Source organism: Schistocerca cancellata, chromosome 4 (assembly GCF_023864275.1).
Source record: "Schistocerca cancellata isolate TAMUIC-IGC-003103 chromosome 4, iqSchCanc2.1, whole genome shotgun sequence".
Taxonomy (NCBI): domain Eukaryota; kingdom Metazoa; phylum Arthropoda; class Insecta; order Orthoptera; family Acrididae; genus Schistocerca; species Schistocerca cancellata.
The window spans coordinates 280,237,759-280,381,937 of NC_064629.1; the positions used below are offsets into that span (position 1 = coordinate 280,237,759).

The 144,179-nt window shown below is 41.7% G+C and overlaps 1 long non-coding RNA gene across 4 annotated transcripts; it reads left to right on the forward strand.

Annotated features, from left to right (window-relative positions):
* Positions 1-20,370: 20,370 nt before the first annotated feature.
* LOC126184564 (uncharacterized) lies at positions 20,371-114,534 on the forward strand. 4 transcript variants are annotated; one of them, XR_007536840.1, is made up of 6 exons: positions 20,371-20,453; positions 20,578-20,664; positions 45,167-45,312; positions 54,160-54,301; positions 91,842-91,891; positions 114,261-114,534. It is a non-coding gene; the product is annotated as an uncharacterized LOC126184564 (long non-coding RNA). The 4 variants fall into 4 exon arrangements; XR_007536843.1 differs by having other exon boundaries at positions 20,427-20,453; positions 20,584-20,664; XR_007536842.1 differs by lacking the exon at positions 91,842-91,891.
* Positions 114,535-144,179: the final 29,645 nt, after the last annotated feature.

Here is a 144,179-nt window from a genome sequence, read left to right on the forward strand (position 1 = left end):
CGATAAAGATAGCCGTACTGTAGGTGCAACCACAACGGAGGGGTATCTGTTGAGAGGCCAGACAAACGTGTGGTTCCTGAAGAGGGGCAGCAGCCTTTTCAGTAGTTGCAGGGGCAACGGTCTGGATGATTGACTGATCTGGCCTTGTAACACTAACCAAAACGGCCTTGCTGTGCTGGTACTGCGAACGGCTGAAAGCAAGGGGAAACTACAGCCGTAATTTTTCACGAGGGCATACAGCTTTACTGTATGGTTACATGATGATGGCGTCCTCTTAAGTAAAACATTCTGGAGGTAAAATAGGCCCCCATTCGGATCTCCGGGCGGGGACTACTCAGGAGGACGTCGTTATCAGGAGAAAGAAAACTGGCATTCTACGGATCGGAGCGTGGAATGTCAAATCCCTTTATCGGACAGGTAGGTTATAAAATTTAAAAAGGGAAATGGGTAGGTTAAAGTTGGATATAGTGGGAATTAGTGAAGTTTGGTGGCAGGAGGAAAAAGACTTCTGATCAGGTGACTACAGGGTTATAAATACAAATTCGAATAGGGGTAATGCAGGAGTAGTTTTAATAATGAATAAAAAAATAAGAGTGCAGGTAAGCTGCTACAAACAGCATAACGAACGCATTATTGTGGCCAAGATAGATACGAAACCCACGCCTACCACAGTAGTACAAGTTTATATGTCAACTAGCTCCGCGAATGACGAAGAGAGTGATGAAATATATGATGAGATAAGAGAAATTATTCAGCTAGTGAAGGGAGACGAAAATTTAATTGTCATTGGTGACTGGAATTCAATAGTAGGAAAAGGAGGAGAAGGAAAAGTGGTAGGTGAATATAGAATGGGGGTAAGGAATGAAAGAGGAAGCCGCCTGGTAGAATTTTACACAGAGCATAACTTAATCATAGCTAGCACTTGGTTCAAGAATCATAAAAAAAGGTTGTGCACATGGAGGAAGCCTGGAGATACTGGAAGGTTTCAGATAGATTATATAATGGTAAGACAGAGATTTAGGAACCAGTTTTAAATTGTAAGACATTTCGAGGGGCAGATGTGGGGTCTGATCACAATCTCTTGGTTATGAACTGCAGATTAAAACTGAAGAAACTGCTAAAATGTGGGAATTTAAGGAGATGGGACCTAGATAAACTGACAGAACCAGAGGTTGTGAAGAGTTTCAGGGAGAGCATTAGGGAACGATTGACAAGAATGAGGGAAAGAAATACAGTAGATGAAGAATGAGTAGCTTTGAGAGATGAAATAGTGAAAGCAGCAGAAGATCAAGTAGGTAAAAAGACGAGGGCTAGTAGAAATCCTTGGGTAACTGAAGAAATATTGAATTTAATTGATGAAAGGAGAAAATATAAAAATGCAATAAATGAAGTAGGGAAAAAGGAATACAAACGTCTCAAAAGTGAGATCGACAGGAACTGCGAAATGGCTTTGCAGGGATGGCTAGAGGACAAATGTAAGGATGTAGAGGAGTATATCACTAGGGGTAAGATAGATACTGCGTACAGAAAAATTAAAGAGACCTTTGTAGAAAAGAGAACCACTTATATGAATATCAAGAGCTCAGATGGAAACCCAGTTCTAAGCAAAGAAGCGAAAGCAGAAAGGTGGAAGGAGTATATATAGGGTCTATACAAGGGCGATTTACTTGAGGACAATATTATCGAAATGAAAGAGCATGTAGATGAAGACGAAATGGGAGACATGATACTGCGTGAAGAGTTTGACAGAGCACTGAAAGATATAAGTCGAAACAAGACCCCGAGAGTAGACAATATTCCATTACAACTACTGACAGCCAAGGGAGAGCCAGCCCTGACAAAACTCCATCATCTGGTGAGCAAGATATATAAGACAGGTGAGATACCCTCAGACTTCAAGAAGAATATAATAATTCCAATCCCAACGAAAGTAGGTGTTGACAGATGTGAAAATTACCGAACTATCAGTTTAATAAGTCACGGCTGCAAAACACTAACACGAATTCTTTACAGACGAATGGAAAAACTGCTAGAAGCCGACCTCGGGGTAGATCAGTTTGGATTCTGTAGAAATGTTGAAACACGTGAGGCAATATTGACCCTACGACTTGTCTTAGAAGATAGATTAAGGAAAGGCAAACCTACGTTTCTGACATTTGTAGACTTAGAGAAAGCTTTTGACAATCTTGACTAGAATACTCTCTTTCAGATTCTGAAGGTGGCAAGCGTCAAATACAGGGAGCGCAAGGCTATTTACAATTTGGACAGAAACCAGATGGCAGTTACATGAGTCGAGGGGCATGAAAGGGAAGCAGTGGTTGGGAAGGGAGTGAGACAGGGTTGTAGCCTATCCCCGATGTTATTCAATCTGTATATTGAGCAAGCAGTAAACGAAACAAAAGAAAAATTCGGAGTAGGAATTAAAATCCATGGAGAAGAAATAAAAACTTTGAGGTTCGCCGATGACATTGTAATTCTGTCAGAGACTGCAAAGGACCCGGAAGAGCAGTTGAACGGAATGGACAGTGTCTTGAAAGGAGGATATAAGATGAACATCAACAAAAGCAAAACGAGGATAATGGAATGTAGTTGAATTAAATCAGGTGATACTGAGGGAATTAGATTAGGAAATGAGACACTTAAAGTAGTTGATGAATTTTGCTATTTAGGGAGCAAAATAACTGATGATGGTTGAAATAGAGAGGATAGGGTTTCGACTAGTTCTTGTGCACGTTCTAAGAGGCACAAGGAGCTGATTTTATAAGGGACTGAAAGGAGGGAAATTCCTCTGTAGTTATTCACATCAATCATTTGGTTGGCATTTAAGGAGATCGGAAAAGCAGTTTGCCAATTCTTCACAGTTTTCTTAGTTGGTGAGGGCGAGTTTTCCATTTTTTTCCGAAGGACAAATTTTGTGATGAGTAACCTTTAGTTTTTTTGCGAAAATTCTGTAGAAATTACTGCTGTTGTAAATTCCGAAGTTGTCCTCAATTGATTTCATTTTTTGGTGATGTAGTTGCGTTTTGTTTTTCTAATGGTTCTGTTTGTCTTTTTGCGGATGTCGAGGAAGTGTTATAGGGATGTGTCGAATTTTTGGATGCAGAGATTTTTGAAGTGAACTCTCTTCTGAGAGAATTTCACTTGAACTCGTGTGAGGTAGCGGTCTGAGTCAATGTTCGCGCCTCGTCGGACTTCTATGTCGTGGATGACTCTGTACTGGGCACGAGGTTTGAGGCGTCATGACACGGACTGCGGGGCACCTCCTACCAGAGCTTCGAGTCCTCCCTTGGGCATGGGTGTGTGTGTTGTTCTTAGCATAGGTTAGTTTAAGTAGTGTGTAAGTCTAGGGACCGATGACCTAAGCAGTTTGGTCCCTTAGGAATTTACACACATGTGAACAATTTTCTGCAACGTGGTCGATGTGGTATTCACCAAGATGCTGGATCGGGGATCGCCATGTTTTCTAGTTTTTCCTAAAGTGGGTAGACATCATTTTGAGGTTGAATTGTTGGCAAATGTCAATGAGACGTGTGCCGTTGGTGTTAGCGTTTTGGTGTGCTGAATTTTTATGGAAGATTTTTCTACGGGTTTTTTCTGCCCCAAGTTAGGAGGTTGAAGTTTCCCATTAGAATTTTCACGTCACCTTTGTGAATTTTTCTCATGGTTTTTCGAGTGTGTTCCAGAATTTTCCGACATTTTCGGCGTTTTCCTTATTTTCGATGTTGCTGGGGTCATGTGCATTGATGAGTGTATATTTTTTATTGGTGCTCTGAATGCGCATAGTCATCAGTCGATTGTTGATGGGTATGATTTCTTTGACACTTGATGATGGATCTGTGTACGAAAAATGTCATGCCGAAGATTGGTGCGCCTTTCGCTACCTTTTTCTTTGTTTTACTCTTGAAGATGCGATAGTTTCCGTAATGCAAGGTTTCATTGTCAGTTAGTCATGTTTCTTGAAGACCAAGGATGATAAGATTTGTCGGTCGATTTATTATGTGAGATTATGTAGTTTTCCTGCTTGGATTAATGTATTGATATTTAGTGTTCCAATGAATGTTTTCTGCTTGTAGGAAAACTTACCAGAGGTCTCCGATATTCTCTTCTGTGCCAACCTGGAAACTCCAGTTGCCGTTTGCCGACGGGTAAGTCATGTACCACCTGGGTAAAGTTGAATTTACTCGCACAGTTCACGTTTGCTTGTGTTCCATTGGTCTAGCCTGGATAATACCAAGACCGGATAGGACCAAAGGCTATTGAAGCCTTTGGAACCAAATATTTTCAGCCGAGCTCATTGAGCTAACAGACGCTGACCAGAGGACCGGTGATTTTCACTCAGACGTATTTGGATTTTGGGTTCAACGGGTTGAACAGCCTTTGAGGATTGTGTTAGTATTTGGTCCACCACAAATGTTTGATTTTCTCGGTACCACCCACATCTGGGATGCTTTCCCTTATCCAGCCACTGGGGAGGCGTCCTATGGAGAATTTAACAACCTCACACGGGATTATTATTATCATTATTATTATTATTATTATTATTACTATGTCATCAGAAAATCCTATATGGTGTATCTGCCCACCACTGAAATAGATGTGTATTGTTCCATTCAGCCGGCCGGTGTAGCCGTGCGGTTCTAGGCGCTTCAGTCTGGAACCGCGTGTCCGCTACGGTCGCAGATTCGAATCCTGCCTCGGGCATGGATGTGTGTGACGTCCTTAAGTTAGTTAGGTTTAAGTAGTTCTAAGTTCTAGAGGACTGATGACCACAGATGTTAAGTGTCCCATAGTGCTCAGAGCCATGTGAACCATTTTTTTTCTTTTTTTTTTTGTTCCATTCAATATTTGCATCACATTGATATAGGTTATAATTACGTTACATTGCTGCTAGTAGAGATATTCTTCACTTTTTCTTAGACAGTTGCTACCTGTTACTCCATCAAAAGAATTTATGTGCGCAGCGTTGTTGCAATACAGACGTTCAAATTATCCGATTTCTGTAGTTTCAGTTCGATACCAGATCGTTCTAATCGGATTCAGTCAGTCTGTCTTAATGCGCATTTCCTATGATAAGACTCGGTAAACCACATTCCTAATCGGACTGTTGAATCTAGATCACTTATCTATGACAGGACCAGAATTCTTAAACATTTTGGAAAATACTAATACAATGTGCTTATAATAATTACGTTATTCAAATATAAATATATGAAGTAAAGAAATAACAATTTACTTAAACAACCACAGCCCCATCCATCAGAGCAGAGCAGTGCAAGATTGGTTTCAGGGCCAATAGAGGATAACTCTGTTGCCGTTTGTTCCACGATCACCGGACCTCAACCCGATAGAGAATATGTGAGCGGAGGTAAAGAGGTCATTTCCATGTGGACCTACAAATGCAAGCGACTTTTGGACGAATATAGAAAACGTATGGTGGGAAGTAAACCATGACGCTAAACTATCGAGGACCTTAGTGGAATCAATACCCCGACGCCTTCGAGATATCTTACTTACTGATGGTGGGTGGGTTGGTTACTAAAAGTATACTCGTCCACAAAATCCATGTTGGCAATCATCTGATTATCAGTCAAGATTTGATTTGTCGCAGCTCTTTAGCATACAAGTCCATTTACTTTCAGTCTCCTCACAATTCTTGCAATGTAAGGTAACTGAAAAATCTCATCCACTCGACGCCAACTGAGGAATTGATTGGCGCAGGTGTTGTTCAACAGACAACAGTCGTCAACCTCAACGGAATAAATAACTGTGTGTGTGTGTGTGTGTGTGTGTGTGTGTGTGTGTTTTAGTGTTCACGCACAATCTGAATCGATACTATTAACACTGTAAAGTATTTTAATGCAATGGCTAGTTATTACAAACTGAATTTTTACCCAACTCGTGTCCTGCATATTACGTTAAGTAAATAAGATGTATGAACTCCATAATATCGTTAGCAGAGACAGTGCGCTCTTGTTGTCACGGCTCGCAACAAGTGCAGCGAGTAGCAGTGCCCACTGCCGCCGTGATTTGTTTATGTTGGCTGAGCGTGGACACGCAGCAGACGCTACGCCATAAACAGAAAGAAATCATCTTGGCTCTGACTGCAGTGAAAACGGACATCAATGTCTGCATGTTCTTATAGTAACCAACGTGAAACTCTACTTACAGGTGCCATGGAGGAATTAGAACGGGTATCATGTCATTTGTCATCAGAATACCAACCAGTGAAGAAATGTCCACTCTATTTGGAACCCAAGAAAATAGGAACCTTCTCACAAAGTAATGTGAGGTGATATCAAAATTTATCCAACACACAAGAATTAACTCCAGAGCTTTCATGCACGCAGTAGTAGCACACAAGGAAATCTTATGTCTTGTAAGCGTATACTTCATCTCCTCCTCTCATATCAACGCCATTGTTTTAGTATGAAGTGAGGAAATAAACACAAAAAACTGAAGTTTCTGAGAAGCATATAAGTCATTTCCTTTCCTCATGTCATAGCTTTTGTTATAGTATGAAGTGAAAAAACTAAACAGTTTAGGGTTATGAAGCATAATATGACACCAGATGCTTATCGTAGGCCCTAAAGAAACGCAAATAGCAGGGAGCTCTCCATTCTTTTGACCAACAGTCGGTTTCCTTTCATACATTATTACTGCTCGCAGATTCTTATTTAAGGACTTGTGGGCATCAAGCTCTTCAGCAGAATGAGCCTTTTGTTGTTGTGGTAATTACGGTATGGAAAAAATGCAACAATGACGAGTTCCCCCAGAGCAGTGAAAATATTTGCACATGTCTGTATTCAGCAATGGTTGCCAGCTGCCCTAACACTTTACAGAATTCATGCGGCAGGCAACACAACTGTGAGTGCACTTCAGACTTCATTTAGCAAGCCGTCAAGAGACGGACGGAAACGTCAAATTAACGTCGCTTTCCGAGTCATATTCAATCCAAAATGAGGTGTTAAAAAGGAAGTTGAGCTTTCTAGCAATTACACTTAAAATGATTAGCTTTTCAGAGCATTCACACAAGGTTGGCGCCGGTGGCGACACCTACAACGTGCTGGCATGAGGAAAGTTTCCAACCGATTTCTCATACACCAACAGCAGTTGACCGGCGTTGCCTGGTGAAACGTTGTTGCGATGCCTCGTGTAAGGAGGAGAAATACGTACCATCACGTTTCCGACTTTGATATAGGTCGGATCGTAGCCTATCTAACTTTGGCACAGAAAGGGGTGAATTATACTGCCACTAAAGTCTTTGGTCACTTACCAAATAGTATCAAAAGTCTGACAGATAACCAACAAGTATTTAAGAAGAAATTAAAAGAATTTCTGAATGACAACTCCTTCTACTCCACAGAGGAATTTTTAGATATAAATTAAGTATATATATATATATATATATATATATATATATATATATATATATATATATATAATTTAAAAAAAAACAAAAAAATAAAAAAGTTGTTGTATTAACTTAATTATGTTGTTAAGTTAACTTAATTATGTCATACATTGGAAAATTTGACTCGTTCCACATCATTACGAATTATCGTATTCATGATCCATGGAACTAGTATTAATCTAATCTAAGGTAATCTAAAAACACAGTTGTTACTCGCGGTGATTACAAGTTGCTGATGCTTATCAAGAATAGCGGAAAGCGCCTCATGAAAGTGAAGTTCCATTTGCATTACACCCAGCACAGAGAGAATCCTACACTACTGGCCATTAAAATTGCTACACCAAGAAGAAATGCAGATGATAAACAGGTATTCATTGGACAAATATATTATATTAGAACTGACATGTGATTACATTTTCACACAGTTTGGGTGCATAGATCCTGAGAAATCAGTACCCAGAACAACCACCTCTGGCCGTAATAACGGCCAAGATACGCCTGGGCATTGAGTCAAACAGGGCTTGGATGGCGTGTATAGGTACAGCTGCCCATGCAGCTTCAACACGATACCACAGTTCATCAAGAGTAGTGACTGGCGTATTGAGACGAGCCAGTTGCTCGGCCACCATTGACCAGACGTTTTCAATTGGTGAGAGATCTGGAGAATGTGCTGGCCAGGGCAGCAGTCGAACATTTTCTGTATCCAGAAAGGCCCGTACAAGACCTGAAACATGCGGTCGTGCATTATCCTCCTGAAATATAGGGTTTCGCAGGAATCGAATGAAGGGTAGAACCACGGGTCGTAACACATCTGAAATGTAACGTCCACTGTTCAATGTGCCGTCAATGCGAACAAGAGGTGACCGAGACGTGTAATCAATGGCACACCATACCATCACGCCGGGTGATACGCCAGTGCGGCGGTGACGAATACACGCTTCCAATGTGCGTTCACCGCGATGTCGCGAAACACGGATGCGACCATCATGATGCTGTAAACAGAACCTGGATTCATCCGAGAAAATGACGTTTCGCCATTCGTGCACCCAGGTTCGTCGTTGAGTACACCATCGCAGGCGCTCCTGTCTGTGATGCAGCCTCAAGGGTAACCGCAGCCATGGTCTCCGAGCTGATAGTCCATGCTGCTGGAAACGTCGTCGAGCTGTTCGTGCAGTTGGTTGTTGTCTTGCAAACGTCCCTATCTGTTGACTCAGGGATCGAGACGCGGCTGCACGATCCGTGCAGCCATGCGGATAAGATGCCTGTCATCTCGACTGCTAGTGATACGAGGCCAAAGTTAGATTTAATCTTGAATAGTGAAGATCATCCTTTCTCCTAGTATTGTAGTTATGCACACTGCTGTTACTTTTGAATTGGTTTTGGTTGTTAATAACAAATTTCATAAGAGAGTATATATACTGAGTAGCTACTGTGAATATCCCTAGATCCTTAAATAAATGTCTGCAGGATGATCTTGGGTGGACTCCAGCTATTATTCTGCTTACACGCTTTTGTGCAATAAATACTTTATTCCTCAGTGATGAATTACCCCAAAATATGATGTCATACGCAAGCAATGAGTGAAAATAGGCCTAATAAGCTAATTTACTAAGATGTTTATCACCAAAATTTGCAATGGCCCTTATTGCGTAAGTAGCTGAACTCAAACGTTTCAGCAGATCATCAATGTGTTTCTTCCCATTTAATCTCTCATCAATGGACACACCTAAAAATTTTGAATATTCTAACTTAGCTATATGCTTCTGATTAAGGTCTATATTTATTAATGGCGTCATGCCATTTACTGTACGGAACTGTATGTACTGTGTATTATCAAAATTCAGTGAGAGTCCGTTTACAAGGAACCACTTAGTAATTTTCTGAAAGACATTATTGACAATTTCATCAGTTAATTTTTGTTTGTCAGGTGTGATTACTATACTTGTATCATCAGCAAAGAGAACTAACTTTGCCTCTTCATGAATATAGAATGGCAAGTCATTAACATATATTTAGAACAACAAAGGACCCAAGACCGACCCTTGTGGAACCCCATTCTTGATAGTTCCCCAGTTTGAGGAATGTGCTGATCTTTGCATATTATGAGAACTGCTTATTTCAACTTTCTGCACTCTTCCAGTTAGGTACGAATTAAACCATTTGTGCACTGTCCCACTCATACCACAATACTTGAGCTTGTCTAGCAGAATTTCATGATTTACACAATCAAAAGCCTTTGAGAGATCACAAAAAATCCCAATGGGTGGTGTTCGGTTATTCAGATCATTCAAAATTTGATTGGTGAAAGCATATATGGCATTTTCTGTTGGAAAACCTTTCTGGAAACCAAACTGATAATGGTACAGGTTTTGTGGATGTGGTGGTGTTACGCTGTGAAACTGCTTAATGGGTGCCGTTGAAGTCACGTTACATTGATGGCAAGACAAATGTTCGCAAATCACCTGTATTGCCTCAAAAAACAATTGCATCTTAAATATCGAAGGGTGTTGAGATACAGCAACGGCAGCAGATGAAAATTTGTACTCAACTAGAGTTCGAACCTGGACCTCCTGCTTACTAGGCAGAGGCGCTGACCATTGCACTATCGGGACACAACGGCCAGCTTGCCTGCAGGACCTATCTTCTCGTACAAACGTTCCTTGTCAGACGCAAATTCCCATCTTTGCCGCATGCGTGATCAGAGGAACAAGTGCCTGAGAGATGACTTCCCTATCAATCTCCTGGATAGTTTTGTTTCTCAAATCAACAGAGTGCATTATCATGCAGTAGTACATGTGATATAGTTTTGTCGGTCGATTTTCTTACACTGCGGCCGAAAGTTGTCTCAGTTGTTGGCAACAAATTCCAACTGGGATGGACACATCCTTGGGGAAGAATACGTAGTGCAAAACACACTTTTGGAGCTATCACATGGAAAATATTATGTTCACAGTACTCTTTGCTCAAGTTTAGGTCTTTTAATAGTGCCCAGCCTTTCATTTCTTCTTAGGAAGTTAACGATAAAGGCATGATAACTCGTAACCGGTAACACTATAGCATAGGAACGCTCAATGAGCGACCTGATGACGTTCAAGCAAAACTGCAATAGTCGTTACTCTGTTAATTTTTGATGTTTCGAATTAGAGCATGCAGTACTCCTACACTAGTCTTCTGAACCTTGCCTGTTGAATGCAAATGTCTCATTGTGGTTAAATGGTAATCCATCACTTATATCAGTAGTCAAGACTTACTTAATGTGGAAAATAATTCATACCAGAACGATCTTTGTTGAAACAAGAATATCTTTTCTTGGCGTATTTTTCTCTAAATCACTCCGCGCTACAAACAATTCAAATATTTCTAGCTGCCTTATCTGCATTCACCCCAGTAAATATTGTGTTGCAGATGTGCCGGCCGGGGTGGCCGAGCGGTTCTAGGCGCTAGTCTGGAACCGCGCGACCGCTACAGTCGCAGGTTCGAATCCTGCCTCGGGCACGGATGTGTGTGATATCCTTAGGTTTAGTTAGGTTTAAGTAGTTCTAAGTTCTAGGGGACTGATGACCTCAGCAGTTAGTCCCATAGTGCTCAGAGCCATTTGAACCATTTTTGTGTTGCAGATGTGACACCTCTCTCCACTTGCGACCCATTTTTACAACGCTTAACTGTAGTTCATGATTTTCAAGTATGTGATCTTAAATGCTTAACTGCAAGATGATAACTAGAACTTCAAATTCGAAAATGACAGCTGATTTATACACTAACAGCATCGCGCTGCTTTCACCTGGGCGGCTCCCGATTACAGGCGGCGGGCGGCGGGCGGCGTCTGGCCGGTGGCCGGTAGCCGCTGCAGCGCGAGGAAACTCTCGAGCGTAAGCTGTTCTGATCGCAACGCGGCCACGAGCTGTACTGCGGAATTGTTTCTGGAAGTATTTGTTATTACTGGTGGGTAGAAAGTGAAGCGAATTATCTTCGATGTTCAATCATACTGGCAACTTTAGACGATGGCCGATATGTAGTTAAGAAAATTAAGAGATACAGTTGGACGCGAACAAATCTACATCTACATCTACATACATACTCCGCAATCCACCATACGGTGCGTGGCGGATTGTACCTCGTACCACAACTAGCATCTTCTCTCCCAGTTCCACTCCCAAACAGAACGAGGGAAAAATGACTGCCTATATGCCTCTGTACGAGCCCTAATCTCTCTTATCTTATCTTTGTGCTCTTTCCGCGAAATGTAAGTTGGCGGCAGTAAAATTGTACTGCAGTCAGCCTCAAATGCTGGTTCTCTAAATTTCCTCAGTAGCGATTCACGAAAAGAACGCCTCCTTTCCTCTAGAGACTCCCACCCGAGTTCCTGAAGCATTTCTGTAACACTCGCCTGATGATCAAACCTATCAGTAACAAATCTAGCAGCCCGCCTCTGAATTGCTTCTATGTCCTCCCTCAATCCGACTTGATAGGGATCCCAAACGCTCGAGCAGTACTCTAGAATAGGTCGTATTAGTGTTTTATAAGCGGTCTCCTTTACAGATGAACCACATCTTCCCAAAATTCTACCAATGAACCGAAGACGACTATCCGCCTTCCCCACAACTGCCATTACATGCTTGTCCCACTTCATATCGCTCTGCAATGTTACGCCCAAATATTTAATCGATGTGACTGTGTCAAGCGCTACACTACTAATGGAGTTCTCAAACATTACGGGATTCTTTTTCCTATTCATCTGCATTAATTTACATGTATCTATATTTACAGTTAGCTGCCACTCTTTACACCAATCACAAATCCTGTCCAAGTCATCTTCTATCCTCCTACAGTCACTCAACGACGACACCTTCCCGTACACCACAGCATCATAAGCAAACAGCAGCACATTGCTATCCACCCTATCCAAAAGATCATTTATGTAGATAGAAAACAACAGCGGACTTACCACACTTCCCTGGGGCACTCCAGATGATACCCTCACATCCGATGAACACTCACCATCGAGGACAACGTACTGGGCTCTATTACTTAAGAAGTCTTCGAACCACTCGCATATTTAGGAACCAATCCCATATGCTCGTACCTTAGTTAGGAGTCTGCAGTGGGGCACCGAGTCAAACGCTTTCCGGAAGTCAAGGAATATGGCATCCATCTGATACCCTTCATCCATGGTTCGCAAGATAGCATGTGAAAAAAGGGCGAGTTGCCTTTTGGCAGGAGCAATGCTTTCTAAAGCCGTGCTGATGCATGGACAGCAACTTTAAGTTTAGAACGCACGACCATAACCACGTTTTCTTTTTTTTCATTTTGTTCGTTATGGTTCGTTGTATTTCGTCGTAGCGGACGTCACATGACATCCGTTGAAGCTCGTTCACTCAGTTTTTTTTTATTACAGAGGCCAGTCAGCTCTCTGACCGAATACGCTGAGCTACCGTTCCGGCTCGCTAGACCACGGGCTCACATAACACGACAACATCTCTTAAGTAGACAACACGTCCTCCTGACACTTCCACATCTTACAGTGTCGCCAGATTGTGCAGATGGCCGCACTTAGCGTTGTCAGAGGTGGTTGGTTTTATTGGCCACCTTAAGTGAACAACTCGGACCTAGTCTCTGTGGCAGCCGGCCGACGGTCAGTTTTTATGTCTAAGACTGTAGAATTACAGTGCCCATTCATGACTGATGTACAGAAATATCTTTTGGAGGAATCCTATATGAAGCAGAAAATCGTTTAGACTTAAAAAAAAAGTAACAATCCCTGTAGGCCAGTACTTAAAAGTACTTAAAAGTCCCAACATACTGCCCCCTCCTCGTTTATGTATCTACAAAATACTAATCTTCATAAAAATAAGCATATTAAAAGAAGAAAATATCTTCAGGCACAACTGTGATTTTCCCTCTCATGATACTAGGCGCCAGCATTACCTGCATGACAATACAGTAAATATAAATATGTGTAGGGGAGGAGTGTATCACACTGGTATTATGTTGTAAAACAAAATGCCATCCTATCCGACACAGTTAAAAAAATTACACAAGTTTAAAGTGAAACTGAAAGTGTGCTTCCTTGGCTACTGCTTCTGTTCTGTCTGAGTTTTTGAAATACCAAGGAAATATAGTGTATTTGATCACATGTTCTTAACCATACTATTTTTCAATCATTTTATTGTTTTTATAATTATGTTATCAATATTCGACATGAATGATTTCTCAAAATCACAGGACGTGGAAAATCGCTTGTACTATATCAAACCTGACTTACCATAAACCACGATTTCCAGAATGAATAAATAGACATAATGACTTGAGTTCATATACTCCGTTCGAACACGTGTGCTTACGTTATAAAATTTTTCAACTGCTGGTACAGGTACTCTTAAGGGTTACCTTTAGCTCTACGCCTACGGGATGTTCTGTCCCAGATGATGATGATGATGATGAAGATGATGCAGAGGACAAACAGGCGTCGGATTGGGAACTTAATCTGGGAAATCGCGAGGATTCTAACAATCTGCTATTATTACTGTTAATAGTAATGTTATTTTCAGCGTACAACTGGGAGTTTTTCCGCTAATGAAAGCTGTTGAGAGGGAATAGGCCTCACAAACTAGAAAAAACTTTTCTTCAGTTGAGGAAGGTCTGAAGCATCAGTGTAATTTTCTCCAGTTTTGCTGTCAGTAATGCTTTTCTTTATGCGTCATGTGATTAAAAATGTAGTTGAGGCATTACATGTAACAAAGGGGTTAGAAATCGTACTCGTAAACACGATCTCGTGCTGGACTATGTGGCAGCTTACATTATGATTCTCAAAGTCACGCAAGATAAAAGTTTCATACTTATTCTGTGATAGTACCATAAATTTAAAACCCAAAGAGAGAATATTAGCCGGCCGGTGTGGCCGTGCGGTTCTAGGCGCTTCAGTCTGGAACCGCGTGACCGCTACGGTCGCAGGTTCGAATCCTGCCTCGGGCATAGATGTGTGTGATGTCCTTAGGTTAGTTAGGTTTAAGTAGTTCTAAGTTCTAGGGAACTGATGACCACAGATGTTAAGTCCCATAGTGCTTAGAGCCATTTGAACCAGAGAATATTAATTTATACTTTCAGTGGACTGTTTTGGTAGGATTAAACATTCTATATGCACCGAAGCCTTATGTTTCAGTACACGCCATATTTAAAAATACAACACGGGTCCATATGGATCTTTCACCGTACCTAAGGTTTCCGCGTCTTCTGTAATTTTTTCCTCTATTTGCAAATTGATCATCCTAACCTTTCGTCCTGACAAGTAAGTCCGGTAACAGCCATGAACACAGTACTTCTTGTCGTTAGCACAGTTCAGCAATCATACCTACCGTAGTTTTGCGTTTATTCTGACAGCCATAACCCTTACATCGATATATGAGCTCTAAGCAAGAGACCTGTTGTCACAAGCACGGAGGGGTGCAGGTTGTGCATTCGTAAGTTGTGTTTAATGATAACCACAAAAAGGGTTACTGTAAGGTAATAGTTTGGCCTGGAAGCGTCTACGTTTACGTTGAAGAAGTGTAGCAAACTCCGACTCGAATCATGCTGGAATGAGTCGGAGCTCCGATGACCCAGATGCCCTAGCTTGTTTACTGAGGCGTAGAGTAGTTGCTTTATTTGCAAAAGCTTACATTGTGCTACTAAGTTGAATTTTAGATTGTAAACGATCTTATCACTATTAAAGCACTGAGCCCGAGAAGAAGCTACTTCTTATCGTCTACTGAAGTTTTTACTGCTTCTTTATTCAGCCAACCCTCCTCCTTTGTCCGTGCTTGGGACCGACAACAGTATTCGCTGAGTTACTCAACTCACTCCACAGACAGTGTAGGCGGAGTTAAATTTTATCCCACCTATATCGTCATTCTTTAAAGAAAACGAATGAGATTGAATTCTTGCCTTAGATCAGAGAGGGGAGAGAGACCGAGAGAGCGTAGCCGCATCTGTATAGCCAGCAACACAAGATTGGGCCAAAGCGTTCGGCAGCGAGCGCTTCCGCGTGACGTCACTGTCGAGAAGAGACGATTTTTCACGTTTGCGCATGGCAGTATTCCGCCTAAGCCACCATTAATTTACACAGGTGAAGGGCGGTGTAATGAGTTAGGAGTTAGATTGAAGCTTACCTACTCAGGGACTTAACGTTACTGCTTCCTACGGCAGTGAAACTCTCATATTGTCTTTCTAGTAATGACAGATGTATAATTACGTATTATGGATCATCTTGACATATACATTCTATTATTCAACATTTTCTATGAGATAAGTTATAACTTGGCATCCTTCAATCGTTATTAAGTATTAAACATTTTTAGTAGTACAGAAAACGCAACAATCATAAGAGCTTTCAGTTTCTAAACGCAAATTTTTCGTCACAATCGGCAATAGTGTATAACATATTTTTCGTGCAGATGTTAAGTAGAAAGGAAAAGCTATAATTCTATTTATTTGTCATTTCTACGTTTGATGATTCTGAAGCTTCAGTATTAATCGCCTTACTTCAACAATTTAACAGCAAATTAAATATCTTAATCCGATCTGGAATGAGCTGCAGAAGTTCTCCATGTGTGTGCTCCTTTCTGCAGCTATTCAGCCCTCATTGCCTTTGCCGATGTGTTGAGGTGCCTTATCCGGATGAAGGTACAGTAATGATCTAAGTGTAAATTGCGAAGACCTCTTGAGAAATAGTTTGAAGCTTCCGATTAAAAGTTTTGTCTGGTTTTTATTCACATTTGCTTCTTTATACAGAGAGCTGCGTTTAAAGGGACAATTAATCTAGGACGAGATAGTTTCTCAGTTGCCCCAGAGCTTATACTATCTTTTGATACTACAGTTATCTTGTCAGTATGATGTCCAAGTGATGTCCAAGTGATTGCTCTATGGAGTCGGATCTGGAAGAAATACATCCAGTGATTCAGCGGAGATCTTTTTGCGTCTCTTTCGTGACCAGCAGTATACAGACTGCTTCCAGGCTCCACATAAACCACATGCCATAACAAAAAAATGGTTCAAATGGCTCTGAGCACTATGGGACTTAACATCTGAGGCCATCAGTCCACGAGAACTTAGAACTACTTAAACCTAACTAACCTAAGGACATCACACACATCCATGCCCGAGGCAGGATTCGAACCTGCGACCGTAGCAGTAGCGCGGTTCCAGACTGTAGCGCCTAGAACCGCTCGGCCACCCCAGCCGGCCATGCCATAACAACCTGTACCTGGTTATGTGGTCCGTATATGGCGTCACTTTCTTGGCCGTAGCATATGCCAATCATTTCATCAAATGCTCAACACACGCAAATTTTCTGCTTCACTTGAACTTATTTTTGGCTACTCATGAAATGCTTTTAGCAAAACTTTTGTGTACTTCACTCGTCAGCACTGTGCCGATACTCAATGCTTTGCATTACTTCCTCTGCTTGCTTAAAGCGTGAAACAGTAATAGAGGATAACAATATCCTGAGAACGAAAAGCAAATTAAACGCTGAATTCTTTTCTCTCACTGGTGATAATTCTCCACTAAGTTTTTTTTTTTTTTTTCATTTCATCCTCGATAAGACCTTTTTCTGATTCTATGCTTTGGTCTACTTTTTCTAGCATGTTATGTGCACGTTTACGAGTTTCACGAGCTTAAAGAATTTGCAGTCGGCTTTAAGACCTATTTTGATTGAAGTTTCTTCAATTCAGCTTGTAGATACCGTAAATAATCGTCCTCACTAAAGTGCATGCTACAGGTAGTAGCATTTTTAATGTTAATGCTGTCACTACTGCTACAGAGCTGAACCCACCGAGCAAATGTTTCAGGAATTTGAGGGAACTTATGACAGGTAATACTACTGTCTTTTAGTCGTCTGATAACAGTTTCCACACACAGTCATAGGACAATTCGGCATTATTAATGTCAAACATAACGAACAAACACGAAAGAACTCAAAAATAAACAGCAACAACATGAAACTTAATTGCTTCAACACGTAACAGTGCGCGCGAACTGCGTGGGACTTTCGACGGTGACGTATTGTGCAGATCGGAGAAAAATCTCAGATCAGTGCAGACACTATGGGCTCTCCCTGAGGTAGCAAAGCCTGAGACAAGTTCTTCACAGTACGATGAGAAGACAGACCTTTTGAAATAAGCAATGATGGAAAATACTTCTAATAATTAATGGAAAGGAGCACCCCACAAAATTTTGCGCTTTCTCGGCTTTGGCTCTAGTAACTGGCTGGTTCTCTAGTAGGGAACCGTGATGAGCCAGTTTTCATAACTAGGTTTTGTGCTGAAAACTAGCCTTCTGTAACAGACGTTACAACATAGTGTCACAAGACTATTCTGTTGCATAATTATGCATACAGCTGCAGCTGACGACACTAACAACTGGATCTTACCCTATGCCGGCATTTCAGGGGAAGTGGTGGTGGGGATTTCCACTGCCACTGCCCGGGCAGTTTCGCACCCCAGCGTCATCTAACAGAACTGCTGTAACCATCCCGCATCCCTGTTCGCGTCAACAGGCCCTTACGGAGGTTTCCTGCCTGGATATCTTTGTCTGTACTTAGATATTCCATTTCCTTGCGTCTCCACGTGCTTTTTTTTCCTTTATTGGATTTGCTACAGCCTCGTGTGCAGTTACCTGCTGCCCGGGCAGTTTCGCACCCCAGCGCCATCCAGCGTCATCTAACAGAACTTCTGTAACCCCCCCCCCCCCCCCGGCCCGCATCACTGTTCGCATCAACAGGCCCTTACGGAGGTTTCCTGTCTATATATCTTTGTCTGTGGTTAGATATTCCATTTCCTTGCGTCTCCACGTGCTTTTTTTCCTTTATTGGATTTGCTACAGCCTCGTGTGCAGTTACCTGCTGCCCGGGCAGTTTCGCACCCCAGCGCCATCCAGCGTCATCTAACAGAACTTCTGTAACCCCCCCCCCCCCCCCCCCCGGCCCGCATCACTGTTCGCATCAACAGGCCCTTACGGAGGTTTCCTGTCTATATATCTTTGTCTGTGGTTAGATATTCCATTTCCTTGCGTCTCCACGTGCTTTTTTTTCCTTTATTGGATTTGCTACAGCCTCGTGTGCAGTTACCTGCTGCCCGGGCAGTTTCGCACCCCAGTGCCATCCAGCGTCATCTAACAGAACTGCTGTAACCATCCCCCCCCCCCCCCCGTTTCGCATCACTGTTCACATCAACAGGCCCTTACGGAGGTTTTCTGGCTGCGTATCTTTGTCTGTGCTTAGATATTCCAATTCCTTACATCTCCACGTTCATTTTTTTCCTTTATTGGATTTGCCACGGCCTCATGTGCAGTTGTGCAGTTACCTGCTGCCCTGGCAGCTTCGCACCCCAGCGCTATCCAGCGTCATCTAACAGAACTGCTGCAACCCATCCCGCATCCCTGTTCACATCAACAGGCCCTTACGGAGGTTTTCTGTCTGTATATCTTTTTCTGTGCTTAGATATTCCATTTCCTTACGTCTCCACGAGCTTTTTTTTCCTTTATTGGATTTCCCTAGGCCTCTTGTGCAGTTACCTGCTCCGCGGGCAGTTTCGTACCCCAGCGCCATCCAGCGTCATCTAACAGAACTGCTGCAACCCTTCCCGCATCCCTGTTCACATCAACAGGCCCTTACGGAGGTTTCCTGTCTATATATCTTTGTCTGTGCTTAGATATTCCATTTCCTTGCGTCTCCACGTGCTTTTTTTTCCTTTATTGGATTTGCCACTGCCTCGTGTGCAGTAACCTGCTGCCCGGGCAGTTTCGCACCCCGGCGCCATCCAGCGTCATCTAACAGAACTGCTGTAACCATCCCCCCCCCCCCCCCCCCGTTCCGCATCACTGTTCACGTCAACAGGCCCATACGGAGGTTTTCTGGCTGCGTATCTTTGTCTGTGCTTAGATATTCCAATTCCTTACATCTCCACGTTCATTTTTTTCCTTTATTGGATTTGCCACGGCCTCATGTGCAGTTACCTGCTGCCCGGGCAGCTTCGCACCCCAGCGCCATCCAGCGTCATCTAACAGAACTGCTGCAACCCATCCCGCATCCCTGTTCACATCAACAGTCCCTTACGGAGGTTTCCTGTCTGTATATCTTTTTCTGTGCTTAGATATTCCATTTCCTTACGTCTCCACGTGCTTTTTTTTTCCTTTATTGGATTTGCCACGGCCTCTTGTGCAGTTACCTGCTCTGCGGGCAGTTTCGCACCCCAGCGCCATCCAGCGTCATCTAACAGAACTGCTGTAATCCCCGTCCCCCGTCCCGCATCGCTGTTCACGTCAACAGGCCCTTACGGAGGTTTCCTGTCTATATATCTTTCTCTGTGCTTAGTTATTCCATTTCCTTACGTCTCCACGTGTTTTTTTTTTTTTTTTCCTTTATTGGATTATCCTCCCCCCCCCCCCGAAGGGGACGGGCTGGCAGCAGCTTAATATGTCGCTCGTCGGCCTGCAGAATCTTTAAAACATGAGGAGATAAGAATCAATAAAAACGGGCGATAAAACGACGAAAAATTGTAGAAACTGGAAAGTTGAAACATGAAACTTATGACGGGCGATGATGATGATGATGATGATGCAGATAGGGTAATATAAGGAACACGGCGACACTTTGGTTGAAACACACAACAGAGAAAAACGTTTTACTACTATAAAGATTCGCTATTTATAACTGGTGATAATACCGACATTTAACGAGAGTGAAAATATTACAATGAAATTTATTGATCTTGTATCACCATAACCCTAGAATCTCTTCAACTATAGAATTTGCGTCATATTTTAATCTTTATAGATATGAAGTACAGAATACTGACCGTTTAACCTGGCTTAATTGCCTAATGTATCTAATTGCCTACTGTATCTCAGCTACGTAGCTAGTAGCTACTGTTTCTCAACTTCTGCACGAGATGGCAGCATGCATATACCATCTGTCCATTCTCGGCCGTAAGTTCACGCTAATTCGCGCTGCCAAAGGAAGACGTTATCGATCGTGTGCGACTGTGCGAGTCGCTTCAATATGTTGAAGGTACGTCAACCTAAAATTGCCACTAAATATTGAACGTTTGCAAGCCCATTTATGAATGCATCTATCATTAACATATTTTGTTTCTCTATTTCATGTCGTATCAACATTAATAATTTGTCGTAAGGTGCAGATCTCGTACAACAGTGTTCCAGCAGCAAAACATTGGAAGCGATATACTTCATGGACGTTTGCACATGCAGTTGATAGCGTTGTGAGTATTAACTTTACAGACGAAATTTTTGGGGGGTTAGGAAGGTTTGTGGTTTGTTATTGTTTTCGTCAAGATCCAGCATGCTACACCGACATGCAGTAGTAAGTGGGTAACGTGCTATATATTTCAGTATCTGTGAGCTAAGTAAGTTCATCGGTTAAAGTGATTGCTGATAGAATATAGAATTTTTCTCTAGAACATAAATGTATATAATTTATTTTGGCGTATTTATTGGAGCCGCAATTGCAATGTTGCACAGGGGCATATCATAATCTGCAGATTTAGTTTCAAAGCTGTGTGCAAGTTAGTGGTTACTTTGCCTTGTAATAGTGACATGAGAGGGTGGATACGGCTGTTCTCTGAATAGTATTGTAGTGGCCATTGGAAGGCTTCGTCATTTAAACGTTTTGAGTTGTAAGTAATGCAGTTCAACTTTTACAGCCAGTGAAGTGGGTAATGATAAAATTTGTTGAATGCAGAACATGATATGCAGGGGAAATTTGCAATTGCAAAACAAGGAGCTGAAATAGAAGGTAAAAGTTTAGATGACCGTCACTGTTGACATTAAGAAAATTCGTAGACAAAATCTGTGGCTATATTCCCGCTCTTTAGTATTAGCCGTGAGTACCATTGGGGAGTAAATGTATTGGGACGGAAGTGTAAGAAGTGTCCCTGAAGAGGCGCCACCAAATCGTTCAGTTATCAATTTTATACCAAGGGAAGTGTCTGATTCGTAATTTTTTTTCGTCATTTTTGTGTTTTGGGATCGTGGTGTCTTTTTTTTTATTGTTATATTTAGCTTGTCCCCTCCGTAAAACCCCCAATTTCTCGCGGCTGCCCCGTTAGTTTGATTGTATTTTTGAGGGAGATGTTATTGTCTTATTTGTGCGTATTTTCGTGTTTGTTGCCGTGTGTAGGTCGTGACATCATAGGCAAATCAGGCAGTACTAACATTTTTAAGTTTGGTCTCTCTCTCTCTCTCTCTCTCTCTCTCTCTCTCTCTCTCTCTGTTATATGAGAGAACGAAGGTTCTAACAGCAGTAATGCTATATAGACAATTGATTGACATGTACTTGCCATTTAGCTATCATCATCTCAGTTGTATTTACTGCCGGGGGGGGCTGCTATATGGTTATGCCCACAGGCTTATGTATTAATGCTGTTGCTGCTGATGGTGGTAGTGTTTCTGTTTTGGGTCACTCATCAGGCAGTGATTGTACCTCAACTGCTGTATGCCACAGCAGTAAGTGGTCTCATTTCAAGCAAGACTATATTTCAACGGATAGTATGACCAGAGACTCTGGCACCTGTTAGACTCGTTCTAGAATATTACAGCAGTATGCTATTCTAATAACTATTGCAGTACAGTGTTCCTCTTACAACTATTTACTGGGTCCAGATTAACTTCTGATGAGGCTGTGCATAGAGTTTCTGCTATTGTGTGGAACAGTGTCTATGCAATTGAAACATTTGCTTTGGAGATTGTTAGTGTGGCTGTGAATGAGGTGAACACACTAGGTTGAGTGAAATTTGCAATTCGATCCATCTGTTTTGATCAACAATGTAACTGTGCTGTGGTGTGTGATGACGCGACGGGGCATGGTGGTTTTGATTCGGTTTGTGTTTGTAGATGGTGTATTGTAGTATTTGATGACACTCTCTTGGGCTGGATCTATGTTTGTTAGTTATTCGTTTGATACTGAGAATTGAGTGTTTCAGGTTGTTATTGGAAGAATTTGTGTCAGTTTGCAAGTCTGTTACTTTGATTTGGCATATTCTGGCTCATGGATTCATTTTTCTGTTTGGAATTATTAGTGCAGTGTTTTTTTATGGTTGGAAATTTAATATTATTTTTCTATCTTTTCATTCATGGGTATGGTATAGTAATTTATGAGTGGGCTATTCCTTGTTGCAAAGGTTGGAGATAAGTTGTCTACACTAAAATTCCTACAGTTCTTTGGATTGATGGCAGTTTTCTCTTCCTAGGTTTTTTGTGAGATTGTGGGGAGGGGGCGAAGTATTTTATGTGCATATGGTTTTTTGTATTGCATGTGAATTTATAGTTGATCAGAATCTGTGATGGTGCAAGTTTTCATGAATATTGGGGTTTTGCTCGTTAATGTTTGGTAACTGTGTTGAATTGTGATTGGTAGGTATCATGGGTGTTGGTTTACCATTGTTGATTAGATTACATATTTTATATTAGTTACATGAGTGAGGTGAGGTGTCATTTTTAATGCTATGAACTTCATTTTAGATAAGTGAAGATTTGGATAATTTGAGAATTAGTGTTTTTACTTCGGGCTTTGTTTTTGCTGCTATATAGGTCAAGTGAAAGTGTGGTATTGCGTTTGGAATTCTGGGGGGGGGGGGGGGGGTTCATGGTATCTTGGTTGTAATTTCAGCTCGTTAGGTCAAGTGAAATTTGCAATACCAAGTTTGACTCGTATGTGGGTTCCTGGTATTGAAGGCTTTGTTTGAGCTAATTAGGTAAAGCGAAATTTGTGGTACTGTTTTTTTGAGTTGTTGGGTTACTGGTATTGTGGTCTTCGTTTGAGCTGTATAGGTCAGACAAAATTTACAATTCCAATTTTTTAAATTTTAAGAATTTTTGTGTGTTTGATTGTTTTGGAATGGTGTCGTTATTCTTACTGTTGTATATTTAGTTTGTTCCCCACCCTAAGCCCCCTTCTTCCTGTGGTTGCCTCATTAGTTTACTTATGTTGTTGCAATTAATTATTTCACAAGTTATCAATGTTTGTTTTTGTGGGTGTCATGGGTGATGTCATGATAGCAATACTGTATATGCTTGAAACAGGTGTTTACACCACCTTGATGACATCATTAATCAAAGCTGTTGGGTGAAATAAACTTCCGGTTTTGCCAGCATACCTTCTGTAAAACTTTGAGCAGTAGATCCCTTATATACTCTGATTTTATTCTTGTGATGTATATTTTGTGTGATTAGTTAAAAATAACACCATGTTTCTAGTACTGATGGCCTGTTTCTATCAAAATAGTGTAGATTGCATTGGTTGTATACTCTTTAAGTTTGTGTCTTCCTTATCTTTATGGGTATATGCTAGCCATTTTCCAATTACCAACTAGCTCAATGGCCTAAAAGTAATAATAGCATGTGAACATATTAGTCTGTTGTTGCTCATGTTACTGTTAAGCAATATTTACATCTCCATCTTAGTAAGAGAAGTATTCATTTTAATCTTCTGTGCTACAAGTTTTAATTAAATACCTACCTACCAAGCAGCAGTTGTTCAGAAGACACAATTTCATTTCCGATTTAAAATTGTGTTAACTGTCAGACACTTTATATTAGTGGACTAACAATAGCAAGTTTTTGTAGCTATTGTTGAATGCTTTCCTGAGCAATTGGCAGATTTAGCAGTAAATTATTGCATTATTATGTTTTCTTCTAAATTTTGATTAAAATAACTTTGTGACTGATAAACAACTATGGTAGCAACAGGGTTGTTGGTTGTATAAAACATTGCTTGTACTAAGGCAAGCAATAGCTGCACATGTTCTGCAAATGGGTAAAAACATACTTCCAGGTTGTTGTTATCATAAGTGGCAGTAAATTAGTGGGGGTGACAGTTGGCTCTCCCCTTCCCATACATTTTACTGTACCTGGAAAATTTGGGTGGTGCCTAAAAATCAGTCAATATAATGGACATGTGGGTGCCAAGAAAGAACAGCAGTCAGCTGACTCCTAGCCCCTGCCACTAGACAAACCAAAACATCAGTGACAGTTATTTTATCAGAGTGTAGTGTGGTCAGGAAAAATCAATTGAAGCTAAACTGTGTTGTGCATTATCTCAATACAAAACACAAATATTATTGATGTGTAAAATTAACTTCATTGTCTAGGTATTACAGCAAAATTATATGCTATGGTGTGAAGGTATTCGACAAGCTAACATAAAGCAAATAATTGGTTCTCAGCCAAGCAATACTCTTAAGTAAAGAGCTTCTTGGCCCACCCACTGATGATTATAAGTCAAGGATACATTTTGGTTGAGTTGCTTAAAATTCATCAGAACGGTCATTCCATGTCAAGTATCCCAATTTAGAAGATGATCCCAGCTCGACCACCTTCAGTTTTGATGAAATTTGTACAGGGTGTACCTGAGGGCCCTACATGAACTTATGCAAAGTTTCAGGCTCACCTGTAACTTGGTTGATGTGCTAAAGCCATTTTTGTAAAGACCACTTTTACAGAGACCGAAAAGTTGTGAAAAAATCGTCAAGTTTGGCATTCCACTATTCCTAATGTAAAAGAGCTACACTCTTGCTTCTGGGTATAGTGGTACAACTTTGTGTGCTCTACACGCAAATGTTGCAAGTAGAGTTCAGAAAGCAGTGCATTTCGCATAATCTGAGTTTAAAGAGGGTAACAAATCATGTCACGGAAAATTTGCCCCTATAGTTTAATGAGGCATAAGTAGTGCGCTATGGACCTGGTGTTTTGCCAAACTACTGTCTGTCTGGGTGTTTAGTATGTCACAAATTTTGGCGTGGCTTGTGTGTTTAATTACTGTACTACCATCCTGTAAATTTGCTAAAAAATCTGAATGTATCAAAGTATACCCATGTTCAAAGTCATGTATCTCAAAATCGACACCTGCCACATTACATTCATTAACACCATTCAACAGAGCACATTTCGTTCTATTAGGAAAACCTATTTTCATTTTGGTGTCTGCTTGGGTAAGGTGCAAAAAATTTGCCTAAACTATTGACTTTTTTGGTAATTCGGAAAATCCTTGTGTTGGTTCATGGTGGCTATGCCACTACCAATCTCAAGACTGGTAACCCCATCACCAAGGGGCCACGCCCGTTAGCCATGCAAGGTCAGCCATGGGTGGGTTTCTTTACTGCAGGTTCCCAAGCCTAAAAGTGGATGTCTAGCAGGTTCCCAAGCCGGAATGCGAATATCTAGCAGGTTCCCAAGTCTGAATGTGAGTATCTAGCAGGTTCCCAAGCCTTTTTTGGGTCTCTCTGTGGTTCCCAAGCCGTAATACAGAATTCTTCAATTGTTAAATGTTTTAAATTTTTTGCTGATGTCCAAAACTATTGCTTCCGGCAAACTGTATTGCGAGCCCATCATTGAAGTAGTTGGGACTGGTATGACTGCAATTACCTGTTGTTCTGGGATCCAGCATATGTCTCTTCTGGTAAGCCAATGAAATGATTGAGCACCTCCATGAGGATGCATGAAATTATTCAAGGCATCTCTTTCTCCCCATTAAACTTCACAGATATTTCCTATCCACCATTTTCCAACATAAACACAAGCAACATACTGGCCAGGCTGTAGTTCATTAATGGCAACATGTTTAGTAGCAACTTTAGCATGTCGGTTAACATGTGCTATAAAGGACATTGTATTGCTTGATACTCTGTGAATCTTAAGTCGTTTTTCATCAATTGGCACAAAATGGTAATGGTCTCTTGTACCAGACACTGTACATCCATCCTCAGATCGTTTCTCTTGATCAATTTTTGCCTCTTCAATAATTTCTTTTTTAATATAAATAAATTCAATACCATGATTTTTTTAAAATATTCAATCAGATGAGTTGGTGTTAAGATTTGGTTGTCAGTTGGGTGTTGAAGTATAGCTCTTGCTGCTAAATGCTTAACTGTGCCCCCAATTCCATCATATGGTGATTTCCCATGGCTTGTTCCAAAAAAATTCCACTCTGCAGTAATGCTAAAATCTTTTTGATGATGGCAAAGATTTAAGAAGCTCTTAAAATTTTTGTACTGTGCTGCAGAACCGTCACTAAAATAATGAATATGCTTAATTTCTTTAAAAATGCACTTAAGGGATTTGAATAAAGTACATTAAAAACACGTGCACTGCAACTGTGTCATGTCGGAGGCAATCACTGATTACGCAGTAGCTGACACTCTTCAGGTCTTCATTACCTTTGTAGTAAATGACAAATGGATGTATTGTAGCTTGACTATTTTCCCAACGGAATCCCTGCACTGCACCTTGGACAATAAAGGAGTAATTTTCTGCAAAATCCATTAATATAATCAATTCTCCTTGTTTGAGACCTTCTTTAGTGAACTGCAAATGCTTGCTCTGATGCTTTGCAATGTAGTGGTGAGAAGAAAGGGCCAACAGTTTTGTAACTAATAGTTCAATGAATTCTTCAACTGTCATTTCTCTGGTTTCAAATGTATCTTTATCAGTTTGTCCATTGTTTGAACTGAATTGTATCCTCAGGATCAATATCTGCAAAAGCACTTTCCAAATATTCATTTAGAGCTTCTGTTCCTGGACATACTTCACAGCGATGAAGCAAGCAATCCTTTGTTCCCAAATTACAGAAAATTTTGCTCAGTAAAATTTTGTAATCTTCTTTTATTGGGCTATGTGCCAACATTAGTTTCACATTTTGATGTATTGTGCAGACACAAACTGAATGTGAACCATCTGTGCCCACCGTCACACACCACTTTGGCCTTCATTCACAAAATTTGGAAAATCCAATTTCTGGTCCATTTTTATTGCGGTACGCAACAAACCTTTCTTTTAAGTTGCTCAGTAATAAGTATTTCTGTTTTTTAACCTTTTCTCCATCTATCCGAACAGTAATACAGTCCTTTTCTTTCCTGGACAAATCCAACTAAACTCTTCATCATAAAAATGTTCTATGACTCTTGCCTTTACATTCTGAGAAAGTTTTTTCCCACATTTACCTTTGGGCTGTGCCAATATTCCCTGTTCAGCTTTTAACTTTCTAGCCTTCCTTACCATTCTTTCTGAAACACAAAATTCTTCCGTAGTCTTTTTGATAGACCAGCTTTGGGGAACTAAGGTCAAAATTTGAATTTTCTCGTTATTATTTTATATATGTAATTTTTCTTTTTTAGAGGACAAGTTCGGGGAGGTGGAGGGCTTGTCCAAAATGAGATCTGGGTCATTCTTGATCAAAACAGCATCCTCTGCCCAGTTACAGGAGTTACTCGCTTGTGACAAGCTGGGGGATGTTTATGTAACCATCACACCCCATAAGAGCTTAAATATGGTCCAGGGTATAATATTTTACAGAGACCTTCTTTTGCAGTCCGACAATGAGCTGTGCCCCAATTTAGAGTGGCGAGGTGTACATTTCGTCCAGCATGGCCACCATGGTCCGAAGGATAATCAGGTTGCCACCAGTGCCTTCATCTTGGCCTTTGAGGGTGATACATTGCCCGAGAAGGTCAAGGTGATGGGCTACTGGTGTGATGTAAAGCCCTATATCCCTCCCCTGATGCGGTGCTGTAAGTGCTGGAAGTTTGGCCATATGTCTTCCCACTGTACTTCCAGCGTCACATGCCGAGATTGTGGATGCCCATCACATCCCAATACTCCATGTGTCCCATCTCCCATCTGTGTCAGCTGTGGAGAGCACCATTCACCTTGCTCGCCTGACTGCAGGATTCTCCAGAAAGAAAGGAAAATCATGGAGTAAAAGACCCTGGACCGACTGACCTACACTGTGCTAAGAGAGAATTTGAACGCCTGCATCCTGTACGTATGACGTCTTACGCCGCTGCTACAACAGCGGCTCCCTCATCTTCATCAGCTTAAGCAGAAGTGCTGGCAGCACCTCAGTGCCCTTCGTTGCCTAAGCAACACCAATTGCGGTGCAGATCGCTGTAAGCTGCTGCAGCTCTACAGAGCCCTCGTCCAATCCGGAATTGACTTTGGGAGTGTGGTTTATGTTTCGGCAATGCCTTCAGCATTGCATTTACCCAACCCTGTGCACCACTGTAGGGTTCAATTAGTGACAGGAGCTTTTAGGACGAATACAGTGACTAGCGTACTGGTGGAGGCTGGTTCCCTCCGTTGCAGATCAGACGTGTACAACTGCTCGCCAGTTACGCAGCACACATTCATAGTTCCCCTGAGCATCCAAATTACCGTCTACTTTTCCTGCCTGCGGCAGTCCATCTCCCACATTGGCGGCCCAGATCGGGGCTAACGATTGAGGTTATTGTGTGGTCCCTTCTCTCCGAACTGGAGTCCTTCCCTTTATCACCTCTACTTACCGTCCAGCTTTGTCTGGACCTTTAGCATGGCCATAAGGACTCCATTAACCCCCGCCACTGTCCGCTGTCACTTCCTCTTGATTCTTGACATGTTTCGGGGCTCTGAAGTGGTTTACACCAGCGGCTCGATGGCTGATGGTCACGTAGGCTTCGCATATGTTCATGGAGGACATATTGAGCAGCACTCCTTGTCAGTTGGCTGCAGTGTTTGCACTGCAGAGCTGGCAGCTATATCTCGTGCTCTTGAGTACATCCGCTCATGCCCTGGCGAGTCATTTCTTCTGTGTACTGACTCATTGAACAGCCTACAAGCTATCGACCAGTGCTACCCTCGCCACCCTCTGTCGCGAGGACACACCTCAGTATCGCTTTGGCTCTCAAATTACAGTCTTTCACCTCTTGCTGGACTGCCCACTTTTAGCCCCTCTGTGGCAGACTTTTAACTTTCCCAGCACCCTGCCTTCAGTATTGGGTGGCAATGCCTCCACAACAGCTTTAGTTTTACGTTTCATCCGTGGGAGTGGGTTTTATACTTCTATGTAGGTTTCAGCGCATGTTCTTTGTCCCTCTGTGTCCTCCACCCTAGTGCTTTAAGGGTGGAGGTTTTAATGTGTTGCAGAGTGTCTGGCTTTCCCTTTTTATCCTCATGGTTGGCCAGCCGCTGTAATCTGCTTTCATGTTTTACTCTCTTCTGTTTCTAGCATCTCTGTTGTTTTCTTGGCCTCTTTTTTTACTTTTAGTGTTCGTTGCCTTCCCTTCATTCTTGTGGCTTTCCCTTTCTTTCCATTTTGTGTTATATGTTTCATCCGTTTTATTCTCTCACTTTTGGCATTGTTTTATTAGGAACAAGGGACTGATGACCTCGTAGTTTGGTCCCGTCTCCCGCCTTTAAACCAACCAACCATCACAATGGCGGGAGAGCACCATCATTCCAGAGCTCACACATGGTAAAAAGCTGCTTGATGTAGATAGCTATCGGCCCATCAGCCTCACCAACATTCTTTGTAAGCTGGTATGTATGGCAAATCGGCGGTTGTGTTGGGTCCCGGAGTCATGTGGCCTACTGGCTCCATGCCAGGACAGTTTCTGCCAGGGTTGCTCTACGATTGATAATCTAGTTTCCCTTGAGCCTGCCATCCGAACAGCCTTTACCAGACGCCAACACCTGGTTGCTGTCTCTTTTTATTTACGAAAAGCTTATGAAATTACCTGGCAACGGCATACCTATGCCACATTATACGAGTATGGTCTCCGGGGCCTGCTCCCAGCTTTTATCTAAAATTTCCTATCGCTCCATACTTTCCGTTTCCAAGTTGGTGCCACCCATAGTTCCCACCACATCCAGGAGAATGGTGTCCCACAGGGCTCTGTATTGAGTGTATCTCTATTTTTAGTGGCCATTAACGGTCTAGCAGCAGCTGTCAGGCCGACAGTCTCACCTTCCCTGTATGCAGACGCCTTCTGCAACAACTTTCAGTATTTCTTTGCTTACAGCTCTGGACGATCAGAGGTACCCACTGAGTCAAAACACAAAGAGTCGGGAGGATAAGCAATCTACTTGCTTGTGGAAAGTCCCCTATGGATCAAATTCATATCCCCAAAAAATTACTCACTATGACACAAGAGAACAGTGTGGTTTAAATAGTCAACTGAATGTCAAAATCATGCTTGAGCAATTCAAAATATGGCACCCCCAAGCAAGTAATATCAAGTATGAATTTTTCCTGAAAATATTTAAATAATGGTTCTCAATTGCATGTGGTCATCCCCAAGTTGACACGTGTGGAACTTGTGAAGGGCATAAAAATAAATTATAAACCAAGACACTGGGTGAAAAAGCCAAGATTGGTACTGCTGCAGAACTGATGGCTCATAAAGATTGGGCTTCAAAATGTTTACTCATATTTGTGAAGTGGAAGAAGTATGTCCAAAAGAGCATGGCATTGCAGGTGTTATCACCGATTGTATGAAGAATCTGTCCATTCCTACCATACCAGCTCAAGAAGTGTTTTACTTTCGCAAATTAATGTTAGTGTGTTACAAACCCATTGCATCAAAATGGGACGTGCAACATTGCATATTTATCATGAAGGTGTCACTAAAAAGTCCTGATGAAGTCTGTACTTCTCTGCTGGATTGCTTATGAAATGATTTGCCACCAAACATAAAATACCTTCATCGATTTTCAGATGGCTTATGAAATGATTTGCCACCAAACATAAAATACCTTCATCGATTTTCAGATGGCTGCCCATAGCAGAATAAGAATAATACTATGGTAAGGTTCCTTATATTAAATGCAGTGTCTGAGTATTTTTCACAATCATTATTTCCTTGGTCCAAGGCCATTTGTTCCTGTTCTGAATGGGACTTTGCAGTGATTAAGAAGAAAATTCGGGCTGTTGGTGGGATTTATACCATAATGCATTGTCTTCAGAAACAACAAACAGCAGAGTACTCCTCAGATATAAGAAACAGTCTTTCACTGAGTGAGAATTCATGGAATATGAATACAAATGTGAGTAGTGGGAATTCGATAGCAAAATTGCTCATATAGTGAGGCACCCGTATCATTTACTTATTTGTTTTGTACACAACAGTAACTCTGCCAACAGCCGCAGCATATGAAAACTGTGTTCCATTGACAAGAAAATAGCTGGCTTCAAGAATTTGGAGTCATATATGCATGAAGAGCACATATTCTTTTTATAGAACATTTTACAACTGACCTTCACTAAACAGGAAAGAGTATGACAATGAATAAGAAATATGGGCACAAGCAATATTTCACTAATCTTGCTATGACTGTGTTTGATAGTTAAAAGTTGGTGTTCATAATCTGTTATGTAAACTTAAAATAAGTTTTGGTATTCAGGAACAATAAAGTTAATATTCAGAACCTGTTATGTAGCCTTACAATAACAGTTTTGGTTTAAAATCAATGAATTTTAAAATAAACTGATGAGTAGCACAGAATTGCATTTGTGGAAAGCAACTAATTTTAGGAACAACACATTTTAACCCACTTTAAATATTAAAACCATTATGTAATCTAATCATTACATCTTTGAAAAATGGTGTCGGGATATCGCCAGAAACAAACTTACAAAGTAAAATTGAACTGAGAAAGGAAAAGGAATACCCCAATAAACAAACATACTTGTTTCAGTTTTTCTCAAAATCAGTTGGCATGGACTAGTGTTTGTGCAAGAAGTGATTCAATTAAAAGTATCCAGTACAGGATTCAGTGACCATAATAATAAACACCACCATTGGAGGAAGCCATGCACACAAAAAAATACTTTTAAGAATGTGATGTGTGTAGACATAATAGAATATCATTTTGTAAATCGCAAGTATTTAGCATCTGTAAACTGCATATTATGCAACAGAATAGTGCTAAAGAGTGTTAGAATAATGCAATTGAAATGTGTTGTTCTAACCATGAACTAAAAGTGCTAGAAGCATTGCAGAAAGACTTGAGAGACACAAAAGAACATGTTAAGCTGCTGGAAAATACAGTGAAGTACCTATTTACACCATCACAAAAAGAACTTGGAAAATCCCAAACCTACAACAAACCAAAGGAATATTCAAAACCCAAATTTAATTCAAACGGATTCCAGTTACCCTTAAGAAACAGTTTTCAGTATCTACCCTTAGGCACTGAAAACTGGAAACGAATTATGTCGAAATACAGCTTGAGAAACCAACTGTCACAAAATGAAGGTAAACAAGCAGTGCAACAATGTAAACAAAGGGTTACCAAAAAGTTTTAGTATAGTGTTGCTTTCTGACAGCCATGGCAGAGGAATAGCAGAAAGTCTTTGTTACCTAGAATACCTCAATGTGACAAGTGTGGTGAAACTTGGAGCAGGATTACAGGAAATACTGAAAGACCATAAAAACAGTAATTGTGTATCGCAAAACTGGTGTATTGTGATAGTAGGCAGTGCAAATTATGTATATAGAAATGAACTGAAAGTAGCAACAAGAGTATTAAGAGAGACACTTTGTACATTTGGGCATCAGTAAATAATTGTGCTAGGCATACGACATAGGCACGACGTTACTGAATCATCACGTGTAAACAGAGATATCCACAAAGCAAACAAAGCTTACAAAAAGATATGTCAATCCACTTTAAATGCTGTTTTTCTCACCGTAAATGACCTGGAAAGAAAGCACTTTGAGACACAGAATGCACCTAAATAAGTGGGGCAAATCATCAATCTATCAGAGGACCAAAATGTTAGTGACAAGTGTTTTTTCTAGAAGTGATAAATATGACACAGTTGCATTGCCAACAGCAAAAGAGATCTGCAGAGTATCTTGCACAACAAGGCTGTCAGTGACGTGAGAACAAAACTTAGCTACTACAAGTAAATCTGCAAACATTAGACAGTTCAGTTGTGTGTCTTATGGAACACTGGTGCAAAGGGAATGAAATCTCATATTTAGCCTTAGCCTCATATGAACTTGTTTGTTTCTACAGTAAACTCTCCATGAAAGATGGGGGCTTCTTGTATTTACGTGAAGAGAGGTATTTTATTTAAAGACACAAATGACCTTATTGCATTAAGTGTTGATAAACACTTTGAATTCTCTGCTATTGAAGTAACAGAACACAACATGTCAAAAAAATTAATGGTAATTTGTGTGTACCAATCACCGAGTGGTGCTGAGGATATTTTTTTCTCAAAACTAAATCACAGTAACTAAGGTATCTTGCTAAAAAAAAGCATAATCGTCTGTGGGGACATCAATATCAATACAATGAAGTCAGATTATGTCAGCCATGTCTATTTAAAATGTTTTGTACAGTTATGGCATGACTTTATTTGTAAGCTGTCCCAAGAGAGTAACCAAACAATCTTCTACATTAATACACCATGTAGCAACAGATATAGACAGGAACAAATGCTATATACATGTTCAAGATCTAGGCTTATCTGATCATTTTTTTTTCAGATATTAAAAGTAAATTTTTGTGTAGAAAAGCCCCCCTGAATTAAAAGTATACAAAAGGCTGTTCCCAAAATCAAACCTGCATGAATTTTCATCCCAGATAAAATATGAAGGGTGGGAGAAAGTCTGTGCAGAAACAAATCTGAACAAAATGTAATAGTATCACGTCCATTTTTAAAACTACTATTTGAGGAAGCATTCCCCAAAACTTTTCATACCATTGCAACTTCAGAAAAATATATGGATAACTAGAGGTATCAAACAATTCTCTGAAACTCTTAGGTATCTCGCTTCAATCAAAAATAGACAGACAGACCCAGACTTTTTGCAATTTTATAAAAACAAGCGAATCTACAGAAAGTTTCTACCAGCTGCTAAAAAACTCGCAAACCGTAAAATACTATTCCAGGCAGAAAACAAGAGCAAAGCAGCCTGGAATATTATCAAATGGGGAAACAGCAAACACAGGGCAAAAACTTTTGAATTCACAAATTAAGAACAAAAATAGACAAATGAACCACCCAAGAGAAATGGTTAACTTTGTAAATGTGTACTTCAACAGCATTGCTAAGAAATTACAACAGAACTTTGCAGGCACGTATGTCTTAAGCACCCAGAACCATAAGCCAAACTCAACGGCACTTTATCCGGCAATTGAGAAAGATGTCGCACAAGTTATACATCAATTAGAAAATAAAAAATCAACTGGTGTAGATGAAGTCCCAGCTTGTGCCCTTAAAGAATGTTCAAATTCCATAAAAGCTCCATTAACAAAAATAATCAATGAATCATTCAAATCTGGCTGTTTTCTCGAGTGCATAGAATAAGCAAAAGTAATACCCATACTTAAAAATGATGATGCGGAAAACGTAGAAAACTACAGAACAATTTCCCTACTGTCCACCATTTCCCAAAGTAATGAAAAATAGGTTAATGCAGTATCTAAATAAGTTTAACCTTCTTTGCAAAGAACAACATGGTTTCATGCCAAAAAGAGGTACAGAATCAGCTATTGCACAGCTTACAATGGTCATTCTTGAGGCACTGGACATAGTTGACAATATGAATGGAATTTTCTTGAACTTGTCAAAGGCATTTGATGCAGTGGGCCACATAATTTTAATACATAAATTAGAGTTATGAGGAATAATAAGTGTGGTTAAGAAGTGGTTTAAGTCCTGCCTAGAAAACCAGATGCGGCATGTTGAGATTTCACATAATTCAGACAGATTTCTAGTAAAACACTTCGGAGATCCAAAAAATATTAATATAGGGGTCCTACAAGGTAGTGCATGAGGTCCAATCCTTTTTGTTATTTACATTAATTATTTTCCACAGAGTATCAGATGTGTGGGAAAAATACTATTTGCTGATGACAGCAACACAGTGATCACAGCCAGAATTTCAACACATTGACAGAAAAGGCTAATGCAGCCCTCAAAGATGTTCACAAGTGGTCACAGAAAAATAAGACTGGTGTGCTATTTATGAAGTGCAGAGTTTGGGTATAAAATTCTAAATATTTCTGGAAAAACTGATACGGAATTTTGATACAGCCTTCTCTCTAAAATTTATAAATGCCAGAAATGATGGCTAGATTACTAAAGGAATTAGAACTTCTTGCCAGAAAAAAGGGAACTGCACCAAATCTGCAAGGAAAAGTCACAGAAAATGTGCACAATTATAGGTACATAAAAAATTGTACAAGTAAAAGCTATGTGGGACTATATAAAAAAGGAAACAGGCAAAAATAAGAAAATCAATGAGAATATAGTGTTGTTACATAAAAATGCAAAGATTTAAGAAACATGTGAAACAGCAAATATATTCACAGCTACATCACTGGAATAAATGAAAATTTACAAAAACTAATTTTGTTGCAAATTGGCAGCCAACAGGAAACAAGATCAACAGCTGAAAATTATCAGTGTTTGTGGATCATGCAAGCAGGAAGGAAATTCAAGGATATTACAGATCAAAAATTAACCTACTCAGCAGAAATTGAGGTCATATACAGCAGAGTCTTACAGCTCACCCTCCAAAATATTATTAACCCGTCACTCATATACACAACATGATCAAAAGTATCTGAACAGCTGGCTGAAAATAACTTAAAAGTTTGTGACACCCTCCATTGTTAATGCTGGAATCCAATATGGTGTTGGCCCACCCTTAGCCTTGATAGCTTCGCTCTCACAGGCATATGTTCAGTCAGGTGCTGGAAGGTTTATTGGGGAATGGCAGCACATTCTTCATGGAGTGCTGCACTGAGGAGAGGTATTGATCTCAGTCGGTGAGGCCTGGCATGAAGTCGGCATTCCAAAACATCCCAAAGGTGTTCTGTAGGATTCAGGTATGTACTCTGTGGAGGTCAGTCCATTACAGGGATGTTATTGTCATGAAACCACTGTGCCACAGGCCGGGCATTACGCACAGGTGCTTGATCATGTTGAAAGATGCAGTCGCCATCCCTGAACTACTCTTAAACAGTGGGAAACAAGAAGGTGCTTAAAACATCAATGTAGGCCTGTGTTGTGGTAGTGTCACAGAAAACAACAAGGGGTGCAAGCCCCCTCCATGAAAAACATGAGCACAACATAACAACACCGCCTCCGAATTTTACTGTTTGCACTACACATGCTGGCAGATGAGGTTCACTGGGCATTCAGCATACCTGCACCCTGCCATCGGATTGCCACATTGTGTACCGTGAATCTTCCACTCCATGCAACGTTTTTCCACTGTTTAATCGTCCTATGTTTACGCTCCCTACACCAAGCGAGGCACCAATGTTTGGCATTTACTGGCATGATGTGTGGCTTATGAGCAGCCGCTCGACCATGAAATCCAAGTTTTATCACTTGCTGCCTAACTGTCATAGTACATGCAGTGGATCCTGATGCAGTTCGGAATTCCTGTGTGATGGTCTGGATAGATGTCTGCCTACTACACATTATGACCCTCTAAAACTGTCGGCAGTCTCTGTCAATCAACAGACGCGGTCGTCCTGTACGCTTTTGTGTTGTAAGTGCCCTTTCACATTCCCACTTCACTATCACATCAGAAACAGTGGACCTAGGGATGTTTAGGAGTGTGGAAATCTCACATACAGACATATGACACAAGTGACATCCAATCACCTGACCATGTTTGAAGTCCATGAGTTCTGCGGAGCACCCCATTCTTCTCTCTCACGATGTCTAATGACCACTGAGGTCACTGATATGGAGTACCTGGCAGTAGGTGGCAGCACAATGCACCTAATATGAGAAATGTATGTTTTTGAGGTGTCCGGATACTTTTGATCACATATTGTATGTAACTGCTCATCAGAGATGAGGATCATTCGTGATCAGCTAAAAACATCCAAAGCTATTCCAGTAATCACAGTTGGTGGAAAATACACGGACATTACATTACATTAACATCTTGTTTTCCAGAAGTATTGGAAAAATAATGTACAATAAGTTAATATTAACAAAAATGGAATGAGCCTGTTGTTGATATGGTTTCCAAAGTAAGTAATGTAGACATGTAGATGAGAAAGAACAAATAGTCTCGGAACACCTGTCAGAAGAACACGGTCACCTATTGGGTACCTCACAGGTCAGTAATGGGACCTCTTTTCGTGATATACCCTCATCAAAAAAGTTTTGCATCACCCCGGTTCCCAAAACTCTTGGAAATAGATGTTGACTGTGGATATTCGTTCACAGACATGGTCCCTTTGACTGTTCAGAGATGTCACTAAACCCGTCCAAAGATGTAAACAACCATGCATGAGCAGTGCCTATTAGGCGGAGGGGGTCCGACAGCCGATCAGTTCCAGTCATTCCACCAGGAATGATGTTCACGGCTCGTGTTGTCTGTCATTCAACCATGCCTAGACAGTTACCATGGTTTGATCGTGTCCACATTGTTACTTTGTGCCAGGAAGGCCTCCCAACAATGGAAGTGTTGAGGCGTCTCAGAGTGAACCAAAGCGATGTTGTTCGGACATCGAGGAGATACAGAGAGACAGGAACTGTCGATGACATGCGTCGCTCAGGCCACCCAAGGGCTACTACTACAGTGGATGAGACTGCTACCTATGGATGATGGCTTGGAGGATCCCTGACAGCAATGCCACCATGTTGAATAATGCTTTTCGTGTAGCCACAGGACGTCATGTTGCAACTCCAAACTGCACAATAGGCTGCATGATGCACAACTTCACTCCGGATGACCACAGTGAGGTCCATCTTTAAAACCACTATCCCATGCAGCACAGTACAGATGGGCCCAACAACATGCCGAATGGATCGCTCAGGATTGGCATCACGTTCTATTCACTGATGAGTGTCACAAATGCCTTCAGCCGATTGTCGGAGATGTTTGGAGGCAACCTGGTCAAGCTGAATGCCTTAGACACACTGTCCAGCGAGTGCAGCAAGGTGGAGGTTCCCTGGGGTGGCATTATGTGGTGCCGACGTATGCTGCTGTTGGTCATGGAAGGCGCCGTAGCAGCTGTACGGATTGTGAATAACATCATATGAGAGATAGTGCAACCATATCGGCAGCATATTGGAGAGACATTCGTCTTCATGGACGACAGTTCGCGCCCCCATCGTGCACATCTTGTGAGTTACTTCCTTCAGGTTAATGACATCGTTCGACTAGAGTCGCCAGGATGTCCTCCAGACTTGAACCCTATCGAACATGCCTAGTGCCTAGGATAGATTGAAATGGGCTGTTTATGGACAATGTGACCCACCAACCACTCTGAGGATCTACACCGAATCGCCGTTGAGGAGTGGGACAATCTGGACCGACAATGCCGTGATTAACTTGTGGATAGTATGCCACGACGAATACAGGCATGCGTCAAGGCAAGAGGACGTGCTACTGGGTCTTAGAGGTACCAGTGTGTACAGCAATCTGGACCACCGCATCTGAAGGTCTCACTGTATGGTGGTACAACATGCAATGTGTGGTTTTCATGAGCAATAAAAAGGGCGGAAATGATGTTTATGTAAATCTCTATTCCAATTTTCTGTACAGATTCTGGAACTCTCAGAACCGAGATGATGCAAAACTTTTTTTGATGTGTGTATATCAATGATCTGGATATGCATGTTGAATCTCTCAAAAAAATTCTATATGCTTATGACACACTTATTAAAAGCAGCAAAAATGATTATATCCAACAGGAAGTAAACCGTTACAAATCAGTTAAGTAAATGGTCAGCAGCAAACCAGCTTATAATAAACAAGAGAACAGTAGCATTAAATTTCCATAACTGTCAAACCAACACTTCGACTTTTCGAGATATCAGTCTCAACCAACAGCCCATTGTGAATGAAGAAATAACACAATTTCTTGGCATTTAGATTCAGAATTATCTTAAATGGGACACATATATTGAACACATTAATTCCAAGCTGCCATCTTTTAAGGGTCCAAAGAGGATGCCTAAATGAACAAGCTCTAATGTCTGCCTGTGACACACATTTTAACGCACATCTAAAATATTGACTCATATTCTGGGAAAATTCACCAACAGCTCTGGCCCTTTCAGAATCCAAAAAAAGAGACATTAGGATTATTACACCATGTAAACTGATATTTAAAACACGGAATGTGCTACCACTCCCATGCGTGTTTCTTTTTGACATACCAATGTATACTTATAAGATGTAATTGGAAATAACAGCATTAGAAAACACTGTGACTTACATAATCACAACACTAGATTAATAGGTAACTTGCGTTTACTTCCACCTAATATAAGTTTGTATCAGAAACATATATTTTTCATGGGAATAAAACTATCCAACAAGTTGCCAAATGGTATAAAATGTATACTTCATGTTAATGCTTTTGAAAGATACATTGGAGTGTGTCAACAGTACCACTGCTTCTATTCAGTAAGTGAATACTTGAACTACAATAAATATATAGATCTGTAACTTTTGCAATGTATAATGTATGGAACCGATACAATCTTGAAACCTGTTATCTATGATGACTAGAGTTAAGGATGCACGGTACTTATAAGTGGTGGAAAAATCAAATTTTTTATAGCTTTATTAAATTCTGTAGTCTTTTCTGATTACATTGATATGGCACTAGTTTCACAAGCTGTGATACAGTCACAAAAAAACAGTGACATGTATATGTAATAAGTTTCCTTTAATTTACGTCTATGGTCACAAACTTTTGTTAACAGATTATCGGTTGTGGCATTGAAGACCAAAACCGGTAATCTGTTAACAAAAAGTTTGTGACCATAGATGTAGATTAAAGGAAACTTAACATTGATATGTACATTATAGGGTTTCGAATGAAAAATGACCTATATATACCAAATTTTAAAGTTGCAGTCGTGTATGCTGCCACACCCCCTTTATTTCTGCTACAGAAACCAGTATTATTTTGAAAAGAACTGTAAACTTTCTGTTTCCAGCAATTATACATTGATATGATACATTGTATATGTTGGTAACAGTGCAGGTTTCTAGTGTCTGTAAATGATTGTCTTTGCTAGTATTTACTTTTGTTTTGCTGAAGCAGTTTGTTTAGGTGTTACTGAATGCTTGTTGCTTAAGTGCTACATATATTTGTGGAAGTACATATCCTTTAGTGTGCAATAAATATGAACTATGCCACACATCAAGAAATTCAATAAAAGGAGGTAACCAGTTCACAAACATAGCAAGCCACACTGTTGACAGTAACCAATGTATCAGTTCTTCAGGGTAGAAACTCCCACATGGCACGCCTCCTGGTGATTCAAATTTTTGTGTTAATAATGATGCTGTTTCTAATGGATTTATTGTTGTTGATGTGGGCATCTTACCTTCTTTGACAAAGGAAGTGGCAAAATGTAAACATTGTGATGGTGTAGGTTGTCTGGAAATAACTCAACAACAAAGTATCAGGAAGTTTTGAGTGTCAAAATTAGTTGCTATTTGTAGGTCCTGCAATAAATCTACCTTGAAAATGATTTCAAACACTGCGCATAATTCATATTGTGTGAATTTGGAAGTTAGTGTATGCAATGCGTGCAATATGAAAAGTAAAAAAGGCTGCTCAAACGTTTTGTGGTTTGATGGACCTTCCTCCTTCTCTCAGTAGTTTCAGCAAGTAAATAAAAATACTTTTAGGTGCCATGACGGTTGTGTCTAAACCATCTATGAAACATGCAGTGGAAGAAACTGGAAATATTAGTGGAACCAGGGACATTGCTGCTGCACTTGATGCAACATGGCAACATCCAGGACATCATTCCTTGAATGGTGTTGTAAGTGCTACATTTCTGGTGAATGGAAAAGTTGTTGATGTTGAGTGCATATCTAAGTACTGCCACACCTGCCGTGGTAACACTGAATGACATATTGAACATCAGTGTTCTAAGAATTGTGATATTTCAATGGAGGTATGGAGTGTTGATGGAGCTCTAAAAATATTTCAGCGGTTGGTGCCTGTTTATAATGTTAGAAATATGAAGTGGGGACTCTAAAGCTTTCAATAAAATTGGTAAGTTCAATGTTTATGGTGATACCTTGGTAACAAAACTGGTGTGTTGTGGACGTGTGCAAAAGAGGGTGGGTGCTAGATTGAAGAAGCTACGAAGAGAAATGAAAGGGAAGTTGCTATATGATGGAAAATCTCTGTCTGGCTGAGACAGATTGACAGAAACTGAAATATACTTCCTTCAGAGTTATTATGGACTGGCCATTAGACGAACTGCACCTCTGAATGATGATATAGTAATGAGAAAAGCTGTATTGGCCACCTGCTTTCATAAGTTGGTCACAGATGACCACCCTGTTCACGATCTTTGCCCTAAAGGAGCAGATTCTTGGTGTGGTTACCAAAAAGCAAAAAAGGTGGTCAAATATACCATAATAAGCATTCTCTCCCTGAGTCTATTATGAATGAAATAAAACCAATTTTTAGAGACCTGAGTGACCCTGTTTTGCTCAGTAAATGTCTTCATGGGAGCACTCAGAATACAAATGAAAGTTTCAACCATTGCATATGGGAAAGATTACCCAAGAATGTTTTTGTAGGACTAAATACATTAAAAAGTTGGTGTACTAGATGGGGTGATACGTTTCAATGCTGGAGTGATAGCAAGGTTGGAAGTCCTGAGAAATTTAGGCATAAAATGTGGCTCTGATATTGCTTGCATGTGGCAGATAACGGGTGCATGAGCTGAGAGATTCATTCTTCAAGTTACCAAAGAAGCAGGAAGTGCTAAGAGGAATGCCAAGAGGAAGCTTGAAGCTGAAGAAATGCTGCAGGATGAAGACTATGCTTCAGGAATGTTCTGAGGCACAGTTTAATTGGACTCATATCTTCATTTGCAATTTCCTGCAAGTTGTATTTTCCAGAATTCAGATAAAAGTATTTCATAAAGTTTATAAAGCATTGCTCTGATATTTTTTTCTGTGACTTGCAGTAGTCCATACTTACGTATTAGACCTAACCTTTATTGCAGAATCAACTAAACTATAGAAAAAATAACATTTTTATTATGAAAATAATTTTAAAAATTAAAATATAAAATGTGATAAATTTTTATCATTGTAATATACATATTAGGTGGAATTAAATAGGTCTAGTAACTCAGCCATCATGTCAGGCATATCTGGTAAAAATTTGGACTCCTTCAAATTTATAACATAGGATTAAGTGGCAACTCAATTTCAGGAAGCATTTTGAAGGGAAAAAAAGCATAAATTTCTTTGTAATTTTTTTGATAACCCTAAGCAGGTTCAAAAATATTCAAAATACTTCTAATTTTTTTGAAAGTGTGCTGCATTACCTGATATCAACAAAAAATCTGTAGAACATATACATTATGAACAGTGCCTGAAAGAAATGGATGTTGATTTTTACATATTATTGAGCCGGAAAAGTACCCTGTATCATTAAGTCCAGTATAATCATTTTACTAGGACTAAGTAAATAAATCTACAGTTTATAACATTCCTCAATACACAACTGCACTTTCAGCTTGAATGTGCACATCACGATATTGGTTACAGTTGTTGGGATGATTGTATCTTTCAGATTTTACCTATAGCCTTATATAGGCTGTAGGTATATTGGCTATATATAACTCTAACCAAGTGACCAAGGAAGAGGCGGAACTGGAAGGCCAGTCAAAAAGTGCATTGTTTTACCTATGGGCAGTTTTATATTCGTTTTCTTACTTAAGTTGTTTTTGACACATTGAAGATTTATCACAAACTTATCACCCTTTGAAGGATTTTTTAGCATGAGGTAATGACAAATCAACAGTAAAAGTTATCAAGAGATCCCAATATGAACAATAACTTTGTTACAAATCCACAGTGTGACTGTGTGGTTGGAGACATTGTATTACCATGCAGGGTTGCCACAAGTTCTGGAAGTCAGGGAATTTCTAACGTGTCGAGAAAATCAGAGAAATATGAAAAAAACACTGGAAAAAATCTCCTTTTTGTCTCAGTGGATGCAATGGTTTGTTTATTAAGATGTCAGGCATCGTCACTGGCTGGGTGCAGCTTAGTACATGCACCACTTCCCTACTCCCTCATTCTTACTGTTTCTCCCCTTTCTACCATCCCCCCCAGCTTGCAATTAGTGCTGCCACCACTTCTTGCCACTAGCCTAGTTGCTGCTGCCGAGAGGCAAGGAGGCATGAGGAGTGGTTTGTTTGGATCTGATTCTCAGAGACAGTTGATGCAGTTGCCAGAGACGGTGGTCATGTGTGCACGTATTGTGTCTGAGTGACTGTATGAATATGTGTGTGCTGTCGTTTTCTGACAAAAGCTATGGCCAAAAATTTATTTGTGAGAGTATGATTGTCTTTTCCATGTGTCTGTCTGCAGCTCAGTGATCATATTCACGGTGAGTAGCCACCTATTCTCATTCATACTGATTCTCAGAGTATTTGTGCAACTTACCTGTTGCATGGATTGATCACCAAGGTCTCATTTCATCAACATGGTGTATGCGACATGTGAATAGCTGGCCACACGAGTAGACTTCCATGACAGGCCAAAACCACAGCTCATTTCTGCAGGTATCTTTTAGCGGATTGGGCCTGCCGATCTGAAGCTATTCTGTTCCCGCTAATGTGCAGTCCCTGTCCGTTGGATCTAATCTCACCGATCTGCCTGCAGTCCAGGCCTATCTGTGTGTGGTGTAATGCAGTGCATTTTTGTGGTTTATGGATGGGCCCAGGACTGCGGTGCTCCTGGACAGGCTGGAGGCAATGGGCGATGGATTTCAGGAACTGAGACTGTCTCTGAGCAATTACATTGTACAGTATGGCACTTTATAGACATTCTATTTATTCTAGTACATTCTGGCACTTCAAAAGTAGTTTATATATTAGAAATTATGGACGATAAGAAGAAGAGTTTGTATACTATGTACTAATGTATTTCTTGAAAGAAAAACCACACAATACCTGTAAAATAATAGACATAATACAGTGGTTAATAACCGACAATAACGAGCATAGTAGAACCAACATTTTATCGGCAGTCACCTATAGCGTTGGTTTACACAACTCTTCCCTGCCTTACACACTTCTTTCAAGAGGCCTACTTTTTCCTGGGGTTATTTCTGAAATCATCAAAGTATTTTAAATCTGTCTTGTGGTTCCAATGAAGTGTGCATTTTTGTCACCAAATGTGTTTTATTGAAATAAAATGACTTCAGTGGTCTTAATGAAATAATTATAACATTTCACTTGCTTTCTCCATCTTAAAACAATTCACGCATTTGGAAATACAGAAGTCCTTATATTTTTTTGTCAACTTACGTCTTTAGTTACCCCAAATCTCAAAATTTTTCAGGGAAAAATGCTAAAACTTGTCTGGAAATCAGAGAAATATGAGGGAATTTTGGTTGGGGGACCTTGTGGCAACTCTGCCATGTCAAAGGAAATAGGTGCACGCTTTTTATACGCTAATTTTTCCTTCATCCTTGCATTCCTGACAAATTCTGAGACCATCAGTGATATTTGTGTTCTAACTTCTCTGAAATATTTAACCATTTTTTCTGGCAATGTCACAGTTTCCATGGGTGTGGTTAGGCAGGAACCTAAGAGTGCAGATCACATTGCTGTGATTGAATGAGCAGCAGTGACATTTAAAGAGGAAAGTACTAAAAGGGATCTACATTTTGTTTTTTATTTTATTTATTTATTTTTTCATGGTAAAAAATTCTGTTTCAGATGCTTGAAATATTAACTTTATAATGCTAAGCCCCATTAATGTTTTTGTAATAGAAAACATACTGCAAAGCTATGAAAAAAAAATCAAAAAGAACTTCACACATAGCAAGTTTGAAAAATAGCTGCCAAAATTTGACCCCTTCTGAAAATAATCAAAATAACACTAAACAAGATTAGAAAGGGGTAATAAATCAGAGAAAACATAATCCAGAAAGTTATAGAATTTCTCTCTGTTTTCCTTGCAGAACCCAAGAGCCCTGCTGTTGGATGTTCCTGTAGATTTTTCTGACAGTGCCAGTTGTAGAGCCATTCTTCACAAGTTATTACGAGTAAACATGAAGAAAGAAACTTCCATAGCAAGACAGTACTAAACCAGCTCCTCTTCAAAATTGTAAGTATGCTTCTTTTTGTTTTTGCTGCTTGCTCAGGTGAACTGTACTTAATGTTTGATGCCTTTATAAGAGCTTGTATTGAGACATTAAACTGTTTACTGACCTTTTTCCAACTGACCTCTTTTTGAACTGCATCAATAGCTTTAGTCAGTGTAGACAGACTCCACTTTCTTTGATTAGTGCTCCTTTTATCCTCTTGGAATTAGCAAGATAATTCAAAGAGAATAAGAGTGTGTACTAATATAGGAAGAGTTTAAACATGGGAAAGTAGGGACTCCAGTTTAGGGAGGAGAGTCCAGTTCAGGGCACTTTCCTCTATTCCTCACTTGTCACAAATATTTGCTGTTTATTTCTGAATATGTTGAGATTTCTGAGGATGCAGGTTGGCAAGAACCAAAGAGTACAGCTTAAATGACATTTAGATTCTTCATTGTCACAAATATTTAGCTGTTTTTTGTATGAATATGTTGAGATTTCAGAGATCCACTCACTTGAGATACTAAACTCTGTTTGTCCACCATGTTATCAGTGTCGCTAACTGAGCTGAATTTTCTGTGAGCTTCAAACAGACCAACAACAAACCAAAGCCAGAATACAAAGCTCATGTAACTTAGTTTAAAATCTAAACCAGCATGCAGGTGAAACAGTGCTTTGCAATTGGTCTTCCACTTCTGACTTTTCGCTTGTAGCTTGGTTAGAGCTCAGACACCATGGTTGTGAAATTGTTAGACCCCTTGTTATTTCTGTCATTGCCAAAAAGTTTGTCTTCAAAGTTGATACAATGCCTTCAGCTGGATGTGCTAATGTGTGTGAGCTACATCACCTCCCATGTTGTGTTGTGGGAACAGTCTTTTAAAACTCATCTGAGAATAGTTGATGAATTCTGTAGGGTCATGGTTACGATTTTAGTCATTAAATTAACATACGACAAACCACTTCTTTTTTCAGTCATTATTGGATCATCCAGTTCCTTCTTCTTGTCAGTGTTTCCCATATATTCCTTTTCATGCCAATTCTGCAGATCATCACCTCATTCCTTATCTTAAGAGTCCACCCAATTTTCATCATTCTTCTGCAGCACCACATCCCTTATGCTTCAATTCTCTTCTCTTCCAGTTTGCCCACAGTCCATATTTCACTACCACATTCTCAGAAATTTCTTCCTCAAATAAAAGCCTATATTTGATGCTAGTAGAGTTCTCTTGGCCATGTATGCCCAAGTTGCCAGTGCTTCTCAGCTTTTTACGTCATCCTGGCTCCATCTGTCATGGATTATTTGAAGGGTATGGGGAAATGTAATGGTAATCCACATTAGAGATATTCAACCCACATAGAGATATTCAATTGGAAAAGTTAAAAAAAAATTCATACGTAAGTTACTAATATTTCTTTATTTATGCAACTGGTAGTCACTGTACATCATCTTAAGCACACAAATCAATGGAAAAAATACAAACTTTGAGTTAATAATGACCAAAACGCTACCTTCTCATAGCTGTGGTGAACATATTATGTGGCATACCATTGTTTTCCTGCAACAAACACAGGACAGCTGAAAATTCTCACCTTTCATCTTCAGATGAATCTATGTACTCATCCTCATTTATAGATGTCTTCTTAGTTTTTATTGCTTTGTAGAATTTGTGATAATAGGTGGTATCCAGTTCAGTGCAGATATGAGGTCGTGTCTGTTCTTCGAGTCAGTTGGAACTGACCCGGAATACTTCTTTTGAAGACTGGTTCCTTTTAAGGTTGTAGGGCAACCTTGTTTGTGTAAACTGACTTTCTGCCAATCTTCCCCATGAAATGTATTTGATACGAACAAGATTCCTGGGTCATCTGCATCAAGGAGGAGCCATACAGCATCTAGCAATAACACTGTGTGCCCTTCTACTGAGATATTCTTTTGACTAAATGTAGATCTCATGTCACTGATGCATACAAAATCTTCTGATGATGTAACATGGACACAAAATGGTCACTTTTTTCTGCACTTAAAGATGTCCACCCAGTCTTGAGGGGCATATACAAACTGCACATGTCGGCAAACATATTGCTTCACAACAGCAAAATTTCGATCACTTGGCAACATGGAATGTTCAGGGAGTGGCAAGTGGCGATCGGTGGTGTAAAATCTTCCTTTAGCTATAAGCAGCATCCAAACACACACAATGTTCCAGTTTTTGTTTTGCCCAGAGCAGTTGTCTTAAGTTGCAGTCTACTTATTCCCTGTTATCTTCAAAATACTTCATAAGCAGCTGCCTATTTCCTCTTAACCCCTTGATGCTGAAGTTATATGCCCACAGTTTCCACTTACAGAATATTGAACCTGTAGAGAGTTTAGAAGTGAGCAATACCTGTTGTAGATTGAAAGTTATTATGTGAATGTCTTTATCAAAAACTGCCTTCTCTGTTTGCACTTTTATATTATCTTGACCTGCCTGGGATTTTCTGAGCTGTAACCCCTGTACATTTATTTCTCTTAATTTTTCTATTTCATTTTTGCTTCTATCAGTTGAATTTCATTTTAATTGCATCTTGGGCAAGTATCTGATTTTGGCAGTTTGAATGAAATATTGAGATCTTGAATCAAGATGTGATGATACTTATCAAAAAGATACTGGCTTCGCTTTGATATCGGGACAGTATTCATCTTTATAATGGTTGTAGCAACTTTGTATGGAATATTCCATCAACACACAGAATTTTTCACCATTATCTTTTCTACTGTAGTGACTTTTGTATTTTAGAATACCTTCTTATGTTTTGACTAATTACACGTCTTCCTCTTAGTAGGCATGTGGTCTACTCTTGTGTTTGCCTCTTCTATCGTCCTTTGTTTTTCACTCCCTTTTCCTTTCTTTGTTTCCCCCCTCCTCTTGTTCCTCCATCTCAGCGTTTGAGGATCCTCTGTTTTCTTCTTCATACCTGTGTGCTCCTGAAGGCCGGCCCGCGCTGCATAAAAGGTGACTGGGTAATGCGTAATTGCCAGCCCCCGGGTCGACAGGTAAGGTTTGCACTTACCCCCTGGTACAGGCCAGGCCCAGGGAGGGGTGATTGCCTGAGCTGTAACCTTTCCAAATTGCCAGTTGGTCCCTCAGTCAGGTGTTCGGGAGGTGTGAATAATCACCTAAGGCGGGCCCACCCCCTTGTGAAGGGGCCCCACAGTTGGAAGGAGCGCGCCATTGGAGACTCTGGCAATCGTGGGGGATTTGCTCGCAATGAGTCAATCATCTTCCCACTCAACTTCTACAAAACATAAATGCAACAAGGCTAATGATTCAGATATCGTTTCCGCTGCACCACAGTTCCTCGTGGTCTCGCATACTGAAGATGGTCAGTCCGTCACCACAGTAAATCCATGTATTATTCAGAAAGGTTTAGATGCAATTGCTGGCCCTGTGGAATCCTGTTCTCGTTTAAGGAATGGCACTTTGTCTCTGGAGACCACTTCTGATTCTCAAGGACAAAAACTGCTTGCTGCCTCACTTCTCCACAGTTACCCTGTTCATGTCAAGGCCCACAGAACTTTGAATTCTTCCCGTGGTGTTATTTACACCAGGCTGCTCAACGGTCTAACTGATGCCGAAATACAATCTTACCTCTGTGATGAGAGGGTGTCATTGCCGTTCATTGTGTAATGAAAAAGGTAGATTCCTCCTGAGTGCTACATACACTCTCTTTCTCACCTTTGATAGAGTGGTGCTTCCATCGAAGCTCAAAGCGGGCTATGAAATTACCACTGTCTGGCCATACATTCTGAACCCGGCGCGCTGCTACCAGTGTCATTGTTTTAACCACACTAGAATGCCTTGTCGACACCCAACCAAATGTGTCACTGATGATAGGGATGCGTATGAGGGCGATTGTCCACCTTCTCCTGCCCGCTCTATCAACTGCAATGGCGGCCATGCCACCTCTCGGGAGTGTCCAGTGTACCTTGATGGGCGGGCTGTTCAAGAGATCCAGGTAAAGGAAAATGTACCTTATCCAGTTCCTTGCACCTCTTCGATGTTGTCGGCATGTGATATCTTTGCCCAGCCAGCCTGCGATCACGGGTGCGCACCAACAACCATTTTGCAGCAGTGGACTCCACAGACCAACCGCACGAGCAAGCTGACGCTTCTGTGGACCCCATGGAGCAGGATCCTCGTGCTTCTGTGCCCTGTAATAGCGCCTCTTCCCCCAGCTGTCACTCAGCAGCCGCCAAAGTGACACCCCCACGTCTCTTCATCATGACTCTCCTCCGATGGAACGTTCGTGGCCTTTGCTCCCACAAAGAGGATTTACGGCTGCTTCTAGCGTTGCAGCGACCCCTTGTACTCTGCTGTCAGGAAATGAAATTGCACCCTCATGACTGCTTTGAGTTTTCACATTTCTCATCGATATGTTTTGACCTTCCCCCTGAGGTCGGCATGCCCTGTCAGGGGAGCGTCATGCTGCTCATGCAGGATGACATTCATAGTCAACCCATCTCCCTGACTACCAATCTTCAAGCTGTGGCAGTTCGCGTTTCCGTTCCCCCGTTCCCCACTTGACTTTTTCCCTCTGTACTATATATGCCCCTCCATCATTCGCTGTCACCAAGGCAGACTTCCTTCAACTTATTGGGCAGCTGCCTCCCCCATTTTTACTACTCTGTAACTTTAATGCACATCATACCCTTTGGGGATCTCCCAGGACCTGTCAGAGAGGTGCCCTCTTGGCTGACCTTCTTAACCAACTTAACCTCTTCTGCCTTAACACTGGACCACCCACTTTCCTTTCTGACTCCTCGCACACCTATTCCCATTTGGACCTATCTCTCTGCACTGCCCAGCTTGCCCATCGTCTTGAGTGGTCCGTTCATTCTGACACCTACTCGAGCAACAATTTCTCATGTGCTATCTGTTTGCTGACCTCTACCCCATCTGCTTGCACGTCTAAATGGCAGCTTCCTAGGGCTGACTGGCAGCTTTACTCCTCCCTGCCGACCTTTGAAGAACAAGATTTCCCCATTTGTGATGCCTAGGTTGAATATCTCACAAACATTATCCTTACTGCTGTAGAACGTTCCATCCCCCGCACTTCCTCTCTACCACATCGTGTCCCTGTCCCTTGGTGGACTGAGGCATGCCGCGATGCAATTCGCACATGTAGACATGCTCTCCGCATTTTTAACTGCCACCTTACACTGGCAAACTGTGTTCATTATAAACAGATGCGTTCAAAGTCGCTGACGATGTCATTGTTCACCCTATTGCTAACTCCAACACCTTGGGTTGCCATTTTGCAGAAGTTTCAAGCGCTTCCCACTATCACCCTGCCTTCCTCCATCGGAAACGAGTGGAGAAGCCTCAGGCAATGCCCTTCTCTTCTCTGAATTGTGAGTGCTAAAATGCTGTCTTTACTAAGAGGGAGCTAGATCATGCTCTCAGTTCATTCTGATCCTCTGGCCCAGGGCCACACGCCATCCACATTAAGATGTTGCAGCACCTTTCTCTTACGGGCAAGCACTTTCTGCTTAACACGTACAACTGCGTCTGGGCAGAGGGCACATTTACTGGATGCTGGTGTGAAGCCACCTTCACACCCATACCTAAGCCTGGCAAGGACAAAATCCTTCCTTCTAGCTACCGCCCCATCTCTCTTGCCAGTTGTTTTTGCAAGGTGATGGAACGTATGTTTCATGCCCGGCTGGTGTGGTGGCTCGAGTCTTGACATTTACTAACAAATGCACAGTGTGGATTTGGAGCACGATGTTCTGCAGTTGACCGTCTCATACTTTGTCCACCCATGTAATACATGGTTTTCTGTGGAAATTCCAGACTGTGGCCGTGTTTTTCGATTTGGAGAAAGCCTATGACACCTGCTGGAGAACTGGTATCCTCTGTACTCTTTACACGTGGGGCTTATGTGGGCACCTGCCCTGTTTTCTTCAGGTATTTTTACAAGACCGAGTTTTCAAGGTGCGTGTAGGTTCTGCCTTTTTGGATCCACAGCTTGTGGTCTCACGGTCACGTTCTTGCTTCCTGAGCACAGGGCCCACATTTGATTCCCGGCGGGTTCAATGATTTTTCACCTGCCTCGAGATGACTGGGTGTTTGTGTTGTCCACATCATTTATGAAAGTGGTGAAATTGGGCTGAGCAAAGGTTGGGAATTTGTATCATCATCATCATCATCATCATCATCATCATCTGCTTTGTCGGACACCTTTATCCAGGAAAATGGTGTGCCTCAAGGTTCTGTCCTCTCTCTCTTTCTGTAGACAATTTTGCCATCTACTGCAGTTCTCCACAGACCTGTCTTACTGAGCGGTGTCTTCAGCTCTGTCTTGATCATCTTTACTTCTGGACCATCAACAATGGATTTCGCTTTTCCCCTGACAAAACCATCTCTATATTTCTGGCAGCACAAATGGTTTCTCCCGTCGCCTCTACATCTTGGACCTGTTGCCGTTCCATTCGTTGAAACTACAAAATTTCTGGGGCGCATGCTCGATGGGAAACATTCTTGGTCCTCCCATGTGTCTTAACTGGCAGCCCACTGTATGTGGTCCCTCAATCTCCTACATGTCCTCAATGGTACATCCTGGGGTGCTGATCGAACCACTCTCCTTCGTTTGCACTGGTCCCTTGTCCGTTCAAAACTTGACTATGGGTGCTTTGTTTGTGCGCATGCTCGCCCATCCCTCTTACGCCGCCTCAACACTATCCACCATTGTGGCATCCATTTGGCCATGGGCGTCTTTTACACCAGCCCGGTTAAGAGTCTTTATGTTGAAGCTGCTGAACTACCACTGTCCAACCACCGTGACTTTCTCCTCAGCAAGTATGCATGCTGTTTGTCTGCCATGTCTGGTCACCCCTCCTCTGCCTCATTCTTTGAAGATTCCTTTATCATCAGTATGGGGCTCGTCCCTCTTCTCTGTTACTTCCTGGAGTCCGCGTTCACCACTTGCTACGATGGCTAAACTTCACACTAATGTAACCTTCCCCGGTAGGTGTGAACCATTCATCACCTTGGCTTCGGGAAGTGGCCCATGTTAATCTTGGCCTTCATTCGCTTCCTAAGGACATTACTCCAGCCTTGGTCTATCGCCTCCAGTATCACAACCTTCACATGGAACTTGGCAGTACTACCTTTGTCTACACTGATGGCTCTCCGACTGACCATGTGGTCAGTTGTGCCTTCGTCCTTGGCACCCATGTCTTTTGATATCAGGTTCCGGCTCATTCCTAAGTATTTACAGCCAAGCTCTTTGCCTTGCATCAGGCCACGGAGTACATCCGGTGACACAGCCTTTCCAATTGTGCCCTCTGCTCAGACTCACTCAGTGCCCTCCAAAGTGTATGTGCACTATACACTGCTCATCCCTTAGTGCAGCGGGTCCAGAAAAGCTGTCACTTGCTCACTCTCCATGGAGCCATTGTCGTGTTTCTGTGGGTCCCTGGTCATGTCAGTCTGCCAGCAAACGAGGCTGCAGTCCTCGTACCTCAGTCCACGAGTACGTATATTCCTTCCGATGATCTTTGTTGCCGTCTGTCAGGAGGAGCTATCCCTTTGGCATTGCCAATGGTCCTCCTTTCACGGGAATAAGCTTAGGTTCTTTAACCCTCTACCAGTGTCTTGAACGATGTTCTCTCGGCCCTCCGGCCGGGTAGAGATTATTTTAACTCTGCTGCCTATTGGGAACTGTCTTTTTAGCCATCATCATTTCCTAAGTGGTGCTACAACAACACATTGTACACATTGCACCCAAATTTTAACTGTCCAGCACTTCCTGCTGGAATGCCATTTTTTTAACAATTTACATTCCAGCTTGGATTTGCCATCTGATTTATCAGCCGTTTTAGCGAATGACGTGTGGGCTGTTCACCTCGTTTTACCTTTTATCTGCCAAAGCAATATGGCGAAGGCCATTTAATTTTTAGTTTAGGACCTCCAGTTCTGCATGGTGTTTTTTTAGCCCTTTTTCCGCATGCCTGTTTTTAGCTGTTTCCTATTCTGTCCACTGGGACTGACATATAGTCGTTTAACTCCTCTCTGTGTTTGTGTTCTATAGTTTTGACTTGGGCGCATATGACCCCAGTTGTTTTTTGCACCCTAAAGCAAAACAAAACTGCTTCTGCCATCTTTTATAACACTGTATCATACAGTGTTGTTACACCAGCTAATTTCATTGCCTGTATATCTTCTTTCATGGGTTCTAGCAACGCCACCTAGAGAAGGCCGGAGCGCTCCCTATGCCCAGCATGACGGGTATCCAAGAAGAATCGCTTCTCGGCTTTTGGCAAGATCAATGTAGTTTTTTTTTTTAAAGGAAAAAGGTCACTGCGAGCACTAAATTCAAACAGAGTGGAAGTGATAAGGACTTCCTGTCGTGCTGCTATATAAGTGGTGTTATCAGTAAGACGGCATCAGTCGTCGTGCAGCCGCACGTGCAGCAGCATCGAAGACTGCACAGAGAGCATGCCCCACTATAGGAGGAAATTTAGGCGTTTGCGCCTTCCTGTATATAAGGCAATAGATGATGTTGAAATTACTACGGCTTCAGGTCTTGGAGATCAAGTGATCCTTCAGGGCCCTTCTACGTTTTGTGGAGGTGTTTTGAACTTTACTGTTACCAAAAGTACAGCTGCACAGCATGGTAATGGCTGGATAACTGTTGCTATTGTATGGTACGATGGTAGTACCATTAAAGGTGTTTCTGGATTGGAGGCTTTCAATTACAGAGATGTTATGTCTTATAACGTTTTGCTGAGCATGGGAGTACGTGAATGCAGCACAACGTAACTGTTTTTAACGTTATTTATGTGATGCACAGTTCGAATTTGTGTTAGTAACAGACAAAATGCCTTACAGATGTAGTGTGACCGGGTGCAAAGGAAATTACCCGACGGGACCAAAAGCGCAATTTTTTACATTTCCAAAGGAAGAAAAATTATTAGAAAAATGGAAACGGGCTATTCCAAGGGAAAATTTAACAATCAGCAAAACAACAAATGTAAGTCATTTAAGTTCATTTATGATTATGCTGCAGTATAAAGTAAACAATGTGAGCCATAACCATAAATTTACACATCCCCTGGCACTTAATGTGTTAATCTTTTGAGAGTATTGTATTATTATTGTTATTATCGCCACTAATATACCTTAAATTCTGTAAGAGGAAGTTAAAGCTAAACACCATTCATAAAGCATGTCCATTGCAATTTTGATTTTCTATGTTGTCGCTGAATTCTTAGAAGTTACAGGACACTAAACACCAATTTCTGTTGGGTTATGAGCGTAACACTAATATTTACCTACTTGCTTTTATTTTCTATCCAAATTTAGTTGTTTGCTTCCCATGACAGTGAAGCCTAATATGGAACAGGCATGAATCATTATGTGCTTCGGCATTTTCCACGTAATGTTGTTTTGTTATTGATTTAGAGAACTTCATTTGAGGAGTTTTATTACTATGTCAGCAGACCTGCTCTTATAAATCTAACAAGGCGTTGTGTTCAGCAGGTTTAGATGGTTAGGGCTGTTAGCTTTTCAGCATGTTTATCATAGCTTCATCAATTGAAGTTATACATGTATGCAGCTCTCTGTGATTTTAAATAGGCTATTATAGGGACAACTGATACTGGTCTATAGTTACCTTGTATGTCTGTGTCACCGTTTTTGTATATTGAAATTGTAACTATAATTTTAAGACATTCAGGGAAAGGATTATCATAAATAATTTTATTTATAAAATGGAGCATTGGCTTTCTAATTTCCATGAGTATACGTTTTAGAACATAGTTGCTGTGCCAATGGTAGTCCTTTGTTCTGGAGCTGTTCAGCGTGTTTTCTGAGTTGGGAAGATCTGTAGCAGTAATTTTTCTCCAAGTGATTGCAAAAGGAAGGCCCCCACATAAGATGTATCATCACTTTGTGATACAAAGAAACTTTCAGAGTTCTCAAAATATTCATTGAAGTTAATTGGGATAGTGATTTCTTCCCTTCCTATGTTTGCTTCACTTTTTATCACATTGCAGGATGCTTTACATTTCTTTTTACAATTTAAAATGTACTCATTAGCTTTGATTTTCGCTGCTTTAATTTCAAATATGTACACTTCTCTCAAGCTTAGAGTTGTTCTTGTTCTTACAACTGTCAGCAGTTATGTTCTTCAGCAGCAGTAAAATATCCTCATTTTACTGAGTTGTGGTGTGCTCCATTTTTTAGTGTGTGGTTAGTGATTACGGTATTGCCAGTGTTGCATCTTTAGAAACAAGAGGGCTGTTACTGCCTAGTGTGTGTTTCATGATGGAAATGAATGTAAAGAAGCTGGTCAGTATAATGGACCATTCAATTAGTTTGAAGTCATTTCTCATTCTTTCAGTGTTCTCTTCATTGAGAATTCTGGATTTAGTTAACATCTTAAAATTATCAGTAGACAGTTTTCCATCTTCAAGCCATATGCCATCATGTCATATACACTCCTGGAAATTGAAATAAGAACACCGTGAATTCATTGTCCCAGGAAGGGGAAACTTTATTGACACATTCGTGGGGTCAGATACATCACATGATCACACTGACAGAACCACAGGCACATAGACACAGGCAACAGAGCATGCACAATGTCGGCACTAGTACAGTGTATATCCATCTTTCGCAGCAATGCAGGCTGCTATTCTCCCATGGAGACGATCGTAGAGATGCTGGATGTAGTCCTGTGGAACGGCTTGCCATGCCATTTCCACCTGGCGCCTCAGTTGGACCAGCGTTCGTGCTGGACGTGCAGACCGCGTGAGACGACGCTTCATCCAGTCCCAAACATGCTCAATGGGGGACAGATCCGGAGATCTTGCTGGCCAGGGTAGTTGACTTACACCTTCTAGAGCACGTTGGGTGGCACGGGATACATGCAGACGTGCATTGTCCTGTTGGAACAGCAAGTTCCCTTGCCGGTCTAGGAATGGTAGAACGATGGGTTCGATGACGGTATGGATGTACCGTGCACTATTCAGTGTCCCCTCGACGATCACCAGTGGTGTACGGCCAGTGTAGGAGATCGCTCCCCACACCATGTTGCCGGGTGTTGGCCCTGTGTGCGTCGGTCGTATGCAGTCCTGATTGTGGCGCTCACCTGCACGGCACCAAACACGGATACGACCATCATTGGCACCAAGGCAGAAGCGACTCTCATCGCTGAAGACGACACGTCTCCATTCGTCCCTCCATTCACGCCTGTCGCGACACCACTGGAGGCGGGCTGCACGATGTTGGGGCGTGAGCGGAAGACGGCCTAACGGTGTGCGGGACCGTAGCCCAGCTTCATGGAGATGGTTGCGAATGGTCCTCGCCGATACCCCAGGAGCAACAGTGTCCCTAATTTGCTGGGAAGTGGCGGTGCGGTCCCCTACGGCACTGCGTAGGATCCTACGGTCTTGGCGTGCATCCGTGCGTCGCTGCGGTCCAGTCCAAGGTCGACGGGCACGTGCAACTTCCGCCGACCACTGGCGACAACATCGATGTACTGTGGAGACCTCACGCCCCACGTGTTGAGCAATTTGGCGGTACGTCCACCCGGCCTCCCGCATGCCCACTATACGCCCTCGCTCAAAGTCCGTCAACTGCACATACGGTTCACGTCCACGCTGTCGCGGCATGCTACCAGTGTTAAAGACTGCGATGGAGCTCCGTATGCCACGGCAAACTGGCTGACACTGACGGCAGCGGTGCACAAATGCTGCGCAGCCAGCGCCATTCAACGGCCAACACCGCGGTTCCTGGTGTGTTCGCTGTGCCGTGCGTGTGATCATTGCTTGTACAGCCCTCTCGCAGTGTCCGGAGCAAGTATGGTGGGTCTGACACACCGGTGTCAATGTGTTCTTTTTTCCATTTCCAGGAGTGTATTCCTAATTTGGTGGTATGACATTCTGCTTATTTCTGCTCATTGCTAATTGTGAAGCCATGCTTCCATCCTGGTTGATTTTTTATTTCAGCAACATAAATTCATTGAGCTTACCACATTCAGCAAATAACATTGTTTCTCTTTACTTTTATTTCTAGGTTAATATCTCCAGTCACAAAAATTTTGTAATGATTATATTTTGCAGTCATTAGAATTAAAGTCGAGAACCTTCTTGTGAATGTTTCTTCATCAGTAGCTGGCATTTGGTAAATAGATGCAATAAAAAGTTTGTGAGTGTGAAATTCCACAGCAAATGCTTCAAAAACATAACTTGTTGTTACTGAATAAGTAAATGGTACAAACATGTTCAGTCACACAGAAATTGCTGCACTTAATTTCATCCAGCCAGTACTGGAATTAAGTAACTATACTACTTAAGGATTGTACATTTACATGTAACAAAATTAGCTCATTTTTGCTACATCAAGGAACTGGGCCTAGTTTTTGTATTAAATTTTAGTGTGTCTTTTGTACTATATTCTGATGTTCTTTGTCATTGCCAAGACCAATATATATGTGGCTTTGTCAGGCTTATACATTTCTCTGATGAGGTTCTGATGGTTAAGACATGTGGTACTACTTGCTAGGGCAAGTCAATTTATTATTTCCCATGTTAAATATTTTTTAGGTTATTTTTAATGAATGAACTGCTCTAGAAAGAGAATGTGGTTCTCACAGTGCTCAAGATATTTGCAAAAAGTAATGATGATTTCAACCAGCTTTTTTAATAGCGTGATTCGGGGAAGAACAGGTAGCCTTATATGAATGGTGAGACACTGGGGTCAAAGATAACTCAACTAATAGTTCCTAAATATCTGCCAGAAATAGTTATAAAATGTAATATTCAGCATTTACAAATATGAAAGCTTCTTTTTAATTTAGTTCCTCAGTAATATTAGTTCCTTTACTAAGATCATTGTAATTGGTCCTGCATTGTCATGTGGATTATTGGTTGTAGGTGTGTGAACAGCATTTTCACCCTCATGAAATTATAACAACATCTCAAGATGTCGGAAGAAATGGAGACGTTCTTCGCACCCTTGCAAGACCAAGTTTGCTTTCAACAACAGTTCCTTCTGTTTTTCCGAACTGCCCTCACTATTTGAGCAAACCTCCAAGCTACAGAATTGGCCCTGAGGTAAAGAGACAGAAACTTGAAGAGCAAAATATTCAGGCAGCTGTTCAGGATAGTCTGAAGGAAAGGGAAATATATTTAAAAGCTCAGTCCATTGCATCACTGTGTGAGTTAAAGGCAAAACTGTCAATGTTAACGCTATCTGATTTCTGGAGTATCATTACAAAACCTACATCTGTATTGTTTGCAAACATTCAGACAGTTCCTTCTCCTGTGATAAAATATTCTGTTCTTGTTAGTGAAGGCCTTGATGTATCTATATTTGTCCTGAACAAGCAAAAAAACAAAATAGGACTAAATGGGAACAAGGTTTTAACAAGGGTTTCAAGCATTCTTCAATTAGGTAATGTGTTAGACTGTGTGGAAGAAGCTGACATGCAGATTAATGTTCCTAATATTATTGCACAAATTTTGAGTTATGTATGTGACATTCTGCAGACACTTAATTTATCTGAGTATGAAAAGAGCAAAAACATACACTTTATAATTGAACATTTGAAATTACTATCATCAAAGAAAATTTCATACACTCCATCATTCATGATATTTTCATGTTTATCTTACAGTATTTCCCCATGTACTTATAGGTTTAATAGAGATTATGGTTTTTTTTGTAGGCCCTCATCCATCAACAATTCAAAGAGTGTGTTCTAGTATTAACATAGGCCCCCAGAAAGAGCAATATGAAAATAATTTTTTATCATATACAAGAGGTAAATTTAAATTTCTTGAACCACATGAATATCATGTCAACCTTTTAATAGATGAGACACATCTAAAAGAATATTTTGACTATAAAGGAGGAAGTGTTGATGGTATGGTTAATGGTGAATGTCCGACAGCAAATTCAGCATATGTTTTCATGATCAGCAGTATACTGACAAAGGAACCTCCCCATCGCACCCCCCCCCCCCCCCCCCCCCCTCAGATTTAGTTATAAGTTGGCACAGTGGATAGGCCTTGAAAAACTGAACACAGATCAATCAAGAAAACAGGAAGAAGTTGTGTGGAACTATGAAAAAAATAAGCAACATATACAAACTGAGTAGCCCATGCGCAAGATAGGCAATATCAAGGATAGTGTGAGCTCAGGAGCGCTGTGGTCCCGTGGTTAGCGTGAGCAGCTACGGAATGAGGGGTCCTTGGTTCAAGTCTTCCCTCGAGTGAAAAGTTTAATTTTTTATTTTCAGACAATTATTATCTGTCCGTCCGATGCAAGGTAGCTGCGCCGTAGTATGGGGGTGCTACACCTAAACAAACTTCGAAACACATGACGTCAGTCAACTACAGTGTACGGAAGACAGAGTATTCCTGCTAACGAGGCTCCGTGGCTGGCAGTTGGCTGTTTGCTACTTTGGACGAGAGTGCATTAAATACGTGAGATGTATTCCATGGGCAATATGAATCCAGCAAATATAGTTCGCGACTTCAATAACAAGGTCAATGAATATTTTCCGAACTGTAAGGAATCGGAAAGTTCCTTAAGTGATCGAACGATTGTCGAACATTTGTATGATTATTTCCTACGTTTGTTGATAAACAGTACGTGTGGTGATGACGATACCTTGCTGATTGCTGTGGGGCTGTATGTACCAGATGATGAGATTGTTGACGATCCGTACAAAGAACACGAAGAGGAAATACTCTGACTTCAATCTGATGGTGTTCCTTTGGGTTACATGAAGGAAATGCTCCAATACAGGTTACTGTCCAAACCAATTAAAAAAGGCAAATATAGATTGTGGAGTGAAGTAACAAATAAATTTAAGAAATTTAAAGGGATGGAGGAAAAAAGCACAATTAAATATTGCAAAGAAGTTGTGGAATGAGGTGGAACCCAAAGACAGGAGTTCAGTGAACTAGAAAACCATGTGTACCGACAATTTATTAAAGCCAGAAATGAATTAAGTGCAGTGCATGATACAGACCTACAGATTTGGGGATTGCGTTACGCTAAACAAATCGGCCTGGACTTCAAGGCTTCATCTCATTGTCATGTTCAAAAGAAAATACAAAATTAAGAGCAGGAAGATTACGAAATATGTAAGCAAGAATTACACAAATAAACTGTAAGAACTTCTAGAGTGTTCCAAGACTTTTGTTACAGAAACTGACATCAGATTCCAACAGTATGACGACGCATATATTATCAACACAGATCAGTCCGGTTTTAACTATGAAATGAAATTGACCCGCATGTTATCGTTAGTTGGAGAAGGCGACACGGAATGTACTGTAGACCAGCTGCATGCCACTTCATATAGTTATACCATACAATATGCTCTGAACAAAGCAGGATTTCTTTTACCTACATTTTATTTATGTTTGAAGGGAAAAAAATTGTGTATTTTGACCGCAAATTCAGCAACAGGTGAATAGGGTACTTGAGCAAACGCTGAATGTAATTGTGAATTGCAGTGCATTGGTAAAATGGAGAAAAGACTAGTGAAAGACTTTAATGAACGTGTGATTGCTCCTTACGCGGACAAAGATTTTGCCTTACTCCTTGACAGCTATACAGGACAGATGGATCAGGCATTGTACATTTTAGTGTGGGAGAAGACGTGATTACATTCCTCCAGGTTGTACACCTCTTGTGCAACCATTAGATGTGTTTGGTTTTCAGCAAGTGAAATACTTTGTGAAGAGATTCTATGATTTTGTGAAGCTGCACATGTACACAGAGCAGTATTGTTTATGTGATCGTGTGTCAATTATCAAAGTTCAGGCACTCATACATAATTAACTTCGCTCTCCAAAATTCCAGGACATGTTCGGATTTGCTTGGACATATGCAGGATTTGACAGTTTACACACGGAAAAATTTGAAAACATTAAAAACATATGTTTTGACAGAGCACAGGGAAAACTGTGTGACTGTGAAACTGTTGCATTCATTTGTTGCAGTTTGTGTGACAAACTCTTATGTTTTCATCACTTTTTTGGGAGTGATTATCACATCCACAAGAAAACCTAAATCGGTCAAGGTAGAAGAATCTTTTTACCCATTCGCCAAGTGTACAAGTTAGGTGGGTCGACAACATATTCCTGTCATGTGACGCACATGCCGTCACCAGTGTCATATAGAATATATCAGACGTGTTTTCCTGTGGAGGAATCGGTTGACCTATGACCTGGCAATCAAATGTTTTCGGTTCCCATTGGAGAGGCACGTCCTTTCGTCTACTAATCGCACGGTTTTGCGGTGCGGTCGCAAAACACAGACACTAAACTTATTACAGTGAACAGAGACGTCAATGAACGAATGGACAGATCATAACTTTGCGAAAATAAAGTAAGTAAACTTTTCACTCGAGGGGAGACTTGAACCAAGGACCTCTCGTTCCACAGCTGCTCATGCTAACCACGGGACCACGGCACTCCTGAGCTCACACTATCCTTGATGTTGCCTATTTTGTGCATGGACTACTCAGTTTGTATATTTTGCTTATTTTTTTCATAGTTCCACACAACTTCTTCCTGTTTTCTCGGTTGATCTGTTTTCAGTTTTTCAAGGCTTATCCACTGTGCCAACTTATAACTAAATCTGAGGGGGGTGCGATGGGAAGGTTCCCTTGTGAGTAACTTTAAAGATGTTGTTCATATTTTACCAGGCAAGAAATTAACAGTTGATAATTTGCATCAATGGATGAAAAGAATTATAGTGGGTCTTGAAGATACAGGATTCAAAGTACTGTCTGTAATTTCAGATAATAATTCTATTAATAGAAGGGCAATGTCATCATTTTCAATTCCCTCTTCAGTCTCTTATGTATATAACCATCCTAAAGGTTCAATGAGACCATTGTTTTTTGTAATTGACTGTACACATTATGAAGTGCATTTGGCATAACTCGTTAAAGCAAAAAAATAATTCCTGTATGATTTATCCCACATTTGAAAAAAATGATTCTTGCATGCATTATGCCTGTTTTGATACCTTACTGAGGCTATATGACCTTGAACATGAAAAACTGGCAAAATATTGTTATGGTCTGACTTTGAAAGCTATGAGACCAAATAACTTTGAAAAACAAAATGCTAAACTAGCTCTGCAAATTTTCAGTGATGTCACAGCTAATGCCCTTCACTGGGTCCAAAACACTCCTTAGATCACTGTGTGGAAACAGCAAATTACATTAGTTTGTTTATCAAATGGTGGAAAATAGCTAATGTGAAAACACCATTTAAAGGTAATAGGTTAAACGACGAATTCATGAGCCCTTTAAAACAATGTACAATAGGTGACCCCAAGTAGTATGCGTATCTTACAGGAATGTTAGAATGACTAAGCAGATGGGGAAAAAAATAAACATCCGATATCCTGAGGGCTCACTAACAAAAGAAACATGTTCAACATTAATTCAGATAACACAGGCCTTTATAAAATTGTCTGAATATTGTATTAATGAGTTGCAGTTCTCCTACTTTGTACCTGGAAAATTTCAAACTGATTTGCTCGAAGAGAGATTTAGAAAGTATAGGCAGTTATGTGGAGGTCAGTACAATGTAAGAAGCTTCGCTTGCAGTCTGTAATTAGGCTAAATTTAGAATCAACTGTTTTTGGAGAAATAAGTATACAGTCCATACATGATATTTTATCAGATGGTCCAAATACTGACATTGAGATTCCTTCCATATATGATGAAACAGTAGTCAACCCATCAGAACTTACTGAAAATTCCAGTGAAAATTTGCCTGTTTTTACATATATAGCAGGGTATTGTTGCTACTCTGTTTTGAAAAATACAAAATGTGAGTTTTGTAAAGATATTCTGGTGTTATCTAACATTTTAGATGATCAAGAAATGTATTCCCTAATACAGAATATAAGTAGAGGAAAACTACTCATTCCTTGCTCTCAAATTATCAGTGTGGTTGTCACTACTTAACTGACTGTTATGAAATTGTGTCATAAATTTGAAGCTGAGTTCCTTAAAGTGCCAAACCAAAGAGAACTGGATTCCCACCTGGCTTGGAATTCAGTTTTAATGAATGAACTGCTCTGGGAAAGAGAATGTGATAGTCACAGTGCTCAAGATACTTGCAAAAAAGTAATATGGATTTCAACCAATGTATTTCTTAATCATTTCACCAAAAAGAAATATCAACGCATTGTGAAGGATGCTGTCCCTAGAAAGAAAAAAATATTCAACAGAAGTAAGTGAAGGCTGAATTGAACTTTAATTGTAAACAGCATGCTGAATTTATGCAGATTGAATACATATTGTACACACAAGTTGTAAGAATATTTTTATTCATTACTACCCTGTATTTCTCTGAACTATTGTGATTAATAAAGCCTTTACTTAAAAAAGAAGACTGAATAATTGGTCTGTGCATGTGAAATTGACCATTGGTCTGGTTCTTGAAACCATAGATTTTCATAAATTTTTTGTGCATTGTGTTCAAATTTGCTCCAGTTATCATTAATTTCCATTTTGATGATTTGAAACAAATGCAAACAGTGAGTATCCCACTAGCTCCAACTATAATACAATTTTTTGGCCTTAATACAGCAAATTTTGAGAATGCAATTTGATCTGAAAAGATTGTATACTTCTCGTAAGTTTCCTTAAATTGATCTGTTTTGAACATACCTATAATCTGTTTTGAACATACATAGGCTTGCTATCATCATCATCTCCCATAGAAATGTAATCATGTTATTCAGGCATTCACCTGCTAGTATTATCATTACAATGAAACTTTTTCACTAACAGAACAGTTTTACCAAACAAAGACTGTTCAGGTTTAGGGTCAAAAGTAAAGAGTTGGCCCTTTTCTTCCACTATTTTTTTTTTTTTTCATACCCTGCAGTTGCTTACTCCAGACTCTTTCTGTATGAGTTATATAGGAAAGTCTACACTGAGAATTTTTCATTTTTACTAGTTGTGTTTAAACTTGTCAATCGTTTCTGTTTGTGTATCATCACAGCCAAGTATTTCCTGGTTTTCACCAGTTTTTTCCTGAAAGAAGGTTTCACTTAATTTCAATGTTATTTTGTCAGCTTTATATTTACATTATTTTTTGAGATGATACATTTCCTTATTACTGAGGATTTCTGTAATGAAGGCAGACACTTTCAACAAATACAAGCCTTCTCCAGCATCCACAAACTCAGGGCCATTTGACATGCTTCAACTCAGTTGTACCATTCCATAAGATTTTTTTGCTTTCAATTATCAGTAGTTCAGATTTTCTTTCATTAGATTATTTCACTCTACATGAAGTCTTTCTTAAATATGCAAGTTCAGATTAATCGTCCATGAGTTACATTTCCACGACATTTACTTATGCAGTGTAAGTTTCTTTCTAAGGGATTACAACAAAATTTTGACCATTTTTTATCCACAGTTTGTCTTCTTAAGAAATCATAGAAGGATAAATCACAATTATCAAAAAGATGAAACAGATAAGAGATACAAAAATTTAAAATTCATTAGTTTAAAGCAACACTTTTTAAATAACCATTATTCAAACACCGTAATGCCTACCAGTGAAGTTTAGTGCTGGAGCCTTCAGAATGTACTGAATCTTATTGCATGCTGTGGAAAATGCCACTACTACTATTTTTAAAAGGCTGCTGTATGTATGCTTGACTTGTGCATTACATGTGTTGCATTGCTGCAACCTGCTCCCCTTTCTCCTTCCAGTCCTTTGTTAATTTTCTTTCAACAATTGATTTCTCCTGAAGCTCGTTGTGTCAATAAAATTGAATGGTTTTGTTTTATTATTATTTATTCCATAGTATTTATTTTCTGTTGGTAGTTACAATTTTTAAGCCAAACAGCTTTAGAAACTGATCTGACACCCACTGAAGACACTTCGTAAATAAGGCAGATTGGGTCTGTGTGCACGAGTTAAATAAAAAACACTTAATGTGCAGCTTGCAAAAGGCCTTTTTCTTTTAAACTACTGCAATTTATATACAGCCTCTGCAAAAACTGCTACCACAAGTAACTTGTTTATTTCATTTTAACGTAACTCCCATGAACCAGTCTGCAAAAGTTGTAATACAGTTGGCAAAGCAAATTGCAGTAAAATAAAATTTATTTCAATATGTTCCCACTGGCATACCATCATGAGATTTAGTGCATACATTAAAAATAGTGTGTAAGTAACAATTTTAAAGAAACTCTAATTTTGAAATTTTAAGGATTAAAAAAGTGGGTTTGGAAGAATTCAGCATTTTTGTGAATCTAGTAAAGTGACACACATCTTTAAGATAAAGTGGTACAAAGTGGTCTGTAAGTCAAATGGTTTTGGGGTTGTGGCCTTTTTAAGGTTTGAAAGCAAGACAAAAATGGCAGAATTTTGGTCATTTAAAAATTAACTCTAAAATAAAAAGCACAAAAAATATTCAATTTTGGATTTTTCATCATTTTGATAGAATAAAATGAGATATGCAAAATTCCGAATCATCAATGTTAAATTAAATTTTGTATTGATGGAGTTCACACGGAAAGATCTTGATGTTTTCATTATTAAAACTGCTAATTTGTGTGTAGTTAAGAACATATGTATTGGCCTAATGAAGCCATCAATCCCGTTACAAGTTTTGGACTTGCAGTGTAAAAACAGGTAAGTTTCAATGTATTAGCATGTGAAATAATTGATATTAGAGAAATTTTGCTGAAATAGCAATGTACGATACTAGAAATATAATATGTAGCCAGAGAAAAGCATTTCTAGAAGTGCCTGCCAGTAGAAGCTGCTCTTGAATGGACAGAACTTGTATGACTACTCTTGGCAGGCGAGCTGCTCAGCGCATAGGGCTTCTCTCTAGGTGGCATTGGTTCTAGCTGCATGGAACCAAACAAATAAGCATTTTGTCTATTGAAGCCCTTTGGGGACTTCAGAATGACTTGTTCATACTCTGTATAAACTTCTCCCCAATCTGTTTAAAACACTTTTTAGAACATTTACAGGAAGCTCCAACTAAATTTCTCACTACTCCTTGCAAGTTTGTTGTTTGTTACTAGCTTTTTTCTTTTTGTTGATGTTTTCAATGTGACGTCTTTATTCCTAGGGTCAGTTCTGTTGCGATCGTCTTCATTCTATTAAAAAAATATTTTTATATGGATAGTGTATTATTAAAAAAGTGGTGTTAACCAATAAAATGGTAACCTCATCAATGATAAGATGAATAAAAAATGGTAACACACAAATATGAGAATATTTCTTTTTGTAAACGTCCCATCATTTACAGAGGACAATGTAGTTGCATTAAAGGAAGTGTTGACTCTCTCTTCATATCAAGATCTTTAAAAAAGTTGAATAAATACATAGTCTAACTAGCTATCACAAAGATAATGATAACCAGCAAATAACAACACGAAGTGGAAAACAAAATTTTTATTGCGTAGGTAACAGAATTGCTTCTCTTCATCAACTTAATGATCACCAATTATGATAAATTTCTCACTGTTCTAGTCATCCTCCAACACCCAATGAACATTCAGCAGTTTTCTTAGTGCGCTGCTGTGAATGTCTTGGCCATTGCAAGTGTTAAACATGGTTGTGGCAGTTATTCAGTGACCTTTTATTCAGTTTGTTGGGATTTGTCATGCTTGATGGCGGTGGTAAGCGACAAATTCTCTATAAGCGAGCGAGAGACATAATTTCTTCAAGCACGAAGCATCAAACAGTGGACCTGTCACAGATGTTCTCAGATATCAGGAATGTACAGCAGAAATGAGTCATGTCAGCTTGAGAACTGTTCAGTGGATTGCCAGAGGAGTGGAAGCCCAGTTTTCAGGTCGCCAGTGAAACATCACAGTTGTGAGAAGCCTGTCACGAATTTTGACGATTTGGACAAAGATGATATTAGACAAGTTGTGCTAAATATGTACATGACAAGCAATTTTCCTACTGTTAAAAGAATTACGTTGAAAATTCATGAAACTATAAATTTCAAAGGTAGTGTTACCTCAGTGCAAAGAATACCAAAAGGAATTGGGTTCAAATATGTAAATACAAATGAAGAAAATTTTTAATGGAACATTCTGATATCTCTGCTTAAAGGACACAGTTTTTAATAAGCATTCTTGAAACAGAAAATATGGCAATCAGAACTTTTTTACTTGAACGAAACATGGGTAAACCAGAATCCTACAAGGAAAGCATGTTGGAAACTGAGTGATGGTTTGGGTGGTTTTTAAGTGCCAGTTGTTGATGAATAATTGTGCTTCACACTGGTTCGGCTTCCGGATTCATTACAGAAAGAAAATTAGTGTTCCAGGCAAAAAAGGGCAACCCAAGTGAAAATCATTCTGAAATGAACTCGAAGACGTTTACATTATGGTTTAGGAAACAGGTTATTCTTTACTTGCCGGGAAACTCAGCGATTGTTATGGACAATGCGAGTTGTCACTCAGTTGTTGTTGACAAGGTTTGTACAACAAGTACAAAAAAAAGCCGATATGCTGTGGCTTGAAAGTAAGACGATTTCGCACACTGCCCGTCAGACTCTGACTGAACTGTTAAATCTTGTAGAGCTTCATAATTCTTGTGTGAAAGTGTATGAAATGAAATGTATTACACAGGAAAATGGACGTACAGCTTTGCGCTTGCCACAACAACATTGCCAATACAATGTGATAGAGCTCATGGGGCCCAAGTGAAAGGGTATGTCACAGCATGAAACACAACATTTAAAATTGCTGACACAGAGAGGCTTTTGCATGAAGCACTAGACAGCATAACACCTTCAGCATGGGCCAAATATGTTTGGAATGCAGAACGGCTACAGGAGTAGGACATGGACACTGAAATTTTAATTGATAATCTGGTTGACCCTATCATCACTCTAAGATGAGATGAGTCAGACACTGACATGGACTGCAGTGACTAAAAGCAACTGAAGGTGAGTTGCAGTTTTGCCAGTAATAATGAGGTATATTCTTCTTTTGCAATTGTAATAAGTCTTATTTATACCAGCTACATTTGGCTTTATTTTGAAGCATCTTCAGTGGACAGTATTTTGGCTTCTGTACTGCCACTTGATTACCTGTTGTAGTTTTGTACATCACAGCAGTTGTATAATCATATTTAACATTTATCTTGACAAATCTATATTTTAGCAAATAATTGCTGTTTGTGTATGACACACACTCAAATAAGCTCACTTTTTGCCACATTGAACTTCACTAACACACTACAAATTTTAGTCTTTATGTTTTTATGAGTCCACAACTGACTTCATATACTTTATCAACTGTTTTAGTGGAGCTGCTTTTAAAAAAGCAAAATGTGTATTATTTCAGTCAGAATGTTATATAACATGTAGTTTGTGATAGACTGTGTCCATGTCGGAAGTAGTTAAGCACTGCACAACAGCAATTTTCTGGTGGTTTATGAAAATAACTATCTGTAAACTTGAATTTTGTCATTGGACACAAGCATTCATGCTTCCCTGTACATAAATGCTCAGGATGAAGCATCTTAACTTGCTGTGCCAGACAACATTTCATGTCTCATTCCTTTTGATCCGACTATCTCATAGTGATAGTCATGAGGTAGTGGGAGCTTAAGTCTGAGACAAATCGCAACAAACTGAATAAAAATTCACCAAATAACTTTCTCTGTGCCCGCTACCCCGTAAACACAAGTTTAAAAACTGTTTGGCGTCTACAGCTCTATGTGCATACCCGAGCTGTTGTTTGTAACTGGCAACACTGCAGTCCCCGTTTGCACCTCTACACTGCATGGACCTGCACGGGCCCACCATCATTCATTGATTCAACTATAGTCTTCCTTTGATTTGCTCTCAACGCATATTGTGTACTCATTAGAAGGTTCATTCCATTCAACAGATGCTGTAATTCTTCTTCACTTTCACAGAGGCTAGCAATGGCATCAGTGAATCTTGTCATTGATATGAGACTTACCAAACAGAAGCTCTGGCAGGTCGATAGACACACAAACAAACACAAACAAACACACAAAATTCAAGCTTTCGCAACAAACGGTTGCTTCATCAGGAAAGAGGGAAGGAGAGCTTTCCCTCTCCTTCCCTCTTTCCTGACGAAGCAACCGTTTGTTGCGAAAGCTTGAATTTTGTGTGTATGTTTGTGTGTCTATCGACCTGCCAGCGCTTTTGTTTGGTAAGTCTCATCATCTTTGTTTTTAGATATATTTTTCCCATGTGGAATGTTTCCGTGTGTATATATATATATATATATATATATATATATATATATATATATATATATGTTTCCTTCTATTATATATATAATATTTTATTTTTTTTTTCAGTTGTGGCTTCTTCAATGTGTATACGGGCTGAGAGGCTAAGTCCCTGTCTTACATCCTTTTCAATCCAAGTACTTCATTCTCGGTCTTCCGCTCTTATTTTTCCCTATAACTTACCCCAATTTTTCTCAGAATTTTGAACATCTTGCACCATTTTACATCGTCCAGTGCTTTCTCCATGTCAACAAAGCCTATGAATATGTCTCGATTTTTCTCCGGTCTTGCTTTCATTATCGACTGCAACATCAAAACTGCCTCTCTGGTGCCTTAACCATTCCTAAAGCCAAACTGGTCAACATTTAACATATCGTCAATTTCCTTTTCCATTCTTCTGTATATTATTGTCAGCAACTTGGACGTACGCGCTGTTAAGCTCATTGTGTGATAACTCTCGCACTTGTTGGCTCTTGCAATCTTTGGGATTGTGTGGATGATTTTTCCGTAAGTCTGATGGTATATTGCTCATCTTGGACATTCTGCATGTCTATATGAATAGTTGTTTTGTTGCCACATCCATGAATAATTTTAGAAATTCCATTGGAATGTTATCTATACCTCCTGCCTTATTTGATCTTAAGTCTTCCAAAGCTCTTTTAAATTCTGACTTTAGTACTGGATCCCCAGTGTCTTCCCTGTTGATTCCCGTTTCTTCTTCTATCCTGTCTTAGGCAAGTCCTCCCCTTCATAGAGGCCTTCAGTGTGCTCTTTCCACCTATCTGCTTTCTCCTCCGTATTTAACACTGTTCACATTGCACTCTTAATGTTACCACCCTTGCTTTTAATTTCACCAGCTATAGCTAATATAGTTGCACCACATGCTATCTTTTGGGTGTTTGACATCTTAGCCTTGTAAAATTGCATTGCAGAGTGACAGTATCACTGATAGTGTATGTCACTTTGATGTAGTGAAGGTTGGGCAAACCAGTATTTTCAATAAATACTGAGCGTGTGCAAGCCCCTTTATGGAGCAGCCACAGTAGCCACACCATCAAAGTATGGCTATCACGTTTGCTAGTACCCTAGTGCTCTGGGATAAACCATTGTAGATATGGTACATATTGCCTAGTGCAGCTTTCATGTTGAGAAATTTGTGTGCGTTTTTGTGAAAGGGGAAATTTACAGGAGATTAGTACTGTGTGTGTTTCATAATCATATCCGACTCACGAATAAATTTAGAAAGTCAGTACTAATGCAGTGTGTCTTTAGTGATCATTTCTTATATAAACATGCATAGTTAATGTGGACAGTGGAAACATACAGGCAACAATGGCTCTATAGGCATAGCACCCCAATATTTTTGCAGACTCTGCTACCTTGGCTGAATGAATGGTAGACAGGGAAGGATAACTTAAAAAACTGAGGCTCTGCATGAAACTTTTAGGGAATGCTAAACAAACAGTGTTGTCAAGCCAGTAACCAAATTATTTTCCTTTGATTGAAAGTATAATTCACTGGTTACACTTTTAGTCAAAAACAGGCAACAGTTGCCATTTTAATTGTTACCATACACACACTACTCATCCTTGATTATGTTTTAAAAAATTTGTTGTTAGTAAACTGAAGGTGCTTCAACATCATGAAAGGGCAGTGGCCACAAAAGGCATGTGTGATGATATTTAAGAGGAAGAACTGAATGCACTGGGGAGGCAGCAACGTCCAACAGTAAACATGGATATGGCAGGGGGATCATCAGCATCACTTTCAGCTTAAGATTCACATGTCACATTAATTTTATTTCTTTATTTACTCACCAAGTTCCATAGGACCAAATTGAGGAGCAAGTCTCCAAGGTCATGGAATGTGTCAGTACATGAAATTGCAACATAAAAGTAATCACAAATAAAAATAAAATGTTTATGAACCCGAAAAGGTCAATCCATAAGTTTAACTAAATGCAATCAACAATACAACAAGAATCATCTAATTTTCAAGAAACTGCCCGACAGAATAGGAGTGACCCATGAGGAAACTCATTAGTTTTGATTTGAAAGCACGTGGATTACCACTAAGATTTTTGAATTCGAGTGGTAGCTTATTGAGAATGAATGCAGCAGTATACTGCACACCTTTCTGCACAAGAGTTAAGGAAATCTGATACAAATGCAGGTTGCATTTCTGCTGAGTATTAACTGAGTGAAAGCTGCTTATTCTTGGTAATAAGCTAATATTGTTAACAAAAATTGACAGTAAGGAATATATATATTGAGAGGCCACTGTCAAATATCTAGACGTGTGAACAGGGGTCAACAAGAGTTTTGTGAACTTACACCACTTACTGCCCATTTCTGAGCCAAAAATATCCTTTTAGAATGGGAAGAGTTATCTTAAAAATATAATACCATATGACATAAACGAATTAAAATTAGCAAATTAGACTAATTTTCATGTGGAACGATCACTCACTTCAGATACTGTTCTAATAGTAAAAATGACAGCATTAACTCTTTGAACAAGATGCTAAACGTGGGCTTTCCACAACAGTTTACTATCTATATGAACACCTAGAAATTTGAACTGTTCAGTTTCACTAATCATATGCCCATTCTGTGAAATTTAAGGTCAGGTTTTGTTGAATTGTGTGTTAGAAACTGTAAAAACTGAGTCTTACTGTGATTTAGCATTAGTTTGGTTTTCTACAAGCCATGAACTTAGGTCATGAACTGCACTATTTGAAATGGAGCCAATGTTGCATAAAACATCCTTTACTACCAAGCTAGTTTCATCAGCAAACAGAAATATTTTGGAGTTACTCATAATACTAGAGGGCATATCATTTATAAAAATATGGAACAGGAGTTGCCCCAACACTGATCCCTGGGGCACCCTCCCCCCCCCCCCCCCCCTCCCACTTGACCTCACTCAGACCCCACATCACACCCATTCTTAACATTGTGAATAATGACCTGTTGCTGTCTGTTGCTAAAGTAGGAGGTGAAGCAATTGTGATCTGCTCCCCGTATTCCGTTATGGTCCAGCTTCTGAAGCAATATTTTGTCATCAACACAATCAAACGCCGTAGTTAAATAAATAAATAAATATGCCTAGTGTTCGAAACCTTTTGTTTAACCCATCCAGTACCTCAGAGAGAAAAGAGAATATAGCATTTTCAGTTGTTAAACGACTTCCAAAGCTGAACTGTACATTTGATAGCAAATTGTGTGATATAAAATGATTAATTATCCTTAGATACACAGCCTTTTCAATAACTTTATCAAACACTGAGGGCATAGAAATAGGTCTAAAATTATCTAAATTATCCCTTTCTCCCTTTATATAAAGGGGCTTTACTACTGAGTACTTCAATCGTTCAGGAAACTAACATGTACAGCACAGTATTTAAGTGCTTAGTCTTCAGTGATTTAATTATTGACTCAATCTCTCCCTTGTCTGTACCACAGAGGAGTATTTCAGACATCAATCTCGGAAAGGCGTTCGCCAAGAAAGTTATATGATTCCATGTAGAAACTAACTTTTTGTTTAATTCACCAGCAATGCTCATAAAATGATTGTTAGATACTGTACATACATCTGATTTATCAGTAAGATAAATATTTTTACTACAAACTGACTTTATAGTAAAAATATTTCCTTGACAACATTACTGATTTGGAATCAGGAGAAACTTTCTTGGTTATGGATGAAAATATGAAGTAGTATTGTCATTGTAAATATTAATATAACAATATAAGAATAAAAGTAAATACATAATCAACAAAATGCATCACATCCCAGCAAGAACTGTGATGAAACACAAAAAATGCAGTACTTCAGAAAAATTTACTTAAAGAACTATACAACACTAATATTGAAATAGTATACGCTGCTTTTAAATTCCAGTTAAGTATTGAAGGACATTATTATGATGTATAGAGTAGTAATATTTTAATTGTACCCATATTATGTGATAAACTCAAAACTGCCATCTTTCAACTTATGTCACTTTCATTCCTGGTTATGTGATATAGCTCAGTGATAGTAACACAACTGAATTATCTTTACATATTCTGTTAATCATTCAACAAAAGCTTACAAACTGCAGGAAATATTTAAGGTTCGGCCTGCTTTGAAATATGAAATGAATATGCAAGGCTTTGATAGAAATCTCATGTTGCGAGAAAACAAAGAGTAACTGAAAGCCTTTGCTTCACGGGGACTGCTTGTCTGAAATTTGTGTTTCTCTTTGAAACAACTGGCACTATAATATTGATCATAATTTCAAAATCTGACAGTGAAATAGTAGTGAAGTTACGAAAGCCAGAACAGTCTTCCAAATTCACTAAGCATGTCATTCCCGCCACTTCGTCTTAGAGTACGTTTTGGTGCACTGACGATGACTACGTCATTTTCTTTGTCGACTTAATTCATTGAGTATCAGTAATGCAGCACCAAATGTCATAAAGACATAGCGTAGCTCTTGATGCAAATTGTTATGGTCTTCAGCCCAGAGATTGGTTTGATGCAGCTCTCCATGATACCCTATCCTGTGCAAGGTTCTTCATCTCTGAATAACTACTGCAACCTACATCTTCCTGAAACTGCTTAGTGTATTCATCCCATGGTCTCCCTCTATGATTTTTACCCTCCACACTTCCCTCCAATACTAAATTGGTGATCCCTTGATGTCTCGGAACGTGTCGTACCAACCAATCCCTTCTTCTAGTCAAGTTGTGCCACAAACTCCTCTTCTCCCCAATTCTATTCAATACTTCCTCATTAGTTATGCGATCTAGCCATCTAATCTTCAGCATTCTTCGTAGCACCACATTTCGAAAGCTTCTATTCTCTTGTTGCCTAAACTATTTATCATCCATATATCACTTCCATACATGGCTACACACCATACAAATACTTTCAGAAACGACTTCCTGACACTTAAATCTATACTCGATGTTAACAAATTTCTCTTCTTCAGAAACGCTTTCCTTGCCATTGCCAGTCTCCATTTTATATCCTCTCTACTTCGACTGCTATCAGTTATTTTTCTCCCCAAATAGCAAAACTCCTTTACTACTTTAAGTGTCTCATTTCCTAATCTAATTCCCTCAGCATCACCTAATTTAATATGACTACATTCCATTGTCCTCGTTTTGTTTCTGTTGATGTTCATCTTATATCCTCCTTTCAAGACGCTGTCCATTCTGTTCAACTGCTCTTCCAGGTCCTTTGCAGTCTGTGACAGAATTACAATGTCATCTGCAAACCTCTAAGTGTTTATTTCTTCCCCATGGATTTTAATTCCTACTCCGAATTTTTCTTTTGTTTCCTTCAATGCTTGCTCAGTATACAGATTGAATAATATTGGGGACAGGCTACACCCTGTCTCATTCCCTTCCCAACCACTACTACCCTTTCATGCCCCCTTGACGCTTACAACTACCACCTGGTTTCTGTACAAATTGTAAATAGCCTTGCGCTTCCTGTATTTGATGCCTGCCACCTTCAGAATTTGAAAGAGAGCATTCCAGTCAACATTGTCAAAAGCTTTCTCTAAGTCTACAAATGATATAAAAGTAGGTTTGCCTTTCCTTAATCTATCTTCTAAGATAAGTCATAGGGTCAGTAGTGCCTCGCATGTTCCAACATTTCGACAAAATCCAAACTGATCTTCCCCGAGATTGGCTTCTACAAGTTTTTCCATTCGTCTGTACAGAATTCATGTTAGTATTTTGCAGCCGTGACTCATTAAACTGATAGTTCGGCGTAATTTCCACATCTGTCAACATCTGCTTTCTTCGGGACTAGAATTACTATATTCTTCTTGAAGTCTGAGCGTATTTCGCCTATCTCATACATCTTGCTCACCAGATGGTAGAGTTTTGTCATAGTTGGCTCCCCCAAGACTATCAGTAGTTCTAATGGAATGTTGTCTACTCCCAGGGCCTTGTTTCAACTTAGAACTTGCAGTGTTCCTTTCATCAATTAAATTCAATATCTCTGCTGTTATCTAAGGATTTCTACTAGCACTCATCTTTTTACCTACTTGATCCTCTGCTGCCTTCACTATTTCATCTCTCAAAGCTACCCATTCTTCTTCTACTGTATTTCTTTCCTCCGTTCTTTCTTCTACTGTATTTCTCTCCTCCATTCCCTAATGCTCTCTCTGAAATTCTCTACAATCTCTGGTTCTTTCAGTTTATCCACGTCCCATCTCCTTAAAAGTGCCACGTTTTTGTAGTTTCTTAAGTTTTAATCTACAGTTCATAACCAATAAATTGTAGTCAGAATCAGCATCTGTCCCTGGATATGTCTTAAAATTTAAAATCTGGTTTCTATATCTCTGTCTAACCATTGTACAATCTATCTGAAATCTTCCGTGTCTCCAGGCCTCTTCCACATGTACAACCTTCTATCATCATTCTTGAACCAAGTTTTAGCTATGATTAAGTTATGGTCTGTGCAAAATTCTACCAGGTGGCTTCCTCTTTCATTTCTTACCCCCCATTCCATATTCACCTGCTACTTTTCCTTATCTTCCTTTTCCTGTCATAAATTCCAGTTGCCCATGGCTATTAAATTTTCGGTATCCCTTCACTATCTGAATAATTTCTTTTATCGCCTCATAGATTTCTCCAATCTCTTCATCATCTGTGGAGCCCGTTGGCATATAAACATGAACTACTGTGGCAGGTGTGGGCTTTGTATCTATCTTGGCTACAATAATGTATTCATAGTAGCTTTCCCGCACTCCTATTTTTTTTTATCAATTATTAATCCTACTCCTCCATTACCCCTATTTGATTCTGTATTTATAACCTTGTATTCACCTGACCAGAAGTCTTGTTCCTCCTGCCACCGAACTTCACTAATTCCCACTATATCTAACTTTAATCTATTCATTTCCCTTTATAAATTTTCTAACCTACCTGCCCAATTAAGGGATCTGACATTCCACACTCCAATCTGTAGAATGCCAGTTTTCTTTCTCCTGATAACGACATTCTCCTGAGTACTTCCTGCCCGGAGATCTGAATGGGAGACTATTTTACCTCCAGAATATTTTACCCAAAAGGATGCCATCATCATTTAACCATACAGTAAAGCTGCTTGCCCTTGGGAAAAATTATGGCTGTGGTTTGCCCTTGCTTTCAGCTGTTTGCAGTACCAGCACAGCAAGGCCATTTTGGTTCCTGTTAAAAGGCCAGATCAGTCAACCATCCAGACTGTTGCCCCTGCAACTACTGAAGAGGCTGCTGCTCCTCTTCAGGAACCACAAGTTTGTCTGGCCTCTCAACAGATACCACTCCATTGTGGTTGCACTTATGATACATCTATCTGTATCGCTGAGGCATTCAAGCCTCCCAACCGATGGCAAGGTCCATGGTTCATGGAATGTTGCACAAGCTCACCACAGCAGATGATGCGAATACACTTGTTTGTCACTAGTGTCGAGATAGACACAAACAATGAACAAGGTTGTCAAGAACATGTTGCAAATAGAAACCCGTTTTCTGCTTCATTGTAAACATGCCTTAATATAACCACCATATCTGATTAGCAAGAGTAATAACAATGTGATCTTAGATATTACTCACTGGCTTTTTGCAGTTTATAAAGAAACAATTGCTGCAAATGCCATTATCTGCAGTACGGGTAAGGCATTCGAAAAGTTAACAGCCAAATACAAAGAATAAAGAAAGCATGAAGGGAAGTGAATATGTCCACAACACTGTCATACATGTCATTCAGTAGGCCTACATCTTTGCACTGTATGAGAAGTAGTTACTGAAAGCACCAGAGATTGAGTTTACAATCCTGGCTGACTCGCAGTTTGGTCGAGGAGGCTGACATGGCACTGAGGTGGAACTTGGTGAGCTTGACCAGAACAGGGTGCTGAGTACAAAGGCAGGCTACTGCAGGTAACAGGCTGAGACATCCTTGAAAGGGTCTTGCACATCAATGTGGTGACAGGCACAAGGCTGGCTGACAAAGTCCAGCAACAAAGTATTACTCACAAATACAGGATGATCCAGAAAGAAACCCCTTCTCTACAGTTTAAAAAACTTTTTAAACACAGGTCTTCATGATCTACAAATGCAGACATTTGTAAATCTTCAGAGTTACATGTGGTATACAGCACTCACTCCTTAAAGGTCACATCATTCGTATGAGGAGCACCTTATCAGAGCACTCATGTAGATGAGCTATGAAGCTGCTACACAGTGTCCTCCAGTACAGCAACAGGTATAACGATGAGTTCTCAACAGATTTTTGCCTCCGGTGCCTGGAGGTTTACAGGGTGATTTTCCAACACTTTGGACTTAAGAAACCACCAGAGGAAGAAATTGGGAGCCGTCAGATAGGGTGAAGGTGCTGGCCAAGCCACATCACCAAGTTGGTTAGGAAAATATTCACACAGTTCATCCATTGACAAATGGGCAGTGTGTGCACTTGCAACATCCTGTTGGTACCACATTATTGGCCATTGATGCTGTTGCAGTGCAGGGATGAGAAAATTCTGAATTGTGGACACACATCATTCAGAAGTCACAGTACATGTGGCACAATTGTTGTCCCGAAAAATATGGACTGATGATCCCATCTGTAGTGAGTCCACACCACACTGTTAATTTTGGCCTGTGTACTTCCTGTTCATGGACTTTCTGTGGGTTCTCAGTGTTCCAAAAATGGCAGCTTTGCTTGTTAACTGCCCCTAACAATAAGAAGTGTGCCTTGTTAGTTATCATCAAGCTGTCAATAATTCCTGGATTAGCAGCCAGTATTTCCAGAAATGTGTTGCAAGACCGAACATGGGCAACCTTGGCAGTGGGCCTTCGGCTTTGCACTGCCATAGTATACTAGTATATAGTATATATAATACAATTACAAAAGGATTACAGTAGTTCTAAGCCTCATGTAGAATATCCATACATATATAAACATAATAAATAACAAGCCATGAATCCCAATACTGCCTTTGTACAACAACTTTACAAGCTCTGTTTTTTTACCACAGTCTCATATACCGGGTGATCAAAAAGTCAGTATAAATTTGAAAACTGAATAAATCACAGAATAATGTAGATAGAGATGTACAAATTGACACACATGCTTGGAATGACATGGGGTTTTATTAGAACCAAAAAAATACAAAAGTTCAAAAAATGTCCGACGGATGGTGCTTCATCTGATCAGAATAGCAATAATTCGCATAACAAAGTAAGACAAAGCAAAGGCGATGTTCTTTACAGGAAATCCTCAATATGTCCACCATCATTCCTCAACAATAGCTGTAGTCGAGGTATAATGTCGTGAACAGCACTGTAAAGCATGTCCGGAGTTATGGTGAGGCATTGGCGTCGGATGTTGTCTTTCAGCATCCCTATAGATGTCTGTCGGTCACGATACACTTGCGACTTCAGGTAACCCCAAAGCCAATAATGGCACGGACTGGGGTCTGGGGACCTGGGAGGCCAAGCATGACTAAAGTGACGGCTGAGCACACGATCATCACCAAACAACGCGCGCTAGAGATCTTTCACGCATCTAGCAATATGGGGTGGAGTGCTATCATGCATAAACATCGTACGTTCCAGCAGGTGTTTATCAGCCAGGCTGGGGATGATGTGATTCTGTAACGTATCGGTGTACCTCTCACGTGTCACGGTAGCAGTTACAAAACCAGAATCACGCATTTCCTCGAAGAAAAAAGGCCCGATAACGGTAGATGTGGTAAATCCGACCCATACCGTGACTTTCTCGTCATGCAGTGGAGTTTCCACGACAGTTCTAGGATTTTTGGTAGCCCAAATTCTGCGGTTGTGGGCGTTGACAGACCCTTGGAGCATGAAATGAGCTTTGTCGGTCCACAACACGTTACTCAATCATCATCTTCCACCATCTTTTTAAACGCCCACACCGCAAATGCCCTCCGCTTCACTAAATCACCAGGTAACAGTTCATGATGCCGATGGATTTTGTACGGATAGCATCGGAGGGTACCCCTAAGTGCCAACCAAACAGTCTCAGCAGCATTACGCCTTGTGCTCAGTCGGCCACTACGGGGTCTATCGTCTAAACAACCCATGGCTTCGAACTTCGAAATCATTCTCGCCACAGTTGCATTTGTCAACGGACCTTTACCCATTTGAATCCCTTTCCTATGGCGATAAGATCGTAACGCTGAATGAGCACATTCCCCATTCTGGTAATACAGCTTCACTAAAAGCGCCTTTTCAGGTAACGTCAACATGCTGCAACTGCTGGCGCCTCTGATTCTCTCTCATTACAGCTCTTTTTATACACAATTGTCATACGCAGTCACTGACGTTTTGCTGTCCTGTGCCATGTGTCTGACATTTTGTGAACTTCGTTTCCTTTTTTTTTTTTTTTTTTCCCCCGCTAATGAAACCCCATGTCATTCCAAGCACGTGTGTCAATTTTTACCTCTCTATCTACATTATTCCGTGGTTTATTAAGTTTTCAAATTTATACTAACTTCTGATCACCTGGTACATATTTATTTATTTATTTATTTATTTATTTATTTATGCATTTATTTTACCTGGCAAGATTAGGGCCTTCAGGCCCTCTCTTACACCAAACCAGGCATACTCAGATTCAACAAATTTCAGTTTCTACAGAACATTAAGGACATATAACATGTTATACAGTATTAATGTTACAGAACAAAATTAGAGATTATAAAAGTAGTACAATGATAATTATAACAATCAATAAATAATTATAATAATCAAGAATAATAATAATAGTAATGACTATGTATAGGAAAGTAAACATATTTTTTCTTTTATGAATGTCAGTCCTATTGCTAGTTGGGAATTTTCTCGTTATATTCTTGCAGCTTGTGAGTTATTCTCATCAAGCAGAGACATAAGACGATAGAATGGGGTGAAAGAGATATAGAAGAGGTAGATAGGTTAGAGGAAGAGAAATAGAATGGTAAAATTCGAAGCTATGATGGAGAGGAGAAAGAAAAAGATGAGAGGGGCACGACAATGGTGGCTATACCATCCCTAATATGTAAGTCTTTAGTTCCCTCTTGAATGTTAAGTGGTTCTGGATAAGACGCAGATCACAGGGGAGCGCGTTCCATAGTCGTATGGCTGAGATGGAGAATGACACAGAGAAAGATTTTGTGTTATGTAAAGGTACAGCCAAGATGCTAGACGTATCCGATCTGGTATTGCGGTTGTGGAATGATGATAGGTGTTTAATGTGAGAAGATAAGTATTGGGGGCACCAGTGGCTAAGAAATCGATGAAGTAAGCACATCGTGTGGAGATCGCGTGCCTTATGTGGGCATATCCAACCTAGCTGGGAGTATGAAGGACTGATATGATCATACAACTGTATATTGCATACGTATCTAACGCAAGCATTCATCACTAGCTCGAGGCATCTCGAATTTTCACTATTTGTGCCGTGTTGAACTAAATCACTGTAGTAAAGATTAGGCAAGACTAGTGTTTGGACTAATTTTTGTTTAACATGGGTTGGAAATATTTTTCTAAATTTTTGAATTGCATGTAGGGAGGAGAGCGATTTCCAGCAAGCTGTGACTGTTTGTTCTTCCCAGTTTAGGTGTTCATCCAAGATTATTCCAAGGTCTTTTACTGTTTTTTGGTATGGTAGTTGGGTACCATTGAGGAGTATTTGAGGGACTGTTTCACGAAAGTACCAACTGATTAACTTTGGATGAGATATAAGTATGACCTGGGATTTCTTGGGGTTTAGTTTCAGACCTAGGTTCTGTGCCCATCGAGAAACAGAGCAAAGATCTGCGTTCATACTCGCTACTGCGTCAGCAATGTTCTTGGGGCTTGCACTTATGTACAGTTGGATGTCGTCGGCATATAGATGGTAGTTTCAGGAGTGAATCACTGAAGAAATATCATTAATGTACAGTGAGAAGAGTAATGGACCAAGGACGGAGCCTTGGGGAACTCCAGAGCGCACGTTTTTCCATGACTTTTCCGACCCACAAATGACTTGTTGACTTCTGTTTTTGAGGTAGCTGTCGAACCAGTGTATAGCGCTGTTTGAGAAATTCAGCTGTTTCATTTTAATTAGTAATATGTCAAAGTCAACTGTATCAAAAGCCTTGCTAAAGTCAAGCAGTGTTAGGATGGTAGCTTCACGTCTGTCCATAGCATGTTTAATGTCATCAGTTACTTTGATTAATGCAGTTGCTGTACTATGGTGCTTTCGAAAGCCTGACTGATATTTGTTGTGGATGTTATGAGTTTTGAGGTAATCCGTCAGCTGTTCATGGACGATGTATTCTAGGGCTTTAGATATTGCAGGTAGTATGCTGATCGGTCTGTAGTCACCTGGCGACTTAGGGTTGTCAGTCTTGGGTATAGGTTGAATTAAACTTTGCTTCCACTCAGTAGGATATGTACTACTGACAAGAGACAGGTTGAAGATGTCTGTGATAACTGGAGTAATAGTGTTTACGACGTTCTTAATCATGCCAATGCTCACTCCATCATTTCCTACTGCCTCGGAAGAGATTCTCATAATTGCCTTGTGTACTGTGCCGGTAGTTGCATGTTTTAGGAAAAACTTGTCTCTCTAGAGATTGATATCTTGGGGCTCGTAATTTGTCGCTGTGTGGCAGTTTACAGCTGTTGAGAAGAAATCGTTGAATTCTTCTGCAGATGCTTGATAAACAGCGTCAGATCTTTGCTTCCCTGTACCGAAACTGCGCAGCTTTTTCCACAATGCAGCAGGTTTTGTTATACCGCATACGACAGAGTGGGCATGTCTGACTTTGGCATTCCTCATGCTTTGCTTGGTTCTATTTCGGAGTTTCCTATAAGCTTCGTACGCCTCGGGAGTTGGGTTACGCTTGAAGGCCCTATGTGCAGCATCACGTTTATTCATTAACTGGCGTAATTCAGTGGTGAGCCACGGAGCGGGAGCTCTCTTTACCTTGACAGTGCGTTGAGGAGCATGTTTATCATACAGTGCAATAATTTTGTGACATAATTCCCGAATTTTTCCGTCTAAAGTCGGTTCATTGCTTATATCATGGCAAGGGATGTCTGAGCAATCCTTTTGAAGAGCGGCATGGTTAACATTTTTTAGGTTTCTGTAGGTTACCAGGTGAGATTTTTCTTTAGTAGTATGCACTGAGTAATTTAAGAATATCACGTCGTGAGCAGAGAGTCCTGGAGCGGATGTCTGATTGGCGTGAATTATACATAAGCGTAATAAGCAAAACCTATAATTAGGAAGAAATGTTACAAGGCTCCATGTGGTAAAATATTCTCTCTCTCTCTCTCTCTCTCTCTCTCTCTCTCTCTCTCTCTCTCTCTCTCTCTCTCTCCATCTAAACAAAGTCAAATCAATACTACTGCTTGTTTATGAATACATTATATATGAAACAGACAGTGCATTATTACAAAATGAAATGCAAGCATATGTATTTACACACTTTTGCATATTGCAACAATAATTCTTCTCTCACATAAGCTCAACCTGTGAGTTAAAACCTGATAAGCACACACAATTATATTATGCCATTGTGGTGTTTATTCATCTCTCCTCTCCTTCTGAAAAGTAAGTCATTCAGATAAATAATTACATCCTTTTGCATATCCTTTCCAAAATAACCTACTGAATACAATACATCACTCAGTTGTAGAACAAAAATTGACACACAAACCAAAATGATATACGCCACAAAAATGCAGTAATTAGAAAAGCAAATCTTATCCACAATCAATATCAGTTCCCTTTCATCATGTTACTCTTTGGTACTAAAACATCAACTCATAATTTATTCTTTGGATTCATCCTACAGTTCCTCTTGATGACTAATTGTTTCATAATACCTCATTAACTTCTGTTAACTTCATCTTTTCCACATTATTTTTGTTCTTCACATCTCCAGACAACCTTTCATAGTCAAATACTTGATTGCATATTTTGACTCTCTGAACTCTTTCACATTACTGATGTGATGAACTCCACCAGACCTGCACTTTTAAGAGTCTCAACCTTAATTATATTTTGATGCACAAAGAAGCTATTTATATCTTGTGCATGCTATTGGAGAGAATTATGGATATGAACAGAACTTACCTTCCCCTCACTGACTTAGAAAAAGCCTTTGACAATGTGAACTGGGAACTAATATTCAAATCTATTAAAAAAAAAGAAGAGGACTTGAGTGGAAGGGTAGAAGAATGATTAATCAACTGTCTCAGAACCAAAGCCCAAAAATAAACATCAATGACATGGAGGAAGAGGCAAAGAGAAGTTAGGAAAGGTGTCCTCTATTCTCATATTTATTTAATGTGCTCATTGAGAAAGTTATTCAGATTGTAAAGGAGCAGGCAAAGGGAATAAAAGTCAGTGGTGAAAGGAAACATTGTACTAGATTTGCTGATGACATGATGATAGTTGGAGACTCTGAAAAAGAAATGAATAGAATGTTGCAAGCCCTATCAGGCACTCTTAAATTATGGAAATTAAAAGGGTACAAACAGAAAACAAAAGTAATGGTAGTAAGGAAAAGAGGGGGAGAAATTAAAACTGGTATAAAAACGGATGATATCAGAAACAAGTAGGTGAAAGTTTTGTTATCTCAGTATTATGAGGACAGAGGACAGTAGATGCTTAATTGAAGTGAAGAAAAGGACAGCATTTTAGAACAGTCATTTATGACTAAGAAAAACATTTTAACCAGGAAGTACTTGAATATAGGTAACAGAAAATCATTTCCATGGAGTAAACTACTCTATGAAAGTGAAAGTTGATCTCTTGGTAAATTGTAAAAGAGTTGACTTCGAGCTGCTGAAGTGTCAATATTGCAGAAAATGACAAGAACAAGCTGGACAGAAAGATAATCCAACTTAGAAGTATTGAGGGAAATCGATGAAGAGAAGTTGTTGCACTTGCAAGGCATTAGCCTTTAGATGTGTATATAATACCATTTTCTCTATATACTTCCATATAGACTGGAAATATTTGTCAGTAAATGATGCTAGCTGGATGACTTGTAAGACTTATTAGCACTTTCTGTTCTACCATGAATGACTTCGCTGACATCCCGCATTTACCATTTTTCTGGCACTTCTCAGCAGCCTTCCTGACATTTTCCAAAGCTAATCTCATGGTATCATTATGTTTCAACCTAGTGGAAGCAGCTTCTTATATTTTATTCAGTGGAATTTGATTTTTCAGAACCAGAATTGGTGGTAAAGATGTTGAATCATTTGAAGTTCATTAATAATTTCTTCAGCTTGAGCACGCATCAAAACTCCAACACTCGGTGATCTGTGTAGACCTTGTACTCCTGACCAAACAAATTGCAACGACACAAAACAATTCCCAGTGCAACAGCAAAAGCCTCTAACTCAGTAACCAAACAGCTATGTTTACACTTAATGACCACCTGACAAGCAAAAACAATAGTATGATGGCTCGTAACTCCATCTGCCTCAAATGCTTGAAAACCCCTAGCATTAGGACCAGTCTTAGAACTGTCCAGTTCTAAACAAGAATCTTTACTCAGATCAGGATGTGACAGGAGAGGAGCCTCCAGACGAGCCCCTTTCACACCCTCAAACTCAGCTTGTGCTTGAGCATCGAAATTCCATTGAGTATTTTTACCCATCAGTACACACAGTGGTAGCATAATGAATATGTCTGAGTTTATCAATCTTTCATCTTTTTTTTAATCCCAGAAATTTATGAATATGCTTCCTTATTGTGGAAAATGGATAATCCCAAGTGGCCCCAATCTTATTTGGATCATGTTGAATCTCTGATGCAGTCGCAATATGTCCAAAAAATTCAGCTCAACTACTCCCAAACTCTGACTTAACAGTTACACCACACTCTTTGAGCGCACTCAACAATCTGTCCAATACCTCATTAGGTTTTGTCCAACTCTTCGCAGTAATAAACACATTGTCAACATAAGTAGGCAATCTTTTTAAATCAGCTGGAATGATACTGTTAAAACCTCTAATAAATATATACAACCAAAGTAACATTCAGTCCATTGGGCAACTTTTGAAATTAATAACAAGAGTCATAACAAAAAAATGCCATAAATCTGTGGGTATATGACTCAATTTGCCAATAGCTTTCTCTTAAATTGGTGGAAGACAGGAATCTAATACCATAAAATTTCTGCAATAATTGTATTTATCTTTCTTGAATCTAATAGAAATCTAATATTATCTCCTCTCTTTGTAACTATCATAGGAACTGACAACAGGCTCGATGACACCATGCTGCAATGATTCCCCATTCTCAGCCCCAGCTCTCTCTTTGTAAATCAGTGGTGTGGGATAGCTCTTGACAAAAAAATTTTGTGTTACTTAACTTAAAAGCGATATGAAAAATCTTTGACTGTCCCAGGATCCTTCGAGAACACTAAAGAATGATAATGATGTTTGGTTTGTGGGGTGCTCAACTGCACGGTCATCAACACCCATACCAAGTCCCAGTTTTTACACAGTCCAATTTGTACAATCACTGTCATGATTGATGATGATGAAATGATGAGGATAACACAAACACCCAGTTCCCAGGCAGAGAAAAATCCCCAACCCAGGCGGGAATTGAACCTGCTATTAGAGAATGATGTCGCAGTACATCAAATAAATTTCCTTTCACTATCAAATCTGCCTCCTCAACACAGTTGACCCGACTCAGTATTTCTTGTAAGGTACAATCATCTTTCCAGCATTTTATTACTAGAACTGCAAGGAACACTACCCTCACTCACAATTTTTTGTTCTAAAAATATAATATTAGGACTATTCTGAATAAAAACAAAGTGAAACATTTATAAAAGATACGTTACCAGAAAAAATGCAGATGTTCATTCATATTAGTCAAGAAATAAAGAGTATCTGAGAGGTATACAACACACAGTTGTTGGAAAAGGTCATTGATACTCATGCGTACAAATGGTTAAGTGTCCACCTAAGAATCTGTAGAACAGTATGACTTAAGAAGGCGTTCCAGCAATGTGTTATGGATTACTTAGTGTAAAAATAAATTTACAGTATAGAGGAACATATACAGGGTGATCCAGCAGAAATGTCACATTATTTGTGAGGTGATTCTACATGTGAAATTAGACTGAAACAGTTTATGAACACGTGTTTGATTTTCAATCATTGTGGGATGAGCAGATTGAAGACTACACACATCCATTAACAAATATTAAGAAAAGTGTGAATATTACTCACCAAAATGCTGCATAGGCACTGTCGTGGATAGAATGATGGTGAGACAGATGACTGATCCATTGTACAAGAGGTGAGGAGGTATTAGCCAACAAGGATCTGCAGATCGCTGCGCAAGCACAGGAACTGCTCAACCAGCATCAATTAATCACCGACCTCTGCGCCCAAGTGATTCCCCCACACGGACAAGCACTCTTCACATTACACTACATTCACCTGCAACTGGTGACTCCTGTACAACCGTCCCACTGTGGCAGCTGACTCCAGCGGTGGAATCAGCGGCTGTAGATGCGGACCCAGAACACCACTACACTGTGCCCTGGCAGGTGGAGGGCCCACGACGCAAACTCAGAAACACTACGCAAACAAGTGAGCAACCACACTCGCTAGGCAGCCGAAAGGCGCTGCTGCCTACACTGAAACCCACACTTCCGGTTAGGGACACTGCCACAACAACCAACACGACCCGACCTGTGGTCGACAACACCACAGAAACACCAACCACAGCTATGCCCGCAGAACAAAAGACTGGTTTTCCCCCACTCATAATACAAAACTACGGGGACCTTAGTGTCCTCAACACAACATTCGCAGAAAGGCACACACCTTGTACGCTTCACACAAAGTACTCTGTGGATAGGGCCTCACTGTACGTATCAACAAACAATGAATACAAAGATCTCCTTATCTTCCTCAAAGAAAAGGGGATCGAGCACCACATGTACAGAACAGCTGAAGAAGGAACAGAGCAGTATGTGGTCAAGGGAGTGGACCCCAGTGGACAACAGTACAAGCGGCGCTCAACTTCCTGGAATTCGACTGCAAAAGTGCTTCCCAGATGATGGTCTTCTACTCCCACAATCGTCTACCACACTACCTGGTCGAGATGGCTAACACGGCCACCTCCCGCGGCCTTCTGCAGATAAAGAGCCTTCTGCAGATGGATGTAAGGGTAGAGCTATATGAACCCCCAACAATGCAACAACTGCCAGCGATTCGGTCATTCAGGCCTTCGCTGCAACCTGGCACCCTGTTGCCGTGGGTGCACTGGCAAACATGCATCCAACGCCTGTACACTTATCCATCAAAACATACGCCATTGCTACAACTGTGGTCAAGGCCATGCGGCCAACTACAGGGGCTGCAACATATACAAAGAGGCGCAAAACTCAAAAATTGAGGCCACCCAACGCCATACCACGTCCAAGGCCTACACCAAACCCTGTTAGGAACTGAGTATCGTTTGCCATGGCCACACGTCCTGGAGGAGCGGAGGAACCTCCACGCCCAGCGCACACACTTAACACAACCGCTGCGACAACAACACAACCGTCTCAGCCAATATGCAACACCACAACCACACCGGTACCAACACCAGTTCCCCAAAACAACACGACCCCACCCCCTGAGATCACAGCCTGCGAATCCACACACAGCACACAAGGAGCCCCAGAACCAAGAACCCAGAGAAAGCGTAGGCGACCATGAGGTAACAGGAGTGGGAACACATGTACACCACAACAAACTACCCAGCAACAACAGAACACTGAAACGCAGGCATTCAGTCAGCAAGCCAGTGATATCAGCACACACACTCTACGCCACCCCTCAATACAGCTGAAAAAAGGCACTACAAAATGCACCACACAGCAGCAACACAAGCGCCAACCCACACAACGCCAACACCTGCACCAGTGGCCGCCAACACTACAACTGAGCCACAGGCCGACACACACAACACCAACATAACACTTCAGGGTTTACTGGCAACAATATTCCCCCAGCACATGACTGCTCAGACCTTTAGCAAGATCGCGGTGGCTGTCACTACACTCATCAGGTGGCTCATAGCTGCTCAACCTGGGCAGTACTGGGCCGCCATAGAAACAGCGCTCACCATGCTGTTCGCACCCCTACATGGATAACATGACACCCCCGGCCCCCATCACAAACAACCAGACACTGACACAGATCCTGTTCTGGAATGCAGACAGGATCAACAACAAAAGGGCGGAATTTGCCGCGCTCATGGAGAGTAAGGGTATCCTTATCGCACTACTGAGCGAAACTATGCTCAAACCACACAACCAACTAAACTTCACCGGCTACTGCGTCTATCGTACCGACCGACCCGTCAGCTCTGGTCATGGCGGAACAGCCATCATCATACATAAAGACATAGAACACACAAACGTTGTGCTCCCTGAACTTGAAGCCGGCCGGTGTGGCCAAGTGGTTAAAGGTGCTACAGTCTGGAACCGCGTGACCGCTACGATCGCAGGTTCGAATCCTGCCTCGGGCATGGATGTGTGTGATGTCCTTAGGTTAGTTAGGTTTAAGTAGTTCTAAGTTCTAGGGGACTGATGACCTTAGAAGTCCCATAGTGCTCAGAGCCATTTGAACGATTTGAACGTGAACTTTAAAAACTACAGGCAACCGCCGTCAGGGTGATGTTCAACAGAGCCTACACTACACTGGTGTCAGTATACACAGCCCTAAAAACATCAAAACACGCGACACCAGCACAATACTCAATATATCACCGCGCGTAATCACCGCTGGAGATCTTAACACAAAACACCCTGACTGGAACTCATGTATATGAAACTCCAATGGCAAGAAACTATACCACACTAGCGCCGACCGAACCGACGCACATTCTCTACCAGAGGGGACACAGGCCAGACATGATAGACATGGCTCTTATCAAGGGCATAACAACGACACTCAGTGTTGCCGTTGAAAACGATCTGCCCTCAAATCACCAACCCGTTATACTGTACATTGAAGAAACATTGCAGCACATGGAACAACGCAGGATGTTAGACTACAGGCGCGCAAATTGGACGCTGTTCAAGGAAACGCTTGACAGTCACATCCCACCCACCCACGCGATTAACGAGACAGCTCAAATTGATGAGGCAGTTGAAATCCTCACCAGCGCCGTCAAAGACGCAATAACCGACACCATACCGATCCACACACAACAACAACAACACAGTGCTGCCCTGCCCAAGGAGATCCTGGGCCTTATCTCAATGAGAAACCGCCTCAGGAGACATTGGCAGCGTACCAGGCGCCAGCACTTCAAACAGCACACGAACAGGCTCCAGGGAATAATACTGGTCAAAATACAAACATTTAAAACACAACAGTTGGAACAGAAACTCGAAGGGCTGGACACCACGCGACCTGGCATGTGGCAGATGGCCCGAAACTTCGCCAGGGAGAAACTGTACACACCCACGCTACAAGGGCCCAATGGACCAGCATATTCTGCGGAAGAAAAAGCGGAACTGATGGCCCTCACACTCGCAGCATCATTCACACCGAACCTGGATCCCTCAGACCCAGCATTCACACTTGCGACCGACCAGGAGGTCACACGCATCCTGGCCCAACCAGCGCACATCATCATCTGACAAGCTAGTACAGCTTAAGTCAAATGGGCCATAATGCATACCACCACTAGGAAGGCCCCTGGTCACAATAGCACTCAAAACTGTGTCTCCAGGAGTTCACGAACAAAGCAGTAGACTACCAAACACACATCACGAAAGCCATACTTAAACACCAACACTTCCCCGCCTTTTGGAAGACAGCCAAGGTCCTGATGTTCAGGAAGCCGGGGAAAGACCACTCCCTCCCACAAAATTACCAACCCATCAGTCTGCTGAGCGAGCCCAGCAAGATCGTTGAGAAGGTAATACTAAAACGACTCACCAGGCACTCTATCACAAATGACACCCTGAGACCGGAGCAATTCGGTTTCAGGACTCACCACTTAATAACACAACAACCGCTCCACGTCACTGAATACGTAACACATGGATACAACACAAACAAAGCAACTGGTCATCGAGAAGGTTTTCGATCGTCTATGGCACAACGGCATTATACACAAACTCAGCGACGCAGGGTTCCCCGACGAGCTTGTACGTCTCATACACTCATATCTCACAGACAGGAGTTTCAACACCGACGCGCAGGGCAAACAATTGACACGACATGGTATCCAGGCATGAGTATCCCAAGGAAGCATCCTAGGGCCCCTTACTGTTTAACCTCTACATTAACGACTTCCCAGCTACACACAACACAACGGTTGCAATCTTCGCCGATGACACTGCCATCCATGCACAAGATTGAAAGCCGACTAACATTAACTCACGACTACAGACTGCACTCTCAGCGGCAGAGCCTTGGCTGGTGAAATGGCGGGTTAGAGTAAACGTCGACAAGCGCGAAGCCGTTCTGTTCACTAGAAGACCGAAACTACTGCGCAAACATCAGCACTGCAACCCAATAACACTACATGCACGCCAAATACGTTTCCGTGAGAAGGTCAAATACCTCCGTTTTCGCTGGACCGGAAACTACTCTGGGGGGGGGGGGGGGGGAGACCACATTCAACACGTGACCAACAATGCAAACGCAAGGCTCAAACAACTGTACCCTACGCTTAACAGGCGTAGCACATTGAATAGGAGGGTGCCTAGGTCCATGTACATCACACGTATTCGACCCCTGATGACGTACGCAGCCCCTGTCTGGGGATACGCTGCGCCCACACGCCTGCACCGTCTGCAGCTCATACAGAACAAAGTACTCAGAATCATAAGCAACGCTCCGCACTACACACGCACCGCAGACCTTCACTGGGAATATCGGCTAGATGCCATCTTGCAGGTATTCCAACAACTCTCCACACGACTGTACAATAACACGAGACACTCGCGCAACCCGTTTATCCTTTCTCTGGGTAACTACGACCACAACCATAGATGGAAACATAATAGACCAAAGACACTATTGGCAAGGAACTAAACACCTCTGGTCCATAGCACGCTAACACGACAATACTGGCAAGCCCCTGCAAAACAGCTACTACTGGTAACCCCAGATGCTCGACCCGCCGAAAAACAGGCAACCACAGGGAAATCAGCCACACACACCCCGTACACTGTCTGTGAGCCGATCTATGACCAATCGCCCACTAATGTATGACGACCTTGAACTGTTACAGCGACGCAGCAACTGCAGCAGGCCCCACAACGAGCTTCCGCAACGACAAAGGTAACGATGCATGATACCTCGCACTAACGTAACCACACCTTGCATACACTGTCGCAGATAGCAAGCCACTACTGCCTTTACTACCCATCCTACTGTCGCAGAAGTTTTTTTCCCTTGGCGCTTGCCTTGACACTTTTTTTCCTCTGCCCTTACAACCGCTACCCTTCGATCACTTTCGTCCACTTTCTATCTCCTGATGGACCATGTTAATGAGTAATCTTACCCAGATGCATGGATAACATCACAGCCCGCATCCTATGACTCCTGATTCAAAAACTAACATGTTATACGGAGGTGACAGTAGAACTTTTGGTTTGGTCACCACGTTGGTGTGGGCATGGAGGGCCCCATCATTTGTGTTGGTACTGATTGATAGAGTTGTTGGATGTCCTCCTCAGGGATATCGTTCTGTTCAATTGGTGCACTAGATCATCAAAATCCTGCGATGGAGGACCCTGCCCATAATGCTCCAAATATGCCCAATTGGGGAGAGATCTGGTGACCTTGCTGGGCAAGGTAGTGCTTGGCAAGCGTGAAGACAAACAGTAGAAACTATTGCCATGTGGGGCAGGCATTATCTTGCTGAAATGTAAGCCCAGGATGGCTTGGCATGAAGGGCAACAAAACGTGGCATAGAGCACTGTTGATGTGCTGTAAGGGTACCACAGATGGCAACCAAAGGACCCTGGTATGAAATTAAATGGCACCCCTGACCCCAGACGATCACTCCTGGTAGTCAGGCCATACGGTGGGCAACAGTCAGGCTGGTATCCCACCACTGTCCAGGGCATCTCCAGATACATCGTTGCTGCTCATCGGAGCTCAGTTCAAAGTGGGGCTCCTTACTGGAGACAATGCCAGGCTGAGGTAATTCACAATTTTCAAACACAGTGTATGTTCCAAAATCCTACTGCAAATCAACGTTAGTGATATGAGTTTCTAATTCAGTGAGTTACTCCTATTTCCATTCTTAGGTATTGGTGTGATTGTGCAGTTTTTCAGTCTTTGGGTTCGGATGTTTCTACAAGGGAATGAGTGTATGTTATTGCTGAGTATGGAGTTACTGTATCAGCATACTCTGAAAGGCGCCTGACTGCTATTTAACCTGTATCAGAGGCTTTACCTTTATTAAGTGATTTAAGCTTGCTCGATACACTGATGCAGTCTATTAGAAACATACTCATCATTTGAATTCTGGAATATTTACTTTGTCTTCTCTGGTGAAGTAAATTCGGAAAATTGTGTTTAGTAACTCTGCTTTAGTGGCACCTGCACTATCATCAGTAACATTGCCATTGTTATCACAGAGTGAAAGTATTGACTGTGTCTTGGCATTGGTGGGTTTTCTGTCATATTTCAAGATAGAGTTTCGTCATGGAAACTATTAAAAGCATCTCGCATTGCAGTTTATACTAAATTTCATGCTTCTGTAAAACTTTGCCAATATTCAGAATTTTGCGTTCTTTTAAATTTAGCATTCCTTTTTTGTTGCTTCTGCAACATTCTTCTGACTTGTTTTCTGTACAATGGGGGATCAGTACCACCTCTCATAAATTTATGTGCTTATATATATATATATATATATATATAAATTGCCGTCAATCTTATTTCTCTGAAATCAGATTCCATGTGGTCTACGCTTACACAGATTAAAGGGAGTGAAGACTGTTTCGTAGGTATGTGTCAAGCGAATTTTTATATGCTTTTTAAATAGATGTACTTTTTGTTTATTTTTGGTGGTTTTGGATGTTACAGTATTTAGTCTCGCTACAGCCACGTTGTGGGAAAAGATCGCTATATCTATCATGATGCTCCCTATTTTCTCAGGATTTCTTGTTGCTAAGAGGTCAAGTATGTTTTTGCAACTATTTACACTTTGTGTGGTCTCCTGAACTAACTGTTCAAAATAATTTTCCAAGAAAGCATTCAGTGTGATTTTGGACATCGTTTTATGCGTACCACCAACTTTAAACATCTATTCCCGCCACCGTATCAAAAGTAGATTGAAGTCATTACCAGCTATAATTGTATGAATGGATACCTATATGAAATGAGACTCAAGTGTTCTTTGAACTGTTCAGCAACTGTATCATCTGAGTCAGGGGGTGGGTAAAAGGAACCGATTATTAATACACTATGTAATTAAAAGTATCTGGACACCTGGCTAAAAATGACTTAAAAGTTCATGGCACTGATATGGAGTACCTGGCAGTAGGTGGCAGCACAATGCACATAATATAAAAAAACATATTTTTGGTGGTGTCTGGATACTTCTGATCACATAGTGTATATGCTGGTTTTCATGTGGAACTTCTACCCTTAGTAACTCAAAGAAACTATCTACTTCAGTTTCACTAGAAAGTAAACTACATCTGACAGCAATAAACACTCCACCACCAGCTGTATTTACTCTATCCTTTCTGAACAAGATTAAGTTCCTTGTAAAAATTTTGGCTAAACTTTTCTCCAGTTTTCGGCAGCTTTCTGTACGTACGCAGTTTTAGGTTCAGTGCTTCCTATTAGCACTTTGTGCTCTGATTCTTCCCCAACACAGCTATGACAATTTACAACTACAAGCAATTGTTGTTAGGTCTACTTTGGTTCTGCATTTCCCCTGCACACTTATAGATTGACGCCCTTGCTGTAGTTTCCCGGACGCCCTTGCTGTAGTTTCCCGAGACCCTCTAACCTACAAAACTTCCCAGTCCCTTCCACACAGCCTTCACTACTTGTGTAGCCACTTCATGTTTGTAGTGGACCCCTGACCTACTAAGTGGAACCCAGAAACCCACCAACCTATGGTGTATGTCGTGGCATCTACAGCCTACATGATTGCAGAACAATCTGAGCCTCTGATTCAGGTACTCCAGCCAGCTCTGTTCCAAAGGACCATAGTCAATTCTGTCGACGATGCTGCAGATGGTGAGCTTCACCTTCACCGTGCAAGCAACACTGGCAGTCTTTATCACTAGAGCTACCCTCTTGAAACCAGAGGGGATCTCTGCAATCCAAAGCAACACACTTCATTACTACTAATACCCCCTACTTCAGGGCCGGCCAGAAATTCTGCACGCGTGCCGCACTCTTGCAGCGTGCACGCCGCAGCCGTCAGCGTTCATGTAGTGCATGTTTCTACGCACAGATGTCGCTCCTCTGTTACACAAAGTGCGTTGTCGACACCTCGTATGTATATCACAACCTGGGCTGTATCTGTAAGATCTGTTACTTCATCGAGCGCAACAGAGAAAGCAACAAAGTCTTTAGCCTTATTTATTAGCTGCCTGTGCAGATCGCCGGCCATAGCACTGATACGTCTTGTCGCTGTTTGTTTGGATAGATTGATTTCTTGAAACCTGCTAACGTTCGTGGGAGACAAGTTCTGCAGCATCAATCAGACACCCTTTCACAAACTCCCCTTCGGAAAATGGTTTCCCAGATTGTGCAATTCTTAATGCGATTTTAAAACTTGCTCGCAGTGAACATTTAGTGTGGTTGTCATCCTGGAAAATTGAAAACAGTACATTGTACAGCTTAGACTAAAACAGACATAAATGTAACACAAGAAACTAAGAGTTCAAGAAGTATCAGTTACTTTGACGTCCAGTAAAATCGAGTTGATGTGTCTCATCCATTTTATTAAGGACATTTAATTTTGCTTGTCGTTCTTCACTGTTGAGTACACTACACTCGTCTTTGTGATATGTATTGTAATGTCTTTCATCAATTGAAAACTTACGCTGGACGCCTATTATTCAGCGGCACAGCAAACAATTATAACCAACGGCTACAAAAAAGAATTGCAGTTCCCAGTCATTTTTAAACGACTGAGATCATAGATCTCCCGTCCTTTGCTTTTTCACAGTACTTGCCACTTCTCAGTACTTCTCTGTTAAGGTTACGGTCCCAAGTGTAAACGCCTGCAGCGTGTTGGGACCTGCACACGTGACAGTGACCCCTAGCATGCGGGATCCTGTAGCATACTTTATCAGCATTTTGGAGCAGGACTCTTAGTACTATGCCATTTTTACGTAATATTTTCGTTGTGTGAGGTTTTGATTGGTTTTTTTGACCTTAAGTTTTCTTATGGCCCATTTGTGAAGAGCTTCACACCTGTTAAACATCACACACAACTTTCAGTGTGCAGTATACATCGAGAATAACTTACATCAACAAACAGTTACAAAGATGTTTTTAGATGCCTGAATCTAAAAAACATCTTTGTAACTGTTTGTTTATCTAAGTTAACAAGAAAACAAAACCAAGCAGATCTTCACACATCGAAAACTTTACGTAAAAATGGCATAGTACAAAGAAAAAACACATGAAAATAGGAATTATTTCCTGAAACATGTCGTGTAATGTATGAATAAAAGGATATTGTGACTGGTTGCAGAAAAGTTATTTATAAACAAACCCATAGTAGTATATCATGTGTGATAAGAGACGTGTTAGAGGAAGTGATGATATTCTCAACAAACTGCTGGTCAAATGACACGTTCTGGAATGTAGCTAGTGTGGACCTGAAACAAAGCTTCAAAAATGGTTGGCACGTGGTGTTAATGGGATTAATCTGCTTGACAAGGTGAGTTTGGAACATGACACTCAATATGCAGAAAATAAAGATCTCCCAGGATGTCATGCTGCACACTGAATTTCAGCTGATAAAGCGAAGCCAGTTCATGCAAGAAGAGATTTTGGCATAGGACAGCGTATTGTAGTATTTGCATTCAAAAATAAATAATTAAGTTCGGTTTGGGGATAAATTTCAAGTAAGTTATGAACACAGTACATCATACACTAAAGATGAAGAAGAAGAAGAAGAAGAAGAAGAAAATGATGACAAAGAAGAAGAGGGAGAAGGAGTGTTTAGAAAACAGTATCCTGGAAGCCATGTATGTAGCTAAAATAAGTGCTCTGAAGCGTAAAGGATCGATTAAAGCACCCAGAGGTCTGCCATTACTCAAGACGTCAGTTTGAATTATTCCCTTCCTCATTCCAGTCCTCACAGGTATCTCTGCAGTTGGTTCTCTGGCTGGTGGTGCTGTAGCTATTGCTAGGGCAGTCAAAAATGCGCATAACTCTCAGGAGCAAATAGAGGACCAAGAAGACATGACTGCATGATGGAAGCAGCAGCTATTGGGAAAGAGCTGTATCTGGAACCATTCAAGAAAGGGCTAGGTCTCTCCGTAAATAAAAAAGTGGCTTAGCCATCCTACCAGACAGAGCACTTACAAATACAGATTTGTTTAACTTTGTTAGAAAAAGATTCCATATCCCATGATTCTGTGGCGTGTGTTTATGCAAGATACATTAGTGAAGACTACATGGAAATCCAGTGAATGTGGAACTGTGAATTTAGATGTTTCTGTAGGACCTGGAACCCACTGGGTGGCGTATGTTAAAAAAATACAAATAATGTCTCTTCTGACTCATTTGGTGACATGCAACCCTTGGAAGAATTACAACGATAATTCACCAGCAGAAGACAAGTGTTCTATAATTTTCAGCACTACCAAGACTTCGATACTTACCTATATGGAAAACTGTGCATCAGGTTCTTCCTAAGGATATATAAGGAGGTGCATTAAGCACCGATTCGCCAGGTGAGGTCAGATGCAATGTCATATACTCTACATTTAAAAGAACAATAATAAGTATGACATGCCAATTACTTATCATAGATTGATTTAAGCACTGGAGATTGGTGTGTGGCAGTAACAGGGCTGAAGACAAAACTGTATCCAAAATATCACAGAGACTAATAATAAACTGGATTTGGAAATTAATGGTAGAAAAGAAACTGGAAATAGAACCTCATGCATATGGAATTGACAATTTAAAGGAAGTTTTAAGACAGTCTGGAAAAGTGATCGAGCTATGTGCAAACATCAGTACACTTTGTCTGAAATAAGGGTGGTGAATGCAACAGTTAACTTTAACCACAAAGATTCAGTAGTACAACTACTGGGTTTTACAAAAGGGCAGGTTTTGAAGAAGAGTTCTAATAAATTTTACAGATCTGATCAGACTGTGGATATACTCCCCATAAGTTCAAGCCCTGTCAAGTGTAACATTGCAACAAGCTCCTATCTCAACAACAGACTGATTCATACAATTTACGGATTCTTCTCGTCAGTTGGATTGGTGTATAATATTTCCGAGACTCTCATAAATGCTATATAGTTTCCAGTGACAGTTCAGACATTGGACTGTCTGCAGCTGCATATTGTGGACCACAACAATCAACTTGTTGATTTCTGTGGTGAGAACATTATTGTGTGACTACATCTAAGACAGGCTGGGTGCAATGTACACTCCTGGAAATTGAAATAAGAACACCGTGAATTCATTGTCCCAGGAAGGGGAAACTTTATTGACACATTCCTGGGGTCAGATACATCACATGATCACACTGACAGAACCACAGGCACATAGACACAGGCAACAGAGCATGCACAATGTCGGCACTAGTACAGTGTATATCCACCTTTCGCAGCAATGCAGGCTGCTATTCTCCCATGGAGACGATCGTAGAGATGCTGGATGTAGTCCTGTGGAACGGCTTGCCATGCCATTTCCACCTGGCGCCTCAGTTGGACCAGCGTTCGTGCTGGACGTGCAGACCGCGTGAGACGACGCTTCATCCAGTCCCAAACATGCTCAATGGGGGACAGATCCGGAGATCTTGCTGGCCAGGGTAGTTGACTTACACCTTCTAGAGCACGTTGGGTGGCACGGGATACATGCGGACGTGCATTGTCCTGTTGGAACAGCAAGTTCCCTTGCCGGTCTAGGAATGGTAGAACGATGGGTTCAATGACGGTTTGGATGTACCGTGCACTATTCAGTGTCCCCTCGACGATCACCAGTGGTGTACGGCCAGTTTAGGAGATCGCTCCCCACACCATGATGCCAGGTGTTGGCCCTGTGTGCCTCGGTCGTATGCAGTCCTGATTGTAGCGCTCACCTGCACGGCGCCAAACACGCATACGACCATCATTGGCACCAAGGCAGAAGCGACTCTCATCGCTGAAGACGACACGTCTCCATTCGTCCCTCCATTCACGCCTCTCGCGACACCACTGGAGGCGGGCTGCACGATGTTGGGGCGTGAGCGGAAGACGGCCTAACGGTATGCGGGACCGTAGCCCACCTTCATGGAGACGGTTGCGAATGGTCCTCGCCGATACCCCAGGAGCAACAGTGTCCCTAATTTGCTGGGAAGTGGCGGTGCGGTCCCCTATGGCACTGCGTAGGATCCTACGGTCTTGGCGTGCATCCGTGCGTCGCTGCGGTCCGGTCCCAGGTCGACGGGCACGTGCACCTTCCGCCGACCACTGGCGACAACATCGATGTACTGTGGTGACCTCACGCCCCACGTGTTGAGCAATTCGGCGGTACGTCCACCCGGCCTCCCGCATGCCCACTATATGCCCTCGCTCAAAGTCCGTCAACTGCACATACGGTTCATGTCCACGCTGTCGCGGCATGCTACCAGTGTTAAAGACTGCGATGGAGCTCCGTATGCCACGGCAAACTGGCTGACACTGACTGCGGCGGTGCGCAAATGCTGCGCAGCTAGCGCCATTCGACGGCCAACACCGCGGTTCCTGGTGTGTCCGCTGTGCCGTGCGTGTGATCATTGCTTGTACAGCCCTCTCGCAGTGTCCGGAGCAAGTATGGTGGGTCTGACACACTGGTGTCAATGTGTTCTTTTTTCCATTTCCAGGAGTGTATAAAACCAATGCACACAACTCACAGTGCAGCACCTCACAGCAGAACTGCAAGGCGATAACATTGGTGAACTTCAAATTTCTTACATCAGTAGGCCTGAGACCTGCAATGAGGTCGCTCACTATAACGATCTCAGTAAAATTTGATGAGTGAATTATATGACAAGAATACTTCTCACATAAACCTTATGCTCCAACCACATTTAACAAGACTCATCAAATTAGGGTTGTCATCCAGCACCAAGATGCTTTAACCCTCCCATGCAAGAGTTTCATGTATTTGTTGTTGTTGTTGTGGTCTTCAGTCCTGAGACTGGTTTGATGCAGCTCTCCATGCTACTCTATCCTGTGCAAGCTTCTTCATCTCCCAGTACCTACTGCAACCTACATACTTCTGAATCTGCTTAGTGTATTCATCTCTTGGTCTCCCTCTACGATTTTTACCCTCCACGCTGCCCTCCAATGCTAAATTTGTGATCCCTCGATGCCTCAGAACATGTCCTACCAACCGATCCCTTCTTCTAGTCAAGTTGTGCCACAAACTTTTCTTCTCCCCAATCCTATTCAATACCTCCTCATTAGTTACGTGATCTACCCACCTTATCTTCAGCATTCTTCTGTAGCACCACATTTCGAAAGCTTCTATTCTCTTCTTGTCCCAACTAGTTATCGTCCATGTCTCACTTCCATACATGGCTACACTCCATACAAATACTTTCAGAAACGACTTCCTGACACCTAAATCTATATTCGATGTTAACAAATTTCTCTTCTTGAGAAACGCTTTCCTTGCCATTGCCAGTCTACATTTTATATCCTCTCTACTTCGACCATCATCAGTTATTTTACTCCCTAAATAGCAAAACTCCTTTACTACTTTAAGTGTCTCATTTCCTAATCTAATTCCCTCAGCATCACCCGACTTAATTTGACTACATTCCATTATCCTCGTTTTGCTTTTGTTGATGTTCATCTTATATCCTCTTTTCAAGACACTGTCCATTCCGTTCAACTGCTCTTCCAAGTCCTTTGCTGTCTCTGACAGAATTACAATGTCATCAGCGAACCTCAAGGTTTTTACTTCTTCTCCATGAATTTTAATACCTACTCCGAATTTTTCTTTTGTTTCCTTTACTGCTTGCTCAATATACAGATTGAATAACATCGGGGAGAGGCTACAACCCTGTCTCACTCCTTTCCCAACCACTGCTTCCCTTTCATGCCCCTCGACTCTTATAACTGCCATCTGGTTTCTGTACAAATTGTAAATAGCCTTTCGCTCCCTGTATTTTACCCCTGCCACCTTCAGAATTTGAAAGAGAGTATTCCAGTCAACATTGTCAAAAGCTTTCTCTAAGTCTACAAATGCTAGAAACGTAGGTTTGCCTTTTCTTAATCTTTCTTCCAAGATAAGTCGTAAGGTCAGTATTGCCTCACGTGTTCCAACATTTCTACGGAATCCAAACTGATCTTCCCCGAGGTCGGCTTCTACCAGTTTTTCCATTCGTCTGTAAAGAATTCGCGTTAGTATTTTGCAGCTGTGACTGATTAAACTGATAGTTCGGCAACTTTCACATCTGTCAACACCTGCTTTCTTTGGGATTGGAATTATTATATTCTTCTTAAAGTCTGAGGGTATTTCGCCTGTCTCATACATCGTGCTCACCAGATGGTAGAGTTTTGTCATGACTGGCTCTCCTGAGGCCATCAGTAGTTCTAGTGGAATGTTGTCTACTCCCGGGGCCTTGTTTTGACTCAGATCTTTCAGTGCTCTGTCAAACTCTTCACGCAGTATCTTATCTCCCATTTCATCTTCATCTACATCCTCTTCCATTTCCATAATATTGTCCTCAAGTACATCGCCCTTGTATAAACCCTCTGTATACTCCTTCCACCTTTCTGCTTTCCCTTCTTTGCTTAGAACTGGGTTGTCATCTGAGCTCTTGATATTCATACAAGTGGTTCTCTTCTCTCCAAAGGTCTCTTTAATTTTCCTGTAGGCAGTATCTATCTTACCCCTAGTGAGACAAGCCTCTACATCCTTACATTTGTCCTCTAGCCATCCCTGCTTAGCCATTTTGCACTTCCTGTCGATTTCATTTTTGAGACGTTTGTATTCCTTTTTCCCTGCTTCATTTACTGCATTTTTATATTTTCTCCTTTCATCAATTAAATTCAATATTTCTTCTGTTACCCAAGGATTTCTATTAGCCCGCGTCTTTTTACCTACTTGATCGTCTGCTGCCTTCACCACTTCATCCCTCAGAGCTACCCATTCTTCTTCTACTGTATTTCTTTCCCCCATTCCTGTCAATTGTTCCCTAATGCTCTCCCTGAAACTCTCTACAACCTCTGGTTCTTTCAGTTTATCCAGGTCCCATCTCCTTAAATTCCCACCTTTTTGCAGTTTCTTCAGTTTCAATCTGCAGTTCATAACCAATAGATTGTGGTCAGAATCTACATCTGCCCCAGGAAATGTCTTACAATTTAAAACCTGGTTCTTAAATCTCTGTCTTACCATTATATAATCTATCTGAAACCTGTCAGTATCTCCAGGCTTCTTCCATGTATACAGCCTCCTTTCATGATTCTTGAACCAAGTGTTAGCTATGATTAATTTATTCGCTGTGCAAAATTCTACAAGGCGGCTTCCTCTTTCATTCCTTCCCCCCAATCCATATTCACCTACTATGTTTCCTTCTCTCCCTTTTCCTACTGACGAATTCCAGTCACCCATGACTATTAAATTTTCGTCTCCCTTCACTACCTGAATAATTTCTTTTATCTCGTCATACATTTCATCTATTTCTTCATCATCTGCAGAGCTAGTTGGCATATAAACTTGTACTACTGTAGTAGGCATGGGCTTTGTGTCTATCTTGGCCACAATAATGCGTTCACTATGCTGTTTGTAGTAGCTAACCCGCACTCCTATTTTTTTATTCATTATTAAACCTACTCCTGCATTACCCCTATTTGATTTTGTATTTATAACCCTGTAATCACCTGACCAAAAGTCTTGTTCCTCCTGCCACCGAACTTCACTAATTCCCACTATATCTAACTTTAACCTATCCATCTCCCTTTTTAAATTTTCTAACCTACCTGCCCGATTAAGTGATTTGACATTCCACGCTCCGATCCGTAGAACGCCAGTTTTCTTTGTCCTGATAACGACGTCCTCTTGAGTAGTCCCTGCCCGGAGATCCGAATGGGGGACTATTTTACCTCCGGAATATTTTACCCAAGAGGACGCCATCATCATTTAATCATACAGTAGAGCTGCATGTCCTCGGGAAAAATTACGGCTGTAGTTTCCCCTTGCTTTCAGCCGTTCGCAGTACCAGCACAGCAAGGCCGTTTTGGTTAATGTTACAAGGCCAGATCAGTCAATCATCCAGACTGTTGCCCCTGCAACTACTGAAAAGGCTGCTGCCCCTCTTCAGGAACCACATGTTTGTCTGGCCTCTCAACAGATACCCCTCCCTTGTGGTTGCACCTATGGTACGGCCATCTGTATCGCTGAGGCACGCAAGCCTCCCCACCGACTGCAAGGTCCATGGTTCATGGGGGGGGTTCATTTATTTAGATGGGGTATTTAGGAAAAAAAGTTTAGTTCTCTCATACTGGAATCAAAGCTTACACATAATGCCTTAGCATTCCTACTTCAGGAGATGTGAACTTGACTGAGACTGATTGTACACATAATGCAGGCATAGCATCAACCCTTAAAACATATGTCTCTGTCTCGCTCTCAGCTTTGAGAGTTTTTCAAAATGCAGGATGGTTCGCAGACAAGCCAGTGGGTAGGACAGTGGAAGAGTACAAGAGATTTATTGCATGAATACCTGTAAAACTGCTTGCGGAATAGTTTGAGGACATGCAATTAATAATAACAGGAAGTTATTCTGGGACAGAGTGCAACAGACAACAACTCCATACTTTCAAGGAACCCAAGAGGAGACCGAGATCACCATGAATACAACAATATGGGAAACACCTCACATCAATGTAGCAGACAAGGAGTGTTTCAAGCTTTTTAAAAGTTCTAAATGCTGTTGTATATCAGCCATTAAATTTCTATTCATGGGAGCTTTTTGAATACCCAGTGCTGCTGACAGCAACCATACAGACATAAGCTATTAAAACATCTGTTCAATTGGAGACACCCAGTTTCATCATCCTTGCATTTCAGACTGACAGAAAGGGAATATAGCAAATGATTCCACCACATTTGATAGTTGCAAGTTAACTAATAACTGGGTCTCTTTGAATCTGGAATTGTATCTATATGACAATTTACTACTAGAGTGGGACGAAAATGAGTATATCATTTGACATGTATGTGAAGTTCCATGCTTCTTGCTATGAGGGTGTTACAGAGAAAGGATGTCTACTCAGCCCACAAAAATTTGTGGAGCTGACTCTAATCATCATAACAGAGTGCTCAAAACAGAATGAGATAATTAAATCAGGACCAATAGATGTATGAACTAAATTTTAATCTTTGGAAATTTTACCAGAATGCTCAGTGGCATATGCTCTAGTTCTACATCACCGTGTGATTAACTGTAGTCCTGTTGCTGGTGTTGTGCAGCGATTTTTGGGGCACACAAGCCCTGGCAAAAAATATTCACAATTTTTTCAATATTTTGCATTGGCTGAAAATATTCACAATTTTTTTTCAATGGACTTGGGGGTTAAATATATCAACACTAAAAACTAATCAGACTTGGATGATTAGTGGCACATGAAACTTAAAAACTATTCTATTTAGATTATGTGCAGGGCATTTTAAAGGGCTATTTACAACTATGCATTATGTCAGCACACATGGTGTACATATGTTTTATACGATTTTTGGTCTGTTTACACTATCACTGCAGACATGGTGTGCATATATTTTTACAAGTGCACAACTATGCCGGTACACGTGATGTGCATATATTTTACACAATTTTTGGTCTATTTATATTACCACTGCACAAGTGTTGTGTATGTATATATACAAGTGCATGACTATGGCAGCACACATGGTATAGATATATACTTACACTTAAAAATATTGTCACTATGATGAACAGGGCATACCATTTCACATACACACACTATTCACACTCACTCTCATTCTCTCTCATTCACATCATTCTCATCGGGTGAATAGTGTGAGTACAGTCGAGTTTCAGTCCTGTCTTCACAAATGATCTGCTTATCACCATGAGGGGATAGATCGATTTTAGATTGCAAAAGAGTGTACACCTTGTGCCCTCACAATTGGATACTACACTCCTGGAAATTGAAATAAGAACACCGTGAATTCATTGTCCCAGGAAGGGGAAACTTTATTGACACATTCGTGGGGTCAGATACATCACATGATCACACTGACAGAACCACAGGCACATAGACACAGGCAACAGAGCATGCACAATGTCGGCACTAGTACAGTGTATATCCACCTTTCGCAGCAATGCAGGCTGCTATTCTCCCATGGAGACGATCGTAGAGATGCTGGATGTAGTCCTGTGGAACGGCTTGCCATGCCATTTCCACCTGGCGCCTCAGTTGGACCAGCGTTCGTGCTGGACGTGCAGACCGCGTGAGACGACGCTTCATCCAGTCCCAAACATGCTCAATGGGGGACAGATCTGGAGATCTTGCTGGCCAGGGTAGTTGACTTACACCTTCTAGAGCACGTTGGGTGGCACGGGATACATGCGGACGTGCATTGTCCTGTTGGAACAGCAAGTTCCCTTGCCGGTCTAGGAATGGTAGAACGATGGGTTCGATGACGGTTTGGATGTACCGTGCACTATTCAGTGCGCCTCGACGATCACCAGTGGTGTACGGCCAGTGTAGGAGATCGCTCCCCACACCATGATGCCAGGTGTTGGCCCTGTGTGCCTCGGTCGTATGCAGTCCTGATTGTGGCGCTCACCTGCACGGCGCCAAACACGCATACGACCATCATTGGCACAAAGGCAGAAGCGACTCTCATCGCTGAAGACGACACGTCTCCATTCGTCCCTTCATTCACGCCTGTCGCGACACCACTGGAGGCGGGCTGCACGATGTTGGGGCGTGAGCGGAAGACGGCCTAACGGTGTGCGGGACCGTAGCCTAGCTTCATGGAGACGGTTGCGAATGGTCCTCGCCGATACCCCAGGAGCAACAGTGTCCCTAATTTGCTGGGAAGTGGCGGTGCGGTCCCCTACGGCACTGCGTAGGATCCTACGGTCTTGGCGTGCATCCGTGCGTCGCTGCGGTCCGGTCCCAGGTCGACGGGCACGTGCACCTTCCGCCGACCACTGGCGACAACATCGATGTACTGTGGAGACCTCACGCCCCACGTGTTGAGCAATTCGGCGGTACGTCCACCCGGCCTCCCGCATGCCCACTATACGCCCTCGCTCAAAGTCCGTCAACTGCACATACGGTTCACGTCCACACTGTCGCGGCATGCTACCAGTGTTAAAGACTGCGATGGAGCTCCGTATGCCACGGCAAACTGGCTGACACTGACGGCGGCGGTGCACAAATGCTGCGCAGCTAGCGCCATTCGACGGCCAACACCGCGGTTCCTGGTGTGTCCGCTGTGCCGTGCGTGTGATCATTGCTTGTACAGCCCTCTCGCAGTGTCCGGAGCAAGTGTGGTGGGTCTGACACACCGGTGTCAATGTGTTCTTTTTTCCATTTCCAGGAGTGTAGTTTGCTGCACCATATGCTGTGGCTGTGGTGGAGCACCACAAACAGTGCTGTGCGGACATTGAAAATCATCTTCAGTTGTGAGGGCCACTGCTGCTGTACGATGCACACCCTTTCCCTGCCTCTGGATGGCACCTCCCAGCGTGCTGTATACATACATTTTGGATCTAAGACCCTCAAACTCAAGAATGAGCAACCAATTTGCCTCGGCTTTCAATAGTCCTATAACCTTCTTGTTCTGTGGAACAGTACCATAAGGACCATCAACTGCATAGGAAGATTTGACGAATGCGTTGGTATGGTACTTCATTATTTTTTTGGATCACTGCCCTTCATTCAACAGGTGATGCTATCTGCATCCATATAAAGTGACTTTGGAGCAGCGACTTTAATTTTTGCAAACCCATAATGGAATTTGTACATGTGTAGTTTGGACGGGTCTAATATGCACATCCGCACATAGACAGGTTCAAGAACTGTGGTCTTTACCATGTCCCAGAAATAAAGTTCTTACTGAAGATAGTGACCTGCTTAAAATTTGGTCTGGTAATACACTTCCTTATGCCATAACGCCCATCCCACTGTGTTGCAATAGAAATTATGCAGTGTTTTCACAAATTCTTCATTGTCTTGCCGAAAATCACATTATTCATCAATTTAAGGAACTCTATTTCGAAATCATTCTTTGTTGAAACCCTTTTCTCAATATTTAAATCAATATACTCCTCCAACCTGGTTGATTGCTTGAAGGAGATAGTGTGGGCGATTCCTACCAGCTCCATTCCTAAGCTGAGACACTGCTAGAGGTTTCTGTAATGCATGATGTGCTTATTCCCCAGCGTTATCATCAGTTTGTGGATGGAGCCTCTTCATGGAACTAGTTGCTCTGGACATAGTGGCAAATCACTGTGCACATCACGCAAACTAATAGGGTATCTAACAGGGTAACCAACCATACACCAGAATCAGGCACTGCACTATGGACATTTCCACCTAATCCCTTGCATTCGTTTTCAGACAGCCACTGAAATTCGCCAATTGGAAACAATTGTTCCACGACATCCCCATACACGTTATTCACATCCAACTACATGATGCAGCTCAAATCAAGGGATACCTTAAACCTCTTGTCCATCTATGGGTTATCTGCCTTGATGTGACCATGGACTTATTGGCAAAGTCCTCCACAGATCCCTCACTCAAGGAAAAGAAGCATGTCAATTTCGGTCAATAGTTTGATGCCTACTTTCGTTTTCTGGGGTATAGGCTCCCAAGACATCCCAGGTGCTGTGTAATGAATGGCAGAGACTAGAGCATATGTGGTTGTGCATACAGTCTGGAATTTCTCAAAAATATTTGCAAGTAAACACACATCTGTGTCCATAAACAGTTTCGCATACTCTCCTTAAGTGTAAATGTTAAACCCCTGGCATACATTCACAGCATGCTCATACTCTGCATCTGATATGGCATCTTATGTAAGGTTGCTGGCGAATGCAGCTCTGTGGGGCAGTCTGGTTTTGTTGAGTTTTCCCATACAATTCAGATACTCACAAGGGAAAACCCCTACCTGTCACAAGTTGAAACTTTATGTCATTGGAATATGCACCTCGAGTAATGTGCATATCATCCTGAGGGAGAGTTTCAACAAGTTCCTAGAGTGGTGCCAACATAAAATGTAACGAGTCCAGGAAGCAGACCATAATTCTTGGCATCATTCATTTGGAGAATGAAATATATTCCTAAACACTCTCAGGCATGACACTGACCTTGTCATTCTTAATACCGAAATCAGTCAAGTGCTCAGTAAGAAAGTGAGCATCATAACTACTCAAATTGTGCAAAAAGACGGATATGTATCGTGGTAATTTATACTTCAGGTTGCATATGTTATGGGTGGCACCACAGAACTTCCCTGTTAGATGGCAATGGTCCCTACGAGGAGTTTCCGCTTTCCAATCTAATGGCTGCCCAGTGAAATGACAGCAACTGCCTTCTTGTCCAAATAATCATTCTCCTTCGAGTTGGTCATGGGAATGTTGGTGCTGAAAAACCTATTAATCTTCGATGAAAGTTTTTCGAGCTCAGTCAGCAGCCAAATCGCAGGATTATCCCTGACATATGATTTGTGATGGCTAAGACTCGAATCATATGAACAAACAGCCTGATACGCTACCACATATGGTATGTGCTTTTCTGTGAAGATGGTATGTGAAGCTGTAGAACTGCCTTCACTGCGTGTCACAGGTGGAGGAGGCACTCAAAGTCAGCATACACTACAAAAGAGCAACGCTCTTGATTTTGGGAATTCTTAATCTGTAAGATGTTTTTACCTCAGTTGGCATTACAACACGTATCGGTTTCCTGGTAGAGCAATCCACAATAAGCTTTGCTAGTAAGTCACTTGTGGAAAAGGCATTGAGGTATCTTAGGCGAATGTGCTGTTTATGTCCTTGTTTACTGAGTTGGGATGAAAGTAGTCATGACATATCCCTGATCCAAATGTAGTGACTATTATTATCCCCATCGGAGAATAGCAGCATGTTTACAAGCCTCTTACACTGACTGGCAAATTCAGAAAAATGAAGAGGTCTGGCAACTTTCTCTGTAACTTCACCATTTTTATTTTTCTTGTTGTCTTTCTGGCTATAAATATGAACTGATATCCGGATATTCTGTGCCTCAAATTCAAGATTGCATGGATCTTACTAGGGAACTTGATACTGTCAAAGTTATAGCACTGACAAATGTCAGTATCTCTGCCATATTGAGATGTACACTTCAGATCTTTCTTATAATTTCTTTCACAAACCAGGATTGACTATGCAAAACAATTGTTGTCTTTTTTGTGGATATTAATACATGCCTTCTTATCAGCTGTATCCTTAGCAAGCTTGATATAGCTGGCGCCCCCATTTATTGGATCAAATACATGTCTATGTATGTTGATGTGTAGTACTTGGTTGAGTGCTTTACCTGAGACACTAACTTCCATCTTGGTAAACTTGGCGGGTATAGCACTCGAGAAGGTGGAATCATGAAACAACTTATGGATTGAGATGCCCTACGATACCATGCCATTCTTCTCCCCCCCCCCCACTCCCAATGTACAAAATGCTTGTCTCCTCAACACTGGAGTCTTGTTTGCAGGGGGGGGGGGGAATGGGGAATATGAGGGCTTACAAGATAGCACCACTCAGCACATTATGGCATGGTACCATGGAACATTAATGATTTTGAGGAGCTCAGTTTCCAAAACAGGAAGGCATGCTTTCAGAAAACCAATCGGTCCTCTATACGAGAAAACGAGATGCACTCCTCAAATGAACCCTCAATCATTTCATAGTTTAGCTATGATATTGTGTTAATAACCTGGCGTCCATCTATAACAGAATGGGGGAGGGAACTGACACTAGCCACATGATCACCAAAACTATCACTATGACTATACTACATCCAGACCATCAATGACGCTGGCTGCAGTGAGGAGGATGATACCCAATGAGGTGCTCCATTCTTCCGCAGATATCTCGGGTGGGATGACACTCGATCTGCCCAGTGTGAGCGTCTAGGGTGTGGAGATGGCTCCTGTGTGGGGGGACAATGCATGTCAGCAATTCCTAGCCCTGACCCAGTTGGTGGTATCGTCCTAATGACTGGGCAGAGCATGGCCAGAGCGGTGGATGTCTGTGAGCCATTTGCCATCTGCAGTCACCATAGTGACAGTGCAGGTGAGGCAGTGGTGGTGAGGGTGACACCTGACCTGTTTTCCTGCATGTTGGAGGCCAGAGCAGGGCCACAGCGACACCAGCAGCAGTGGGGCTGAGAACAGCTCAGATGGTGGTAGCTGAGGTGGCTGTGGAGCCATTAGCCTCATCCTGGCAGGTGAGGCATGCTGCACAGGACTGAAATTTGGTGACACCGTCTTCACCTGCCCCAGCACCAACATCATAGCATACTGCGGGAATGGTGGAGGGGAAGCTCGCATACCCAGCCATGTTGGCTCACCAGCTATAGAGAAAGGATATGAAAAATTAGTACACTTGTTATAAACTCTGCTCCGCTGCAAAGAAAGAAAGAACACTGGTTATAGGTACTACAAACATAATAAAGATGGGTATATAAATTACCGAAATCTCCCTGCCTCCATGATGATATCACATCCCCAAGCTCTGCAATGGCAGCCACCTCCGCCCACTCAGGTGATTCGGTATCATGTGACTGCAACTCTCGCTCCACCTCTTCCAACCATTCCAGCATCACAGTGTCAGAACTGGTACGGACCCATTTATCAAGCTTCTCACAATCTCCTATCTATACAGAAGCAACAGACTGATTTAGGGGGGAAAAACTATACTGAGGAGGCACACCATCGCTCATTAATTTCAATACACAAAATAAATGATGTCTAGTTCTCTGTAGATAAAGTCTAATACCATGGTCATGGTTGAGGAAGCAAAGTAATGGTACAACAGTTATACACGTCATGATTTTTGTTCGTGCTCATCGATATACAATACGAGGTGCATTCAACTTCTAAGGCCACCGATTTTATTTCTATGGACTGGAAAGAGATAGAAACATGCGCATTGTTTTAAAATGAGGCCGCATTCATTGTCAATACGTCCCAGAGATGGCAGCACCGTATGGCAGATGGAATTTTACCGCCAGCGGCGAGAATAAGAACTGTTTTAAATACTTAAAATGGCGACTTTTTCCTTACTTGAAAAGCGTGCAATCATTCGTTTTCTGAATTTGCGTGGTGTGAAACCAACTGAAATTCATTGACAGTTGAAGGAGACATGTGGTGATGGAGTTATGGATGTGTCGAAAGTGCGTTCATGACAAAAAACCGAAACAACCTTGGGCTCGCACAAGCCGGTCTGACGACATGATCGAGAAAGTGGAGAGAATTGTTTTGGGGGATCGCCGAATGATTGTTGAACAGATCGCCTCCAGAGTTGGCATTTCTGTGGGTTCTGTGCACACAATCTTGCATGACGACCTGAAAATGCGAGAAGTGTCATCCAGGAGGGTGCCACGAACGATGACAGACGACCACATGGCTGCCTGTGTGGCGTGTTGCCAAGCAATGTTGACGCGCAACGTCAGCATGAATGGGACTTTCTTTTCGTCGGTTGTAACAATGGATGAGACGTGGATGCCATTTTTCAATCCAGAAACAAAGCGCCAGTCAGCTCAATGGAAGCACACAGATTCACCGCCACCAAAAAAATTTCCGGTAACCGCCAGTGCTGGAAAAATGATGGTGTCCATGTTCTGGGACAGCGAGGGCGTAATCCTTGCCCATTGCGTTCCAAAGGGCACTACGGTAACAGGTGCATCCTACGAAAATGTATTTAAGAACAAATTCCTTCCTGCACTGCAACAAAAACGTCCAGGAAGGGCTGCGTGTGTGCTGTTTCACCAAGACAACGCACCCGTACATCGAGCTAACGTTACGCAACAGTTTCTTAGTGATAACAACTTTGAAGTGATTCCTCATGCTCCCTACTCACCTGACCTGGCTCCTAGTGACTTTTGGCTTTTTCCAACAATGAAAGACACTCTCCGTGGCCACCAGCCGTGCTGCTATTGCCTCAGCGATTTTCCAGTGGTCAAAACAGACTCCTAAAGAAGCCTTCGCCGCTTCCATGGAATCATGGCGTCAGCGTTGTGAAAAATGTGTACGTCTGCAGGGAGATTACGTCGAGAAATAACGCCAGTTTCATCGATTTCGGGTGAGTTGTTAATTAGAAAAAAAAATCGGAGTCCTTAGAACTTGAATGCACCTCGTAGTACCCAACAAACAATGTTGTGTACATAACCTTTATGTACCTATCTGATACTTTTTTTACCTATTTGTCGACGGATGTCGCATTTGGTGCACCTGTGTTGTTCCCTGTAGTGATGTGATGTCCGCAGCGAACGGCAAGCATTGCTACGATACATAACATGTGGTTCCTGCACGTCAGTTCCTTCATGACATTGAAGTGTGGACATCGCTAATATGGCTCCACGAGTGGAGATATCCATAGAAAAACGAGCTGCAATTGTAGCACTTTGCCAAGCAGGTTTATCTATTCGCCAAATTGTGAAACAGTGTAGTGTGTCTATAGGGGGATTGCAATACACCCTTCATCTCTAGAAGACAACAGGTAACCGTAGCAATAAGGACATGCCACGACCAGGACGACCTAGTAAAACAACTAAAAGTGATGATAAATATATCAGAATTACCAGTAACAGAAATAGATTCAAAACAGCACCCCAAATTCGTGCAGAATTGGTAGAAATGAACACGACAACAATATCTGTTGTAGCAGTAAAAAGGAGGCTGACTGAAGCCGCCTTGAATGGATGTGTCACAGCAAGAAAAACCCTTCTAAGGCCCATAAATAAACAGAAGAGACTTGAATGGGCTAGAAAACATAGTAACTGGACATCAGAAGAGTAGAAAAAGGTGTTATTCATCGATGAATCGAAGTTCGAGATTTTTGGAACCAGAAGGAGAATATTTGTTCGCCGATTTGTAGGGGAAAAGGTAGGCCAGCAGTGTGTTCTACCTACAGTTAAAACGGTGGAGGTTCTTTTATGGTTTGGGGATGTTTTGCCAAAGATAGTGTTGGCGATATTGTGAAAATAGAATGACATATCGATCAGAAGCAGTACCACCACATACTTCAATATCATGCAGTACGAAGTGGTTTGCACTTAATAGGGAAAGGGTTCACCTTGCAACAGGATAATGACCCAAAACATTAGCCAGCATACTGCATGAACTACATTGTATCAAAGGAAAAACAGAAAGTACTGAATGACAAGGTATGACCATCCCAAAGCCCTGATTGTAATCCCATTGAAATGGCCTGGGATGAAGTGGACAGACTTATCAGGAAAGTTAATATATCTAGCAAGGAACGTGTCTAGAATACTGTTAAGGATGTGTGGAACCATATAGATTCACAATACCTACAAAAACTCCAGAATGAGATTTTCACTCTGCAGCGGAGTGTGCGCTGATATGAAACTTCCTGGCAGATTAAAACTGTGTGCCGGACCGAGACTCGAACTCGGGACCTTTGCCTTTCGTGGGCAAGTGCTTTACCAACTGAGCTACCCAAGCACGACTCACGCCCCATCCTCACAGCTTTACTTCTGCCAGTATCTCGTCTCCTACCTTCCAAACTTTACAGAAGCTCTCCTGCGAACCTTGCGGTCCGGCACACAGTTTTAATGTGTGTGTGTGTGTGGTGTGTGTGTGTGTGTGTGTGTATGTTTGAGGTGTACGGGCGCTAAACAGCGTGGTCATCAGCGCCCATACAGTTTTAATCTGCCAGGAAGTTTCATATCAGCGCACACACCACTGCAGAGAGAAAATCTCATTCTGGAAACATCCCCCAGGCTGTGGCTAAGCCATGTCTCCGCAATACCCTTTCTTTCAGGAGTGCTAGTTCTGCAAGATTCGCAGGAGAGCTTCTGTAAAGTTTGGAAGGTAGGAGACGAGATACTGGCAGAAGTAAAGCTGTGAGGATGGGGCGTGAGTCGTGCTTGGGTAGCTCAGTTGGTAGAGCACTTGCCCGCGGCGGCAAAGGTCCCGAGTTCGAATCTCGGTCCGGCACACAGTTTTAATCTGCCAGGAAGTTTCACCTACAAAAACTGATTGACCGCATGTCTCGAGTTTGTGAGGCAGTCATTAAATCCAAAGGAGGATACTTTGATGAAAGTAAAATATAATGATTGTGATTGTATTATTTATGTGGAAGTTAATATAATTATATTTTGTGAGAAATAACGTTTGATTTGTGTTGTAAATCTGAAATACCAGGGCGTATTGAAAGTAATGAGCTGTAGTGTAAACATAAAAACGTTCTCAAACAAGAATATTGTACTCATATGACCCAGCGGTGACGGAAAATCTTTTATTGCAGGAGGCTGCCCCGGGATGGCCTGTTCCTGCTGCTCTCTCTCTCTCTTGGCCACCAGCTGCTGGTTGAGCTCAGCCAGCATCTGGGGTGTGTATGCTACAACAACAAGAAGAAGAGTTGCCTCATGCTATAAAATCTAAATACAAACTACGAAAGTATACTACGAAATCTGATCACAAACAGGAACTACGAAAATATACTACGAAATCTAAACACAAACTACGAAAATATATTACGAAACCTGAAGACCAACTACGAAAATATACTGTGAAATCCGATCAAGAACTACGAATATATACTACAAAGTCTGAACACAAACTACGAAAATATACTACAAAGTCTGAACACAAACTACGAAAATATACTACAAAGTCTGAACACAAACTACGAAAATATAAAACGAAATCTGATCACGCACATATACATACATGGAATGAAAGGATAGCACAGCAGACTATCACTGAAGTGTAGAAAGGGTCGCTTCCTACTAACCTACAAGTGAATTGATGCTGTGGAACTTGCACACACACACATTTACGTGGTATGAAAGGACAGGACAGCAAACTATTACTGAAGTGTAAGGACAGTTGCTTTCCACCAATCTAACAAGAGAATAGACGCTGTGGAACTTTTACACACATATACATACATCATATGAAGGGATAGGGCAGAAAACTACCAATGAAGTGTAGGAACAGTTGCCTCGCTCCAATGTAGAAAGGAAAAAATGCTGTGTAACTAGTACACACACATACTTACATGGTATGAAGGGATACTGCAGCAAACTATCATTGCAGTGTGGGAAGAATTGCCTCCTGCCAATCTACAAATGAAATAGCTGCTGAGGAACTTGTAAACACACACACACACACACACACACACACACACACACACATATATATATTCAGGACACATTGTATGAAAATATGTACTTGCATGGCAATTCCTCCAAGTACTGCATTTGGCATTTGGCAGTGCCACTGGCACTACTGCTTGCTGCTCACTTCATTGTGCTAGATGAGATCACTAACAATGATGGGGACAAAACCACAGATTGGAGCAGGAGGAGGATGACTGTGGAGGGGATAGGGTTTAAATAGACTCAAACCCCTCCCAATAATTTGGTGGGAACCAACAGGAGAAAAGCCAGATTTGCATTTGGGGTAGCGAGTATGGGAGGGGAGGGTGGAGAAGGGAGGATAGGGGTGTGGAGGGCTGGGGGATTTTCCAGAGGCGAGGGGGATGGGATGGGATGGGGAACCTATAACATCACAATTTTGAGCTCCCTCTGGTTGCAATATAGCGAACTAGTCTCTCAACAATTTCCAGGTGGGGGGAAACCCCAGGTGGCAGGTTAAGACACATCAGATATTGTTACATTCTCCACATGCAAAACGCAGTTGGGAAGACAGGGAGTGCCTTTGTCAACGCTCACCAGCCCTTCCCAGGAAATCAGGTGTCAGTTACATTAAGGCTGGCGCAAATTCGCTGGGAGGGGAATTGTTTGCATCCTTCAGGACTACCCACAAACAGAACACAGGTGGGAAGACAGGATATGCAGCATTATTTGTCAGTAACATCAAAACTAGTTTAAATTCTCTGGGAGGGATATAGTTCACAAGGTCTGCATTACAGGAAAACCTGTTGTCAGTTACATCAAAGCTGATACATAATCCCTGGTACCAGTGTTGTTCACAGTGTTGGCGCATATACAGAATATTTGAAGCACATTTTTAACTGCCCATGTGCTCCAAGATTGTTAAACAGAAAGCAGCTTGGTACTTTTCGCCTAATTCAACATCAAAGAAGGCACCAAGGGTACTTCGTTTGACCAGCGCTCAACAAACGTTGCCAGGACTTCCATGCAATTATTGGGGGGTCACGGACAGCCAGTGGGCTGCCCTCTGGAACAGGAGTCAGATGACAGTTGGTATTACGGGGATATAAGTGTAAGTGGCAACAGGTGCATATGGCAGGTTGGCAGTGCTGTGGCACCAAATCCTGTGACGAACTTAGTGCTGTGGCAGAAGGTACAGCCTGGTCTTGAACCCAAGGCTGCTGGTGGTAAAGCGCAATCGTCTTGCTGTTTGGTGTTGCCCTGGCTTCAGGGTGGTGCTGGTGGACTTTGGTGCCGGGAAGTGCTTCTACCTCAAAATTCTGTCATATTTATGTCGCTCTGAGGTGCATTTTTTCACTAAAATCTGGCACCTGGTCACATTACCCATAGCAAGAGACTTGCCATGATGTCATGACATTGACCTTAACACTATGGTCATTACACATTTGGGGTGCACTTTTCTGCTGAATGTGGTTAGTCTCATTTTGCAATCCCTTATGTGTATGCCATACTGAACCACATGTCACCACATTGTGGCTACCAGCCTATGGCTGCTATTGCAATATTTCACAATGGCTTTCTCAAAACTTCTTATTACTTTTGCTAAAATACTTATTACTTTTTCTAAAAGACTTGGTAGTGACAGCACACTGCCTCCAACCATGGAAAAGACCCACTTCCTCAGCTCTTGCTTTGGGCTGATTCTCTGCTGAGGTTACCTTTGCACTTAATGTGTAAAACAAGTATGTGGTACTAGATTGGCTATTCCTAGCTACTATACAAGTAGTGTATTAATCTTTTAAAACTCCATAAACTTATTTCTCGTCTCTTACTCGTGCTACTTAATCTCACATCTCTCAAGGATCCCTTGCACTGCTCATTACCTCAAATATTACAAAACACATTTCACCGCTAGGCTTCTTGCCATGCTTAAGCACAAAAGGCTTCTAACTATACAAATTAAAAATTACACTCTTCCTTTCCCAATAAACTATTGTTAACATATATACTTCAACAGAACATTGTCTGGCTTCATTAAACTCTTACACTTGGCATCTTGTCTGTCTATCCAGTGGTTTTTTAACCCTTTGTTGTGGAACAACTTTCGCAACTCTGTCCTTGCAACAGGAGTTCTCCTTATGCTTCTCATGACAACATACTCAACAGACTATTGTCCCCTTCCTGGGACAATGAATTCACGGTGTTCTTATTTCAATTTCCAGGAGTGTATATGTCTGTACCGCTTCAGCCACAACATTTGTAGCATGGGTATCAACAACTTCCTGTGGATTTCCTGTAATATGTAAAATTGCAGCATCATTAACAGTTCCACTCATGACAACAGTTACCGGCACATGCACTTCTCTGTGCATCTGGCCCAGGCTCTCTGGCCCTGACACAACACCCATAATCACTCACTGGGGCAGATATCACCGCACTTAAATCACCCATGTTGCCCTCCCCATGCTCAATCACTTCGGTACAGTCGACAATTATTCTTTCTGCCACTAAATCTACCTCAGACTCGACAATTCCACTGGATATTGGAGCTGATGCATCTACATCACTCTCCTTAACTTCTACAATGTCATAATTCCATGCCTTATGTAAATTCCTAGGAGCTTGTATTATGACACCATCTGCAACTAATTTAATCTTTCCACTGAAAAGATCCTTCACCCATCTGTTATATTCTTCCCAGCTTTTTATAGGACTGATAAGTTCAACTACATTAATGATAGTTAGATGTTCTGCAGGAACATGTAAACTATCCACAAGCTTCCTCGTTCTCCCTTCTCTCTGCTTCCTCTTTTTCCTTTCTTTCCATTCTTTGCATAATCAACATATTCCTCAAATCCCAAGACCCGATTTCGATTTTCCAGTCCTCATGCTCTTTCTACAACTTTCCCTTTTACTCCAGGGTTTTTGTGATAAGTCATTTCCTACGCCTCAGCATCAAGTGCTTCTAATCTCTTATCCAGTTCCACCCTTACTGCTTGCAGCATATCTACTTCGCCTCTTAAAAATTTAAACACTTCCTCTCTGGTAGCTTCTTGCGGTACTGACAAACCTGCTACCTGCCGTACTGACCACGACGTGATTTCCTGTAACCAATTAGACAAACATTAACGAAAAGAAACACCTAATCATGCAACTATCGACACTTTCTACTACTTTAAATTGTTGAAAACCGTGCCATGCTCCTTGCTCGGCACAATACAAAATCAAATCATGAGAACATCTAACTATAACACTATCATATTACTCCTTGCTATAACTTAATTATTCTTGCCTGAGTGGCTGCTCACACGTATTGCTGTACACCGAAACAACGACTAAACTTAGCATCATCTCCTGAATCACGACTCATGGTTCATAGTTTATATACTTTTAATAAGCCACACCTCTTTCTCATGACACCCACATTGCCCATATCAACCAGGTGAAAACTAATACTTACATTTACGCGTCCTCAAAATACCACCTGAGTTCTCCTATCAGCTACTGAACTTGCAAGTGCAACTCAACGCCAGGCAACCACTGACTTGCCTGACCCCACAGTCAAACAAAAACAAGACGACTAGGACTGCACTCACCCAACCATGTGCTGACGAAGCTGTACCCTTAAGCCATGTTCTTCATTCACAGATGGTGGCTGTAGGCGTTGCTGCTCCCTCTGCTGTCACCAAACAGCGTGGTGATCGATTCAAAGATCCCCTGCTGACACCACTCTGATGAGTGGCATCTTTTGCAGTGGTGAGGGAAGACTGTTGACACCAAGTCGACACGCTGCTCCCTAGCAGTAGTCAGACAGTGGCTGGCACTGTGGCATTAAGTGCTGGGGAGGGAGTACAGTGTGGACAGCAGTAAGTGTGGGCAGCAAGTTGGCATTGCTGTGTAATGACATTACAATAGTGTTGCAGAGAATGATGAGAAGAATGGAGATCAATAACACAGGTGGCACTCTATTTAATCATGTGAACCAAAACCTATCATATGCCGATGATGTATGTATCTCTCTAGAAGATTGGAAGAGCTGGAAGAAGGATTTCTCAGACTATAATAGGAGACAAAGTAGTTGGAGCTTCGAGTAAATGACACAAAAACACACCATCCCTTCACTTCCAGGAGAAATGCTGCGGTTACAGAGAAATACATGAAGTTGAATGGGGCAAACTATGAGAGATGCGAGAAATTACAGTACTTTGGAGCACTGGTAACTGATAACAGCATAACTGAAGAAATAAAAGCAAAGATTGCTGCGGGAAATAAATCTTACTGAGCCCTGTTTAAGATTATCTAGTCATGTAGCTTGAGCAGAAAAGAGTAATTATTGCTTTTAAGAATTTTACAGATTAGCTCAGTGTATCACAAAGATTATTACGGTTATGTAATCCAGCAAACTCAAAGCTCCATTCATATGTTTGTACTCCCCTCACCCATAAATAACTGAGAGTTCTATTCGAAGTTTCTTTGCTCCCAAAAAACAATAGTATTCAACACCAACGCTGAAAGCTGGAAGAGTAAGTGGTGAATTACCCTGGTAAAAAAAGAGAGGCAGGAACTACGTGTCCAGTGAACTTGAATCTTTCTTTCGCTTCGCAACTTAAAACGTTCTACCTCATTCATGATACTCGTGCAGATCTGTTGAATTTTCAGTCACACCTTCCCTAATGTTTGTAGTTTAATGCTCAAAAGCTATCAGCTTGGGCCAGTATCTCTTTTCTGTAGCTGTTTATGCAAAATATCCAGATGGATTGGAATTTTATGAACAACCGAAAATCACCAAATGAACCTTTTATCTTTCAAAGTCGTTACTAAGCTGCAGGCTTGTAGGACTGACTTTTCATTAGATAGTTTTTCCGTATTGGTAATTTTATTCATGTACTCGCGCTTGATAATATCCTTCCTAATTCGAAAACAGTATTGACACTCCTTGACTGAAAATTTCAATGAACAGGCACTAAATATGGCAGCTGTTTTAGTATCGTTTCATTGAAGATTACTGTTCTTTGTGGAAATGCTGAAAAGGAGCTGCTAGTCCCTTACATTTGATGAAAAGCATTTGCACTTTTTTTTAACCTCAGGGGCTTTAATCATCAGCCAATTAAAGTGGTGACCATAACAATGAAAGTATGAAGCAAAAGTGATTTTGCAGCTCGCATCCGCATGTCCAGTCATGCTTGTGGTGTGGTGAGGACGTGTTGTCTCGTGTGATTGAGCATGTCAGGGTCAGATGCTGCTCGGCTTATTCCTGGCTTCCTCGTCCACTGTCAGGTGGCTCGGGTGTGGCGTTTATACGCCAAAGCAAATGTATGTGTTTGCAAGCCCGGTGCAACACAAGTCGCCGTCGACAAATTTTCGTCCCGCTCCGCCACTTTCGACCAAGTGAGGTAGCGTAGTGGTTAGGACACTGGACTCATATTTGGGAGGATGACATTCAAACCTGTGTCTGTCCATCCCGATTTAGGTTTTCTGTGATTTCTCTAAATCACTTCAGGCGAATGCCGTGATTGTTCCTTTGAAAGGACACCGTCAATTTCCTTCTTCATCCTTCCCTAACCCAAGCTTGTGCTCCGTCTCTAATGACGTCGTCGCTGACAGGACGTTAAAACGCTATTCTCCTCTTCCGCACTGTCGGCACTTACAGCCAAGGAATTTCAAAAGAGATAAATGGCGTGCTACATTTTCACATTTATAGAAAGCTCAAAATGCAAACATAGTTTAACGAATGTATTCGTGGAGATAGCGCACGCCTACAAACCTTTGCAGGAGCGGCACCTGTGGTAATGTGTGACTCAGAAACATTGACAATGACTTTGGCAAAAGATAAGTTCCTGAGAAGATGGAAGAGGAAAATATTAACGCTTAACTCACGAAGTGTGGTCTCTCAGACTTCGCGAAAATTTTCGAACTCGCTCTCCAAGACCAGTTGTTGTGAAATGCTTCTATACTCCGCCTACCCTCCTTAAATTGCCAAGCCTGCCATGTTTTGTTATCACCTTCTGTGTTTATTGTTTACACTTGTTATTGATAGGTGTTGGAGTCTCCTACACCGCGCCTCATGAACTACGTACCTGTTTTCTTCAATACCACACTGTATAGCTCAAAATGTGTTGGCACGGATGTATCAATTTAACTTTCCAGAGTTTGATGAAATTGTTAGTCGGTCTATGGAGGAAGGTGTCAGTGATATAGTTCAAGAAATAAAAAGACGACGATTTTACATTAGCCAGTGATAACAGTTCTGCTATCGAACTAGAGTGTCATTCAGAGGAAGAACTTCAGGAAAGTTGTGATTGGAATCTGCCTGTTTCTTCAATGAAATACTTAAAGTGTCTGTTAAACTCGATTATATTCTGGACGGTGATAAAAATGAAGTTCCCAGCAAAGAATGTCAGTGTGACAGACTTTCTTTTTGCACCTATCGCGTGGAATTTTTATGTGCAAATTTAAACCCTGGAATTTAGTTTTATTTGGAAACTTACTTCCTACAGAGATTGTATAATTTTTCAGAATGTAAAATACAGTACTCTAACAGTCTATTTATGTGTACTATTTAAAAGAACAACACAAAATTATGTGCTTTTGTGTGATAAATATTAAAATTGCTGTAGGCTTTGTTTAGTGCAATAAATAAAGTAGAAGCATTTAAACAACACTTAAATAATTGTAAAAATAAATGTTATATAGCATAAATTAAAAAATTCAAAAGATTTTTGCCTTAAATCTCAGGTTGAACATAGAGGTCCCAGAGACCTCACCTCATGGTATACATTACAGAAAAGTCCCCTCGCAAGTTAAGGGTTAAGAAAGATTTTTGGAGTGGTGAGTGAGGCAGGGCAGTGGAGAATACGGAAAACAAGGAATTGGAAGAACTATATGACTACGCTGACCTAGTTTCAGAAATCTAGTACAACAGATGAAGATTGTTGGATGACAGTAAATGACAGAGGACAGATCTATCAAAAAGATCTTCAGAGGAAATCCAGGTGGCAGAAGGTGCAAAGGGAAACCACAGAAACAATGGCTGGATGATGTGGAAAAAGACTTGAGAAAGAGGGGAGTAAGAAGACCGAGGAAACGAGCAGAAGCTCGTCAAGACAGAGAGACCAGGATCGTACATGGACATGGGCTGTAGCGCCAAGGAGTGAGTGAGTACATATTCAACGTAATGGGTCTGAATAAGACGTTTAGATTCTGCTAGACAATATTTATTAAAATCGCATTGGACACTGACAACGCTCAGAAAAAGATAAGCAGGTACAAAATTGCATGACCTTCCAACAGACAGGAAAAGAATAGAATATTGTTTTCCCGCGTAAAGCATGGTTCGTTTCTCCGTAATTCGTAAGGAAAATCGAACTAAATAACTTCGATGATCTGCCGGTATAAAACTACAGATACCAAATGACGGAATGTGCTACTCTTTGCATTACTGAAATTAGAATTTAATTTGAGGAAAATTAATAGTTTTGAATACAGAGAAAAAACCCGTATTGTGGGAGTGTTTGCTAATATGAGGAAGCTAGATTCTAACTAAAGTAATTGCTCTTCTCTGATGGGAAGTATCAGACCTTCGTTCTCACAGCGACTTAGGAATATAGTAGTGACAATAAGATCTTTACAGAGCTGAATACTGTCGAGAATAATTGATTTTAAAAATGTCGAATTTCAAGTTTTTTTGAGTATATGTACTTGTAGGGCTTTAATATCTGAAGTTGAGTAGCTGTTGCAACAATTTTCATATGATTATATTCTTGACAAGTACTCTTTCATTCGCTCTAATGAATTTTCCTTCAAACCGAACAGTGTAACTGTGAGGCTAGGTTTCTAGTGTAAGATGGCTTATTCCTTCAAACCGAACAGTGTAACTGTGAGGCTAGGTTTCTAGTGTAAGATGGCTTATTCCTAGTACGTGATACCATGGGTATCCTAATATGTGACAGTATCGCATATTAGGACATTGAATATCACATTAGGGTAACTTTATCTCGCCACCCAAGTAACTAGATTCAGACTCATATTTTTAAGTTACTAAGTGATCTGACAATTTTTTGAACTTTATGAAGCCACATGGTCATGAACCTGTTGTGCTAATACTTGGTGGGCATCATATCACATTCATGTGATACACAAAGCAAGAGAAAACTGTGTGCACATCATCTGTATATCACACCCGTCTACACTTCTTGTGTGGAATTCATGTGACAGTTGAAAGCGTATTATTTCCATGAAATAGAAACCTAGTGGGCCAATAACCCAGGTCAACTAGCAATTTCATTTTTGATGAAAACGTTATTTGGAGTGGCCTACTTGAGGTCAGTAACAATAAAAAATGCTACACTAATGGGAAAAAATGAAACACCAAGGAGGAATTGTATGGCATAAACTAAAGTTGGTAGGCGTGTTTCTACATCTGAAAGATGTCTACACTCCTGGAAATTGAAATAAGAACACCGTGAATTCATTGTCCCAGGAAGGGGAAACTTTATTGACACATTCCTGGGGTCAGATACATCACATGATCACACTGACAGGACCACAGGCACATAGACACAGGCAACAGAGCATGCACAATGTCGGCACTAGTACAGTGTATATCCACCTTTCGCAGCAATACAGGCTGCTATTCTCCCATGGAGACGATCGTAGAGATGCTGGATGTAGTCCTGTGGAACGGCTTGCCATGCCATTTCCACCTGGCGCCTCAGTTGGACCAGCGTTCGTGCTGGACGTGCAGACCGCGTGAGACGACGCTTCATCCAGTCCCAAACATGCTCAATGGGGGACAGATCCGGAGATCTTGCTGGCCAGGGTAGTTGCCTTACACCTTCTAGAGCACGTTGGGTGGCACGGGATACATGCGGACGTGCATTGTCCTGTTGGAACAGCAAGTTCCCTTGCCGGTCTAGGAATGGTAGAACGATGGGTTCGATGACGGTTTGGATGTACTGTGCACTATTCAGTGTCCCCTCGACGATCACCAGTGGTGTACGGCCAGTGTAGGAGATCGCTCCCCACACCATGATGCCGGGTGTTGGCCCTGTGTGCCTCGGTCGTATGCAGTCCTGATTGTGGCGCTCACCTGCACGGCGCCAAACACGCATACGACCATCATTGGCACCAAGGCAGAAGCGACTCTCATCGCTGAAGACGACAGGTCTCCATTCGTCCCTCCATTCACGCCTGTCGCGACATCACTGGAGGCGGGCTGCACGATGTTGGGGCGTGAGCGGAAGACGGCCTAACGGTGTGCGGGACCGTAGCCCAGCTTCATGGAGACGGTTGCGAATGGTCCTCGCCGATACTCCAGGAGCAACAGTGTCCCTAATTTGCTGGGAAGTGGTGGTGCGGTCCCCTACGGCACTATGTAGGATCCTACGGTCTTGGCGTGCATCCGTGCGTCGCTGCAGTCCGGTCCCAGGTCGACGGGCACGTGCACCTTCCGCCGACCACTGGCGACAACATCGATGTACTGTGGAGACCTCACGCCCCACGTGTTGAGCAATTCGGCGGTACGTCCACCCGGCCTCCCGCATGCCCACTATACGCCCTCGCTCAAAGTCCGTGAACTGCACATTGGTTCAAGTCCACGTTGTTGCGGCATGCTACCAGTGTTAAAGACTGCGATGGAGCTCTGTATGCCACAGCAAACTGGCTGACACTGACGGCGGCGGTGCACAAATGCTGCGCGGCTAGCGCCATTCGATGGCCAACACCGCGGTTCCTGGTGTGTCCGCTGTGCCGTGCGTGTGATCATTGCTTGTACAGCCCTCTCGCAGTGTCCGGAGCAAGTATGGTGGGTCTGACACACCGGTGTCAATGTGTTCTTTTTTCCATTTCCAGGAGTGTATTCAGATTTCGCACCAGTCACATAAGTGTCGCACTAGTAGCGCCACTGTGAGGATGCAAATCAGATATGCTTTAAATACACGCACTAACGGTTGTGAGCGTTAGTTATCTTTGAGATTTGATGTGATAAGCTGATGTTAATCAAGAATGCTTTTGAGGTGACATAGAATGACCCCCGACAACTGCCATTTGCGACATCAGTGGTGTCAAGCAAGAGCTCTTTGGACGGCAGGGTGGAGGTCTGTTGTGTTTTCCAATGAAAGCTGGATCTGCCTCAGTGCCAGTGATGGCGGTGTCTTGGTTACAAGGAGGCCATTCGATGGGCTGCAACCAACCTCTCTGCACACTACACATACATTCACACAGATCCGCTATTCATAATGCATTAAGTTCTTGGCAACACCGGCTCAGAAACATGGTGTTGCACTTGAAGTGGCCTCAATACCCATGGCTGCAGGGGCATGGAGACTATGGAGAGTCTAGACTTGCACACATGTGGTGTCATTGGGACTCGAACGCAGGTCCTAGAACTGTGATAGACAAGCCCGGTAGTTTGGGAGGCAGTGTTCAGAGCTTAAAAGGAACACGCCATGGAGAAACACACCATGGAGATTGGCACAGGAGTCGTTCCGGCCTCAACGCGGGACATGTTAGAGGCACAGAGACATGACAGCAGGTTCAGGAGCTGTGACAAACAAACATCTCACCTGGAGATGACATTGCAACTGGTGAGGCTGCTCGCTGGAAATAATGCCTGAGCAGGAGGCAGCAAATGGGACTAGTGCTGGCTACATCATGAGATTTGATGTCATTATGTTGTAGGATGGGCGTTTGAAATGGTCTCGGTAGCCAGTTTATGTGACGTAATCTGCCCGTTGCTGTGGTAGGGGTGGCCGGTGGTACTGTGTGGAGGGTGTACTGGTGGCTGCCTGGGCAGGGTGGGAGTAGGCTAAGGTGCACGTGTATGTATGTACGTATTAAACTGAGGACTTTGAAACGACAGAGAGGCTACATCCCACCATAGCCCTCAGTGGTTCACAACCCCACAACAGGCCACAGCAGTCCACTCATCCCACTGCTGCCCCACACCGAACCCAGAGTTATTGTGCAGTTTGCCCCCCTGTTAACCCCTCTGCCCCCCCCATCCGCCCCCCCCCCCAGGAACATCTCATACCAGACAACTGTAACCTCAAATGTTTGGGTGGTGGTAGAACAATTAACAGCATACGCGTACGTGGAAATTGTGTTTGTGCAGCAACTGCTGACACAGTGTAACTGAACTGAGGCAGAATAGGGGAAACCAGCCTGCATTTGCCAAGGTAGATGGAAAATGGCCTTAAAATCGGCGCACAGGACCTCGACACTAATCTGCCGGGTGAATTCATGCCAGGGACTGACACGCCTTCCAACTCAGGAAGTAGCGTGCGGCTAGTTGGGTGAGCTGAGGTGCACATGGTTGCATGATGACAGCTGGTGGCATCCATGCATCACTGGTAGCTATGGGTGCGGACTCTGCCTGACAGGTTGTGTGGAAGTGTCGTCCATTGAGAGGTTCTCCTCTGGGTTGAAGAAGGGAATGGGTGCTGGAGCAGTCAAGAGATAAGCTGGCTTGACTTAGTCGATTGAGATTTTAGTCAGCTTGCCGTTACATTCAATCTACAGAGTCTTCTCATCATGGGCAATAATGCGGTGTGGCCCCAAGTAGGACAGCCTAAGTACATCTATGCACAACATAATATTTGTGCAGTGCTATAAATCAGCATGAACAAATACTCTGATGGCGCTGTGCCACATCAGTGTGTGCAGTCGGAGGCTGACCAAGCTATTGTGGAGACATTCTGCCAGTGATGGGGTCGAGGCGTCGTGTCGCAGTGGTATCTTCTCCATGAATTCACTGGGGATCACGAGGGATTGACCATAGATGAGGTCTGCACGTGAAACACCAATCTCATACTTTGGTGTTACTCACAGGCTGACGAGTACATGCAGAAGTGCCTCCATCCAGGCGATGTCATGACACATAATGGATAATTTCAGTGTCTAATGGAACTGCTTGAACATGTCATTAGATGCTGGGTGGTAGCTGGTCATTTGATGTAGCTGCACACCACACAGTCGGTCAATGTGCGAAACAGCACACTGTCGAAGAGGCAGCCACAGTCTGTTGTTATGTGACTGGGACAGCTGAAGCATATCACCAAGGTGTCGATGAAGGCAGAGGCGATAGTATCGGCGGTAATGTCCGCTATTGCCTCAGATCAGTGCATGAAATGGTCTACCATTGACAGATACTGCTTGCCTTGGGACAGAGGAAGGGGCCCCACAATGTCCATGTGTACATGTGCAAAGTAGCATATCATGTCAGGGAAGGCGTGGATGGGTGCATGGGTATAACTCCCAACTTTGGCACACTGCCATGCAGCGCAGGTGGATGCCCATTCCTGGCAATCTTTCCAGAGTCCTGGTCAGACAAAGCACCCACCCACGAGAATCACAGTGGTGTTTACACCAAGGTGTATTAGCCTGCAGATGCAGTCGAATGTGCAGCACCAGAATTTCTCTGGCAGAAATAAGCGATACACACCTGTAGAAACATCGTACCAAATCTTGCAGGAGGACCCTGGAAATGAGCACTAGTTCCAGTCATAGGCCACTGGAGGTGTTGTGATGCAAACTGTCCAGCTGATCCTCACTCTCCTGTTCTTGGGCAAAGTCCTCAAAGTTCACAGGGGAGGAGATAACAGCACAATCACAGGATAAGCAGTTGATGATGATGTTGTCCACCCCAAAAATGTGGCGAATATCTTGGTGAACTGTGATGCATACTCCAGACATTATAGATGACGCAGTGAACATTTGATCTTGTTGCTTTGAAATGCGTGAGTTATCAGCTTGTGGTCGGTGAAAATATTGAAAGGGTGGACTTCTACCAGTGAATGGAAGTATTTCACGACCTGGTATACTGCAAGCAACTTGTGATCGTATCCACTGCATGAGTGCTGCCGCACTGATAACTTACAGGCAAAGAAACCAATTGGCTGCCGGCTGTCGCCAACTCATTGTTTCAACATAGCAGTCTGGCTGCTGTCGACAACTATGACTATTTATAAGGATGCCAGCCTCGCTGAGGCACTGAAAGATGGTCATCAGGTGGCTGCAATGGAGCTCGGGCGACTTCAAGAACATGAGGATGTTATCAAGGTATGTGAAACAGCCTGGAAAGCCTCGTAAAACGCTGTCCAGAAAATGCTGGCAAGTCTGGGCAGCATTTCGAAGGCCGAACGTCATATAAACGCTCCTGAAGAGGCCAAAGGAGGTGATGATCCCTGTTTTTTGGTTTTTGTATGTCTTCCAGTGCCATGGGGATCTGCATGCACACCTTCATGCAATCGAGCTTGCTGGATATAGTCAAGCCCCCCATGGCGTAGCTAAAATCCAGCAGGTGCAGTACTGAGTAGCTGTCTCACACCATCCTTTAATTCAGTGCATGGTAGTCCCTACATTGGCACCACGAAATGTCCTTTTTTGGTACTAATGTAAGGTGGAAGACCACAGATGGTCACATGACGCCTTATCTCAGCATGGCCTCCAACTCAGCCTATGCTACTGCGAGACTATCAAGTGTGAAGCAACATGGGCAGCAGGAGGTAGCAGGGCCAGGCGTGGTAATAATGTGGTGGACTGTCATATGCTTGACTTCCCTCAATGCCCTTGAAGGGCGAATAAGCTCCAGGAATTCCTTGAGGATGTCTGTGTAGTTCAGGAGCACACCATGGGTTTTATGCTGAAGAACACTGCCTGCTGTCGCTGTCCCACTATCCTCAAACTCGTTGTGGAGTCATTCACTTGGACGTTTGCAGTGTCAGCAAGCAGCCTATAGTGGCTGTGGAACAGTCCAAGGTTCAGATTCTGGTGATGAGTACTGTATGTTTTTACGACTGAATTGTTGATGCTATGAGACATGGAGTTTTGGCCTTCCTACGGTCTCTTGACACCGTCTGCGGGGAAATGGATAAATTTGAACCACTGCCGACGAGGTACCTCACACCCCTGTCCTGTTCTACTACAAACAGACACTCTCATCCTGCACTGCAGCTCAGTGTGTTGAGGCCTAGTCGCAACTAGCATCTGGGTGTGAGCATAATGAACAACACTTGGTTGCTTCGTTGCCAAAATGGGCATAGTATCAACAGTAACTGCTCAGAAGGGGTTCCACTGTCAGCAGGGTACCATTAGAATGGCTGTTACTGCATTTCCAATTGCACAGTTGGATCGTCTGTTGCCAGATCTGCTGTTGCTGAGATGCCTCTTGCCTTCTGGCTGTGAGTGCATCAAGAGATCAACCTGCATGGTAACACTTGCCATCTGGACAGCCAATTCCCACACTAGGTAGTGTAGGTTGGAGTCTGAGGCAGTGGCACCATTGCCAGTGCCTTGTATTCCTAATTAGCTAAGTTTGCAACAGTGTCCACATGAATATCTGTCTGCGTGGTTATTGCTGCTTGCACCTGTGAGTATTGGAACAATGTATGTTCGGGGACAAAGTGATGTCATCCAAGATGGCGGCCGTAACGTCACAGACATACCCCCTGTGACGTCATCAAAGATGGCAGGTTTTGGTGGGAAGTAGGTTAATTGGGCTACCTCCACTAACCTAACCCCCCCTCCCCCCAGAAAATGACCAGAAGTTCAAATTCCAACATCATAATGCGTCACACCTAGGAAAAATGGACTTATCTTTATTATTTAACCAATTTCAAGTATGTGTGTTCGCTACTGGGTCTGGACTCCAACTGACTTATTTCATATTGTCGCCACCAGAGAGCGCCACTGTGACATCAGATCGTGATGCAAGTACTGTTATTCAAGATGGCTGCACCCAGTGGGTTCACCTCAAGCTCCAGAGCCCAACTGACTTAGTCCATATCATGCCCACCAGAGGGCACTTCCGTGAAGTCGTGTGATTACACAAGATTGTTTGCTCTCTCTCGCGCGTGCGCTTTATAACCGGACACGCACCATGCCACTGGCCCGCGGGTGTTCGACCGCTTACGTCACACACCCTCGGCTGTCACCTCCATAGACACGTCGGACATAGTCTTCTGTGAATATGCTAACTAAAGTAGCATTCACATCGTGCATCTAACCCATCAATTACCTCAGTACCTAAGTGCTTAATTCCATTTCAATCTTAATTATATTCAATAATTCAATTTACAATTTCAATATTCAGTGATCAAATGAGAAGTTCCACATTTTCCCACTATCTGTGCGGTGTTCATTCATCACCTAGCACCCCCCCCCCCCCTCACACCCCAGAATGCAGAATGCCGCACTCCTATTGGCTACTGCATTAGTCACGTCATTCAAATTGATATGGGTGAGAAAAGGTGTTCACTATACTTTCAGCTACTTTTCAATGTCCAGATCGCCACCTCTTCCTAGGAACTGGGGCTGAGTTTGAATTCTGGCAGTAAAGAAAGGTCACTTGCGCTTTCGCCACCAATCTAAGAAAATTGTTGCAAACGAAACTCACCACCACTAACATAAGCCTCCAGGGCGCAACCTCTTCATAGGGGTTGCTGATAAAAGGACTCAGCCCATACAAGGCTGATGGTGAGAGAAAGGAATGTATTTATTTGGGCGCAATTTATTTAGGGATGGAGTATATGCATCACAGAACACATGCTCTGACATTCCCTCAGTATACAGACCTGGAAACTGTTCCTACATAACTCATGTATAAAGCTCTACACACATGCTTGCTAATTGTAAACCATCAAAAATAACGCACTTCACAACCTACAGACATGCGAACCACTCATAAATAATGCAATACATTTACGTTCAGATAGCCAAACAACTCCTAAATTGTCAAAATAATAATCCATGTAAAACAGTCTGCTTGCTAATTGTCAACTGTCTAAATCATACACCACTTTTTATTTAAACAATTAGAGGTAGCACCACCACCGAGTGTGTTCACCACTGAGTCCATAGCCCAACTGACTAGTTCATATCGATGCCACTAGAGGACGCTGTAGTGACGTCAGGTGATGACGCAAGTGCCGTAATCTAAGATGGCGCCACTTAGTGCCTTCACCATGAGCTCCAGACACCAACTGGCTTAGTACATTTCGTCGCCACCAGAGGACGCCTCCGTGACATCAGCTGATGAAGCAAGTACAGTTATCCATGATGGCGGCGAACTATGTGTTCTCCATGAGGTCTAGCACTCAGTACCACCAGCAGAGGACGCTGTCGTCCTTTTCGTGACAAACCAAAATGGTGAGGAAAAATGGTGGGAAACCGACTCGGCCTGCTCTGGGCTGCTGGGGAGAGTAAGGATTGAGTGCACTCTATGTATTTTCAAACAACTTATTTAAGGATAGAGTATATCTATCACACTGATACAAAATATCCACCCGATATACCTGGGGTCGTGATGCACAGCTCGCAACATAATGCTATCAATGCATGCAAGCACAGTCCACTGCCCCCCGTCCAGTAGAGTACACAGGAGGTAGCGATAAGTGACACATTCGTCAGATGTCAAACCGCGCACAGCCCCTGCTCGGCTTCCACAAGCATGAGCTGGCGGCACCCCCATTCATACATAACACATGAAAAATTCCTATCCGCTAGACACCAATGATGATGCAATCACACATACGGTCGATACGGCCATCAGCTGTCAAAGCACTTCTACATACGTGCAATCGCATCACCATCGGTGTCTAGCGGATAGGAATTTATCATGTGTTATGTATGAATGGGGGTGCCACCACCTCATGCTTATGGAAGACGAGCAGGGGCTGTACGCAGTTTGACATCTCATGAATGCGTCACTTATCACTCCCTCCTGTGTACTCTACTGGACAGGGGGCAGTGGACTGTGCTTGCGCATATTGATTCCATTATTCTTCGAGCAGCTCTGTAGGCCCTGCTATGCGCTATTTCGACAGTTTACGAGTACTAAGTACGTCTACACGTCAGTGTGAAGAATTATTTAGGAGCAGTTTTCTATTCTGTTCTGAAATTACGAGTTGGTCGTGTGTCTGTGGACTATGCATCATGACCCCAGGCACATCAGGGCGGATCTTTTGTATCAGTGTGATAGATATACTCTATCCTTAAATAAGTTGTTTGAAAATAAATAGAGTGCACTCAATCCTTACTCTCTCCAGCAGCCCAGAGCAGGCTGAGTCGGTTTCCCACCATTTTCCTTCACCATTTTGGTTTACATCACGAAAAGGACGACAGCGTCCTCTGCTGGTGGTAGTGAGTACTAGACCTCATGGAGAACACACAGTTTGCCGCCATCATGGATAACTGTACTTGCCTCATCAGCTGTTGTCATGGAGGCGTCCTCTTGCGGCGACGAAATGTACTAAGCCAGTTGGGGTCTGGAGCTCGTGGTGAAGCCACTAAGTGGTGCCATTTTAGACTACGGTACTTGCGTCATCACCTGACGTCATTACAGTGTCCTCTAGTGGCATCAATATGAACTAAGTCAGTTGGGCTATGGACTCTCAGCGGTGAATACACTTTGTGGTGGTGCTACCTCTAATTGTTTAAACAAAAAGTGGTGTATGATTTAGGCAGTTGACGACTGGCAAGCAGACTGTTTTAGATGGATTATTATTTTGACAATTTAGGAGTTGTTTGGCTATCTGAACGTAAATGTATTGCATTATTACGAGTGGTTCGCATGTCTGTAGGTTGTGCAATGTGTTAATTTTGATGGTTTACAATTAGCAAGTGTGTGTGTGTGTAGCGCTTTATACATGAGTTATGTAGGAGCAGTTTGCAGGTCTGTATACTGTGGGGCATATTTCTTACCCATATGAAATTGTAAATTGAATTATTGAATATGATTAAAATTGAAATGGAATTAAGTACTTAGGTACTGAGGTAATTAATAGGTTAGATGCGCGATGTGAATGCTACTTTAGTTAGCATATTTACAGAAGACTATGTCTGGCGCCTGTATGGAGGTGGCGGCCAAGGATGTGTGACTTAATCGGTCAGACACCCGCGGGCCGGTGGTGTGGTGCATGTCCGGTACCAACGCGCACGCGCATGAGAGAGAGCAGACGATCTTGTATCATCACGCGACTTCACAGTAGTGCCCTCTGGTGGGCACGATATGAACCAAGTCAGTTGGGCTCTGGAGCTTGAGGTGAACCCACTGGGTGCAGCCACCTTGAATAACAGTACTTGCATCATGATATGACGCCACAATGGCGCTCTCTGGTGGCGACAATATGAACTAAGTCAGTTGGAGTCCAGACCCAGTGGGGAACACACGTGCTTGAAATTGGTTAAATAATAAAGACAAGTCTATTTCTCATAGGTGTGACGCATTATGATGTTGGAATTTGATCTTCCGGCCATTTTCTGGGGGGGAGGGGGTTATGTTAGTGGAGGCAGCACAATTGACCTTCTTGCCTCCAAAATTCAAACTTCCCACCTAAATCCGCCATCTTGATTTACGTCACTGGGGTATGTCTATGATGTCACGGCCGCCATCTTGGGGGGAGTGTGACGCGTAGCTTGTTGTAAGGAAGTGAAAAAACGTTGTGTGGAGTGACAAATCACCGTACACAATATGGCGACCTGATGGCAGGGTGCGGGTGTGGCGAATGCCTGGTGAACATCATCTGCCAGTGTGTGTAGTGCCAACAGTAAAATTCGGAGGCGGTGGTGTTATGTTGTGCTTGTGTTTTTCATGGAGGGGGCACGCACCCCTTATTGTTTTGCGTGGAACTATTACAGCACAGGCCTACACTGATGTTTTATGCTCCTTCTTACTTCCCACTATTGAAGAGCGATTAGGGGATGGCGGCTACACCTTTTAACATGATCAAGCACCTGTTCATAATGCACAGCCTGTGGCAGAGTGGTTACATGACAATAACATTCCTGTAATGGAGTGGCCTGCACAGAGTCCTGATTTGAATCCTATAGAACACCTGTGGGAAGGTTTGGAACGCCAACTTCATGCCAGGCCTTACCAACCGACATCAATACCTCTCCTCAGTGCAGCACTCTATGAAGAATTGGCTGCCATTCCCCAAGAGACCTTCCAGCACCTGACTGAGAATATGCTTGCGACAATGGAAGCTATCATCAAGTCTAAGGGTGGACCAACACCATATTGAATTCCAGCATTACCAACAGATGGTGCCACGAACTTTTGAATAATTTTAAGTCAGCTGTCCAGAGACTTTTGATCACATAGTGTAGCTTTTACTGCTACACCTACGCACTAAGTTCAGGGTGTAGGCTCAGTTGACTGTAATTGATCAAACATGTGATTACGTAATAATACATTTATTGACAACAGTTGGTACACTAAGAACATTGCAGAGGTACTGTCTGAAATGTTCACACACCATGGTCGAATGACTGTGGTAGATAGCTCAACCAGTGATGAGAGAGGGTGCACACTTCTCAGTGATTGAGTGCATAGTATGGTCTCGGGGCTGTGGAGTGACAGAGGGGACGTTTGCCCGGCTGAATCCACCTCTCGACTCAGGGCCTGTTTAATTTGTGGACATGATGGGATGGTGCAAATGATCAACACCTGTTCAAATTCACAAACGTGTTGGTGGGGAGCATGTATTGTACTTGATCCATGTGGTTCACGTGTGATAGAATCTGCGATTGGAGTAAACGTCCACAATGCAAGGAGATCTAGCTCACATTGACTTTCACTTTTGTCTCTTTCGTGCCCCTGGGTGCTGTTGCTAAAGGTTGCCCCAATGGTAAAAACTGTGCTCGCAGGTGAATACTGGCGTGCCACCATCCACGGGATTCTATGGAATGGCTGCCACATGTGTTTTCCAACAGGATAACACTCACCCACATACTGCTGTTGTAACCCAACATGCTCTACAGAGTGTCACCATGTTGCTTTGGCCTCCAATCAAGCACTTGTGGAGCATCAGCTGATGACAAATCCAGCATCATCCACAAACAGCATAAACCGTCCCTGCATCCACCAAACAAGTGCAACACCTATGGAAATCCATAGCTCAAACTGACATCTGTAACCTGTACAACACAATGCATGCATGTTTGCATGCTTGCATTCAACATTTTGGTGGTTACAGCACAGTTATTAATGTACTAGCATTTCACATCTGCAATGGCTTGTGTTGCGCTTCCATTACCTTGTGATCTTGCAGTGTTTATCACTTAAATGTGTTACCTAAAAAAATATATTTCTGAAATTTCATTACTCTATATTAGTTATTGTTTGCTGATGCGATTTTTTTCTGTCACTGTATAACCATCCTCAGGAAAACAGGTTCAAATGGCTCTGAGCACTATGCGACTTAACTTCTGAGGTCATCAGTCGCCTAGAACTTAGAACTAATTAAACCTAACTAACCTAAGGACATCACACACATCCATGCCTTAGGCAGGATTCGAACCTGTGACCGTAGCGGTCGCTCAGTTCCAGACTGTAGCGCCTAGAACTGCACGGCCACAGGGCTCTTTTCATATAACAGACATATTTTTAGAGACAGTGACTTGGCAAAACACGAGGAGTTGGACATAAAAGGTGCAAACAATGAAGTAATTGTGAGTCTGACTTGTACCTGGCCCACTTCAGAAATGAGCAAGCCACATGAAGAGCCACTTGATGTAGTAAAATCAGCATATTTTGAATCTGCTAAGTAGCTAACATAGTCTCCATACAGGGAATGTTTAAAACAATTCAAAGAGATGAAATTTGCAGAAAAATCAAAGGAGACGGAAGCAAAAGTTTTGTTGTGGAAAAAGAAAAACACAGGATAAAATCTTCCAATCAGTCATAGTCTGATACAAATTTAAATGAGACCAATGCCCCAATTGTGCAATTTGAATGCATATTCTGCAGTGGTTGTTTCTCTTAAGACTGAGAAAGGGAATGGGCACAACGGATGGAATACTATCCTTAGGGTCCTGAAAAACGTTTACTTGAAAAAGAGCTTTTTTATGTCCAGATTGCACTTCTTTTGCATAATAAACACAGAAATTGTTGACGAGGCACTACGAAAGGGCATATTATTGGTTTTGGGTTTACCCATTTTTATACTGACTGATATTTGCCAATTTAGGATCCGACAGACGTAACTACATTTTTGCTACTTTTGAGTTGTTAGTACCATAAGATACATGAAATCAAGACCTTTGTTACGATCAAACAAGCGTAACTCTATCTTATGTGGTCTCCGTTTTAGTTGTCAACGTATCTACACTTTACAAAAAATAGTAAGAATCAGACAGACAGAAGAACTGATCCGTTTTTTGACCACTGGACAAAGTGTTGATTTGTGAAACGGAACAGCTCTTATGTTTCTCTGATCCTAACAGAACTGTTGGAAGTTGCTTTTCCTGCAAGTTCTCTTTAGAAGCATTGTCGCCATCACTCTGTGACAACAATGAACTGCTACTTCCTGGCAAGGAAGATAAATATTGTTTCACATGTGAATGGGTTTACAAGCAAGTAGGAGCACTTGGAGTCCAGAGGAAGAAGGATGGTTCAAATGTGCCACTCAGAAGGAACATAATTTAATGGAATCTTGTAAGTATTAGAACCTGTTTTTAGTGTATATACACTCCTGGAAATGGAAAAAAGAACACATTGACACCGGTGTGTCAGACCCACCATACTTGCTCCGGACACTGCCAGAGGGCTGTACAAGCAATGATCACACGCACGGCACAGTGGACACACCAGGAACCGCGGTGTTGGCCGTCGAATGGCGCTAGCTGCGCAGCATTTGTGCACCGCCGCCGTCAGTGTCAGCCAGTTTGCCGTGGCATACGGAGCTCCATCGCAGTCTTTAACACTGGTAGCATGCCGCGACAGCGTGGACGTGAACCGTATGTGCAGTTGACGGACTTTGAGCGAGGGCGTATAGTGGGCATGCGGGAGGCCGGGTGGACGTACCGCCGAATTGCTCAACACGTGGGGCGTGAGGTCTCCACAGTACATCGATGTTGTCGCCAGTGGTCGGCGGAAGGTGCACGTGCCCGTCGACCTGGGACCGGACCGCAGCGACGCACGGATGCACGCCAAGACCGTAGGATCCTACGCAGTGCCGTAGGGGACCGCACCGCCACTTCCCAGCAAATTAGGGACACTGTTGCTCCTGGGGTATCGGCGAGGACCATTCGCAACCGTCTCCATGAAGCTGGGCTACGGTCCCGCACACCGTTAGGCCGTCTTCCGCTCACGCCCCAACATCGTGCAGCCCGCCTCCAGTGGTGTCGCGACAGGCGTGAATGGAGGGACGAATGGAGACGTGTCATCTTCAGCGATGAGAGTCGCTTCTGCCTTGGTGCCAATGATGGTCGTATGCGTGTTTGACGCCATGCAGGTGAGCGCCACAATCAGGACTGCATACGACCGAGGCACACAGGGCCAACACCCGGCATCATGGTGTGGGGAGCGATCTCCTACACTGGCCGTACACCACTGGTGATCGTCGAGGGGACACTGAATAGTGCACGGTACATCCAAACCGTCATCGAACCCATCGTTCTACCATTCCTAGACCGGCAAGGGAACTTGCTGTTCCAACAGGACAATGCACGTCCGCATGTATCCCGTGCCATCCAACGTGCTCTAGAAGGTGTAAGTCAACTACCCTGGCCAGCAAGATCTCCGGATCTGTCCCCCATTGAGCATGTTTGGGACTGGATGAAGCGTCGTCTCACGCGGTCTGCACGTCCAGCACGAACGCTGGTCCAACTGAGGCGCCAGGTGGAAATGGCATGGCAAGCCGTTCCACAGGACTACATCCAGCATCTCTACGATCGTCTGCATGGGAGAATAGCAGCCTTCATTGCTGCGAAAGGTGGATATACACTGTACTAGTGCCGACATTGTGCATGCTCTGTTGCCTGTGTCTATGTGCCTGTGGTTCTGTCAGTGTGATCATGTGATGTATCTGACCCCAGGAATGTGTCAATAAAGTTTCCCCTTCCTGGGACAATGAATTCACGGTGTTCTTATTTCAATTTCCAGGAGTGTATTTTGCATCATCATCATCATCATCATCATCATCATCATCATCATCATCGACTTTTTTTTCTCAGACTTAAGTCTGGTTAAAAATGGAACGTGACGCGGACCTCGGTCAAGCGTGACTTACTTGTAACTGTATGGTATATGTTATATTGCATTTAGGAACTTTCGGGTAATTGAACATGTATCAATAATTACAGATTTTTGTAGTTGTATATATATGTTTGGATGTAGCTGTATTGCATTGATGTACTGGTGGATATTGTGAGGTATGACTCCTGTAGTTGATAGTATAATTGGGATAATGTCGACTTTATCCTGATGCCACATGTCCTTGACTTCCTCAGCCAGTTGGATGTATTTTTCAATTTTTCCCCTGTTTTCTTCTGTATATTTGTTGTGTTGGGTATGGATATTTCAATTAGTTGTGTTAATTTCTTCTTTTTATTGGTGAGTATGATGTCAGGCTTGTTATGTGGTGTTGTTTTATCTGTTATAATCGTTCTGTCCCAGTATAATTTGTATTCATCATTCTCCAGTACATTTTGTGGTGTGTACTTGTATGTGGGAACGTGTTGTTTCATTAGTTTATGTTTTATGGCAAGTTGTTGATGTATTGTTTTTGCTACATTGTCATGTCTTCTGGGGTATTCTGTATTTGCTAGTATTGTACATCCACTTGTGATGTGATCTACTGTTTCTATTTGTTGTTTGCAAAGTCTGCATTTATCTGTTGTGGTATTGGAATCTTTAATAATATGCTTGCTGTAATATCTGGTGTTTATTGTTTGATCCTGTATTGTGATTATGAATCCTTCCGTCTCACTGTATATATTGCCGTTTCTTAGCCATGTGTTGGATGCGTCTTGATCTATGTGTGGCTGTGTTAGATGATACGGGTGCTTGCCGTGTAGTGTTTTCTTTTTCCAATTTTCTGTTGATGTTATGTGATCTGAAGGGTTGTAGAAGTGGTTATGAAATTGCAATGGTGTAGCTGATGTATTTATATGAGTGATTGCTTTGTGTATTTTGCTAGTTTCTGCTCGTTCTAGAAAGAATTTTCTTAAATTGTCTACCTGTCCATAATGTAGGTTTTTTATATGTATAAATCCCCTTCCACCTTCCTTTCTGCTTAATGTGAATCTTTCTGTTGCTGAATGTATGTGATGTATTCTATATTTGTGGCATTGTGATCGTGTAAGTGTATTGAGTGCTTCTAGGTCTGTGTCACTCCATTTCACTACTCCAAATGAGTAGGTCAATACTGGTATAGCGTAAGTATTTATAGCTTTTGTCTTGTTTCTTGCTGTCAATTCTGTTTTCAGTATTTTTGTTAGTCTTTGTCTATATTTTTCTTTTAGTTCTTCTTTAATATTTGTATGATCTATTCCTATTTTTTGTCTGTATCCTAGGTATTTATAGGCATCTGTTTTTTCCATCGCTTCTATGCAGTCGCTGTGGTTATCCAATATGTAATCTTCTTGTTTAGTGTGTTTGCCCTTGACTATGCTATTTTTCTTACATTTGTCTGTTCCAAAAGCCATATTTATATCATTGCTGAATACTTCTGTTATCTTTAGTAATTGGTTGAGTTGTTGATTTGTTGCTGCCAGTAGTTTTAGATCATCCATGTATAGCAAATGTGTGATTTTGTGTGGGTATGTTCCAGTAATATTGTATCCATAATTTGTATTATTTAGCATGTTGGATAGTGGGTTCAGAGCAAGGCAGAACCAGAAAGGACTTAATGAGTCTCCTTGGTATATTCCACGCTTAATCTGTATTGGCTGTGATGTGATGTTATCTGAATTTGTTTGGATATTAAGTGTGGTTTTCCAGTTTTTCATTACTGTGTTTAGAAACTGTATCAATTTAGGATCTACTTTGTATATTTCCAATATCTGTAGTAACCATGAGTGGGGTACACTATCAAAGGCTTTTTGGTAATCAATGTATGCGTAGTGTAGGGACCTTTGTTTAGTTTTCGCTTGATATGTCACCTCTGTATCTATTATCAGTTGCTCTTTACATCCTCGTGCTCCTTTGCAGCAGCCTTTTTGTTCTTCATTTATAATTTTGTTCTGTGTTGTATGTGTCATTAATTTCTGTGTGATGACTGAAGTTAATATTTTGTATATTGTTGGTAGGCATGTTATGGGGCGATATTTAGCTGGGTTTGCTGTGTCTGCTTGATCTTTAGGTTTCAGATAGGTTATTCCATGTGCAAGTGTATCAGGGAATGTGTATGGGTCTGCAATGTAACTGTTAAATAATTTAGTTAGATGTGAATGTGTTGAGGTGAACTTCTTTAGCCAGTAATTTGCTATTTTATCATTTACAGGGGCTTTCCAATTGTGTGTAGAATTAATTGCTCGGGTGACTTCATGTTGCAAAATTATCACTTCAGGCATTTGTGGTATCATCTTGTATGTGTCTGTTTCTGCTTGCATCCACCGTGCATGCCTGTTATGTTGTACCAGGTTTGACCATATGCTGCTCCAGAAGTGTTCCATGTCTGTTATGTTTGGTGGATTGTCTATTTTAATGTGTGTGTTATCCATTGTTTGGTAAAATCTCTTTTGGTTTGTGTTGAATGTTTGGTTTTGTTTCCTTCTATTTTCACTTTTTTTTGTATCTTCTAAGTCGTTTGGCCAATGCTTGCAATTTCTGCTTTTTTTTTATCTAATTGCTCTATTGCTTCTTGTTGTGAGATTTTACCTAACCTTTTTCATTTTTTGTCTGATATTTCATTTCTTATAAATTGTGTTAGCTGTCCGATGTCTTTTCTCAGTTTTTCTATTCTGATCTGTAGCCTGTGTTGCCATGCTGGTTTTGTGGGTTTCTTCTGTGTGTTGGTTTGTTCTGATCTCTGCCTAGTGTGTATATTTAGTGTAGTGAGTGCTCCTATATAAACCAGTAGTTGTAACTCTTCCATAGTTGTGTTTTCATTTATTTTGTTGTGTATGATTGTGTTGATAGTTTTTATTGTTGTTTCGACTTGTGGGTTATTTGGCGGTCTATGCAGGAATGGTCTAATGTCTGTATTTGTGTCTTTGTATTCTGTATATGTCAGCTGAAATTTCTCTTCTATGTCTAACACATGTGTCTCTTCGTGTTCTATTTGTGCTTGTTCTGGTGGCTGTCTTAAGATTTCGTTTTCCTCTGATTGTTTAATTGATGCGTGTTGGTCTTTGTTTGTTTGCTCTGGGATGTTTGAGTCCATTACTGTGTTTTCTTCTTCTTCTGATTGCACATTATTTTGTTCCAGTATTTGGTGTACTTGTTGTTTGATGTTTTCTAATTCTGACTGGGGTATCCTGTTATTTTTGATTATTACACGGATCTGATCAGCTAGTCATTGTTCTGTTAAAAATTTTAATTCCGGGTATCTGGTAATAAATGTTGTGTATACTTGTGATCTGTATCCAGTTGTGTTGGTTCCTAGGTTTGTTGCTTGGTAATAACAGAACATGAGGTGTCGATTGACTTCATCTGACCATCTCATCCTCTGTCTTTGTTTTCCTTCTAAGGTGGTTGCAGGAAGCATATCCTGCAAAACACCTCTATTTGGATTTAAATCATTTTCCAGTTGGCTAGCAGTGTCGTTACCATTGTGGGCGGGCATAGGGTTCAAGCATCGTCCCCGACCATGACGGCGCTTGTCCGAGGCTTCTTTAGTTCTGTCCTGAACCAAGTAATCACACTAAAAGGGGGGTTAGCCCTATTAGTGGTTTGTTCTTTTCGTCGCCTTTTACGACTGGCAGAACATTCCGGAGGCCTATTCTTTTCCCGGTCCTCCACGGGTTTTATTATTATTATTATTATTATTATTATTATTATTATTATTATTATTATTTAAATTCATAACTGAGAAAGAACGTGATGTGGAGAGGGTCAGGACAGTCATTGGTTCAGATACAGATGATGATCCTTCCTATGAACTGGACAACACTACAGATTCTGGTGAGTAGCCAACAATTACTAGACACTATAGCAGTTTCAGTTAATTTTCTGTTTTCTTCCTCTGTATACCTGTAATGTTATTGTTACAGACAGCAGTATTGAACATGGAACATCGCTTCTAAAGAATGTCACAAAAAATGCTGAGGATGTAACTAGTGCACAAGTAAATCATCACCATCAGAAAGGAGAAATTTCAGATGACAATGCTGGTACTGAGAATAGTAACAAAAAAAGAAAATGAAAGAGGGTAGCGGTTAAAGAGGAATGGAAAAGAAATCAAAGAAAAATCAATCGACAGCATGGTAGGGCATATATTTCTACTAAGAATTCCGAAGTTCCTGCAAGAAATGTGAATCCAAAAGGTCGCTTTAAATGTCCATGACAGTGCACCAGTAAATTTACTGAGCAAGACAGAAAAAATATATAGACCCTACTGGGATCTTGGGTCAGTTGAGCTACAAAGGCAGTATGTAAATAAGTTGTGGAAGAAGAAGAGAAACGAAGTGCGAGGACAAAATCGGATACCTCACGAAGGAAGAGGACCAAGAAATTCTATCTAATAAAGGGATCTGATAAGATTCAAGTGTGTATGCAGGTTTTTCTCAAGACATTTGACATTTCTGAAACCTTTGTGAGAAATACTATTTAAAAAAAGAGATGAAGATCATGTAATTGAGAAAGAGCGAAGAGGATGCCATGAGCCAGGTATAAAGAAATCCGAAAAAAGTAAAGAGGCTATAAGGAAACACGTTAAGAGTTTTCCTACCCTTCCTTCTCATTACAAGACGAAAGAGTGTACAGCAGATTATTTACCTGCTGATATGACTATTAAGATAATGTATGAGTTATATCGGGAACAACGCTATGAGGAAGGAAAGACAATCGAGAAATTATGGCTGTATAGGGGGAATTCACAAAGGAATTTAATCTGAAATCCTACAAAAAGATATGTGTGATAAATGTTTAATGTTTTGCACCTTTCGGTTGAGGAAAAGAAAGACAAAGATTTTAAAAGGGAACAGGAAGAGCATCTGAAAAGGAAAGAAATGGCAAGAGAATTTAATAACATTAAGAAAGAAATAACAAGAAAGGGTGAATCTTTGCTAGCTGAATTTGGCTTACAAGCTATGCTTTACTGCCCTAAAGTGAATGCAAAGGCAGTATTCCATGAAAGAAAGCTCTCCATGTACAACACAGTTCTTAGTGTAGGAGAAAACAAAACCGATTGCTACATGTGGGACAAGACAACAGCAAAAAGGGGGCCCATAAAGGTGGCTTCATGTCTGTGGGATTTTTTGAAAAAACATGCACAAGGAAAACCGATAACCTTGTTTTCTGATACATGTGAGGGCCAGAACAGCAATGCCAACATGAGCACTACATGTTTGCATGCACTGAATGCACTGGACATTCCAACTATCGACCAATGTTTTTTTGAGCCTGGACATGCACAAATGGAAGTAGACTCAGTGTATGTGAGCATCAAACAAAAAGGTAAACATGTGGATGTTTTTGATCCCATTAGCTGGTATACAATTGTAAGAATGACTTCCAACAAGTACAGAGTGATAGAAATGGATAACACTCAAATTTTAGATTTCGACCATCTTCAGAAGAAAATAATTCAGAATAGGAAAACTGTTGAGAATGGAGAATCTGTGAAATGGCTTAAGATGGTTTGGTTGCAATATAGGAATGATCAGCCTGACATGATGTTTTTCAAGTATTCCTACGATGACCGTGAGTTTCAAGTTTTACACACCAAGAAAAGACCTGGCCTACGAAATTCTTTGAATTCAGGACCTGAAGACTATACTCTGTGCCCAGCATATAAGAGTCCTCTCTCCATAAGTGAAGAAAAGAAAAAAAGATCTTATAGATTTATGTAATAAGGGTATTATACCGCCTAGGTATCACACATTATATCAAGAACTCACTGCTGCTAATGATTTAGAAACTGAGGAAAACGTGGAAGAATCACAGGAATAGACTTCATGTTTATTTTCTGGTTTTGTCTCTGTTATTATTGCTGCTAGTTCATCACCTTAGCTATTTCATGTAAACTACTAATTTTGTCTCGTTTAAATGTCAGTGTGGTGTTATTTTTGAAACAGTAATCCACGAACAGAAAAACGGGGGTGTGGGAGCACTGTGTTTCATTAAAATTATTTTTCTTATTTTTGTTACGTGAAGATTAGAAAACAAGAATATTATTTCTGTTACCTGTAAATTATTTATT